Here is a 144,179-nt window from a genome sequence, read left to right as displayed (position 1 = left end):
TATGTGGGTTAAATGGAAATAAGAGTCTCAGTGACTTTCTTGCCCAGGATGTCTTTGAATTGAAGTCCTCAGAACTCAGCTTCCTGAGTAGCTAGGATTATAGCTGTGAGCCATTGGCACCAGGTAAAAATGGGGGATTTTGAGAAATGAAAATCGCCCTCTTCACCTGTGTCTAAACCTCAGATATTAGTATTAGAACACTTCACCTTTAACTCATTTCATCAGACATTTGTAAATTTTCTCTTTTCCTTCATGTGGGACTACTGCATTCAATATCAACTCAGCTGGGGGATTGGATCAATTATATGGTAATTGCTAGCACCTAATTTAAGAACTTTTATATCAAAAGAAATAAAACCCTCATTTGGAATAATTGTGTTTTCTTTTTATTACAAATCTGTGCTGTATTACTTCCTAATGTGATATTGGACCTACTAAGAGAATGATGACATTTTCTTTCTCTTCAGCCTTGTCCCACATATGGTCAAATATTTAAGAATTGAAAGATTTGCATTGATAATTGATTAAGCTGACTTCTAGGAAAATGTGCATCTCTGGAATTTGGTCTGCTGTCTTGTTCTTACATGCACAGGCTTTCTATGATTTATTTGTTCTACAAGGAATTCTACTTTCCAATTTGTGTGACCAATTTTAGTGTCTCTGATCAGTATTTCTGACCCTCTCTCTGGAGTCTCATTTGAGTTTGCCTCATAAAAAATATTTTAGTTATCAGCTAAGTGACTCTCAGCTTCTGTTTTTTGCCTGAATTCATTTAGGCTGTGATAGCAACCCTGCCTGGCTGTGCTTACTGGAGTGCTTTTTGTGTGTTTGTTAGTGTGTGTGTGTGTGTGTGTGTGTGTGTGTGTGTGTGTGTGTGTGTGTTTGTGTGTGTGTGTGTGTGTGTTTGTGTGTATGTGTGTGTGTGTGTGTGTGTGTGTGTGTGTGTGTGTGTGTGTGTGTGTTGTTTTAGAGGTCTAGGATTACTATTCAAGGTAGTAGTTTCTCTTGGCCCCTGTGATCCCCTGGCCAAGGGTCAATGGGTTTTTCTAAAGATACAAAGAACAGCTTACTAAATTCCTGTTTTAATTGTCCCACAATGAGGTAATCAGGCATCCTTGCAAAGCCATCAATAATGCTTTGTAACCACTTACAGAAGTTGTCTATCAAGATGGCTTTCCAATGTTGACTGTGAAAATTGTTCATTTCCACGTAGGCACCATAAAGCACATCACATTCCTGGGATCAAACTTTTGGAAGAAAGGTTCCCCTTCCTTCCTTCTCTTATGATAGATCAAACCATAATATTCTTCAGTTGTGGAGCCTGGAGCACATTTTCTCAAGAATATTCTGTAGTGTTAAAAAAGGATCAACTTTCAAAATAAAGGTGAAAATACTTGTCTACAACAGACTGATTTATCTTGCTTATATCTGTTGTTATTTTCATTATTTCAAACCCATAGATAATTTATATTGGTATTAGACAAGTGGCAAAGGATTAATGGAATAAGCATTCAGTTAACTTTCGTATATCCAATACAATACACTTAGCCTGAAAAGCGTGATATATATATATATATATATATATATATATATATATATATATATATATATATATATATATATATATATATATATATATATATATATATAACCAGATAGACCTGTATTTGCCATTTTGTATTAGACCGGTATTTGCCATTTTGTACTTTCTTTGACTTGCCTTTCTGCTTCTGTACACATGCATGTTAAACCTTGAAGAATGCAGCTGCTATTCTACCCGCCCTTGAGCCCCTGACACTAGTGGATCTGGAGCTGAAATTAACGACCCTCTGGCAGGGAGTATCTGACAAAGTACCTGACACATTCCAGACCACTTTCCCGGGCCTGGGATCGGAGATAGTTGCTGCCTGGCAACCACTTCCCCCGGGTCAGGGTCAGGGATAGTGGCCATCTGGCAACCACTTCTTCTAAATTACCCTAGAAGTACTGTCTAATTAGAGCATAATAGTGCGCTAGGCTGACCAATTTCCCTTTTCCCGCTTTGTACTGTGCCAATCATCCGCTAGAATTATGATTTAAATTTCCCACCTGGTGTACTGGTTCATTGCCAATAAATACTGAGGCCTTACCCCTACCAAATAACATATAAAAAGTGCTGTAACCCTGTGCTGGGGGACTCTCTCTGCACTCGGACATCAGTGCACAGAGGGGTCCGTGCTCAAGCTCGTCAATAAATGACTCATTGATTTTTGGTCTCTGGTGGTCTTTTTAGGTGCTTCAAGTCTCTGGGCATTAAAATTGTTGGCAGTGCTGGGACCTGAACTCAGGGCCTAGCATACCCAATTCATGAATGTGTGTGTCAACATGGCAACCTCTAGCCCAGTAAGCTGCCCGGCAGTTCCTAGACCCTGAGATTGAACCACAGGGGTGGACATAATAGCCATACATGGATAGGCAGGTGGTAGTATACCAATAAATATATATTTGTATAGAGTGCCAGAGCTATCTGCCTAGGATTCAAGTGTATCAACTATGTTCCTACCAACTCTTAGGTAGTTATTATGCCACCATTGAAGGAATAGGATTCTTTTCATGCTTAATGAACTATTCATTAAGATCAATCAGCGTCCTAGGATCATTGCATCTAATTTTAGACTAGACTGATTGATGCACTCAGCAACTTCTCATTCAATCATGAGTTTGCTCACATCCCATTGGTATTTCGATGCATAAGAACGAGTGTCTTGGGAATTCCACATATTTATAGGTGTCAGGACCAGGACTCGAACTCAGGGCCTACATTGCTGCATGGGCTTATGGCTTCCCTGATAGCCGCTATCCTTCACCAATGCAAGGTGAAGTTCTCTTTGTAGGCATATCATTAAGACCCAGTATGGTCACCTTGGAAAGGAACAAAATGTAAAAATCCATCCCGTGGCTTTCCTCTCTCTCCCTCTCTCTCTCCCTCCCTCTCTCTCTCCCTCTCCCTCTCCCTCTCCCTCTCCCTCTCTCTCTCTCTCTCTCTCTCTCTCTCTCTCTCTCTCTCTCTCTCTCTCTCTCTCTCTCTCTCTCTGTTTGTTTTCCTGCAAGACTTCAGGGCCTAGTATCCCAGGATCGGCTATGGGCCCATGGCAGCCCACCACCCTGAGGTGATTGAAGCTGAGGCAGAGTTACAACAAACTGAGTTCAAATCCTTTCCTTGGCAATAACAATACCAATAACAATAACAATAATAATAATAATAATAATAATAATAATAATAATAATAATAATAATAATACAACCTGGCTCAGAACTCGCACCATTTTTCTGCCACAGCTGGGATTCCAACTCAGGTCTGGGTAAATCTATAACACTGTGGGGGAAAGGGAAGCTCACCATCCTTGAAGACTACAATATCAGGCCAGGTCACAGGTCCTGAATTGAAGCCCCAGCACTGGAAAAAATAATGTACGCACCTATTTTACACATAGGATCTCTATTCACATATATGTATGGAATGCATCATGAGTTCAGTTTAGTTACTCTTTTTATTGTGTGTCTTAGTCATGGATGCATTTGTGTTTTATTGAGTATGATGACAGACATAACTGTGCCAACACAGATAACATCTTATTCCTATGGTTATAGAGTTGCCTATATAGAATTCTCTATCCTCCCTGACACCCAGGACTTTTACCAGACAGGAAAACAGGTGGATTGATGGGCTTCTCACATTAGGATTAATCTTTTGGCAGTATTGGGATTTGAACTCAGAGCTTAGCAGGCCCAATTTGCAAAAAGGTCTAAGTGAGGATACCAACCTGTGAGCAACTAAGGAGCTAGGGTGTTCCCGGGACCTGAGATTGAGCCCCGGGGTCGGGATGGGGCACAATATTCATCCATTCCTAAGCTGAAGCTAGTATGCTAATAAATACCTATTGTAATAGAGTAGGAGATGTGGATAGCTGTGTTGGAATCCCATCTACCATGTTGTCGGGTCTTCGTTCATCCCACAAAAGATGGACAGGGTCCGAGGAAAGGTAAGTGTGGTCACTTGCCCATTCCCCAGCCTCCCTCATCCTGGGAGACAATCAGACACAGCAGGGAGTCAACTCAAGCAGGAAAACTCGTTTATTAACACAGAGCAAGCCGTTTTTAAAGCACAAAAGAGTGAGTGGCATGGGAGGGGAGGAAGAGGAACCAATCACTGTTAAGGTCACACCCTATAATAAACCTAAGCTTCCATAGTCTGTTTACAAACTGTAAAGCAAATTGGGCTCTGCCCACTCAACTCCCTATCAGCGCCATCTTTGCTGCCCATGTGCTCTATAGATTCCCTCTTTTTCGTTTTAATGGCAGACCCACCTCCAAGTTAGTTATCTTTTTCCCTCCTCTGTAAAGGTTATTTTAAAAGGATTCCATTGGTAAGGATAGCATTGGCTATGCAGGGGATTTGAGGCAAGTCTGGGTGGTGAGATTCGAGAGACAAGTATAGGGAGGGCCCTTGTGCATGATCCAAGAGCCCATCCCAGTTACCTCACATCCCCACCTAGCACAATAATTAACATCAGTCCCAACATAGTTAGAAATGTCCAAAGCAGTTCAATTAATTCCTGTACATATATAAAAGTCAGTATCTCCTAAGGTCAACCTCTTTAGAACCTGGGAGCAGCCTGGGTATTGGGAGTTCCACACATGCGGCATGGTGCATCCTCATGGGCCTGCCCACTCAGACCATTCTACTATAGTCCAGAAAAACAAGGAAATTTTAAAACAAACTGCAGATATAGCAGAGCAATCCTGGGCACCTGGTGTCTTTTAAGTGAGCCAGTTCCTTGTACTTGCTTTTAAGGGAGCACAGGAGTCAAGATGACTTTGAGCTTTACTTTAAGCTATAAATGGCTCCCAATATCTCCCCTGTCTTTGTTTAAGGAAGCGAACCCACCTATCTTAGTTTGGGTGGATCGCCTTGTCTGCCTGACCCGTCATGGGGAACTTCTTCAGAGCAAGGTGAAGGCCCTGTCTTAGGTTGGCCAGACTGACACCCCTTCTTACCCATTTCTGGCTGCGATTCCTCTAGGGGGAAATTTATTCACTTGGAGCTTGATCTTATGTAATTGGCTGGCTAAACTCATAGGAGTTTTGCAGTGCATGTATAATGCAAGGAAGACATAGAAAAACAATCAGCAAAAGCATTACCAGGCCAAGCAATGTCATTAGCAGTCCTTTAGCATTAGTCAGGGATGGGATAGCAGTCTTTGCCACTTCAGAGTCCAGAGGTGGGGGTTGTTCTTGAGCAGATTTTAGACATGTTTACAGAAAAGCATAACAAAAGGTGGTTGTACAAGCAAGTAGTAAAAGAACAATTAGAGCAGGTAACATTAAAATAAGTTGCTCCTACAAAAATATTAAATGGTCCATACATAATGACATAGGGTGGTGATCAAAATGAAGGTCAGGCCTCCAGGTCAAAGGTTTAGCTTCTCTTGTGGTCTATTGATGATTTCTGAATTGTCAGTGCTGATCACTATCCAGGTCACCTGTTGGGGTTAATCATCGGAGAGAGGGACTTGCAAGAGAGACACTTTAAGAAGGACTGCTTACAACAATCCCCCTGCCAAATGGCTGGGGGGGGGAATTGCCCCCTACACCCAGCGATTCCCTCTGCACAATGATCATGGGGTTCCTCTGCCCTGGGCTGCCAGCGCCTGGGTAATAGCCTCAGTTATGGCAGATATCTGAGCCTGTAAAGCTAAAGCTAGTGATTGGGACTGCTGCTGTTGCATTCCCACATCCTGCGAGGCCACCACCCATCTGCTCAGTGAACGCTCTCTCAATCCCGCACAGGCCATTCAGTGGTATGAATTCATCCCTTCCCGAACCAGTAGCTTTACAAACTGATCTCGGAGGTTCCCTACTGGCAGCTTGTGGTGAATGCTCTGTTGGACTCAGTCTACAAACTCAGCTAGAGGATCACCAGGTTTTTGCCTCACTCCTGCTATAGGGGACTCAGTAGGCCCATCATCCATTTTGTACTGAGTAGCAAGTCCTGCTTGCCTCACCTGGTCATGGTATGGGCCAGGTATTGCCTCCTGTTGGACACCAGTGGAGTACACTTCCATGATACCTATTACTGTTAACAAGGCATAAGTAATAGGTATCATGGGTTGAGCCTGCTGATTATTCTTTACTTGCCCCCTGCATTCCTCCTTAAAGAAAGCACACATTTAATAAACTGAGAACTGGTGAGGATGGCATTAGTCACATCCAGCCAGGCTTTAGGGACACCTGGGTGATAAGCAATGCCCAGTAATAAGCTCTGGGCCCAAGGAGAGTTTGGGCCATCCTCCGCCACTGCGTTGCAGAGCTCTTTAAGATCCTTAGCTTCCCATGAATACCATTCCAAGATCCTGCTTGCTCCTGTTGCCAGATTGACCAGATACACTTGGGGAAGAAAATCCTGTGGCCTAGGGTCCAGGTTCTCAGGTGGCCCTTCCTTTCCATGGTAGGACTCCTAGTAGGCCATCTACCCCTCCGTGGATGGTTTGTAGGGGTCTGAGTCTTGCAGGTATCTCTCACAGATCGCATAGGGTTCTGTACCTCCCCTCCAATCGGGGGAATAATGAGGGGGCCTACGACCATCAGGGGCATCTGAATCAGAGGGACTAACTTTCACCCTCGTTTTGAATTCCATGGTGCATGTTTCAGTGTGTTCTAGGTCAAATTTGACCCATTCCTTTTCCTTCTCACTTCCCAAGTCCTCCTTTACTCCATCTAGGCCTAATGTTGCCTCCTCCTCCTTCTTCTGTGAGATAGCATTACCCATACTAAGGGTTTCACTTACCCTGACAGACTGCTTAGCCTCTGCTGGTATATTTTCCTTTCATGCCCCATGTTGGGAGCCAGATGTTGGGTCTTTGTTCATCCCATGAAAGACGGACATTGTCTGAGGAAAGGTAAGTGCGGCCGCTGGCCCGTTCCCCAGCCTGCCTCAGCCTGGGAGACAATCAGACGCAGTAGGGAGTCAACTCAAGCAGGAACACTCATTTATTAAGATAGAGCAAGCCGTTTTTAAAGCAAAAAAGAGCAGGTGGCATGGGAGGGGAGGAAGAGGAACCAAGCACTGTCAAGGTCACACCCTATCATCCACCTAAGATTCCACGGTCTGGTTACACACTGAACATAAAGCAAATTGGGCTCTGCCCACTCAACTTCCTCTCAGCGCCATCTTGCTGCCCATGTGCTCTACACCATGTGAGTACTGATTCTTGGATCTTTCCCATTTCCTCCAATTTCTGAATGTGATCCTTATTGTCACACTTCATGAACTCTTAATTAAAAATTATTGTTGTGCCATACATCTTGCCTATCATTTCCTATGAGAATCATGCATGAACTAAACTCTTCCCCTAGGCCTGAATTCAAGCACCTCATAACACTTATAGACATGTTAAATATACGAGTGATACTTACATCTATATATTAAGTCTAGATTGTATTTGTTGGAGTGATTCATTATGTTTTATTATTGATTTATTGATTTAGCATTTATTTTACGAACTGTAAGTGCACCCATAATATTTACTACTACATTTATTCCCATCTATTCCATAGCATGTAACTTTACAGACATATTATGAACTTGCACAGAAAAGGAAAACAGGTGTTGCACTTGAAATCTTACACCAGAAAGAAATTTTTGGCAATGATCGGACCTGATCTGAAAGCCTGAGAGGCCCAATTCTTGAATGGGTGAGTATCAGCACCACAGCTTCTAGCCCATTCAGCTGCCAAGTCGATCCCAAGACCTGGGATCAAGCCCCTGTTTGGCCAAAATCGCAGTAACTTTCTATAATGATGGTGGTACATAAATATAAATATCTAAATTTGGCCAAAATTGCAGTAACTTTCTATGACAATGGTGGTACATAAATAAATATACATATCTAACTTTGGCCAAAATTGCAGTAACTTTCTATGATGATGGTGGTACATAAATAAATATAAATGTAGATATTTAGGTACTGCCAGAGGTGTCTATGTAGTATTCAATGACATATACTACGTTCCTACTGATTCTCATGTATTTAGTGAGGATTCCATTTAATCAATAATATTCTTCTAATGCATAATAAACTATGAATTAAAATCAACTGTGTTCTGTGATTATTGGGTCTAATTTTATGCTAGACTCATTTCGAGGGACTACTCATCCTAACATGACATTGATCACATTTCTCTGGTATTCTTATGGACAGGTAATAGTTTCTTAGACTCTCCAGTCCCTTTTAAATCGCATGATCAGGATTGAACTCAGGGCCTAGCATCCAGATTGGCCTATGGCTTCACTGACAGCCCGCCAGCCTTCAGCAATGCCAGGTGAACTACACGTTGCAGCCATGTCATTCAGACCCAGGATCGTCCCGTGCAATGAAGAAAAATAGAAACTGCTGAACTTCTGTGGTTTGTGGCTTTTTTTGGTGGTGTTTTCATTTTGTTTGCCTGTTAGTCCCCGAGGCCTAGGACCCAGGATGAGCTGTGGATCCAGAGGCTGCACCATCCCAGCCTAGTGTGATGGAAACTGAGGCAGAATTGCCATGACCTGAGTTAAAGCCCCATGCATGGCAAAAAAATTAATTAATTAATTAAATAATAATATTAATGAAGCTCCCTGTCTTGGATTTTGTGCCATTTTGTTGTTTGCCAGGCAGGGATGCATCTTGGGATCTGGGTAATTTTGATGGACTGAGGGGGGTGGAGGGAAAGAAAGTTCTCCTCCCTTGAAGACAATCAATTCAGGCCTGATCCCTAGGACTGAATTCAAGCCCCAGCCCTGGAGAACATAACATTTATAGACATGTTTATTATATGATTTATACTTACATCCATATATTCAGTTTATATCGTGTTTGTTGGAATGATTCATTATATTTTATTATTTATTCATCTATTTATCATTTATTTATGGACTGACTGTGAGTGTACCTATAACATTTATTACATTCATTCAAATCTATTCCACAGCATGGAGCTTTGCAGACATATTTTTACATCATACCTGACACCCTGCACTTGCACAGAAAAGGAAAACAGGTATCACACTTGGAATCTTTCTCCATGAAGACATTTTTAGCAATGCTGGGGCCTGAACTGAGGCCCTAGGAGGCCCAATTCGTGAATGGGTGAGTGTCAGCATGGCAGACTCTAGCACATTCAGATGCCAGGTGGATCCCAGGACCTGGAATCGAGACTCAGGTTTGGCCAAAATAGCAATAATTTTCTATTCCGACAGTGGTATAAAAATAAATATACATTTAGAAATTTAGATACTTCCAGTGATGTGTATCTAGTAGTATTCAATGACATATACTACCTACCTAGTGATTCACAGGTATGTATTGAGAATTCTATTTAATCAATAGTATTCTTTTAGGGGCTGGGAAAGTGGCTCACTGGGAGAGTGCTTGTCTTGCATTCATGAGCCCTGGGTTCGATTCCTCAGCACCACATGATCAGAAAAAGCGGGAATGGTGCTGTGTCTCAAATGGTACACACTATCCCTGAGCTTAAAAGCTGAGGGAGAGTTCCCAGGACCAGAGTTCAGACCCACTACCGACAACACATACACACACACACACACACACACACACACACACAAACACACACACATATTCTTTTAATGCATAATAAACTATGAATTAAAATCAATCCACATCTTGTGAATACTGGGCTTAATTTTATGTTAAACTGACAAACTACTCATCCAACCATGACATTGATCACATTCCTCTGGTGTTCCTATGAACAGGCAATAGTTTCTTAGACTCTCCAGCCCTTTCTAAGTGCCATGACCAGAATTTAAACGCCTAGGTGTCCAGATAATGGTTTCGCTGCCAGCCTGCCAGCCTTCAGCAATGCCAGGTGACCTACAGGTTATAGCTGTGTCATTTGGACCCGGGATGGTCACCATGCAAGGAAGGAAAACCGAGAAACCGCCGACTGTCTGCAATTCATGGCTATTTTTCAGTGCCGTTTTGAATTTGTTTTCCGGTCAGCCCCTGAAGCCTCGGATACCAGGATGGGCTGTGGGCCCAGAAGCTGCACCATCCCAGTTTAGGGTGATAGAAGCTGAGACAGAGTTGCTACGACCTAAGTTCAAGCCCCTTGCCTGGCAAAATAAATGAATAAATCAATAAAATAAATTTTAATAAAGTGTATAAAAATAAAACAAAAATTTTTAAAAATTTAAAAATATTAAAAATACTAATGGAGCTCCCAGTCTTGGAATTCATGCCTGTTTTTTTCTGCTAGGCCTGGGATTTGAACTCAGAGTCTGGGAATCTCTAATGCACTGTGGAGAATGGGGAGACTCACCCTCTTTGAATAAAAGCAATTCAGGCCTGTTTCCTGGGCCTGAGTTCAATCCCCAGCCCTGTTAAGTAATATTCATCCACACTTGAAAAAAAATGATTAATATCTACATAATTATGTTTACTGCATATTGCTTTGAGGGTATTTATTTTTTGTATTATTCATTCATTATATTTATTGACTATTACTACACTTATAACATGTATTAAAGTTATTACATATTATGCGAACTATACAGATTTGCATATGTATTATATATCTTACTTCAGAGCCAGGACATTCACCAAAATTCTATATTAGATGATCCCATGCTTAGAAAAACAGAAAGAATACACCAACCAAAGTCTAATTTATCCCTAGGCACCCCAGTTGCTCACATCTATAATCCTAGCTACTCAGGAGGCTGAGAACTGGACGATGAAATTTCAAAGCTAATGAAGGCAGAAAAGCCTGAGAAAAATCATCTCCAATTAACTGGCAAAAAGCCCGGCTACAGGTATGGCGGAAGTGGTAGAAAATCAGCTATGAACAACCAAGCCAAGAAAGAGCAAGCTGAGTTCAAGTTCATGGTGGGGGAGAGGGGGATAAAAGGCAGAGAAATCCTCCAAAACAGAGAACAAAACAAGAATAGAAAAATCCCACATAATTTATGGTACCAACCAAACTGGAAAAAAACTAATGAAGCTTGTGCAGTTGCATAACTTTACATGAGCACCTATGCTCTTAGGTACACTTCAAAGCTACATTTTTAATAATATATGTATATATATTAATAATGAATCTATATAATATAACTTTAAATAAACTAAGAAACCAGCCAATGAATAAATACTTCTCAATTAGTGCCTTAAACATATCATTATAAATTATTTATACGAAAAGTATATTCCAAGATTACTTTCTCAGAATCAATCTAAAAGAAGTTTGTTCATGTGCCTGGCACCTGTGACTCATGCCTCTAATCCTAGCTAATCAGGAGGCTTAGATTTGAGGATGGCGGTTTAAACCCAGCCTGGATAGGAAAGTCCATGAGACTCTTAATTCCAATAAACCACTAGAAAACTGGAAGTAGCATTGTGAATCAAGAATTAGATTGCTCACATTGAGCTGAAGAGTGCAGGGATAACCCCTGAGTTCAGGCCCACGACCAAAAAAAAGAAGTTTGTTCATACAGATCATAAAATTCTAACACTTTGAGCTTTAGGAAACATTTATGCCAGAGTCTTATGCTCTTTAGGCAAATACTCCACTACTGACTACATCCTACTCCCAATGTTTTTGTTTTTCATTTTACAATCTAGTTTATTCCCAAAATGCTTACAAGTACCTGCTGTCCTCACAAAAGTGAGTTTTTATTCAGAAACCCAACTTTTTGTACTATGACTCCCCTAGTGTATTTCGTTGTAGACACTGAGGAAAACTGATATGACACAAATGTAGAGAGTTTATAATTATAGAAATAACTCTAAAGATAAATAAAATCAATTGTCCCAACTTTCTAGGGAGAAATCGTGTCCTTATTTTCATGTTCACTCTTCATAGAAGATGATCAAAATAGAAACACCAATGTGCTATGCTGAAATGTAAAAGTTTAAATCCCTTTTTTGAAAAACTCTAGTGTTATAAAATCAAAATGTAACAAATAAAGGTGAAGTGAACTTAAAAAATATTAAAAATGCTAATGAAGCTCCCTTGCTTGGAATGTGTGGCATTTTTTTTGTCTGCAAGGCCTGGGATTTGAACACGGGGTCTGGGTAACTCTGTTGCACTGTGCAGGAAGGGGAAGCTCACCATGCTTGAAGACCAGAAAGTCAGGCCTGTTCCCTAGGCCTGAATTCAAGGCTTATCCCTGAAAGCATACTCCTTATATACATTTTAAAGATAGGATTGAACTTCCATACATATGTTTTGACTATATTATGTTTGTGGTGGTTATTCATTGAATTTTTTGTTTTATTCATTTATTTACCATTTATTTTATTGACAGTGATGACACCTAACTATGTTTTATGTTGTTTGCATCCTATCACATAGCATCTATATTTGTAGATGTCTTCTCAATCATGCCTGACACTCAGGACTCTCCCAGAAAAGGAAAACAGATTGGCTTCTTTATCCAAGATTAAATTTTTGGCAGTGCTAGGATCTGAACTCAGCGACATGTAGTCCCAATTCATGAATGGGTGAGTGTGAGCACGGCAGCCTCTAGCCAATGAAGCTGTCAGGTGGTTCCCAGGTGCTGAGATCTTGCCCCAGCATTGTACAAAACAGCTATACTTGGGTAGGCAGACAGTGGTATACAAATAAATATATATTGGTAAAAAGAGCCATAGCTGCCTATCTATGATTGAATGACATATATTATGTTCCTATCAACTCTTTGGTATTTATTATATCACAATTAAAGGAATAGTATTCTTTTCATGCTTAATAAACTATTAATTGAGATCGATCCGTGTCCTAGGATTATTGCATCCAATTTTAGACTCGACCGATGCACAAACTTCTCTTTCAATTGGTATTCCTATGCATAGGAATGAGTCTTTTGGGATCTCCTGCCATTGGTAGGTGTCAGGACCGGGATTTGAAGCCAGGGCCTATGTTGACAGGCTGTCCTATGCATTTCTTGATAGTATGCCAGCCTATAGATATGGCAGGTCAGATCCACTTTGCAGCCATCTGATTCAGACCCAGGATGGTCACTGTGCAAAGAAAAAAAACATAAAACCCCAGCCTTCTGCAGCTCCCCACTTTTCGTTCTATCCCACTTTTTTCCTCATGCAAGTCCTCTGGGCCTAGGATTCCAGGATTGGGTATGGGTCCTGAGCAGCACCTAGCCTAGGGTGATCGAGCTGAGGCAGTGTTGCCACGACCTCAGTTCAAGCCCCATGGTTGGCCAAAAAAAAAAAAAAAAGAAAAAAAAAGAAAAGAAAAAAAAATCAATTAATTAATGAAATAATTAAAAAAATAAAGCTCCCTGATTTGGAATTTCTGTCAGTTTTCTTTCCTAGCCTGGGATTTGACCTCAGGGTCTTGGTAAATCTGTAGCAATGTGAGGGAAAGTGAAGATTTGCCACTACTGGAGTTCAAACCCCATGCCAAACCAAAACTAAAAATAAGTCACTCAGCTTGGCAAGGGGAGTAGTTTTGGAGATGGGAGGGAAGGGATGGTAGGGGGAAAACAAGGAGGAGGCAACAATGCTCAATAGGAAATAAACTCATGACCTTGCTCAAGTAACTGTGACCCCTCCGTACAACATTTTTACAATAAAAAAGCATACAAAAAAAAAAAACAATGTAGTGTTCAGAGAAGCACTTTGCGAGTAAGGGAAGGACATCTGAATAGCTGTACAAAATTCTACACTGCTTTTTTTAATGTTCAGTATGTAACTGAATAAACAACTGCTTTCATTAAAAAATTAAGTCACTATCTTGGAACTGGGCCAATATTTTTACCATTGGTGGGATTTGATCTCACCGTCCACATAACTCTTTTGTACCATGGGTGAAGGCGAAGCTTACTGTCCTTGATGAAATGAAATTCAGGCTAGAGTTCCCATGGCCTGAATGGAGGCTCTGCAATGGAAAAGATATTTCTACACATGTGTAATATAGGATATATACTTACATAATTATGTTTATTAAATATTATGATTTTTATTATTGATTTTGTATTTATTTTATTTTTTGCTTGATTCACTCATTTATTGTGTGTTTTATTTAGTTTATCATACACATATTTATTACATTTTGCACATCTATTATAAAATTATACACAATAATTTAGGACATTGACTAATTTTTCATTAAAAACTTTTTGTGTTGAAACATGATACATAATTAAATGGAGGCATTTGTCATAGTCTTCACATGTTTAGAGTCTCTTTCAAGTATGAACTTTGACTTATTTATCTTTGAACACCTTCCTATAGGGATTTCTTTAATGATTTATACTCAGAAGCCTTTTATTTTTGAATATACAAGTTGTGGGATAAGATTGTAAGGGTGAGCATAGAAATGTGGCTTAGTGGTAAAGAGCTGGCTCAACATGCATGATTACCAGTGTTTGAATATTCAGTGCCACATACTCAGAAAAAGCCAGAAGCAGTGGAGTAGCTCAAATGGCAGAGTGCTAGCCTTGAAAAAAATAAGCCCCAGGACTGTCAAAAACAATTGGCCAGATGTGGGTGGCTCACACCTGGAAACCCAGCTTCTGAGGATGCTGATATTTGAAGACCACAGTTCAAAGACAGCCTAGGCAAGGAAAGCCTGTTAGACTCTTATGTCCAATGTACCAACAAAAAAAAAACCCTAGTGGTGCTGTGGCTCAAGTGGTAGAGTGTTAGCCTTGAGATGAATTGCCCAGGGACAGGGCCCAGGCTTGATACAAGACACACAATTGGAAAAAAGTAAGGGTTAATCAAAGTACTTTTCCTATCTGCTAATTAGGAGAACATTCTCTGGAAAATAAAAGCTGATGTAAGCCAGAATTGGAGTCAGAGCTTAAGGTTGAAGTGAAGCAGATCCACTTGCCCAGCCTCTCAGACTGTAGCATTATAACCTTGTGTGCTAAAGGGATCTGAATGGTCCAATTTTGAAAGGCTTAATATGCTCCCCAAGCCCTTTGTGATAAGCAGTTAACTTGTATTGTCAATGTCATTACAGTCCTGAACCTAGCAGAATAACAGTAGCTTACAACCATCAACCTAGCTAAGGAGGCTGAGGTCTCAGGATTACAGGGTGAAGCCAACCAGGGCAGGATATTCTATGACACTCTGACTTCCACTTCTGAAAGGTCAGATGTTCAACAGCTTCTTGTGTTTTCCTTGGTGATGAGAAGTTACTTGAACTCTAAATGTTATTAGAATTCTTGTGCTATCGAAGAAGGAAAGAAACATCATTGACCCATCCAAGGTTCAAATGAATTTGTCAGGATTCAAGCCCTAGCCCTGTTAGCAGGAAGAACTCCAGTGTAACACTGTATTTGAAGGACAGAAAACAGTATCAAAAGCCAGGCTAGGTTGAGAGACCTAGGCTTGTAGGATTAGGAGGCAGAAGGTACACACTCAACAGGGAAGTGAGCTGCAAACCACTTCATTCATTCATTCCAGGCACACCCAGCAATGAGGGGAAACCTGAAACATTTGTTAGAGTTACACCAAGGTCAGGCTTTCTCAGCCTCTTCAAACAATGAATAATCTTCCTCCTTTAGGTGAAGGGAGCCTCAGGCTATCTTTAGGTTACCAATAGAGTCAGTTTAGTGAGAGAGAGTGCAGGAACAGAGTAGAAAAACCCTTGCTCTCTGTTCTTAGGGAGTGGATTTTTTACTCTACATTTGTCAGATTTGAAGGCCCTTCTTCTACCTCTGCCAGTCCATTCTCCTTCCTTCATTCTCCACATCATAAATGCAAATCCCCAGTCCAAGGACAGGCAGGACCGTTTCTCTTCTATTTCCAAGCCCCTGAGTTAGAACCTGGCTTTGCCTTCTTGGCTCTGGGGCATTCATCTGCCTGAGAAGTGGGAAAGAGGCAATCTTCCTGCTCTGTGGTTGTGTGAAGGTGATGCTGGTGTCCTGGCACACTGCAGAAGGCCTCATGACTGGGAATTGTTCCCTTCTTTCCTCCTGACATCCAAGACCAGATTCATGTACCATTTTTCTATCTATCTATCTATCTATCTATCTATCTATCTATCTATCTATCTATCTATCTATCTATCTATCTATCTATCTATCTATCTATCTATCTATCTATCTATCTATCTATCTATCTATCTATCTATCTACCTCTCTCTCTCTCTCTCTCTCTCTCTCTCTCTCTCTCTCTCTCTCTCTCTCTCTCTTTCTCTCTCTCTCTATCTATCTATCTATCTACCTACCTACCTATATATCTCTTTGACATTTCTTGGGTTGAACTCAAAGCCAGGGCACTGTCTCTAGCACTCTACTACTTGAGCCACAGCACCAATTCTGGCTTTTTCTCTGTATATACTACTGAAGAATAGAACCCAGGGCTTCTTGCAAGCTAGGCAAGCACTCTCTCACTAATCCACATTCCCTGCCCCCTCATCTTTTGTTCTTTTAATGGAAGTTTTTACATATGTATGCAACAGTTTGTGCCCCCAAGTGTAATTTTCTGAATACCGGTTATTTCTATAAACCCTGATCTTCTCTTCCCTTGCCTTATTTGTGACTGTTCCTGGAATGGCCTCATAATAAAATGTAACTATAGGCTGCTCAGAGCTGCAATGTGCATCGTATAAGGACAGAGGCCTGGAACCCTGGAAGAGCAAAGCGATGGGGCTGAAATAAAGAGAATGATGTAGTATGCGTAGCAAGCATATCTGAAAAATAAATCAGTATATGAAAGCAAAAGCTTTGCATACAGTCTGTTTGCACTCAAGGAAGTAACATACACAAGTAAGTAAGTAGGGCACTGATACATAAACTTGGCCTTCTCTTTTTGAATTTTATTTTTTTGGACTTCTCAGGGCTTAAACTCAGGGTGCAATGTGTTCCTCAGCTGTTTTGCTCAAGGCTGAGCTTCTAATACTGCCATAGCTTTACTTCCAGCCATCTGGTAGTTAATTGGACATAAGCAACTCCCAGACTTTCCTGCCTGGTCTGGCCTGTATCTCCTGCTAGGCTTTCTCTCCCAAAACTGGAGCTCTACCCTCAAGGCCACTACTCCACTTCTGGTTTTCTGGTGGTTTATTGGCACTAAGAGTCTCACACACTTCCTGCTTGGGCTGGCTTTGGAAGGCGATCTCCTGAAGAGGATTCAAGCAGCTTTCCTCAGGGATTTGCCAAGGAGCAGCTCCACACAAACATTTAATATAAATCTCAAGAGGTACTAGATAAAAAATAGAAACCTGCAGATACTTCTAGTGTGTCCTAGATAGTTAAGGTTGGAGACACACAATACTCATAAGTATTAGATAATTTTATAGGCAAAAGGAGCAATGCAGACAGTATGAAGATCGCTCCAGCTTTTGGTCATCTCATCCTGAGACAGTAAATTCACTGCAGCTCAATGCTAAGTGACAGAACTGGCATGTCCTGTGGACATTTGCTCCTCAATCCTGTGATACTCGTTTCTCACTTTTGGCTTCAAACCTGTGACCAGAGTGGAAGATGAGGAGAGAAAATCCTTCTCCGAGAAAGCAGCTATAAAGAAAATTGGGTAGACTCTTATAAGTTCAAACCATTGGAATGACCTGCTAAGAAGTCAGATTGTCCAGATTAAAAAAATTAAGAAAAGAAAGATGGTACCAGTGGCTGCTGACTGTAATCCCAGATCCTCAGGAGGCTGAGATTTAGAGAATCTGAATTTGAATCCAGCCAGTGTAAGAAAGTCCTTGACACTGTTATTTCTAAGAGAACACAGAAAAACCCAGAAGTGGGCTTTGACTCAAGCTTAATGCACTACCCTTGAGAAAAAGGAACTCAGGGGCAGCACTCAGGCTCATAGTTCAAGCCAGGACCTGCCCCCTCAAAAAGAGCCTGTTATCTCCACATCTTTGTCTATGTATGGATGTATTCCTACAAGTAAAGATCCAGAGTAGAGTAGCTATGATGAATGGCACCAAGCTAGGAAACTTGTATTCAATACTATGAGTTCATAACACAGAGAATGCTTTTATGACATTGCATGTTCCAGGGCTCCCCTCACTGCTCCCAGTATAGCCTGAAGGTTGCTCTGCACCCCAGTCCTGCTGGAAGAAGTCTCTCTCATTGTCTGGACAGGCAGACAAAAGGCCTCAATCCTGTACAGCTATGTAGCAAGCAACTCCATCTGGGCCACTTAGTGAGGAGGAGTGTGGGCAGGCTCTGAAAGCCAAGCGATCTCTTTCCCCAGTGCTCTATTTTAACAGGAAGCCTTCATTTATGCCACCTCCCATGGAAGGCCAAGTTCTATGCACTTATCCTGCCTTTGTGAGACTATATTCTGATGTTGAGATACAGGGCTCAATATAATTCAGGAGTCCTTCTGGCAGACAACTAGGGCAGTGAACCTAATTAAATGTTTCATAGCCTGCGATGATGGGCCTATGATGCCTCTCCTAGCTTTCCGGAAGCTTCGGAAATCCGAGAATATGTCCGATATCACAAAGTTTCCTGTCATCTAGGGCTGGTGAAGCTCATCAGGTTTTGAAACCTTTGACCTCTCCTAGTTGGACCCTGAGAGGCTAAGTTTTGGGGTTAAACACAAGGCGTGTGTGCTGACCATGATCTCAGAGCAGAAGTCTACTGCTTTCCCATTTTGTGTCACAGCTTCACTTCTACTTTCTGTGTGTGTTTGCCTGTGAGCGAGCGAGCACACCTGTGAGTGTGTATGTGCATTCACTAGTCCAGGAGCTTGAACACAGGACATGAGCACTGTATCTAGTTTCTCTTGTACAAGGATTGCCCTCTCCTACTTGAAACACAGAGCCATTTCAGGCTTTTTCCTAGTGATGTGGTCCAGAGTAATCATGCCTAGGGTTTCATGTATGCAAAGCACTCTACCCCTAAGGCACATTCTCAGCCCTCTACTTCAGGTTTGTTAGTTTGCTTATGTCTTTTTTGTTGTTGTCAGTTGTATGAGTTGAAGTCTGGTTCTGGGTGCTGTCCCTGAGCAATTCAGCTCTAATCTTGTGCTCTACCACTTGAGCCACCGGTTTTCTGGTGGTTCATTGGAGCTAAGTGTCTCACGGACTTTTCTGCCCAGGCTAGCGTTGAACCATGATCCTCAGATCTCAACCTACTGAGTAGCTAGGATGACCAGCATGAGCCACAAGCACCCAGCTTCCACTTCACGTTTCTTAGTGATGAATTGGAGATAATAGTCTCATGGGACCTTTTGTGTCTTGGATAGTTTGGAACCCAGATAATCTGATCTCAGCTTCCTGAGAAGCCAGGATGACAAACCTTGGCTATACAACCCTAGGCTCTGGCACTCTGCTGCAAGTGGGTCCTTGGCTCCACATGGTGGAGTGCTGGCCATGAGTCCAAGAGGTAAGGATCAGCGCTGAGTCCCTGAGTTCAAGGTTCATGACTGAGAAAAATCAAAACAAAACAATTGTCTGCAGTAGACAACTCACTAGTCTTCAGTAATACATAATTTTGTCCCTGCCATGGGGACATATCTGAGCCTCAATATTCTTGTCTGCCTAATCATCCCAGTTGCGGAGCTATTACAAGGGCAAAATGAAAGAATGCACCCTTTGAAAGACAAAACTCATTACACTCTTTACAGTATTCAGCACACAGCACCCAGCACCCAATGCAGGACTCAGAACACTGCACCCTGTGAAGGACTCAGCACATAGCATCCTGAGCAGGACTCAGCAAACAGCTCCACACGAAGGACCCAACACCTCAGGAAGAACTCATCACATAGCTGTATCCCACAAGCTGTCATTAGTATTATGGTGCTTTCATCAGTATCACCACTCTTTCAGAAACACATCACAAACTGCACAAAGTTCACATCTAATGATTGAGCTTGCTGAGGGTTTTTTTTGGGGGGGGAGTCAGCCATAGGGATAGCACTAATATGTTGGGAGTACTACTTTTGCTTGAGGCACAGCACAGAGTTTCACAGATATCTTGCCAGGGCTGGGTTTTAAACCCATCAGTGTCAGATCTCAGCCCCCGAATATCTTGGATGACAGGGGTGAGCGAGCCAGCAGCATGTGCTTCTGTGGAGCTGGGTTGCAGTGGCATACCTCTGGCTAAGTCAGATGGCAGCTGTCAGCACCAGACTCATGGCTTGCTCTGTGATGAGCTATTTGAAGTCCTATATTTATAGAGTTGCAATCACAACATTCAATCTTATTTTGGTGTCAGTCCTGGGTCTTGAGTAAGAGTCTAGACATAGTCCCTATGTTTTTACGCTCAAAGCTAGTGCTCGACTTTTTGAGTGACAGCACAACTTCCAGATTTTTATGTGCATGTGGTAGTGAAGAATTGAATCCAGGGCTTTGTATGTACAAGCCATCACTATACAACTGAGCCCCAGGAGTGACAAGTGTATAAACAGATAAATATGTAGATTGACATATATATATATATATGTATGTATACATATGTATAAAACAAGAGAAAGTTGTCTGTATATTATGAAATTACATATATTACTAGTAATTATTGACAAATAAATTATTCTTTCAAGTTTTAAGTATCATGGTTGAATATTCAACAAGGTATTAATTGAAAATTGGTCAAAGTAGTGTAATTATTGTGTATAATTTTATAGTATACTCATACACTAACTAATAATTTAATTGTTACTTTTATAACATTCCATTTGTATGGATGTATATTGGCATGTATTTCTTAGAATCTCCCAACAATCACTTGTGGCAGTCCCAGGATTCGACCTCCAGGCCTAAGTTGAAGTTTCGGTTATGGCTTCCCTAATAGCCAGCCAAACGTTGGCAAGCAAGGTAATGTACACTTTCTGGGCCTTTTCATTTAGTCCCAGGATGGTCAGAACGCAAAGGGGAAAAAATGTAAAACCACCTTCTTGAACTTCTCTGTTATATCCTTCTCCTTTTTATTTTTTGCCAACACCGAGATTTGAACTTGGGTCCTAGGATCGAAGGGTCAACTTGCAAGAGATGCCAAGACCTGAGTTCAAGCCCTGTGCTTGGCCAAAGGGAAAAAAAAGCCCTGGCTTGGAATTTGCACCACTTTTCTGGCAGTCCTGGAATTTGAACTCAGCGTCTGGTAACTCTGTGGCACTGTGGTTGAAGGGGAAGCTCACCGTCCTTGAAGACAAGAAATTTTAGACCAGTTCCCAGGGCCTGAATAGAAACCCCAGAACTGAAAAAAATAATATTCATATATGAAATTTATTTACATGCATGGGTTTAGTGAGTATGACATTTATTACACTTATGTATTTAGTATTATTACACAAATAACATTTCATTTATTACATCCTATCATACAAGATATATTTGCATATAGATTATATATCATACTGAGACCCAGGATATTTTTCAGGAAAAAAAATGTGTCAAAAGTGGATTCTTACTCCATGAATAAATTTTTGGCCATGCTGGGATTTCAACTCATGGCCTAGAATGCCAAATCCATAAATGGGGTCACAGTCTTAGCTGACCATCCTCTGGCAATCTGAGCTGCCAGGCAATTCTGAGGACCTGTGATCAAGCCACAATAGTGCCCAATATATATACTGATAGATGTGTAGATTGCGGTATATATATATATATATATATATATATATATATATATATACTTAGAGGGAGAATGTGAGGATATCATTAAATTATATATATATATATATATATATATATACATAGTTACCAATTATTAGTTTAAGTTATGTCTCCATTTAATGAAATATAATGGCTGAATACTTATAAAAGCATTAATTAAAAAATAGTCAATATCCTTCCATTAAAGGAATCACACCATGGTGCTAGAATGGAAGATTTAAATTCAATAATATTTCTGTGCATTCTAAAATAGAATCATGAATGAACTGCAAATTTAATTATTACTTTGATTACTTTGATAACATTCCATTTGCATTCACATAAATAGGAATGAGTTTGTCAGGATCTCCCTCCATTTGTGAGTGGCAGTCCTGGCATTCTAACTCCAGGCCTAGATGATTTATTTCAAATGTAAACAATTGGAATAACGCTGTGAAGATTTCAGATTGTCATGATTTTAAAAAGAACAACAAGAAGAAAAGAAAGCCAGGTGTCAGTGGCTCCTGTATTTAATGCAAGCTCCTTAGGAGGCTGAGGTGTAGAGAATGCCAATTTGAATTCACCCAGGGCAGGAAAGTCCTAGACACTCTTATTTCTAAGAGATCACAGGAAAATATGCCCATGAGTTGGGCCTGTGCCTCAAGGGCAGAGCTCTACCCTTGAGCAAAAGGAGATCAGGGATAGGGCCTAGTCTCATATTTCAACCTCGGACCTGCCAAAGAAATAAAAGAATTCAGTAACTCCATGTCTCTGTGTATAGATGGATGATGTATGGATGATTGGCTTTCAGCAGGTTGCCCATGCCCAGACCCCCAACCTTGGCAAGCTGGGAAAAGCCCTCAGAGAGTAATAAGTATGAGCTAGTAGCTTGAAAAAAAACATCCTTCTCTGCCATTTAATAAGTGAAACCCCGAAGGCTTGCCTGGGCTGGTGTATGCAACGGGTGCATTATATTCTGGCTCAGGTATCTCATTGGGAAATCTAGCAGCCAGCCACTACCTCCAGGGAGACCACAGTTTCTAGGCTGTAGTAGTTGTGGAAGGTTCTGGCTCCATATTTCCTATCCCTCTGTAGGATGTGAGCCTAGATCTCTGGGGCCTGCTGGCTATAACTCATTCATCATTCCTCATTGCCGAGTCTCAGGCTGGTACCAAATCCTGGCAAAGATATAAAATGGCCAGCGATTTCTGTGCTGAAATCCCACCCTCCTAGATCCTGTTAGAAGTGAGCCTTGGGCTGCGAATGTGGCTTAGTGGTAGAGTGCTTACCTAGAGAGCATGAAGCCCGAGGTTCGATTCCTCAGTACTACATAAACAGAAAAAGCCAAAAGTGGCACTGTGAATTAAGTGATAGAATGTAGCCTTGAGGAAAAGCAACTCAGGAACATGCCCAGACCCTTAGTTCAAGCCCAAGATTACAAAAAAAAAAATGTGAGCTTAGTGAGACATACACTTCTGGGACTCAGAGGAGGGCCGAGGTTATAGGTAAGAGGGAGATGGCAGGTGCTGGTGGCTCACCCCTATACTCTTAGCTACTCTGGAGGCTGAAATCTGAGGATCATAATTGCAAGACAGTGCAGGCAGCAAAGTCTATATGAGAATCTTTTCTCCAATTAAACACCCCCCAGAAGTAGAGCTGTGTTCCAAGTAGTAGAGTGCTAACCTTGAGCATAAAAACTCAGGAATGGCATCCAGGCCATGGATTTCAACCCCAGGACTGGCACACAAACACACACACACACAGACACACACAGACACACACAGACACACACACACACACACACACACACACACACACACACACACACACACACACACACACACACCAATATAGAGCATTTGCCAGTCAGCCTAACAAGTTCCATCTCTAGGAACTCAATATTTTTTTTAAAAAAGAGGGAGAATGGAAGGAAGGACTTGCTCCAGGAGGTGATTTAACTAGTGCCAAAATTCCACAGGAGTTCTAAGATGTGGAACAAGACAGAGTGCCTCAGGCAGAAGGTACACAGCATGGGCAAAGGTCCTGAGGTGTGGTGTAGAGCAGGTGGTGTCTGGGGAATGAAGGTTCTGTGTCTTCAGACAAGTCTGGCTGAACACTCTAGCCTGGGTCAAGGTTTGTACTTGAGTCACAGGTAGGGCAGAGGGTAGGGTCCAGAATGGGGCCCAGAGGAAGATTAGCTTGACTTTTCACCATGGACCCCAGGCATTTCCTGTGGCTGAAAGCCTATTTTTCACAGCTCCTGACCCTAAGGCCTCCTTTGCATGGAGGAGTCAGGGCAAACGCAGGGAAGAACCCTTGCTTAAGAAAAGCTTCTACCCAATGCCACCAGTTTCTCAACCTCTGTAAATCCTAGCTACTCAAGAGACTGAAATCAGAGATCGTGGGTCAAAGCCAGCTCAGGGGAAGAAAGTTAGTGAGACTCTTCTTGCCAATGAACCACCAAAAGCCAGAAATGGAGCTGTGGCTCAAGTGGTAGAGTACCAACCTTGAGGGAAAATGTTAAGAGACCAGAGCCCAGACCCTGAGTTCAAGCCCCAGTACAGGCACAGAAAAAATAAAGAATATTTCAGAAGCTCCAAGTCCACTGTGGAGAAAGGCCATTATCAGCTGGGCGAAGGTGGCTCAAGTTTGTCATCCTAGCTACTCAAGGCTGAGATCTGAGGATCAATCAAGATTCAAAGCTAGCCTGGGCAGAATCTTATCTCCAATGAATCACCAAAATGCTGGGAAGTTGAGCTACTGTAGTTCAAGTGTACAGCACGAACCTAGTGTAAACAAGCTAAAGGATAACATCTAGGCTCTGAGTTCTTGTCCTGGTAAACACACACACACACACACACACACACACACACACACACACACACACACACACACACACACACACACACTAACATCATTAGCAGGTGCCAGCAATCCTAGCTACTCAAGAGGCTGAGCTCTTAGGATGGCAGCTTGAAGCCAGCCCAGGCAGGAATGTCCATAAGACTCTTATGTCCACTAAACTACTAAAAAAGATGAAATTTGAGCTCTGGTTCAAGTGGTAGAATGCTAGCTTTGAGCAAAGGAAACTCAGGGACAGTGCCTAGGCCCTGAGTTACAGCTCAAAGATTTTTAAAGACACCCTTTGCCAGCCCCGCAGGCCATAAATCCAGATTTTGGTCATCCTAGATCTCACCTCCACTTCTGCCACTTCCACAGTACTGCCACATGTGGCCAGTTTGTGGCCAAAACTGGGTTAAGAAGTGAACGTACACAAGTGGGGAGGGGCATAGCCAGGTCAAGACTAATACCCCAGAACATTGAGTTATTGGTCATATCCTGACACACCTGACCTGGGATCATCCTCCCTCTTAATCTTCCTAATTATCACTTGCCCCCACCCTTCATAGTTCCTCACCCCAATACCTCCATAGCCCTTGGACATTTTCTTCTTATCTGACCAGAAAATAAACTCGTTGGGGCCAGGGATGATTGAAACCTGGTAACCCACCCTGATCCCTAGGGTCTACTGAGGCTGCTTTCCTCTGCACTCGGTTGAGCACACAGCTCCTGGATATCATGCACTTGCTGAGGGGTCAGTGGCTTGATCCAACATACTGGCTTTAATCTCTGAAACTGTCCCCACAGAGATTGTGAATGGTTGGCTCCCTTGATCCAGGGACTCCAAACCATGTCTTGCATGTTCTCTCTTCTTCCTTCCTTTCTTCTTCTTGTCCCTCTGTCCTTTCCTCCTCTCTCTTTCTCTCTGTGTCTCTCTCTGTCTCTGTCTCTGTCTATCTCTGTTTCTCTCTCTCTCTCTCTCTCTCTCTCTCTCTCTCTCTCTCTCTCTCTCTCTCTCTCTCTCTCTCTCTCTCTCTCTCTCTCTCTCTCTCTCTCTCTCTCTGTCTTTCCTTTCTTTGTGTCAGTCATGGGCCTTGAACTCGGAGCCTACGTGCTATCCCTGAGCCTTTTTACTCAAGGCTAGCAGTCTATGACTTGAGCCATACATCCACTCCTGTTGTTTTGTTTTTGGTAGTTAATTGAAGACAAGAGTCTTCCAGGCTTTCCTACCTGGGCCAAAAGCCTCCATCCTTGGATCTCAGCTTCCTAAGTAACTAGGATGACAGGCCTGAAGCACCACCATGCAGCTCAAACCAAGGTTTGAGTCCTGGAACTTTTCATTGTCTAAGACCTCCCAGAAAATGGTGCACACTGTATAGGTTTGTTGGATAAATAAATGACCATCTGTCTATGACAATACTACAGAAATGTCCCATCTGATTCAGGTAAGTATCCCCTGTAATTATTCCTCTGAAGAAACCTGATGCAGCTCTCCCACAGTTCTCTCTCCTCCCTCTTCACGCCCTCTTGGTGGCACCACACTTAACTGTTTTGACTCCTAGGATGTGAGCTATGAGGGACTCACTGGATTCCAGGGTCTCTAGGATGCCTATCTTCTCAAAGATCTCTGTCCAGCAGCTGACCAGCACTGTGGCACTCAATTCCCCATTCAGGTATGAACGAGTTTGCCATGAGCTGAACGACTGGCTCAAGAGGCCTCCTCTCCTCCCCCTGGACCAGCCAGGATCATCTACAACATCCCGCCCCCAAGTTTCATGTTGCAGACAAAGGATCTTTGAGGCAGCCTGGGGTCTCTGAATCTCCCAGAATCCAGTGCAGTTGCTGGTAATTGTCTCTGCTCATAGCTGGCAGGCTGGAGATGGCAAGGTCACAATCTCTGCTCCCCAGGGCATCCCCGACTGAGGTGGTCACCCTAGAGAGAACTGGAAGAGATTCAGTAGCTACCAGAGAAAGGTTTAGTCAAGGCACAAGGTTCAAAGAAAGAAATAATCTGGCTTGGGAACTCTGCCTGTGACGCTTTGAACGTCATTGTTTGGCAGCTTAAAATGTCCATCCAAGGCATTAGTGGAAATTGCCAGCTTGAATTTAAAAAAAAAAACATGGAAAATGTAGCATTTAAATTGTCCCAATCAAACTTAAAGGGTTCCAAAATCAGTGGTCCCCTTTTGCTTTCAGACAGCCTACAACAGGTTACAGAAACTGGCATTCATCGATCCCTATCTAACTGCCATGTCCTGATACCAAGCGGGCTCCAGCAGGGGGAATGGACTTGCCTACCACTGTCCAGCTTGAAATGTCCCAGACAGTACACAGATAGGAGTCTGCCAGACTCCAGGGAGGGTTGACCACTGGTGCACTGCCCCGGGAGAGAATCCATGCCACCAGTGGGGTCGCAGAGCCCTGGGCCTGGATGCCCACAGAGACCATAAATGCCCTAGGTAAGGTTCCCCTCTCATCCTCGGTCATGGTGAAACATCTGCCATGTCACACTGTACACCAGCCCCCAAACCTCATAGCTTCACAGCCCCTGCCCTACCCTTTCCCCTATCCCCTTCCCTAATTATGTTTGGCAGACACATTCCCAACCCTTGAATTAGCTCCAACTATACACTGGGAGCAGAGTGTCTTTCTGGAAGAGTGTAGCTGTGGACACACTTGCCTCACCAAACTTCTGGCCTGGGATAGAAGGACAGGTGTCCACTCGAGTTCACACAGGTCTCCTAGGGGAGGGCCACGCAGGGCCAGCAGCTACTGTGGGCTACAGGAAAGGGGGAAAAGAGAGGTGGAAAGGGGAGGAAAGGTATGTCTACTGAAATCTTCCATAAAGGATCCATGAAACTGTGAAGGAGAAAACAAGAATTGTGGCTGGGCTCATGTTTGGTACTGATGAAAAAAGAACAACAACAAGTACATACACACAGAGAAATAAAATGCTTTTGCTGTTTTTAGACATGGTGACACACACACAAACACACACACATACACACACACACACACACACACACACACACACACAAATCCAGAACAGTGACAAAAGTGTCTTCCATGCAGCACCTGCAATTTGCCAAATGATCACTCACCTGAGCACAGTCAGGCTGTACAAGGAGAAAGATGATCTCTCTCTCTCTCTCTCTCTCTCTCTCTCTCTCTCTCTCTCTCTCTCTCTCTCTCTCTCTCTCTCTCTCTCTCTCTCTCTCTCTCTCTCTCTCTCTCTCTTCTCTCTCTCTCTCATACACACACACACACACACACACACACACACACACACACACACACACACACACACACACACAGATACTCAGAGTAGTGCCTCCCAAGTATGTTGGTTACTCATCTGGGACAATGTACAGCTGGAGCATGCAGGTTCCCATTCCCCATTCCCTTTTCAGAACCAAGGGTTCCCATCCAAGGGGAGCACCACTGTAATGACACAGCACCACCCTGCCTCTCGCCTTCTCTAGGGCCAAACCCTTCCCCTTGGGAACAACCAGCCTTAAATCCCCATTCACCAAAACCCTAAGCCAGGACACTGGGTGAAGGAATCCCCAGACAGCTGGCTCCTCAGAGCAAGGACTGAAAACAAGCAGGGGGTCATGGGGTCCCCAAGGGAATATCTAACCTGGGGTGGGCATGGTGTTGAGGAAATGGATGGGGTTCTAAAGGCTACATACATGGACACACTCCCTACTTCCAGCCTAGATGCTTCTGGGAGACTGGGTGGATTCTTGGAGGGACAAGGAGAACAGATGGACCAGGAGCACCAGCAGATGCTGGAAGAGCTGGGAAATGTGACCAACCTGTGAGTACTGTTGAAGCTGGGGAGGGGGGGGACAGGCCAGGTGTATGTGTGTCAGAGAGAGTGTGTTCTTCCCAAATATTCACCTTTCATCTGACCCCCATTGCTCTCACCTCCCTAGTGGGATTTTCTGATACCCTCCTCAGGTGAGAGGGTGACTGAGAACAGAGGACAAGGAGTCACACAGCAAAGGGTCCTTATCTTCTGCATCCAACACCCTCCACCCCCAGAAAAAAGGAAAAGACCCGAGAAGGCAGGTGTGGAGCTGCTGTTCCCCAACTCTTTATAAAGCCACAAAGTTCCCACCTAGGAGAGGATTGTGAAGATGTGGGGCTATGTGGTTCCCACTGCTCCAGGCCAGGGGCTTGGTGATGGCCTCTTCTCACCCAACCCTGCATCTCCCCATTTCCTGGGACACTGACACTAGGGATGGGGGTGGGATCCTTGGTTCGACACCCACTCCCCCACCCCCTACTCCTGGGGAGCATTTGTGGCAGAGCCAGGGCTGGCCCCTGGCACTGGTGAGGCAAGGTTGGGATGTGAGAAGGGAAGTGGGAGTCGTGGGTCTGGGTTGGGGTGGGGAAGGAGGGGTTGGGAGAGGTCAAGAGATGTGGGCCCATGGGACGGCCACTCATGTGTGCTGCTGGGAGATGCTATATGCTGCCATTCTAGGTGTAGCAAGCAGCAATGGCAGCATCATGGCAGATTCTCAGGCCCAGAGCAGAGGATGGGGGGCCAGGACATGGTCAGGGCCACCAGCTGGCCTGGGGCACATCACTGGATGATTCTGAGAGGCGCTGCAGGTCCAAGTCAGCAGCTCATGTTTGAAACGTGATGCCATGGGGAGAGCACGAAAGGGGGCCAGGACAGGGGCAGGCAGGTGGCAGGGCTGAGCCCACCTTAGGCCCAGCTGATCTTCTGGCACTGGAATCTCAGATTCAGGGCCTACTTGGCCTCTGAGCCTCCCAGGGCCTTTGGGAGGGATGTGGCTGCTGTGCTGGCTTTGTGTGCTCTGTGCTCCTGGCCCCGACCAGTGATCCTACAGCAGCCGAATCAAGCCATTGATGACGCCTCCCCTGGTGCTTGTGCCTGCTCTTCTCTCTGCTGTCTCTCTCTGCCACCCCCATTTCTCTCCCGGGCTGCCCCACCCACGCTGCACAAGTGAGCCAGCCCCCATGTGCCCCTGGCTGCAGCAGATATGTGCTCCCTTGGCCACGTCCTGTCCTCTCCTCAGTCACACCCCCTCCCCACTTGACCACACCCCCCATCCCTGACTTTGTGGTGCCCTGACTGCCCTAAGGCTAACAGGCCATGGAAGAAGCAGGCTCACCTCAGCTCAGGGCTTCCTCCCAACCCCAGCAGTTGCCCATGGCATTGAACCCTTCCCTCAGCCCAAAGGCTGGGAGAGACTCTTCTCCATCCACCCCACACACTAAGCAGGTGCATGGTTACCCTCTGTTAGTGTGTGTGTGTGTGTGTGTGTGTGTGTGTGTGTGTGTGTGTGTGTGTGTGTGTGTGATTTTCAGGGATACCTACCTCTCAAGGACTCAGAACATAGCACCCTTTTGGATGACAGCACACAGCATACTTTAAAAAAGTAGCACAAAGAAACCTGTGTAATGGACTCAGCACAATGCGCCTTTTGAAGGACTCAGCACATAACAACCTTTGGGATCCTCATGGTAATCTAATGACCAATAAAATTAGACATGCAATTTTGACATCGCCAAGCTTAAATACCATAGAATTATGACAGCATATGTCATAGTGAAATTATAGACATATTGTGAATGCCTATTTTGTGATTTCATTCTATTTCAAGCAAGCAATATTGGTGGATATCAGAAATCCATTGTAACCTCAAAGCCATTGTGACATGAAAATCCTTTTGTGATATCAAAGTGCCATTGTGATATCATTAACCTGTTGTGACATCACAAACATGTCCTGTTCACTGTGACCTCCTCACCAATGTGACATCACAAAGCCATTGTGATATCACATTGCTGTTGTGACATTACAATCACCCTGAGACCTCCCGAACCCATTATGACATCTTCAGCACCTTTGAAAAAACACATGGCCTTTGTGACACCACAGTCCCTTTGTGTATCCATTGTGAAATGACAATTGAGATAAGATATGCCATTGTGATATCACAAAACATTTACAATATAATCATACGTGTGACATCACATTGTCATTATGACAACATCAGGTCATTATGATATCCCAAATCTATAATGACATCATACCATTATGACATCACATTGTCATTGTGACATCATATTTACATTATGAATGCCTATTATGTGATTTCATTATATTTCAAATGTGGCATGTGGGTTCATATTAAAAACACATTTTGACTTCATAACCATTGTGACATCACAATCTCTTTGTGACAAAACTTTGCCATTGTGATAACTCTAAACAACTGTGACAACTCAAACATGTCCTGTCCTCATAAGTTTTGTGACATGTTGCCACTTTAGGCCCATTGAGAGCTCATTCTATTTTTGATCTCATATGATTTTAGGTATGACATAAAATATTAATAATATACTATGACATCATGAATATTGTGACATCACACTGCTAGATGTAATGACCATTGTGTCACATTGTCACATTACAAATCTATTCGACTTCATCACATTTGTGCCAACATATACCTTTGGAATCCTCACAATCCCATTCTAAACTCATATACTCATTGTGAGTTATTGACAATTGAGGTGTCGAATGCCATTGTCACATCACCAATCTACTGCGACATCACAAAACTATTTTGAACTCATCACTATTATGGCATCAGTAACTAATTGTGATTATAACAACACTCTTATGACATTATAATTTGACATCGTATTGCAATTGTGATATTACTGTACCATCATGCTTTCACAAACCTATTATGACCTCATCATATCTTAGAAAATGCACGGCATTTGGGACATCAAGCTCCTTCTCTGAACTTGTATCATTGTGAACTTGTAGCAATTGAAATTTGAAATAAAGTATGATATTACAAACTAGTTTGACATCACTTACGCATTTTTATATCATTAACACTTTGACAAATGAAACCTGTTAGCAACCTTAGCACTTTTGACAAAAAACATGGCCTTTGTGTCATCACAGTTCATTTGTGTATGTCATTGTGACTTCATTCCCATATCCTCATTATAAACTAATGGCAGTTAAGATCTGACATGCCATTGTGACATCACAAACCCTTTGTGACATAATCAGACTGTCGTTATATCATCAGCTCATTGTGACATCACCAATCTACAGTGACATCATAGCATTATGACATTGCATTGCCATTTTGCTGTCATAGACACATTGTGAATGTATATCCTGTGATTTCATTTTATTTCAAATGTGGCATATCAGTTGATATCAGAAACACATTATGACCTCATAACCATTGGAACATTATAAACCCTGTTGGACGTGATAACCATTGTGACACCATATAATTGTTATCTCATCTTTAGCTTTTGGTGACAACACAAAATGAGAATGACATTATAGCATTTGCCATTATGTCATTGTAACATAATAGTCACATTATGAATGTCAAATCTGTGATTTCATTATATTTGAAATGTGGCATGTGGGTTGATATCAGAAACTCATTGTGATGTCATAACCATTGTCACATCAGAATCCCTTTGTGACATTAATTTGGCAATGTGACATCACAATAGCAATATGATGCTACTGAAGCACCATGGTATCACAATGGTCATGAACTCACATGCCACATGAACCGACATGCCACATTAAAAATAGAATCAAATAACATAATAGGCAAACACAACATGTCTATGATATCAGAATGACAATGAGATGTTACAATGCTATGATGTCATTGTAGTTTTACATGTCAAAATGAGCTGATGGTGTCATAATGGCAACATGATGTCACAATTATGATAATGTAAGAAAGGATTTTTTTATGTTTAAATGGTATGTCTGATGTCAGTTTTCATTAGTTCCCCATGAGGATATGGATACAAAAATGTTCTGTGATGTCACAGAGGCCATGTGTGTTTTCAAAGGTGGTAAGAGGTCATAATATGTTTCAAAGGGCACAATGTGATCCATAATGTCACAATAAAATGAAATGTCCAATTGGGTTTTTGATGTCACAATGGTGATGAGGTCACAATGGTTTTGTGATGTCACAGTTTGTAATATCAGAATGATACATCCAATTTCAATTACTCATAATTCAATATGAGGATACCGGGTGATAGAAGAAACTTCATAGTATGTGGTCATTTCCCAATGAGAATGTGATGTCTCAATATCATGTTATAATAATGTTTTGATGTCACAATTGGTGATGCCATACTGATGAAGAGGTCTCAACAGATTTGAGATGTACCAAGGGGTTGATGATGTCACAATGGCATGTGGGATCTCAACTGTCATTAACTCACCATGAGTATATGAGTTTGGGAAGGGATTCTGATGTCACCAAAATATATGTAGTCAAGAAGGTGAAGAACTAACAGGTCTGAGAAGTCACAAAGTGACACAATGGTTATGATGTCCAGCGGTGTGATATCATGATGTTACACTGGATTTTAGGTATCTCATGTCATAGTTGAAATATGAAGTTGAACACAGATTTTCAACTCACAAAGGACCTAAGATATCACAATGGCATTTCACAAAAGTTATGAGGACAGGAGAGGTATTTGATGTCACAGTCGGTTAATGATATAACAAAGGCAAAGTTCTGTGATAAAGAGATTTTGATGTCACAAAGGTTATGAGTTCACAATGGTTTCCTGATATCAACCCACATGGCACATTTGAAATAGAATGAAATCAAAGAATAGGCATTCACAATGGTTTTATGACATTTAAAGTGACAACGTGATGTCAAGGCAGCAATGTTTGATATCATATGTACTCATTACCTTATTTATGTAACTGTAATCCCTCTGTACACTACACTTACAATAACAAACGTACAGAAGAAAAAAATGGTGTGTCATTGCGGTTTGGTGTTGTCACAATGAGATGATGGTGTCATGATGACAATGTGATTACACAGTCAAAATTATTGCACAAAGTATTTGTGACCCTACAATGCTATGTGTGATCACAATTTTCATTAGTTCACTATGAGGATATGGGTACACAAAGGGTCTGTGATGACACAGAGATCATGTGTATTCTAAAGATGCTAAGAGTTCACAATAGCTTTGTGATGTCACAATGTGATTGTGAAGGCACAACAGCAATGGATATGACAATGGGTTTGTGATGTCACAGTGATGATGAGGTCACAATGAGTTTGTGATGTCACTATGAGTTTGTATTATTACAATGACATGTCCAATTTCAATTTCTACTAGTTCAATATGAGGATACAATTTTAAAGAAAGAATCTGAAGCTCCAACGACCATGAACTTTTAGTCATAACGTGTGATACGCTGCCATTAGGATATTTTAGGCCTTTAGTAAGCTTATATTCTGTTTTCAAACTCATAATTCAGGCATGACATCTGATATCAGAAATTGACTCTGACAATATGAACATTGTGACATTACATTGATAGACATCAAGGCCATGGTGTCACATTGTGAACTCACAAATGTGTTAGGGCTTCATCACATTTGTCTCAACACATGACTTTGGAGACAACACAGTCTTTTTTTGAACTCATATCTTCATTGTGAATTAAAGACATTTGAGAATCGGCATGCCATTGTGACATTTCCAACCAATTGTGACAGGACACACTTATTATAGTATAAACACATTGTGATCTAATAGCCATTGTGGTAGCACAATCCCTTTGTGACCCCACATTTCCATAGTGATATAACTAACCCACTGGGAAATTCCAATCCTCTCATACCCAATCCAGGTATGAAATGTGATACCCGAATCCAGTGTGACATCACACTGATAGATGTTATGAGCATTTTGTTACATTCTGACAACACACACCTGTTAGGATTTCATCATTTTTGAGACAACGCATGCCTTTGGAGACATCACAGGCCCTTTGTGAGCCCATATACTCATTGTGAGTTGACAATTGAGATCACATGTGTCATTTTGATGTCACCAACCCACTGTGACATCGCACACCTCTTGTAAACTCATCACCAGTATGGCATCACCAATTGTGGTAACAAAACTTTATTAAGTCATCATATTGCAACATCCCATTGCCATAGCGATATCACTGTTCCAATGTTTTTTCAAAAACTAAGTATGTCTTCATAGCATTTTAGAAAATTCATGGCCTTTTATATTTCAGTCTTCTTCTGTGAACTCATATCCTCATTGTGAAATAGTAGCAACTGAAATTGGACATGTGAGTATGAGATGTGACTTCACAAAACATTGATTTCATCACCAATATAACATTACAAACCCATTGTAAGCTTTCATTGCCATTTGATATCACTATCACATTGTGAGATCCCAAACATATTTGGACCTCTCAGCACATTTGAAAAAACACATAGCCTTTGTGACATCACAGTCCCTTTGTGTAACTATACCCTGATTATGAACTGACAATTGATATAAGACATGCCATTGTAACATCATGAACTCTTTGAGACGTCACCAGTGTGACATAATATTCTCATTATGACAGGATCAACTACTTTTGACATCACAAAACTATGACAAGATAGCATTATGAGATCACATTGTCATTGTGATGTTATAGAGAGATTGTGAATGACTGTTTTTTATTTTTTTGTCGGTCGTCGAGCTTGATCTCTGGGCTTGGGTTCTGTCTCTGCTCTTCAGCTCAAGGCAAGCAATCTATCGCTTCAGTCACAGAACCACTTCTAGTTTTCTAATGGTTTTTATTGGAGATAGTCTCATGGACTTTCCTGCCTAAAGTGGCTTTGAAGTGCAATCCTTAGTTCTCAGCCTCATGAGTAGCTTGGATTAGTCATGAGCCACTGGCGCCCGGCCTTTTCATTCTTTCTTCAAATTTGACATGTGTGTTGACATCAGAAACATAATGTGACCTTCTAACCATTGTAACATCATAAATAAGCAGTGACATCAAATTGTCATTATGACACCTTCATCTCGTTGTGACATCACCAAACAACAATGGCATCATAGCATGATATATCACAATGACATTGTTACATCATACTCATAAGAGTGTGAAGGCCTATTCTGTGAATTCATTCTATATCAGTAACCCATTTTGACCATATAACCATTGTGATATCACAATCTTTTGTGACGTCATTAATCTGCTGTGCCAGTCCTTATAAGTTTTGTGACATGCTGCCATTGTCATAGGTTAAGCCCTTTGTGAGCTCATAATCTTAAATCTCATATTTCTTGTATGACATGTGATATCAGAAATCCCCTGTGACATCATACTGCCAGATATCATGAGTATTGTGTCACATTGTGACATCACAAACCTGTTAGAACGGCATCACTTTTGTGACAACACATTCCTCTGGAGACATTACAGTCCCTTTTTGAAATCATATATTCATTGCCAATTAATGACAATTGAGATCTGCCATGCCACTCTGACATCATGAACCCTTTCTGACATCACAAACTTATTGTGACCTCATCACGAGAATGGCATCAGCAACTAATTGTGGTATCAAAGCATTATTTTGACATGATATTGTGGTATTGCCATTGTGATATCACTGTCCCATTGTGTTTTTACAAACTTATATGACCACATCACATCTTAAAAAATTCATGGCCTTTGAGACTTCAAGCTCTTTCTGTGAACTCGTGTACTTATAACTTCTAAGGCAAATAGACAAACCATCAAGTCACATTTAGTATAATAATCCAATTTACACTAGAAAGTGGACTGTGATTACCTTATGCTGGACTGGATACCCAGGTCCAAGAGCAGCCTTGACCACCAAACCTCAGACCTTCAATGGGCAGCCCCACCCTTTCTTTATTGGTCCGCAAACCACCAGTCAAAAAATTATGATCTCAAAAACTCCAAACCTCAATGGGCAAGGCTTTTTACTTTTCCATTCCTCCCTCCTTCACTACAGACTTGTCCTTCCTTCCTGGTCTTTCCCTATTTCCCTTCCACCACTTCCTTCAGGCCTCTTCAGTCTCCAAAGGCCTGCCCTTCTCTGCCCCAGTGACCACTTGCCAACCTTCTGCTCTCCCTCAACTTCCTCTCCTCTCAAGTTTTTCCCTTCCTGCTGTCTCACCACTTTCTTCCATCTGGGTAGGTTTCATTTTTATGTCCCCTTCCAATGTTCTGAAAATGCACTTCATATATAGGTTGTACCCCTCCTCATTCCAATGTGTCTTCTGCCTAACAGTATTCAACCGTCACTTCCCAAACTGCCCAATGTTCAATAACTCCTTGACAGCTCACCATGTGAGGCTTGACACCTCCACCTTTGGCGGTATTCCCCACACTCTCCGGTGGGCCAGGCCAAGAATTTATAATGATGATCAGCTCCCACAGATAATCCTGGCCTCACTGGTTATTACAGTATCCTAATAGTGAATTAGAAGAAATTGAAATTGTATATGTCATTGTTATATTACTTGATGAGACATCACTAACCCATTGTGACCTCATCACCGTGGTGACATCACAAACTCATTGTGATCTCACATTGCCATTGTGTCACCATGCTCACATTGTGACATCCCAATCCTATTATGACCTCAGAAGCTTTGAAAGAAAGCATGGCCATTGTGTCATCACAGGACCTTTGTTTACCCAAATCCTCATTTTGAGCTAATGACAGTTGAGATCAAACATGCCATTTTAACATCTCAAAACCTTTGTGACATCATCACCACTGTAACATCACATTGTCATTATAACGACATCATTCCATTGTGACATCATAAAACATCAATGACATCATAGAATTATGACATCACATGGTCATTGTGATGTCACAGATACATTGGAATGTCTATTCTGTGATTTCATTCTATTTCAAATGTGACAGGCGTGTTGATATAAGAAATAGATTGTGAACAGATAACCATTATGGAATCACAATACCTCGATGACAATACATTGCCAGTATGATATCACTAACCCACTGTCTCTCCTATCCTCATAAATGTTTTGACATGCTGCCAGTGTGATCTCTGGCCTCTCTAAGCTCATAAATTGTTTAACTCATAATACTTCAGGTAGGACATGTGATATCAGAAATCCACTGTGACATCACGACCACTGTGACATCACACTGACAGATGTCATGACCACTGAGTCACATTGTGACATCACAAACCTGTTAATACTCATTCCACTTGTGCCAACATATGCCTTTGGATACATTATGCCTTGTGAACTTATGTAGTTATTGTTAGAGACCTGGCATGAGATTGTGACATCAACATCCCATTGTGAAATCACAAATCTATGTGACCTCATCAGCTGTATGGCATTACCAACTATTTGTGACTTCAAAACAATACTATCCCATGTAATGGCAACATCTCATTGCCAGTGGGATATCTCTGTCCCATTGCATTTTCACCAATCTCTTATGTCCGCATAATATTTTACAAAATCCATGGCCTTTCTGACTTCTAGCTCCTTATGTAAATGCGTATCTTCATTGTGATCTAGTAGAATGAAATTAGATATGTAATGGTGATATTACAAATTCATTGTGACATCACTATCCAAGTGTGACTTTATCACCACTGTGACATCACAAACCCATTGTGACATCACATTTCCACAGTGATATCACGATCACCTTGTGATATCCCAAATCTGTTGTGAAAGGACAACTTTGAAAAAGGACAACTGACATCAGACATGCCATTGTACCATTACAAACGTTTTGTGACATCATCTCCAGAGTGAGATCACATTGTTGTTAGCATAGCATCAGCCCATTGTGATATCCCTAAATGACAATGACACCATAGCATTATGACATCACATATTCATTGTGAGGTCCTAGAGACAATGTGATTGCCTATTCTGTGATTTCATTCTATCTCAAATGTGGCATATAGGTTGATTTCAGAAACCCATTGTGACCACATCACCATTGTGACATTACAATCCTTTGTGACCTCATATTAATATTGTGATATCATTAATGCAATGTAACATCACAAATGTCTTGTCCTTAAAAATTTTATAACAAGTGACTACCTTGACCTGGGCTGGATGCCCAGAGCTAAATGCAGCCTCAACCATGAACCCTCAGAATTCCACAGAGCAGCCCAGCCATTTGTTAACTGGACTTCAAACAACCAACCCCCAAAATAATGATATCCAAAGCTCCACATTTCAAAGGACAAGGCTTTTTCTTATCTTCTCATCCTCCTTCACTACAGACCTGTCCGACATTTCAGGTCTTATTTTTTTCCTTCCACTATTCCCTTCTTCTCTTCAGGATGTTCTACTCTTGACAGGCCTGCCCTGCCCTATCCAGGTGTCCAGGTGCCATCCTTCAGCTCCTGCTCTCCCTCAATTTCCTTTCCTCCCAGCTCTTTCTCCTCCTGCAGTCTCATCACTTCTTTCCTTCCAGGTATTTCCCCTTTTTCTGTCCCCTTCTGTTGCTCTGAACATGCAGCCTATATTTAGGCCTTAACCTTCCCCTACTGCAATATGTTTCCTACATAACAGTTTTCAATCATCACTTCCCAAATGTCCATGCCCAATCACTTCTTGGTAGCTAACCATGTGGGACTTGACATCCTATCTCCTTCAACAGCATCATACACCTCTCTCTCTGATGGTCCAAACCAAGAGGCCATGATGACTATCTGTTCCCGTGGATTATACGGGCACTGATGGTTATTACACTGTCCTCATGGTGAACTAGGAGCAATTGAAATTGGACAAATAATTGTGATATTACAAACTCGTGACATAACTAACCCATTATAACCTCATCACCACTGTGACATCACAAACCCATTGTGACATCACAATGATATTTTTAATACCAGTTCACATTGTTATAACCCAAATCTATTATGACCTCTTATGCATTTTGAAAAAATACATAGCTTTGTGACATCACATTCCCTTTGTGTACTCAAATTCCCACTGTGAAATATTGACAATTAAGAATCAGACATGACATTTTAACATCAAAAAGTTTGTGAGTTTATCACAATTGTGACATCACATTGTCATTTTGACACCATCTTTTCATTGTGAAATCACAAAACTAAAATGATATGATAGATTTATATCTTCACCTTGTCATGTGACATGATAGACACATTATGAATGCCTTTTCTGTGATTTCATTCTATTTAAAATGTGGCCTGTAGGTTGATATCATAAGCAAATCAAGAACTCCTCACCATTGTGACATCAAAATCCCTTTGTACATCACATTTCCATTGGGATATCTCTAACACACTGTGACACCACAAACCCATCCTGTCATCATAACTTTTGTGACATACTGCAATTCTAATACCTTTGGCTTTTTTGTCCTCACAATCTGTTGTCAACCTCATTAGATTTCACATATGACACTTGATATCACAAATTCCCAGTGACATCATGACCATGGTGATATCACACTGCCAGATTTCATAACCATTGTGTCGAAATTTAACCTCACAAACCTTTTAGGATTTCAATATATTTGTGACAACACATACTTTTGGAGAAACCACAGTCCCTTTGTGAAATCCTATACTTATTGTAAGTTAAAGACAATTGGGAACCATCATGTCATTGTGACATGCCCAACACATTGTGACATAACCAATCTTTTGTGACCTCATCACCAATTGTGACAACAACACAATATTTTGACATGATGTAGTGAGTTGACATTGCCATGAGGATATCTGACCCATTGTGTTCAGAAACCTAATATGACCTCATAACATTTAAAAAAAATCATGTCCATTAGGACTTCAAGATCCTTCTGTGAACTTGTATGCACATTGTGAAACACTAGCAAGTGAAATTGGACCTGTGTTTGAGATATTACAAAATCATTATGACATCAAAAACCCTTGGTGACCTCATCACAACAGTGTATCATAAAGCTATTATGACCCTTAAGTACCTTTGACAACACACATGGCATTTTTGACATCACAGTCCCTTTGTATGCCCATATCCTCATTGTGAACACATGACAATGGAATTCATATATGCCATTGTAATATCACCATTTGTGACCCCATCACAAATGCGACAACAAATATTCATTATGACACCATTATGTCCTTGCAACATCACCAATTTATAATGACCTCACAGCATTATGACATTATTTTGTCATTGTGATGTTATAAACACATTGTAAATGCCTATTCTTTTAGTTCATTCTATTTCAAATGTGGCATGTGGGTTGATATGAGAAAACCATTATGATCTCATAAGTATATGGCATCACAATCACTTTGTGACATCACAGTGCCATGGTGATATCATTAACACACTGTGACATCACAAACCTTCCCTGTCCTCATAAGTTTTGTGACGTGCTGCAATTGTGATGTCTTAGCCCTTTATGAGCTCGTAATCTGTTTTCAACCTTGTAATATTTGTTATGATATGTGATATCAGAAATCCACTGTGGCATCATGACAATTGTGACATCATACTGACAAATATCGTGCACATTGTGTCACACTGTGATATCATATTCCTCCTAGGACTTCATCACATTTGTGACAATACATGCCTTTGAAGATGCCACAGTCCATTTGTGAACTCATATTCTCTGTGATTTCATGACAAATGAGATCCTTTATGCCATTTGGATATCACCAACAAATTGTGACATCATAGAACTACTGTGACCCCTTACCTGTATGGCATCACCAACTAATTGTGACATCAAAACCTTTTGTGATGTCACGTGACACGATGATCATGACATCTGTCAGTGTGATGTCACATGGTCATAATGTTAGTGGATTTCTGTTATCTCATGTCATACATGAAATATGAGTTTAAAAACAAATTATGAGGGCAAAAAGATCTAAGATATCACAATGTTAGCATGTCAAAAAAGTTATGAGGAGAGGAGAGTTTTGTGATGTCACATTGTGTTAGTGATATCACACTGGCACTGCGATATCATAAAGTGATTATGATGTCAAAATGATTGTGTAGGCACAAACACATGTTTCTGATATCAACTCTCATGCTACATTTGAAATACAATGAAATCACAGAAGAGGCATTCACAATGTGTCTTTGATGTCACAATGAGAATTGTTGTCATAATTCAATTATGTCATTGAGTTTGGTGATGTCACAATGAGCTGATGCTCTCATAATGAAAATATGATGTCACACTGTTGAGAATGTCACAAACACTTTTTGATGTTATAATGGCATGTCTGATCTCAATTGTCATTGGATAACAACAAGGATATGGGTACACAAAGGGACTATGATGTTGAAAAAGGCATGTGATTTTTCAAAGGAGCTAAGAGGTCATAATAGATTTGAGATGTCACAGTGGAATCATGATGTCAAAATGAAAATATTGTTACAATGGGTTTGTGATGTAGTGCTGTTATGATGTTAAAATGGGTTTGTGATGTCATAACTAGTTTGTAATATCACAATCAAATTTTCAATTTCAATTGCAACTAATTCACAAGGAGGATACTGTAATAATCATCAGGGCCACGATAATCTATAGGGTCCGATAATCAGCCAGGCACCATATCCTGGCCAGCTGGAGATTACAAAGTATGCCACCAAAGAAGGTGGGACATTCTGTGGGAGGGGCTGGTGCATTAATCCCCACCTACTGAACTGTAAAGAAGTGATTGGGCTTTGGGCAGTTTCTGATGTGACATTTGAAAACTGTTAGGCAGTTGCAGTGGAGGAGGGGTACAGAATTTTTACAGGCTACTTGTTCAGAGCAATAGAAGGAAAGAGAAAAAGGGAAAAGTCCTGGAAGGAAGGAAGTGGTGTGATAGCAGAAGGGGAAAGACCTGGGAGGAGAGGAATTTGAGAGGGGGCAGGAGGTGAAAGATGGCAACTGACAACCCAGGCAAAGCAGTTCAGGCCTTTGGAGAGTAGAGAGGCCTAAAGAGAAGAAGGAACTGTTAGATGGGAAAAATGGAAAGACCTCGAAGGAAGTATAGTTCTTTAGTGAAGGAGAGACAAAGGGAAGGGGAAAAAAGGCTTGCCCTTTGATGTTTGGAGCTTTGGATATCATAATTTTGAGGGTTGGTGGTTTGGAGAACATTTATTACATGTGTCTCGATGGATTCTCTTCAACTAGAGAGTTCCTAATTTTCAGAGACCTCATCGAGATCATACATTTGGATAGCATCAGGCCCAGGGAAAAATCCCCATAGGTGAGTGTTTCAACCCTCAGAGTTGAGAGTCTACCTCGAGTTTTTGTCTCCAGAGGACCAACATGGACAAAAGTCATTTAGACTCCACTAGAGGTGCATCTGTGCAAGCTTGCCAGCCGGTTTTGGGGACCCATTCTGGAGGTCATTTATGGCATCCTTGGGAAGCCATCTGGGAACTCCTTGAGAGGTCATGTAGGGTTTCTTTGGGAAGCTATCTGGAACATTATCAAGAGTACATCTGCGAATTCCTTGAGAAGCTATCTGAGACCTACCTTGGAGGTCATTTGGGGCCTTCTCCAGGGGCCATATGGGACTTTATCCAGAGGTCATCTTGTGCTTCCTCAGGAGGCCTCCTGAGACCTCTTCAAAAATAGTCATTGGGGCTTCCTTAAGAGGGAATCTTGGACCACCTCCTGAGGTCATGTGGAACTTCTTTTGGTGGTCATCTCAGGTTGCCTTGATGAGAAATGTATGACCATATTCGGACATCATGTGGGACTTCCTTGAGAAGCCATATAGCACCATATCTGGAGGCCATCTGTGCCTTTCTCAAGAGAGTTATCTGGAACCGTCTCTGGAGTTTATATGTCACCTCCTTGAGTGGCCATCTGGGAGCTAGTGGAGAGGTAATCTCAGCCTCCTTGAGAGGACATCTGGGACTTCCTTTGGAGGTCATCGGACACTATCTTTGAGAGCCATTTTGAACCTCCATGAGAGGTTATCTCGAGCCTCCTATGGAGGACATATGTGACATCCACAAGAGGTCATCTGTGGCCTTCTCAAGAGGCAATCTGGGACATTCTCTCTGTCATCTGGGACCTCCTGTAGAGGTCAACATTGAGAGGTGTGGGACATGTAAGTTAAGTGTCTGTGACTATTGGTCTGTGTGTGTATGCTGATAGTTCTAGCTGTGTCCTGTATGCACCTCAGTTTACTTTTTCTCAGGATGAGTGAACAAGGCCTAAACTTACCATATCGAAAAAAATATACTGACCCAGGGTTATAGAGGAAGATTCATTGATGTACGCTCTCTCCTGTTCTTTGCCATCAGCACCTCTAATATTAAATCCTCCCATACCAAAAGTGGTTACTTGTACCAGCCTGAGGTGGTACAATGTGGTAAGTTACCCTTATTATCCTTGACACAGGAGCATGGAGGAGATGGTGGGCAGGCACCCTTTTTAATATATGTTCCCTTTACAAATAGTGACCTGTATAACTGGAAACAGAAAACAAAGGGGCTCATTACTTCATTAGAGACATTAATTTTCACACACACAAGCACATCTGGGATGAGTGTCAGCAAATTTTACAGGTGCTTTTCACCTGGTAGAAAAGGGAGTGAATCCTCCTCAGTGACTTGAAAGTTGTCCTTGGACCAGAGAGTATCCCCACTATTGAACCAGACCATTTGGAGCAAGTCTTTTCACATACTTACCCAAGCAGAGACTAACAGTGATTGAGGTATGGAAGTGCTTACCTATTATTGACAGGTTCGATTGGCAGGGATACCACAGTGGCTAGGAAGCGAAGTCATCAATCTAAGGTGAGTGAGATGGTACAGTTCCCCAGTGAGTACCCAAATCCTCTTCTGAAATTTCTCCCAGAAGTCTATAGGATTATAGGTCTATAGATCTTGAAGCCCTGGAGAGTAAAAGAGCCCTAAATATGGCCTTTGTTACCCAGTCAGCCCCAGATATTAGAAGAAAGCTTCAAAAGTTAGAAGGTTTTGAAAGAAAGGTGTATTCTAAGTTGGAAGTGGTTGCCCAGTAGGTGTTTGATAACAGAGATACCCTGGAAAAAAAGACTCTAAGAAGGGGGGTTGAGTTTTGATAGGAGCACAAGAATAGGGATAAAGAAACCCTTGGCAAAGACAGTACAATTCATTTGCAAATGGCAATAGGGAACCTCTAGGACTAGATCAGTGTCCTTATTGCAAGCAAAATGGACATTGGGAAAAGGAATGTCCAAGGAGGAGAAAGATAGAAAATGACAGGTTATGTAATCACATTAACCACCTGAAAAATGTGTTCATATCTCAGGAGTAACATGCAAAAGAGCTTGGGGCTCTGAATTCCAATTGTATTCAATTTAAAAATCAGCCCTCTGAACTTAAGAGGAAATGAGGCAAAGAAAAATTCACACACTTCTATCTCAAAACACAGGCTTATAAAAGACTGAATCTCCAATATGTGCCAGTCCAAACCCACCAAGAGTTTAAAAGCACTGGACACTGGAGAAAACAGGGAGAATAATTGTACGTGAAGAAAAGATTTGAAGATATAAACTTATGAGAGTCAAAAATGAGAAGAAAATCCTCAAAAGGAACCTAGAAAACACTCAGAATCAAATGAAATTCAGGTACATTAGCCTGGGTGAGCATGAGGCAACTTAGGGGACCACAGGTCAGAGGCCGACAGAAGCACAAGACAGCAATGCTGCCATCCTTGCTAACAACAAGTGAGGACAAGAAGAGACCCTGATGCTGCATTAAGAAATTGTGGCCATGAAAATGGAGCCAGACCTAATATAAGGGTGAAGTACATGTCTATTATAAGCTTTGAAGAGTGTCACCAGAAATTCAAAGCAACAGAGAAAGAAGGAAAAAGTTGCTAGCAGAGAAGACGGGGAAGTGCTGTGTCATAGAAGATGAGGCCAAGAAAAGTGAACAGGAAAATATCAGGCTCAAGAAAGAAATTATTACTCTTCAGAAAGAGTTATAGGACCACATAATCTGATAGAGAATGCCAGGCAAAAGGAAAGAGCATTAGGAAGAAAAACAGAAGAGCTTAACAAACAGTTGAAAGATCTGTCCCAAAAATATACTGAAGTTGAAAACTAGAAAGGGAAACTAATAGAGTAAAAGGCCAAAAAGACTGCTGAGATCTTCACCATAAATGTAATGCAGAAACATCTTGTCCCAATGGAACAGGAAGAGGTGGAAATAAATACCTCTCAATAGCACCTTTGTGAACTTAAGGGAGGTGCTGTAGAGCAAGCCAAGGTGTTGTGAGGAGCAGCAGCAGTTGGCCAGTCAAAGGAACTTTCCCGTGACCCTGTGAAAACACTTGCAGGTTAAGGAGCTCATTGAAAAGGAGAGTGGGATCCTGAAAGCAAGTTTGAGAGAAAAGGAGAATAATATGGGAGAAGTCTCCAAGGTTCAGAGTACTATACAGGAGTTAAAGAACCTAGAGACCATAAGATACAGGGAAACATCTGAGCTGATCAGGTAGCTTGGGAGACCACTCTAAAACCAGTGTGGTCTCTAGAGATACTAGTCGTTAAAATTAAGGGAAGAAACAAAAACAGTGGTAATATGTGGGCAAATGTTGACACTGGACATGTGAAAAATGTAAAGAGGCTCAAGCTTTCTTTCAGTTTACGTGTAGATATTTCCACCCTGGTAAATTGCTCCAGACAACTGCCTAAAACTGTTTGAAAACCAGTGGGGCCTCAGGTTGACAATCCTTTGTAATGTGTGTATGTAATTTCCAAACAGGTAAATGCTGAAAAGCTAGAACATATGGAAAGAATTCATATCTGAGGAACCTCAGATGGTGAATTTGGGAAAGTGGACTTCACAGAGGTAAAGCCTGGAAAGTATGGGTATTCATATCTGTTAGTAATAGTGGACAGTTTTTCAGGCTGAGCTGAGGCATGTAATAATTTCTTCATTTGGCTTACCCTTATTTGTGGGGTCCAAAAATGGCCCTGTATTCATGGCCCAAGTTCTCAATGATTAACTAATGCTCTAGGAATAAATTGGAATTTACAATCCATTTATAGAACTTAGAGTTCAAGGCATTTGAAAGAATTTAATTTAGTTAAATTAAATACAGAGACTAAATTAAATACAGAGACTGTGCATGGCTAGGTGAGCCTCCTCCACTTTGCTCTCCTTCGAGCAAGATGTAGCCCTTATATTAAAGGATTTAATCCCTTTGAAATACTTTAGGGTAGAAGAACCCCTTTGGTTCCCAAATTTGGGAAGGCTATATTAACAGAAATGTCAAACTACAATCTGCAGGCTTTACAACATATTCTTTTATGTACCTATCCTTTGGTAACTAAGGCCCACCGTCCACCTAAGAAAAACTCCACCTGAAGGGGAGAGGCCAAGATGGTGATGGAATAGCAGGTAAACACCACAGCTCTCCACAACCAAATACAGTTTGAATTCAATGCTCGGTTTCTCCAAGTGACCCACACAAAAAGGAGATTACTCAGAGAGGTACAGTAAGTGAAAAAAGAACAGGGAAAAACCTACACAGACAGTAAAGTGGAAATAAACTTCAGGAACCCCTTGTTGGTGATGGAGCTCCACGCTGAGCAGCTTAAGTGGTGGAGCTTCTTGCCAGGTTGCCTATGTGGCCTGGCCCTGGACCCTCGGAGGACCACATACCCACAAGCATTCCAAGACTCCCAGAAGACTCCCACGAGCTGGTGCCAACCCAGAGAATACAAACAAATCTCAGAAGGCAGAGCTGGAGACTCCCCTCAACCTCCCAGGCATGGCGCCTCTGCCTGGCTGGTGCAAGCAGCACCACCTCGTCTGGAGCTGCAGCAGCTGTCAACAGTGGCAAACGACCCTATACTCACAGCGTGGCACCTCTTTCCTGCTGGTGTAAACAGCTTAGCCTAACCTGGAGCAGCAGCAGCAGCAGCTGGCAGTAGTGGCAAAGCACTCAGACCCTGGGCACAATGTTTCTTGGCTCTAGCTCACAGGAACAGCCCAGACCAGCCTGGGGATGCAACGGTAGCTGGGGCAGGGATAGTTGCAGTGAACAACTCCAGACCCATGGCACTTTGTGCCTCTCCATACTGGCCCACATAAGCAGCCCAGCCCAGCCTGAGGCAACAACACTAGTTAACACCTGACTGCTGGTGGAGTGGAGGGCCTCTCCATACCGGCTTGCATAAGCAGCCAAGCCCAGCCCATGGTGGCAAAGTTGGTGAACAAACCCAGACATGAGGCAGGGTTTGGTGCTGAACAACCCCAGAAAAGCCTCATGGACTTTCATGCCTGGGCTGGCTTTGAACCTGAATACACAGATCTGAGCCTCCTGAGTAGCTAGAATTACAGACATTCACACCAACAGGGTCTTACTCTTGCCAAACCCATAACTTTTTCTACAATAGATCATTTCTTAGTTAATACAAGGAATTTAAGCAAATACAAGAGGATCAACATAATACTCTGTGTTCAATCTGACCATAGTGGAATCAAACTAGTTCTCTATAACAAGGCATAAAGTAGGAAAAACTTAAACATATGGAAATTAAACAGCACTCAGTTGAACAATACATGGGTTACAGAGTAAATTAAAGAAGAAATTAAAAAGTTCCTACAATTCAGTGAAAACGAAGAAACATCACAAAGAAACCTATGAGACCCAGCGAAAGCAGTCCTGAGGGACAAATTTATTGTTCTCAGTGCACATATCAACAAAACTGAGACCAAGTAAACAAGAAAAAAATTGAACCTAATGTTGCTTGGCAGAAAGAGATAATCAAAATAAGAGCTGAAATTAATGAGATAGAGACTGAGAAAATTATAAATAAAATTAATTTTAAAAAGCTGTTTTTAAGAAAAAAAATCAATAAACCTGATGGACCACTGGCAAGAGTAACTAACAAATTAAGAGAGGAGACCCATATCAATAATATCAGAGATACTACAGGGAAAATTACAACAAACATCCAAGACATTCAAACAATCATAAAGAAATAATTCCAGACTCTACTCACAAAGGAAGCAAAACCTATCACAGATGGATGAATTTCTACAGAAATAGAAATTGCTATCCCCCCTTTCCTTTTCAGCCATGCTTCTCCACCATATATGGTGGGGGCAGCAGTTGGGTAAATAAATGTCTTTTCCTACCTTAATAGTGTGTGGCATTCTCTTCAAAGGCTATCGAATGAAAACTACCTTTTTAATATATCTTACATATGGGGGCATGACTTGGATAGGGTTTTTGATTTGGAAATGATAGAATTTCCTAACCACCCCTTTCTGCAAACCAAACTTCCTTGAGACACCAGGCGAGACTTTTCAACAATACCATTGCTGGCCTTCACATCCATGTCCACACCACTTATCTACTCTGGTGAGTGAAACTACTCTCTATGGCTCTATGTTGCTCAATCTCTGTTTAGATGTGGCACCACACCAGAGAGCTCCTATGGCCTTTAGCTAAAAGGCTGGTCACCTCCGAAGCCGAGGATACTTGGTTTTGGGGGCATGGCCATTAATCTCTAGAGGGCTATGGGAGAAGTTGGGACACTGCTTCTGCCTCGTCATCTCTCCTTCACTCACCAGACTGACTATCCTACACATTTAATGGGGTGTTGCGAGTCATGCCTGAGCTGTGAAACCCCTCTGAAATGCCAGTTGTGCTCCCTGGGTAGCAGAGCACCTAATATTTTTATGTTGTTGTCAGATTTAGACAAGTTTTGCCTCTGCAATGGTACATGGTCAGAAGTCTCCTTACAATCAGGCTCTCTTTCCTCTCTGCTATTCATGTCCAAATTTCTATATCTCTCCCTTTCTTTTCTACAATTATTTGTATTGTGCCCTGAAGAGTGTGACATGGTCTAGGTTCAAGAAATCCCCTCTAGATTCCCTCTAAAAGACTAGCCAAACTACGCTTGATTTTTTGTTCAGGCTTTCTTTGAATTTTTTTAGAAATTTGCAATCTTGAGTTCACCATCTTGGCCAAATGGTGGGTTAAGCGTTTGGCTCCCTCCAATCCTGACCCTTCCACCAAGCTTACTTCTCCTCCATCCATCTATTCAAATGTGCCTTGCTAACAAGTTGCTCTTTTCACAGACCCTGGTAACTGAGGCCCAACCTTCTGATGTGCTTTGTTAGCAAAGATGTCTAAACATTGTTGTCACAAATTTTAGGTTTTTAGTTTTGCCTTTTTGGTTTTGTGTTGTGTAATCTAGAACTGACAACATGTCTCTTTTTTGGGGGGGAGGGGTCCGATTGTGGGGCCTGAACTCTGGGCCTAAGTGCTGTCCCTCAACTCTTGAGCTCAAGGCTAGTGCTCTACAACTTGAGCCACAGGGCCACTTCTGGCTTTTTTCTTTTTGCTTATGTGGTGCTGAGGAATCGAACCCAGGGCCTTATGCATGCAAAGCAAGCATACTAGTGTATGTGTGCTAAGATTCTCCCATCAAACAATTTTGTCATTGCAGAATATTTGTTGGTCAGTTCTTGATAAGGACCAGGTAAGCTCTACTTACTCTATTTGATCTCCTTGTTGCTATAATGCGAAATAACAAAGGGCTTTTGTAGCAAAGATTGCAATTCAAAGCCAGCCTGGGCTGAAAAATCCCTAAGAATCCGTCTTGCATCTAACCTGCAAAGAGCCAGTCTGGAAGCATGGCTCAAGATTCTTATCTCTAACTAGAAAACACTGCAAGTATTTATATAACTCAAAATGTTAGAGTGCTAGCCTTCAGCAGAAGTGCTCAGGGACAGTACCCAGGCCTTGAGTTCAAACCTCCTTGAATACCAACTGGGACAAACCATCCCAGCAAAGAGCACCTAGACTCAGGGAACATGAAGAGGAGTAAGAGGAGATGATATCACATCAGCCATTTTGTGCCTCCCCTTTCAAGACAAACCAGAGCCAGGAGGTCAAGAGAAGAAAGAAGAATGCCCATCTAATGTCCATATCTCTCTACCTTTCAACTGGACAAGAATTTATCTTCTTGCCTTTGTCACTTGACTTCTTCTCTACCTATTCACCGGATGTCAGAAGTAGTTAGGGAAATTTCTACCAACATTTCCAAACCCAAGTCCTTCCTCTTGCCATTTATTTTCTCTCTAGTATTTTTTTCAGTCCCTCAATGCTTCATGAGACGTCGCCATACTTCGTCCAAGAGACTTGCCTCCTTCAGACTTCATCTAAGGACTCATTGTCCAAGTGACAGCTGTTGCCTGCTGCCTTCTCCCAGAGGGGATCACATCTCAGCCTTTTACACCTACTGTTGACACCCCTTGCAAAGAAGAAGTAGCTGGAGAAAATCTTCGAACTTTTTCATAATTATCAAAAGGCTGGAATGTAAGATTTGAACAGGGACACCTTCCCACTTCTTGGCTAAGTTTCGACCCAATATCTTTTACATTGGTAACTGGCAGACCTAGAAGCAGTTACCTTCCCTTCCTGCTAGGTAACATCCTGGGCCACCTCTGGTCACCAGAGTCCCATCTGACCTTAGGAGTGTCCCAGACCCTGACGTCACATTCAGATCCAGTATGACCACACATTTTCCTCACCTGGCCACATCTCTTCCTGACCATGGCCTAGATAAGTCCTGGCCCAGAGGTGGGTCGCCCCACTTCCTTTTCAGCCATGTGTCTCCACTATGCATGGTGTGGGCAGCAGTTCAGTAAATTAATTTATTTTCCTGCCTGAGAAAAAAAGAAATACAAATTGCCTAAACAGAACTAAGAAGAAATAAATCAATTAAACATTTCTATAACATACAATGAGATAGTAGAAATAATCAGAAATCTTACAACAAGAAAAGCCCAGGATCTTATGGATTCACTACAGAATTGTCAAAGGCCTTTAAACAGGAACTAATACCCACAATCCTCAAGCTCCTCAGAGAAATAGAAACAGAGGGAGTAACCCAAACTCATTCTATGAGGCCAATATCACATTCATCCCCAAACCAGGCAAAGACCCAACAAAATACGAACTACATACCAACCTCTTTGATTAAGACAGATGCTCAATAAAATTGTAGCCAACAGAATCCAGAAATATATTAAAAAAATCATACATTATGACCAAGTAGGCTTCATCCCATAGATGCAGGGATGGTTTAACGTATGTAAGTCAAAAATTGAATCCATCACATCAACAGATCCAAGTTCAAGAACCACATGATTATCTCCATTGATGCAGAAAAGGCTTTTGATAAAATTCAGCACTCTTTCATGTTAAAAGCTCTAGAAAAAATATGAATAGAAGGAATATTTCATAAGATAATAAAAGCCTTACATGGCAGATCAAAGACCAATATTATACTTAATTGGGAAAACTACAACCAATTCCCCTAAAAAACAAGAACAAGGCAAGGATGCTCACTCTCTCCACGCCTCTTCAATATAGTTCTGAAATTCTTAGCCAGAGCAATAAGGCAAGAAAAAGACATTAAAGGGATCCACATAGGACAGGAAGAAGATCAACTATCTCTTTTTGTAGATGGCAATATTTTATAAAATAACGATCCCTAAAGCTCCATCCCCAAACTCTTAGAACTTATAAACCATTTTGGCAAAGTAGCAGGATACAAAATTAACCCACAAAAATCAGTCGCCTTGCTGTATGTCAGCAATGCACAAGTAGAAAGGGAAATCAAGGAAACAACTCCATTCGCAATAACCTCCAAAAAAAAGTATTTAGGAATTAACCTAACCAAAGATATAAAGGGTCTATTTCATGAAAACTATAAAAGCCTAAAAAAGGGAATCATAGAGATTACCAGGAAATGGGAAGAAATGGGAAAAAATATTTACCAGCAATATTTCAGACAAGGGTCTAATATCCATTAAATATGGTGAACTCAAGAAACTAACCCTTCACAAACACAACAAACCAATCTTGAAATGGTCAAGGGAGCTAAAGAGAGACTTCTCAGAAGAAGAAATAAAAATGTTCATTATCCCTAGCTGTAAAGGAAATGCAAATAAAAACAACTCTGAGATAGCACCTTACCCCAGTCAGAATGGCCCACATCCTAAATTCAGCCAATGACAAATGTTGGAAGGGATACAAAGAAAGAAACATTACTGCATTTCTAGTGGGAATGTATACTAATACAACCACTTTGGAAAGCAGTCTGGAGGTACCTACGAAAGCTAAATATTGACTTCTCCGATGAACGGGCCATAATACTCCTAGGCACCTACTCTGAACAACAGGAACCAGTATACAAAGACACACACACATCTATGATTATTGCAGCACTCTTCAAAATAGCCTATATTTGGAAACAACCCAGATGAGCCATAAGTGATAAGCTGATCCAAAAATTGTAGGACCTATATACAACAGAATATCATGAAGTCATTAGAAAGGACAAAATGATGGTATTTTCAGGGAAATGGATAAAACTAGGCCAAATTATTTGAGTGAGGTAAGTCAAGAACAACGAGACAAATTGCAGAGGGTCTACCTGATACGTGGATGCTAAAGCCAAAATGCAAGAAGGCATGACAAAGTAAATAGGACTCGAGAAACAAAGGAAAGCCACACATTTTGTTGTATCACCATTAATGACTCCATGTTCTTGACCATGTAGATGGTGGAAATATGCACGCAATGGAGGGAAGCCAGAAGGAGGAACACAATAAGTGGGAAATGGAACAACATACAACAAAGGCGACCATGAGCTACACTGGACATAGAAGAAAAATAACTAAGCAACCCAAACACCGTGATGAGAAAGGAGGAATGAGAGGGAAACAAGGAAAGAAGGAATAGCCTACATTAAGCAAAAGGAAAAAAGTGTAAACATCACCTGAGGTGGGAAAAATAATTTGGATTGTCAAAGCTCATAGAATTAACAAACTTTAGACCATGATAACAATAATGTGCCTTGTCAAGGTTAAAATGTGTTTGTGACTTTAACTAAGTATCACAATTCCCAAATACTGTGAAATATGTGAAATATATGTAATCACTTATCTCAACTTTTACAAAGACGGTGTGAGAAGGGAAAGGTTATGAGGGATGGATGACAATGTTGTCAGACACCTTGTATTCGTGTACTGTTTGGTAGAATAGGAACTTCTTTGTACAACTACTTAAAGATAATAATAATAAAAAGTTTTTAAAAAAGGATGAAAATAAAAATTTCAAATATCAATTAAGAAATTAAATCCAGTTGGAGGGAAAATTTTTTGGGGGAGAGTAATTTAGTTTATTCTATAGCAAGTCTCACTTCAGAAATAAATTCAAAAACTAGACCCCAGGTAAGTGAAATAAACTAAGAAATGGAATTGAAAAAATAAAACAAAAAAGAAACTCCACCCACTCTTTCTTGCCTGGACCACTGGTGTGGGTAAAAATGCATCATGGTCCTAAATTGGAACCGAAGTGGCAAGGACCTTACTTGGTGGTGCTCTCTTCACTGTCAGCTATTAAATTAGCAGGAAAACAGTATTGGATCCATCAGTCTGAAGTGGAATAGGTAGTGGACCAATATACAGAGAAGGCTTCAAGATGGACTGTTCAGAGACAGAGGATCCCTTAAGAATAACTAGTGTGTTTCTATAATTTACTTTTTTCTATTAAATTTACATTTAAGCCTGTTCATTGGGTGGAGAGAAGGGAATTTTTAGGATTTGGTAAGAAGGAATCAAGAAATTGATTGGACATGAAAACCAGTGGTTGATTTATAAAGCAGCATGGTCCTAATAATGAGCAGGGCCCATTAATCAATGTGGCCCCATGACCTAGCCCATTGGAGTGCATGGGGCATGCCACCCAAGTGGGCAGGGTATGCTGTTGGAGGGGGTAGGATGTCATCCTCACATGATGAGCTGTGAAGAAGTGATTGGGGAACGGGCAGTTTGTTTAAGTGATGGTTCAAAACTGTTAGGCAGGAGACCCACTTGAGTGATGGAGGGGTTCAACCTATATATAGGCTGCATGGTCAGAGCAATGGAATTGAAGAAAATTAAGAGAAGACCTGGAAGGAAGGAAGTGGTGAGACAGCAGGAGGGGAAAGACGTGGGAGAAGAGGAATGTGAGGGAGAGCAGGAGAGGAAGGAAGCCAATTGGCCACAAGGCCAGAGAAGTGGAGGCCTGTAGAAAGTGGAGAGGCCTAAAGAGAAGAAATGAGTGACGGAAGGAAAAAAGGGAAATGAAGGAAAGATCTATAAAGAAGGAGGGGGAAAGGGAAAAGGCTTACCTATTGAAATTTGAAGCGTGGAGAAGATAATTTGGGGGGTTGGTGGTTTGCAAACCAATTAACTACCTGCTGGGCTGCCCATTGGACGTCTGAGATTTGGTGGTTGGCTGGCCTGTCACAGAGTGTACAGCCCAGGACAAGGTAAATGCAGGCCCATTTCTAGTGTAAATAAAGTTATCTTCAATGTGCCTCATTGGATTGTCTTGTGTTTTATGCATCATAAGTATACAAGTTCACAAGTTAATAGTCTCAAAGACCACGAGTTTTGTAAAATGTTATAAAGTCAAAATAGGTTTGAAAAACCCAATGGGACAGTGATATTGCAATGGTAATATGACATCACAATATCAAGTTATAATAATATATTTATGGTATAATTAGTTGGTGATGCCATAATTGTGATAAGTTCACAATAGGTTTATGATAACACAATAGGTCACAATAGGTTTATGATGTCAGCCAGAGGCTGCCACTCCCTACAGCGGCCTAAACAATTGAAATTCAGCAAACATAAACCCCAAGAAAGGCTCCAAGCTGGCCTCTCTGAGTGTCTCAGGAGCTAGCTCCTCAGGGAATAGCTACTGTTTGCTGAAAGGCCTCAACCCTACCCAGAACCTAGCATCATCACAGCATCTCCATACTAGAAGTAACAGCCATCTCCCTCTTTCGTGATAGTCAAAACAGATCTCCCTCCCACTGAACTAGCCTGGGAGGAGGATCACAAAATCATGCCTAACACAGAGCAGTTTCTTCCTGCCCATACAGACTTAAGAAACCAATCAAGCCATAGGAAAACCAAACATCACAAGCAGACCAGAGACAACACCAAGAAACTGGTTATGGACACAGGGGAGATACAAGTCTTCCCATTCACCCCCCCCCACACACATGAAACAAAAAATCAAGAAAATCTTTTTTGAAACTTTTCTTAAACTTTTATTTTTTAAAGTGTTTTCTGTTGATCTTTTTTTTCTCATAAATTTTATTTTTCTGTTGATCTTTTTTTTCTCATAATTTTTATTTTTGGTGTATGTGTGTGTGTTTTTAATCTCTTTTGACCTTTTGGTCCTTTTTATTGTTTTCATTTTTCTCTTTCTTTTTTTTTTGCATGACTTAATTGCTGTTTTGCTCATCCCCAGACATATACCTGTCGTCAATTATTAGACCTTATCACCCATTGTGTACATACTTAATCCAGAAATTTATTTCTCAATTCACAACTTCTTAGACTTAATTTCTTTAAGAGCAGTATTATCTCTTTATACCTACTAATTATCAAATAACTTATTTAAATTTTTTTAATTTTTTAATTTTCATGTTTCCTTTCTATCCCTTCTCTCCTCTCATCCTATCCTGTTCTTCTCTCGATATCATTTCTTTAAGCTTATATAATTTTAAGTGTTTCACTTCTTAAATTTAATTTTTTTTTCCATTTTACTTGTTTATTTTTTAATCTCTCTCCTATCATTCTGTCCAAACCATCTCCCTCTCTGAGATTAGGACTTGGTTAAATTTACTCTCCTTTTACCTCTCCACATCTCTCTAGTCTTATTTGTGCCCACATTTCTCCCTAAAGCTAATAATTTCTGGTTTGCCAAATCCTTTTTTGCTGTTTTTAGACCATTAATACATAGTTGTTTGATGTTGAATAGATTGTATCTGTTGAACTAGATTGTATCTGCAGCCATTTTGATTATGCAACTACAGTACTATGGTTCATGCTTGCCTTAAAATAGTGTTCTAGTACAAAGTTGGTTTTTCTTTCATACCAAATGGGCAGAACAACCCGAAAAGCACAAAGAAAAGGCAAATCCAGGTATCTGACCTCCCACTCATGATAATCAGGTGACAGAATAGTTAATGAATAATCCAGAGGAGTTCCCAGAAAGCTGTACAAACACTACTGATAAATATTGTGAATGAAATGATTGAAAACTTACAAAGGACTCAGTGTGAGCATTCTAGGGAGCGAGAGGAGTCAAACCAAAGATTAATACAGGAATCTTGTGAGCATTAGGAAGCTACTTAAAGATTTTTTCCTTTTTTTTTAGGCTTTTATTTTTTTATTGTGAAAATACTGTACAGAGGGGATACAATTACATGGGCAAGATAGTGAGTACATTTCTTATCAAGCATGTAGCCTCCTCCTTTGTTTACCCTTCCCATCCTTTCCCATCCCTCCCACCCACCCAAACCTCACCTCCAAAGTTGTAAAGTTTATTTTCGACATGATAACTTGTACTTCTCATTGTTGCAATTGGTCCGCCTGTATCCTTATTTAAACGATTTGTTTTTCCCCTTCCCCTCCAGAAATTATAACGACATCAAATACAGTGAAAGCAGGGGTTATACTGTGGGGGAGGGACATAAAAAGCAACAAAGAAATAATCTTATAATTGCATTAGAAACAAATGCCTGAAAGAAAAAAAACATTTAATATACATAACTTAGGGTTCATTTTCCTAACATCACCTTATCTGACGTTTTCTGCTTGACTCATACATATACTAGATATTGCAAATAAGAGAAACCATGGGACCTATGTTTCTTTGGGCTTGGCTTACTTCACTTAATATAATTGTTTCCAAGTCTTTCCATTTCCTAACAAATGGGGCAAAGTGATTCTTTCTGATGGAGGCATAGAATTCCATTGTGTATATATACCACATTTTCTTGATCCATTCATCTACTGAGGGACATCTAAGTTGGTTCCAGATCTTAGCTATGGTAAATAATGCTGCAATAAACATAGTTGTGCTGGTAGCTTTAGTGTGGTCTTGTTTGTAAACATTTGGGTAAATGCCCAAAAGTGGGATTGCTGGGTCATAGGGGAGCTCTATGTGGAGTCTTTTGAGGAACCTCCATACTACTTTCCAAAGTGGTTGAACAAGTTTATACTCCCATCAACAATGAAGTAAGGTTCCCTTCTGTCCACATCCCCTCCAGCATCTGTTGTTATTAGAGTTCTTGATTTTTGCCCTTCTAACTGGGGTGAGGTGGTATCTCAATGTTGTTTTGATTTGCATTTCTATTATGGCTAGGGAGGTTGAGCATTTCTTCATGTGTCTATTGGCCATCCTTTCTTCCTCAGAGAATTTTCTCTTTAAGTCTTTAGCCCACTTATTTATTGGGCAGTTGTTTCTTTGAGGATTTGTTGTTGGGGATTTAACTTAGGCAGCTACTTAAAGATTGATGCAGGAATTGCATTAGCATGATGAGAAGAGTAAAAGAGAAATACAGGAAATGCATGAGCAGGCTGAGCACAGTCTAGAGAATTACAGGAATTGCGTGAACGTGACGAAGCTAATCAAAGAGTAATACAGGGATTGAGAGAGCGGGATGAGAATAGACAAAGATCAATAGAGGCATTCATGGAATCCATAAATAGACAGTTTAAACAATTCAGGAGGACCACAAATGGAATGCTGAATGGAAACATAACCAGTCAACTAAGTCATTTGAGAATAAACACTGAACATCAAATTAATTAAGTAAAGTTCATACAAAATCGAAAACAAAGCTCCAACAAAGAATTTGAAGCGATCCAAGCCGACCAATTTGAAGGAAAAGAAATAAAAAACAAAGAAGAAATTCTTGACAGTAGGTTAAGCCATGCAGAAGATTGAATCTCGGGGATTGCAGACAGCCTAGATATTATAGAGAAAGAACATACAAATATCCAAGACAAATCCAAGAAATATCATAGATCTATTCAACACTTGGAAGACACCATCAGAAATCATAATCTGAGGATAATGGGTATAGAGGAGCACCTAGAGAAAGAAGTTAATGGTCTGGGAAATTTATTTAACAGAATCCTAGCAGATAACTTCCCAAACATGCAAAAAGATAGGCCTATTCAGATATAAGAAGCTTATAGAACCCCACATCGACCAGACCAGGGCAGGATATCCCACCAGTCACATTATAATCTGCACAGGATCAATTCAGACTAAGGAAAGGATCCTTAAATTTCTCAAGGAGAAAAGAACAATCACCTATAAACACAAACCAATTAGAATCACCCCAGATTTTTCAGCAGAGATGATTAAAGCAAGAAGAGCCTGGAATGGGAGATGCCATGTGTTAAAGACAAACAATTATCAATCAAGAATACTGAACCCAGCTAAACTCTCCTTCATAACCGAGGGTCAAATAAAAACTGTCCATAGCAAAGAAAAATTAAAACAGTATATCTCCACCAATCCAGCCCTATAAAAGACATTAAAGTTATCCCACACATAGAAAACCATCAAGAACACAGTAAGAGCCAAGAAACAGCATCCAAGGGAATAAAATTAGAAGTCAACACCAAATCCAACAAAGAAAGTCCTGTACAACATGGAGGCTGAACAACCGTTGAATCACCAGTAGGTCATGGAAGAGATTAGAAAGGAAATGCAAATGTTCATGGTATTCAAAAATAATGAACACAAATTACTAGCTTCTCTGTGACAGAGCAAAGGCAGTACTCAAAGGCAAGTTTATAGCTCTGAGTTCCTACAACAACAAATTAGAGAGATCTGAAACCAACAATTTAATAAGACATCTGAACCTCCTTGAAAAAGAGCAGCAAGATAAACCCCAATCAAGTAGATGGAAAGAAATAATAAAATTACATCAGAATTAAATGAATTAGAACCCAAAAACACCATAAAAAGAATCAACAAAACAAAGAGTTGGTTCTTCGAAAAAAATAACAAAATTGACATTCTCTTAGCAAATTGTTTCAAAAAGAAGAGAACATACCAAATAAAAAAACTCAGAGATGAGAATGGGAATGAGAAGCAACCAAGATTCAGAACATTATAAGGGAATACTTCTCAAACATTTATGCTAATAAGTTTAAAAACCTGGCAGAAATGGACTTTTTCCTAGCCATTTCCATGCCGTTGAATTTCCATAAAAAAACTCAACCAAGATGAGTTAAATCAACTTAACATGCCCGTATCAAGCATAGCAATAGAAACAGGAATAAGAGACCTCCCATCTAAGAAAAGCCCAGGGCCAGATGGATTTACAGCAGAACTTTACAAGGTCTTCAAAGCAGAGCTCACACCAATACTCCTCCAACTCTTCAATGAAATTGAAAGGAAAAATTCAATACCAAATTCATTCTATGAAGCCATCATAACCCTTATCCCAAAAGCAAGCGGGGACTCATCAAAGAAAGAATTATAGACCCATTTCTTTGATGAACATTGATGAAAAACTTCTCAACAAAATTTTGGCAAATCGCCTTTGACAATTCCTCCAAAAAATCATACAGGATTTATATCCGAGATGCAAATCTGGTTCAAAATTTGCAAATCAATTAATATAATTCATCACATCAGCAAGAGCAAGAATAAGAACATGGTTATCTCAAGAGATGCAGAAAAAGCCTTTGACAAGATACAACACCCCTTTATGATGAAGGCTCTGGAAAACCTATGAATCCAGGGAACTTTCCTCAATACAATAAAGCCTGTATATGACAAACCTACAGACATCATTATACTTATTGGTGGAAAAATAATGCCATTTCCTCTTAACTCAGGAACAAGACAAGGATGTCCAATCTCTCCACTTCTCTTCAATTTAGTATAAGAATGCGTAGCTACAGCAATAAGATAGGATGCAAACATAACAGGGATCCAAATAGGGAAAAATGATATAAAACTCTCCCTATTTGCAGATGACATGATGTTGTATTTAAATAATCCCACCGACTCAACTCTGAAATTATTCATGCTGATTCAAAACGTCGGCAAAGTAGCAGGGGAAAAATTAACTCTCAAAAATCAGTGACTTTTCTGTATGCCAAGAATGAGAAAAGCATGGCTGAAATCAGGAAAGCAACTCCATTCATTATAGCCCCACAAAAATAAAATACCTAAGAATTAATCAAAGAAGAGAAGGATCTTTATGATGAAAACTTTAAAAGCATGAAAAAGGAAATCAAAACGGAACTTAAAAAGTGGAAAAACTTCCCATGCTCGTGGATTGGAAGAATCAACATCGTGAAAATGACAATACTTCCCTAGACTATCTAAAAATTCAGTGCAATACTTATCGATATTACAAACTCATTCCTCAAGGAAATAGAAGAGGCAATCTAAAAATTCATATGGAACAACAAAAGACACAGGATAGCAAAAATGATCCTTAACAGAAAGAACAGTGCTGCAGGAATATCAATACCAAATTTCAAACTCTATTACAAAGCCATAGTAATCAAAACAGCTAGGTATTGGCACAAGAACAGACCTCAGGACTAATGGAATAGAATTGAAAATCCAGAAATGAACCAACAGACCTATAGCCACCTACTCTTCGATGAGTGAGCTAAAAAAAATAGAATGGAAGAAAGACAGCCTCTTCAGTATATGGTGTTGACAAAATTGGTTAATCACTTGTAGAAAACTAAAGCTAGATCCATATATATCACACTGCACAAGAATCAACTCCAAATGGATGAAAGACCTTGGAGTCAAAGCAGACACCCTGAAAACATTGCAGGACAAACTAGGAGATAACCTATGTCTCCTTGCCACAGACCAAAATTTTCTTAATAGATACCAGAAACACAACAAATCAAAGAAAGGTTGGACAAATGGAATTGCATGAAATTGCAGAGCTTCAGAATGGCAAAGGATAAAACTAGGAAGATCAATAGAAAGCCCATATATTGGGAGAGATCTTCACTAGCCATACAACAGACATAGGTTTCATATTTAAAATATGCCTGGAACTCAAAAAATTAAATCCCCAACAACAAATCCTCAAAGAAACAACTGCCCAATAAATGAGTGGGCTAAAGACTAAAAAGAAACCTCTCTGAAGAGCAAAGAAGGATGGCCAATAGACACATGAAGAAATGCTCAACCTCCCTAGCAATAAAAGAAATGCAAATCTAAACTACACTGAAATACCACCTTACCCCAGTTAGAATGGTTATAATGTGGAACAGTAATATAACAGAAGCTGGACGGGATGTTGGTGGGACTGTAATCTTGTATAACCACGTTGGAAAGTGGTGTGGAGCTTGCTCAAAAGACTCCACATAGAGTTCTCCTATGACACAGCAATCCCACTTTTGTGCTTTTATCCAAATGATCACCAAAAGGCCCATACTAAATCTACCAGCATATCTATGTTTATTGCAGCATTATTTACCATAGCTCAGATATGGAACCAACCCAGATGCCCCTCAGTAGATGAATGGATCAAGAAAATATGGTATATATACACAAAGGAATTCTATGCCTTCATCAGAAAAAAATTGCATTGCACCGTTTGTTAGGAAATGAAAAGTCATGGAAAAAATTATATTAAGTGAAGTAATCCATGCCCAAAGAAACATAGGTTCCATGGTTTCCCTTATTTGCAATAACTAGTATATGTCTGAGATAAACACAAACTGTCAGACAAGTTGATGTTAAGTGAAATGAACACCACGATAAGGACTTTCTTGCTATTGTTTCTAGCATATTTGCAACATGATTTCTTTGTTACTTTGTCTGTCCCTCCCCCATGCTTTAACCTCTATTTTCACTGTATTTGATTTTGTTATAATTTGGGGAGGGGAACAGAAAAACAAATTGGGATACAGGTGGACACATTGCAACAATGACATGTACAATATTATATGTCTAAAATCAAAATTTATATCTTTGGCGTGGGGGGGGCGGTTTGCGGGGGGCATAAAGGGAAATGGGATGGGATAGAAAGGGGAAACAAGGGAGGAGGCAATAATGCTCGATAACAAATACACTAATTACTTTCTTCATGTAATTTTAAAACTCTCTGTATGTTCACATTAAAAAATCATGAAATAATAAAGTAAAAATCCATGCCAATTTTTTTTGTCTGTCGTGGGGCTTGAATGATGGGCCTAGGCACTGTCCCTCAGCTCTTTAGCTCAGAGATAGCACTGTACCACTTGAGCCACAGTGCCGTTTCCAGTTTTCAAGAGATATATTGGAAATAAGAGTCTCACAGACTTTTCTGCCCAGTCTGGCTTTGAACTACTATCCTCAGATCTCAGACTTTTGGGTAGCTAGGATTACAGGCATGAGCCACCAAAGCCCAGATTCAGGACAATTTTTAAAAAGCAAACTTATGGAAACTTCTGGATTTTTCTAATCAACAATATTATATTTTCAGCATTAGTTTATAACTATAAGTTATTTTTAGATGTACCTTGTAATTTTTTAATAGAATCAAATATAAGTTTTATTATTACTCTGTATCTCACAAAAATCCACTGTAATTTACTTTCCCCAAAGTCAATTGTTACATACTCTATTACTCATTATTATTAGTACACTCTATATTACATATAATTTGAAGTGAAAATAATTTGGACCATTTCGTATAAATTAGTTGTTGCTACTTTAGCATTATAAATTCACATCTGTGATTTTAAATGAAGGAAAGAAGATTTTCGAGTTAAAATGAAATATGAATGTGTAATGTGTCCCAATTAAACCAAAATTTCTGAGTTTATACGGACAAAAATACTTTCTTTCCACTAAAGTCTTTGAGGTAATACCATTGGAGATAGTGAGGCAAGAGGAGGAAGAATTAAAATCATGTCAAACAATGTCTGTTATTCTGCTACAACCTCCATTATGAAGACCAGCCCATTCCCAGATGTCACAAAATTTCAAGTGTCTCTCTTAAAATTCTATTTGGAAAAGTTCTAAATCACTGATTCTTTTTGCAATTTCTGTTATATGAAACAAATCATTGACTCAAAACCATTGAAATAAAATGCGCACATATGTTGAAGTCACTACAACTGGAAAAACAACCAACAAAGTACAACTCCCCCAGGAACAAAAACATGCTTTGCCCATTTTTTTAAGCACAAAAACCTCAAATAGATATTAACTTGGAGTAGAGCCATAAAGATAACTGTATCTCATAAATACAGTTGTGTTAATTTGTAATTAAAATCTTCTAGATAAACCTAATAGAGCAAATGCCTTGAATGGATCAAATTGTTTAAAACAAATGTGACTGTATGTGGAATGAGATCTGCACATATTTAAAAGAATAAAATAACATAATCATAACGTAAGTAAAAAAATTCAGAAATGTAATGAATAAGTCCAATAGCATCCATACTGAGAACTAATGCCTACTGGTATAACAAGAAAAATATGCAAATAATAGAATCTGAGCAGTGTACATGAGTGTCCATAATTTTAAACTACTCCAAATTACACTTTGTAGAAACCTGAATGTGGCTTATTTAAGGAAAAACATCAACATATGACATAAATGAAATTAAAAATCTCATGAAAAGAGAGAAGGAGTTTCTGGAAAATAATAGTTTTAACTAATGGTGGTCAAAATATTTCTAGTACTGACAAAATTGCATACCTATTTATTTATATCCAAAAAAGCAACCAAGTTTTTCGAGCTGATTTGAAACTTGGGCAAAGTAGCAGGATACATCTGTAGATGTTGACTCTGGCATGGAATTCATTTCCTCTTTTATCTTACAAATGAATATATGAAAGAACATAAATTCTCTAACTAAATATCAAGACCTAACTAAACATATCACCAGAAAAGTCATCATGTAAGCCGTATTGCAAATGGGGTAAAAGAAAAATACGTCATAGTGATTCTTTATTTATTGTATATGTTGATGTTTTTCATAAATTATTTCCTTTAGTTTGCATTTTCAAAACATTGTGTTACATGATGCATATCTTGGTAACTAATTTTGGATGCCTCCTTAAATTTTGTTCTGAGTAAAATGTCTCACTTCAGTTCCTAACCCATGAAATTATGTTGATTCCCAAAACATTCTAATAACCACTATATACAATACACAAAATCTCATACGCATGACACCAGTAAGCATTGGTTATCATTTTGATATCAGCTCCCATGACTTATAATGCCTATCTGCATGAGTATCGTTGTACGGAGACCCCTCAGCCTAAAGTTAGCCACTGTTAAAAAATGTTTATATCTTTATTTGTCGCCCATCAGAGATTAAATCTGAGTATAAAGCCTAAGGAAAACGATAAAGAAAGAATTTAGCTTTTCTGGATATAAATAAACAAAATGCAGCATAGAGTAGCTCACTGGTTTAAAGTCAACCTATTTCACCAAAACATTCTAAGCATTACCTTACAATGTGTATTATTCTCATGAAGGGAGTGGGGAATTTGAGAAGAGGACTAACCAATCATTGTCTTCATATATATATAATTTGGATTTATCTCTAAATTTCGCTATAAACATTTCTGATAAAAAACTGAATAATTGATTTTCTGGTCAGGTATAATATATCCTAGTTTTATATACCAAACTACAGTCAGAAAATGCAATATAACAATTAACTAGAAAAAGTCCTGGCAGAAAAAATGGCATCTCTTTATTATGTGATGCCCAATTCATAGGTATTATGTCTCCAGTTAATGAATGTGATTATTTAAATGCTTCATAAAGTTTTAATTAAAATCCATCAGTGTACTATAATATAATTGTGGATAATTTTATCCTAGAATCATTCGTGAACTGCCTATTCAATCAAGACGTTCATCAAATTCATTTGGTATTCATATGGATATGAATGAGTTTCTTAGCATCTCTTGCCATTTGGAGGTGGCAGGACCAGGATTCGAGCTGTGGGCTTCAGCTCCCACCACTTCAAACTGAGGATCGGGAACTCACCTGGCTGTCCAAGAACATCAGCAAGACCAATGATTAGGCAGGCACCAGTGGCTCTCAGCAGTCCTCCTTGATACTTAAAAGGCTGTGATAGAAGGATCATGGTTCAAATCACCCTAGGCAGGAAAGTCCTTGAGAGCCCTGTCCAACTTCAGGGCCAACAAAGCCAGAAGTATAGCCGTATGTCTCCAGTGTTAGAGGGCTATCCTTAAGTAAAAGCAGCTCACGGACTATGCCCAGATCCTGAGTTCAAGATCCAGGATTGGCAGCAAACAGACATACACAACAATCTGTGCAGCCATCCACTTAAAGCAGGTCACCCTCAACAGCCTTTATTTACATTTTATTTTGAGGCCAATGCAGGAAGAATCACAAAACAGGCAGGGGAAGAGAAGATCAGGTTTCTTAGAAGTAACCAGTATTCAGAAAATTAAACTTGGGGACGTAAAATGGTAGCCTACTTATGTAAAAATTAACATTAAGAAAAAGATGAAGGGGCTGGGAATGTGTATTAGTGGGAGAATGCTTGCCTAGTATGCAAGAAGCCCTGGGTTCAATTTCACAGTAGCACATTCAAGAAAAAACCAGAATTGGTGCTGTGGCTCAAGTGGTAGCATGCTAGAGACAGTGCCAGGCCTTCTGTTCAACCCAAGAACTGGCAAATAAATAGCTACTTAGGTAGGTAGTTAGGTAGATCCTTAGCTAGATAGATAGATGGATCGATCGATAAATAGATAGATAGATAGATAGATAGATAGATAGATAGATAGATAGATAGATAGATAGATAGATAGATAGATAGATAGATAGATAGATAGATAGATAGATAGATAGATAGATAGATAGATAGATAGATGATAGATAGATAGATAGATAGATAGATAGATAGATAGATAGATAGATAGATAGATAGATAGATAGATAGATAGAAATATGATAGATGAATTTGGACTTGGATGTCAGTAGGAAAGTAAGGAAGAATTCCAAGTCATTAGGCCTTCTGCAATGTGCCAGGACACCAACATGACCTTCACACAACCAGAGAACAGTAAGACTGTCTCTTTCCACTTCTCAGGTAGCCAAGGGCCCCAGAGTCAAGAGGGCAGAGCCAAGTTCTAACTGAGGGTCTTGGAGACAGAAGAGAAAAGGCCTTGCCTCTCTTGGACTGGGGATTTGCATTAATGATGTGGAGAATGAAGGAAGGAGAATGGACTGGCAGAGGTAGAAGAAGGGCCTTCAAATCTGACAGATGGAGAGTCAAAGACCCACTCCCTAAGACCAAAGAGCAAGGCTTTCTACTCTGTTCCTGCCCCCTCCCCCAATAAATTGGCTCTCTATTGTTAAATTAAAGATAGCCTGAGGCTCCCTTTGCCTGAGGGAGGAAGGTTAGTCATTGTTTGAAGAGGCTGAGAAAAGCCTGACTCTTGTGTAACTCTGACAAATGTTTCATGTTTCCCCTCATTGCTGGCCATGCCTGGAATGTTGAGTGTGTACATTCTGCCTCCTAACCTTGGATGCCTTTTTCTCTTCACCTAGCCTGGCTTTTGTAACTGTTTTCTACATTCAAATATTGTTACATTGAATTTCTTCCTGCAAACAGGGCTAGTGCTTGGATGCTGAGAACTTCATTTGAACCCAAGATGGGTCAAATAATATTTCTTTCCTGCTTTTATAGCTCAAGAACTCTAAGAACCTTTAGCGTATGAGTAACTTCTCATCACCAAGGGAAACACAGGAAGCTCTTGAACATCTGACCTTTGAGAAGTGGAATTCAGAGTTTCAGAATTTTCTGCCCTTATTGGCTTCACCCTGTGATCCTCAAACCTCAGCCTCCTGAGCTAGGGTGACAGGCGTTAGCTACTGGTGCTCTGTAATTACATTGGCATTACAAGTCAACTGCTTATCACAAAGGCTTGGGCAGCATATTGAGCCTTTCAACAATGGACTTTTCAGAACCCTGTAGGACACAAGGTTATAATGCTAGAGTCTGAGAGGCTGTGTGTATGGATGGGCTACACTTGAACCTTGAGCTCTGACTCCAATTCTGGTGTACATGAGCATTCATTTTCCAGAGAATGTTATCCTAATTAGCAAATAGCAAAAGTACTTCGCTTAACCCTCACTTTTTTCCACTTTTGTGTCTCAAACTCAAGCCTGAGCACTGTCCCTGAGCCCTTCAGCTCAAGGCGAAGTCTCTACCACTTGCCCGACAGCAAACCTAACAGGTTTTCCTTGCCTAGGCTGTCTTTGAAATGTGGTGTTCAGATCTCAGCCTCCTGAGAAGTTATAGTTCCAGTTGTGAGCCACAGGCATCTGGCCTATTGTTTTTGACAGTCCAGGCACTTGATCTTAGGCCCTGGGTACTGTTTCTGAGCTCCCTTTTCTCAAGCCTAGGGCTGTGCCACTTGAGCCACTCTGATTATGTGGCACTGAGGATTCAAACCCTAGCATTCATGCATCCTGAGCCAACTCTCTACCACTAAGCCACATTTCTAGCCCCACCCTTACAGTTTTATCCCTCAATTTGCCTATCCCCAAGAAAAGACTTCTGAGTAAAACTCATCTAAGGAAATTCCTATAGGAAGGTTCCAAAGATAAAAACACAAAGCTCATACTTGGGAGAGACTCTAAACATGTGAAGACTGTGACAAATGCTTCCATTTAATTATGTATCATGTTTCAACACTTAATAAAATATTAATGAAAAACAAGTCAATGTCCTAAATTATTGTGTATAAATTTATAATAAATGTACAACATGTACTAAATATTATGTGTGTAAAAATACTACATAAAATATATAAAATAAATAAATAAATCAAGTAAAAAATAAAATAAATACAAAAATCAATAATAAAAATCATAATATGTAATACACATACATATGTAAATATATATCATATATTACCCATATATAGAAAATTTTTTTTCCATTGCAGGGCTTTCATTCAGACCCTTGTAACTCTTGCCTGAATTTCTTTTCCTCAAGGACAGTAAGCTTTGTCTTCACCCATGGTGCAAAAGAGTTACCTGGATGGTGAGATCAAATCCCAGCAATGATGGAAATACTGGCCCAAGTTCCAAGATAGTGACAATTTTTTAATGGAAGCAGTTATTCAGTGACATACTGAACATTTTTTTCAAAAGCAGTATAGAATTTTGTACATCTATTCAGACATCTTTCTCTTACCCCCAAAATGCTTCTTTTGAGCACTACTTTTCTTCATTTTTTTGTTGTAAAAATGTTTTACAGACAGGTTACAGTTAAATGAGCATGGTAATGAGTACATTTCCTATTGGGCATTGTTGCTTCCTCCTTTGTTTTCCCCCTACCCTCCCTTCCTTCCCATCTCCACAACTACTCCCCCTGCCTAGCTCAATGACTTAATTTTTATTTTTGGATTTGTATGGGGTTTGAACTCAAGTAGTGGAAACTCTGCACTTTCCCTCACATTGCTACATATTTACCAAGACCCTGAGTTCAAACCCCAGGCTAGGAAAAAAACTGGTAGAAATTCAAAACAAGGGAGCTTTGTTTCTTTTTTAATTTAAATGATTTTTTTTATTTTTTCTTTATTTTGCCGACATGGGGCTTGAGCTCAGGTAGTGGCAACTCTGCCTCAGCTTCAATTGCCCTAGTGTGGGGTACATCCTCGGACCCATAGACAATCCAGGGATCCTAGGTCCAGAGGGCTTGCAGGAAGAAAAATAAGTAACATAGCATAAAAAGTGGCGAGCTGCAGAGGGCTGGGTGTTTTACGTTTTTTTATTTGCAGGGTGACCATCCTGGGTCTGAATGACATGGCTGCAAAATGAACCTGACCTGTCATATCTCAATGCTGGCATGCTATCAGGGAATCCATAGGCCAACCTCTCAACATAGGCCCTGGGTTCAAATCCCGGTCCTGACACCTACCAATGACAGAGGATCACAAAAGACTCATTCCTATGTATAGGAATACCAATTGAGAGTAGTTCATGCTTTGGTCTAGTGTAAAATTGGATGCAATAATCCTATGACGCTGATTGATCTTAATTAATAGATTATTATGCATGAAAAGAATAATATTCGTTCAATGGTGGTATAATAAATCCTAAGAGTTAGTAGGAACATAGTAAGTGTCCTTCAATCATAGATAGATAGCTCTGGTGCTCTTTACCAATACATATTTATTTGTATACTCCCCCCTGCCTATCCATGTATCACTGTTTTGGGCAATTCTGGGACTGGTTCTCAGCACCTGGGAACCACATGACAGCTTCATTGATTAGATGCTGCCATGCTCACGCTCATCCATTTTTGAATTGGGCTTGCTTATCCCTGAGATCATATCCTAGCACTGCCAAAAATTTAATCTTGGAGTAAGAAGCCAAGTATGGCACATGTTTTCCTTTTCTGGAAGAGTCTTCCATGTCAGGCATGATGGAGAATGTATAGACATATTGGGATGCTGTGATATAAGATGTAAACAATGTAATAAATGTTAGAGGGGTCATCAGAGTCAATAAAATAAATGGAAAATAAATGAATAAAACAAGAAATAAAATGAATATCCACAGCCAACAAAATATGGAATATCTGCATGGAAGTATAAATCCTATCTTTAAAATCATATAAGGAGTATGTTTTCCAGGCCTGAGGCTTGAATTCAGGCCTAGGGAACAGGCCTGCCTTTCTTGTCTTCAAGTATGGTCAGATTCCCTTCCCTCACGGTGTTGCATATTTACCCAGACCTTGAGTTCAAATCCCAGGCCTGGCAGAAAAAAATGGCATGAATTGCAAACTAGGGAGCTAAATATGTTTTGTTAATTGCAGGCCAATGGAGAAGCCATAGTCTCGCCCGGCAACATAGGCCTACATTTGGAATACCAGTCATGCCACTTCTGGATGGTGGGAGATCCTAAGAGGTTCGTTCCTATCCACAGGAATAACGATGGAATGTTATCAATGTCACAGTTGAATGAGATGCTCATGAATGATACTTGTATACAATTAGACATCATGATTTCAGTCGGTTGATTGATTTTATTAATATCTTATGAAGCATTAAAAGAATAATATTTCTCACAAGGACACAATAATTTCAGGACACTGATTTACTTAATAGTTTATTAAAGATGAAAATAATAACATAAATTACATGGAGGCATAATAAACACCCAAGAATTTGTAGGAATATAGTCTATATAAATGAACAATGGATAGACATCTCTGGCACTGTATAAAGATATATATTTATTAGCATACTACAATCTGCGTGTCAATCTGTACTTGTTTGGTCAACACCTTGTTCTTGATCTCAGATCTTGGGAACTGCTTATCAGCTCAATTTGCCACAAGATGTCATGCTGACACACAACTTTTCATGAATTTTTCCCTGTAGGCCATGAGTTCAGATGCCAGCATGCCCAAACAATGAATCATGGAGTAAGAAACTGATGGTGACACGTTTTCCTTTTCTGGGAAAGTCCGGAGTGTCAGGTATAAGTGGAATATATATGCAGACATATATCCTATTTAATCAATGTAATCAAAGTTCTATGTGCCATATTAGTCAATTAAATAGTCAATACATGTCGGATCTTCGTCTGTCCTAAGAAAGAAGGATGGGGTCCAAGGAAATATAAGTGCACTTGCTCACCAGTTCCCCCCCCCCTTAGCCCGGGAGACATTCAGACAAAGCGGGGAGTCAAGTCAAGCAAGAACTCGTTTATTACCAAACAGAAAACATCTTTTAAAGGGAAAATCTGCTTGGCATGGAAGGGGAGGGAAAGGAACCAACCAATCACTGTAAAGGTCACACCCTATCCTGCGCCTAAGCTTTATCCAATCAGATTTTAAGGTAAACAACTTGGGCTCTGACCACTCAACTTCCTCTCACTGCATCTTTTCTGCCCATGTACCCCACAAATACATGAATCAAACAAAAAATAAAATGAATAGCTACACTGAACCCAATAGGGAGTCAACCTATGAATGTAAATATAAATTATATATTTAAAATGTACACAAATAGGATGTATTCTAGTGCTGGGGATCGATTTCAGACCTAAGGAACAGACATGAATTTCTTGACTTCAAGAAGGCTAGCTTCCTCTTTCCACACAGTGCAACAGAGTTACCCAGATCATGAGTTCTGATCCCAGTCCTGGCAGAAAAAATGGCACCTTTATACTATGTGACACCCAATTCTTTGGTATTTCATTATGCCTCCAGTTAATGAATGTGATTGTTTAAATACTTCATAAAGTATTGATTAAAATCGAACAGTGTTCTCTAATATAATTGTGTATAAATTTATCCTAGAATTTTTTAAGAACTGTTCATTCAATCATAACATATATCACATTCCAATGGTATTCATATAGATAGGAATGAGTTTCTAAGGATGTCCTTCCATTTGCAGGTGGCAGGACCAGGATTCCAACTGTGGGCTCCAGCTCCCACCACTTAATCCCAAGGATAGGGAACTCAACTGTCTGTCCAAGAACAGAAAGACCAATGATTAGGCAGGCACCAGTGGCTCTCAGCAGTCCTCATTGATGCTTACAAGGCTGTGATAGGAGGATCATGGCCAAAGTCACTTTAGGCAGGAAAGTCCTTGAGACCTCTGTCCAACTTCAGTGCCAACAAAGCCAGAAGTAGAGCCATGTGGCTCCAGTGGTAGAGGGCTAGCCTTGATCAAAAGCAGTTCACAGACTGCGCAGATCCTGAGTTCAAGATCTGAGACTGGCAACAAACAGACATACACAAAAATCTGTGTAGCCACATTCTTGTCCCCAGGTCACCCTCTTGTCTTCAACTGAATTGGACAGAGTTCCCTGGGAAAAGGGCTGGGGGAGCTGCTGTCATGTTGACTCCACACATTTTGCCTGCATCACAGGATTCCGACCACACCCCCATGCTTTCATGTTCTTTCTGAGCAAGGGGATACAACAATCGTGGCCACACCCACATTCCATGCTGTCCAGCACCAGGATTGCCTTTGTTGGTTGACACCACCACTAGCAGTTGAGGAAGGTAGAGGTGACTGAGTGGTGAGCAAGAGCTCCAGTCCACTTTGGAGTAGAGTTGAAATTGACGTCCTAGTCAGTGAGTGGGAGAATAGAGGATTTCCCAGAGCCTGGGAACATGGCCAGCCCATCTTTCCCATCCCAGAGCTCAGATGTCTGAAACAACAAAACTCCATGAGAGCTGTGGGCAAGAAAGTACTGCCAGAACACCGGCAGAAGAATTCTCCCATCAGACCTGCAACATTCAAGAAAACAAAGAACACGAAAAAAGGAGGGTTCTTCAAGACAAACACCAGTGGGGAAGGTGATTCACCAGAGGGTCCAGTCAAAGGTGACGCTGACCGCGGGCCTCCCTTGCCTTTGGACCCAGTCACAGTCACCAGGGTCCAGAGTGTCAAGGGTCCCTATACCACCAAGGATCTTTAGAGGTGCTACAGACACATGGTGCCTGCCCTGGACCACAGCAAAAGAAGAAACCATGTATGCTGTGCCAAGATCCAACCACTGAAGCTGGAAAAGACAGACCTGCAGGATTGACGGGAGAAAGAGAGGGAGAAGGTAGCCCAGGTGCACGAGGCACAGAAAAACAGAGCTAGACATCCACAAGCCAGCCATACAGAGGATGTTTTCCACAGAAAGTAATTTACAATTTGCACTGGGCTAATGAAGCAGGAGGCCAATGACAGAGAAAGGTAGCAAGAAGCTCTCACCATTCACCTGCAGGCCACAGGGTGTAACGTGTTGGAGCTGGAGATGGCATTCGCTGCTGCACAGAAGACTGAAATGTTCTTCGAACAGCTGAATGATGTGACACTTCAGCTCAAGGAAAAGACCAGAAGCTTCAATGACCTGGAGCAATTGAACACAGAGTTGCAGGAGAAGCTGGAAGCGATCTGGACAAAGAAGAGCAATAGGAAAAACAGAATCTGCAAGTTTCAACAAGTGCTGGTGGGGCATGAGGTAAAGAGACTACTGGAAAACCTGAGCTGGATGGTGACCTCAGCAATTCTGGAAAGAGACACCTTGATGGAGAGCCTGAGCATTGAGAGGTCCACATGGAAGGAGGAGGCTCAGTGGCTGACCAAGCAGGTGAACCAACTGACAGAGGAGAAGGAGCAAAGCGCGAGGCAGGTGCTGGCCCTAGAGAATGAGCTGGAGGAACTGGAAGGACGCTGGCAGAGCGTCGGCCCTATGCAGGACCATCTCAGGCCGAGTGGCAGTTGCAGGCCCATGCCTACTGCATGCAGATGGAGTTGAAAAACCTGGAGGAACAACTTCACATCCAGGTCCAGGAAATCCAGAGGCTCGGTCTCCAGAATGTGGAGCAGCGGGAGTAACTATGGAGACTGGATGAGAAGGCCTAGGATTTGCAGTAGATCCCCAAGACCCTATGATGCTCATGTGTGTGTGACCCATAGATAGAGCTGGCCCTCCTGTGGGATGCTCTCCACAAGGTGAGGTATAAGAAGGAGGAGCTCACCAGCATTCTGGAGCTCAGAGCCACCTGTGAGCAACACATTGCCTCCAAAGAGCAGCTGAACTCAAAGAAGGAGGCCTTGCAGCAGCACTTGCAGAGGCAGACCCAGGTGCTAGAGCAGCTGAAGCAAGTGCAGGGCCGACCAACTGGGGGTACCAGGTGGTGCCCCCAAAGTAGCAGGATACTCCCAAGTGCCTAGAAGTGACCATACCACAGGAGGAGCGCCTGCAGGCCCACCTGATCATGGCTTTCACTGGGGAGGGTAAGTTTTGAGCCCTGGAGAAGCAAAAGTTGAGGAGGTGACTCCTCCACAAAGTGAGCATCGCAGAGGTTGGAGACATGACCCAGATCTACAAGGATGTGGGTCTGCAAGCGCTCTCAGAGGCTGAGATCCACAGGGGGAAACTCCTGCTGCAGTAGCAGTGACCCCAGTGCAGTTGCATGGCCAACCTGGCAGCTCAGTGTCAGACAGAGCTGGAGGCACAGGCACCCCCACCCTGTGAGCTGCCACCACAGCAGGCTTGGGGATGGGTGTCTGAGAAGAAAATCTGCTTCATCCATGACTTATATGATGAAGTGGATATCCATAGTCCAGCAGATGAATTCCAAAATCGAAGCAGCCAGCTGTTGGCACACATCCACACTGTCAAGGAGTCCCTTGTCGCATGTAAGGAGCAAATGTTCGTCCTGGATGAGCTGTGTCAAGAGAAAGCCAAGTGTGTGTGCCGGCTCACCCAGGAGAAGATGGAGAAGAAGAGAGAGCTGCAGGAGCTGCTGTTACTCCTCGCAGGGGAAGGAGTGGACAGCGGGCTCCATATGCCGGCACAGGCAGAGCACCCCCCCTCACTTCTCCTAATGCCTCAGGCTCCAGGGTGGGCGAAATGAGTGAGGAACACAAAGGTTTTGAAGAATTGCAACATTAAGACAACTTGGACACTGCCAGAGTAGTGATCGGGGTTCACGACCTCGTAGATGACTCCCCCACAGAGCACATTCTAGAGCAGATGACCCACACCCAGAGCAGCCTAGAGCTCGTAGACTCGGGCAAGGAGCACTCTCTCCCATTCTTCTGTAGACTGATATGGATGATGACTCTCTATGTGAAATACTGACTCTCCAAAGCCAATGCAGCCACCAGAATTGGTTGGCCAGGTGGCCTTCTCTCAGGCCTCCATCTGCTGTGAGATGGGAAAGGTAAACTTCGGGTCAGGTAGGGCAGAGGCTGCCGGGAAACGGCTCAAATTCAAGGGACATCTAATGGCCCATTGGTGGCCAGGGAAGAGACCCATGTTATGCTTATCCCAAACAATAAATTGTTTTCAAGGGGAAGAAAATCCTACAACAAAGGTTTGTTCTTCCAGTCCTGGGGCTTGAACTTAGGGCCTGGCTACTCTCCCTGAGCTCTTTTTGATCAAAGCTGGCACTCTACCCATTGAGCCCCACCTCCCCTTCCAGCTTTTTCTGTGTGGAATTGAACCAAGGGTGTTAGGCATGCTAGGCAACCACTCTACCACTGAGCCACATTCTCAGCTAGGATGATTCTCCCCCCTCCCAAAACCATATGGCCATTCCTCAAATAAATAGGAAGTAGAGGCTAGGATGAATATGAAGCACAAGTATGGTTCACAGAGAAATACTCTCGTGCCCCCTTTTTGACCCCCTTAGTTGAAGTATCTCTTCTACCATTTAGGGATGAGAGAGGGAGAAGGAGTCCCAAGAGAGGAGTACCAAGAAGAATAGTCCCCTGAGCCCCACAGCTTACCACACACAAGTGGTCCTCTAGACTCCAATATTACCTGATTCAATATGGAGTCTACACTGTCTCCATATCACTTCAATGCTCAGGATGAAATAAAGGTCAGCCTTGTCCTTAGCCCACACACAGGGTAGAAGCTCCTAGTCCCAGACTGAGTTCCACCTCTGACTGCCCCGAGTTAGGCTGGACCCACCACTCACCACAATGGTGGCAGTGATGACCTCATGCATAGATTCCAGGAAGAAGGTCTATGGTAAAGGGCAAAAGCAGCAGGGTGAGCAGGGGGAAGGAGCTGGGGCAATTGATCTGGGATCTTCCTCCTTGGAGCCCTCCCATCAAGCCAAAGCCATGCTGACCCAAAGCAGGGCCAAGGCCAGTGTGAGACAAGATGGAGGAGCATGGTACTAAAGGAGGTACTGCTTTGTCTTGGAGCACTTGAAAATTTCAATTATATGTGGCCCATGCCAATCCCAAAGCCAACATGCAATGGCTTTCCTTGTTGTTGTCCCTGAGCGCTGTCCCTGAGCTCTTTTTCTCAAGGCTGGCACTCTATCACTTGAGCCACAGGGACTCTTCTTGTTTTCTGATGATTCATCAAGGATAAGAGTCTCACACACTTTCCTGCCCAGGCTGTCTTGGCACCATGATCCTCCAGATCTCAGCTTCCTGAGTATCTCAGGTGACAGGTATGACCCACCAGTGCCCAGCATGTGATGCCTTTTGAAGGCATCTTGGCAAGTCTGTAAAAGGAGCCAAAAAGGGCCTGGATAGACCATGACCCAATCAAGGAGCTGGGATGGGGGAAGACTGTCCTTTTAGCCATCCTGTTCCCCAAAATTAAAGATGCCAAGTGGTGTTGGATGCATCAAACACCTAGGCCAACAGCCATCAGGCTTAGTGGGGAAAAGGTACAGAATATCCAAAGATAGCAGTGTCGAAATCTCTGATTTTGCATGCATATGGTGTGTGTGTGTGTGTGTGTGTGTGTGTGTGTGTGTGTGTGTGTGTGTGTGTGTGTGTGTGTGTGTGAACTCAGGGCCTAGGCTCTAGCCCTGAGTTTTCTTGCTCAAGGCTAGTGCTCTGCCACTTGAGCCACAGCCCCACTTGCTTTTTGATGGTTAATTATAGGTAAGAGTCTCAAGGACTTTCCTGTCCAGGAAGGCTTTGAAGCATGATAGTGGCCCCAGGGAAGCAAGAGTAAACACAACTCACAGGGACAATCCTTATGGAGGGAGACTCCTCCTCCCTGGTGGCCAGATGGGGGACATGCGGCCCCTTGCCATAATCCTCTAGAGTTCAATTGGTGGAAGTGACCATGGCCAAGCTGACTTTTGCTCACCCTGAGTGCTGATGCCAGAGCAGATCTGTTCTACCCTAGGCCAAGAGCGGGCATTACCTGGTGTGACATGTTGCAGCTCTTGCCCCTCCTGGCCAAAAATCATGGTCTAAGAGGTCAATTTACTATTGCTCAGATCCACATTGCACCCATGACATGCCATTCTGATGTTCTCCATGCCCCAAGACTCTAGCCTTCTCTGGTACTGTGGCCCGCTCTGTAGGCAATGGCCTCCAAACAGACTGCTCTCAAGACTTGTAGGACACCTAGACATTGGGAGACCCTCAGTGGCCCACTGGAAATTACTCTGCCTAGAGCCACAGAGTGAGGTTCAAGCAGGCCAAGGGTTGGTCATGGGGTCTGAACTCTGGGCCTGGACGCTCTCCCCCAGCTTTTCAGCTTACCACTTGAGCTACAGAGCCCTTCTGGTTTTCTGGAGGTTCCTTGGAGGTCAGAGTCTCCAAGAATTTCCTCCCCGGGCTGGCTTGGAACCGCAATCCTCACATCTCAGCCTCCTGAGGAGCTAGGAAGACAGGCATAAGTCACCAGTGCCTGGCTAATCTGGCCTTTCACCACAATATACTAGGAACTCCTGAAAGCTTTTCTTTATTTTTTCGTGCCAGTACTGGGGCTTGAACTCAGATTCTGGGCTCTGGTCTCTTAAATTTTCCGTCAAAGTTAGCACTTAGCACTCTACCACTTGACCCACAGCCCCACTTCTGGCTTTTGGTAGTTAATCAGCAAGAAGAGTTTCACTAACTTTCCTCCCCTGAGCTGGCTTGACCCATGATCTCTGAATTCAGTTTCCTGAGTAGTTAGGATTTACAGGGGTTGAGCCACTGCTCGCATTGGGCTAGAACCTTTTCTTAAGCAATGTTCCTTCCCTGCGTTTGCCCGGACTCCTCCATACAAAGGAGGTCTGAGAGTCAGGAGCTGTAAAAAATAGGCTTCTAGCCACAGGAAATGGCTGAGGTCCATGGTGAAAAGTCAAGTTGATCTTCCCCCTGGGCCTAATTCTGGGACCCCACCCTCTGCCCTCTGACTCAAGTACAAACGTTGACCCAGCATACAATGTCCTGCCAGACTTTTCTGTAGCCACAGAACCTTCATTCCACCCATACCACCTGCTCTACAGCATAGCTCAGGACCTTTGCCCATGCTGTAACTTCTGCCTGAGGTTCTCTGTCCTGTATCCACATCTTAGAAGTCCTGTGGAATTTTGGCCCTGGTTATATCACCTCCTGGAGCATGTCTTTCCTTCCCTTCTCCCTCTTTTTAAATGGAACTTGTGCAGGCTGACTGGCAAATGCTCTATCATGGTGTGTGTGTGTGTGTGTGTGTGTGTGTGTGTGTGTGTGTGTGTGTGTGCTAGTCCTGGGGTTTGAATTCATGGCCTGGATGCTATCCTATCCATGAGCTTTTGTGTTCAAGTGTAGCCCTCTACTACTTGAACCACAGCTCTACTTCTGGCGTCTTGTGTTTTTAATTGGAGAATAGTGTCTCATATAGACTTTCTTGCTTGCAATGGGGATCCTCAGATCTCAGCCTCCTGAGTAGCTTACAGGGGTGAGCCAGCAGCACCTGCCCTCTACCCTACTGCTTACCTATATCCTCGGCTCTCCTCTGAGTCCCAGAAAAATATGTCTCACCAGGCTCATTTTTTTGACAGTCTTGGGGCTTGAACTAAGGTTCTGTGCATGTTCCTGAGCTTATTTGCTCAAGGCTAGCACTCTATCAATTAAGTCACAGTGCCACTTTTGGCTTTTTCTCTTTCTGTGGTACTGAGGAATCGAACCCAGGACATAGTGCATACTAGGTAAACACTCTACCACAAAGCCACATTTGCAGCCCAAAGCTCACTTCTAACGGGTGTTATGAGAGTGGGATTTATTGGCATACCTCTTTTAGCATAGAAATAGCTTACTATTTCATATCTTTGCCAAGATTTGGGACCAGCCTATGACTTAGCAATGAGGAATGATTAATTAGTGATAGCCACCAGGCCCCAGAGGTCTAGGCTCACATCCTACAGAGGGATAGAGAATATGGAGCCAGAACCTTCGACAACTCCTACAATCTAGGAACTGTGGTCTCCTTGGAGGCAATGACTGTCTGCTATGTGTCCTGATGTGACACCTCAGCCAGAACATAAGATTTCAGTTATTAAATGGCAGAGAAGGATGCTTTGTTCAAGCTGCTGGCTCAGACTTAGTACTCACTGAGGGATTTTCCCTGTTTGCCCAGGTTGGTGGCTGGGCAAGTGCAACCTGCTGAATATCCCTTATCCATATATCATCATCCATACACAGAAACATGGAGTTATTGCCTCCTTTTTGGGGGGAAGGGGCAGTTCTGGGTTGGTACTAAGAGCTTAGGCCCTGTCCCTGAGCTCCTTTTGCTCAAGTGTAGTGCTCTGCCCTTGAGCCACAGCCCCATTCATATTTTCCTTTCCTGTGATCTCTTAGAAATAAGAGTGTCACGGACTTTCCTGCCCTGGCTGAATTCGAATTGGCATTCTCTACATCAAAGCCTCCTGAGGAGCTAGGATTACAGGCAAGAGCCCCTGGCTCCTGGGTTTTGTTTCTTCTTGTTGTTCTTTTTTGTAATTGTAACAATCTGAAATCTTCATTGTGTCATTCCAATGGTTTGCACCCTAAGTAAAGTACCCAGGCCTGCAGTTCGAATTCCAGGACTGCCACCCACAAATGGAAGGAGATTCTGCAAAACTTATTCCTGTTCATGTGAATGCTAATGGAATGTTATACAAGTAATAAATAAATTTTAAGTTAATTCTATTTTAGAATGCCACACAAAAATTATTGGATTTATATCTTCCATTCTAGCTCCATGGTATGATTCCCCTAATGGAAGGATATTGACTAATTTTTAATTAATGCTTTTCTAAGTATTACATGGAGGCATAATTTAATAACTAATAATTGGTATTATATATATATGTGTATATATATATATATATATATATATATATATATATATATATATACACACAATTTAATATCCTCACATTCCCTGTTTCTCTCTGCATATATATACAATTGGGAACACCTGTGGATTGTTCACAGGTTCTCAGAACTTCCTGGTAGTTCATTTTGCCAGAGGCTGGTGTGCTAAGATTCTGACCCCATTTTTGGATTGGCAATTTTAGGCCATGAGTTGAAATCCCAGCATGGCCAAAAATTTATTCCTGGAGTCAGAAGCCAATCTTGACACATTATTTCCTTCACTGTGAAAGTCCTGGGTCTCAGTATGATGTATAATCTATATGCAATTATATCCTATGTGATGTGATGTAATAAAAGAAACATATATATGTAATAATACTAAATATATGAGTAATAAACAACATATGCAGTATACCTATATATGTAAATAGATCTTATATATTAATATTACTTTTTCCAGTGCTGGGGCTTCAATTCAAGACCTGGGTACCGATCTGAATTTCTTGTATTCAAGGACAGTGATCCTTTCCTCTTCACCCACAGTGCCACAGAGTTATCCAGAACCTGAGTTCAAATACAAGGCTTCCTGAAAAATGGTGCAAATTCCAAACGATGGCATTATTGTTATTATTATTATTATTATTATTATTATTATTATTATTATTATTATTATTAGCCGAGCACAGGGCTTGCACTCAGGTCTTGGCATCTTTGCCACAGTTGACACTTATATCCCAGGACCTGATTTCAAATCTTGGGCCTGGGCAAAAAATAAAAAGTAGAAGCATAAAACTGAGAAGTTCAAGAAGGTGGTTTTACTTTTGTTTTCCTTTGTATTGTGACCTTCCTGAGTGCAAATGACAAGGCCCAGAAAGTGAATATAACCTAGCATTGCTGATGTTTGGCGGGCTATTAAGGAAGCCATTGCCAAAACTGGCAACTTAGGTCTGGAGGTCGAATCCCGAGATTGCCTCTAATGAATGACGAGATTCTAAGAAACCCATTCCCATATAAATCCATACAAATGGAATGTTATAAATGTAACAATTAAATTAGTAGTGCATGATTATATTATAAAATTATACACAACAATTATACTACATTGACTAATTTTCACTTAGTACTTTATTATGTATTCAATCATGATACTTTGAAAAGGAAGGAATAATTTAATTGCCAAAATGGTGAGTAATATGGTATATGAATTTCATACTATACAGACATCTCTCTCTTGTTTTATGTATCTATCCATCTATCTGTCTGTCTGTCTGTCTATCTGTCTGTCTGTCTGTCTGTCTGTTTATCTACGAATCTACAAATTTATCTGTTTATACACTTGTCACTCCTGGGGCTCAGTTGTAGAGTGCTTGCCTAGTATGTACAAAGCCCTGGATTCCTCACTACCATGTGCACACAGAAATCCAGAAGTTGTGCTGTCGCTCAAGCAGCTGAGCACTAGCTTTGAGCATGAAAGCTTAGGGACTGTGTCTAGTCTCTTACTCAAGACTCAGGAATGGCACCAAAAAAAGATGGAATGTTCTGACTGAAACTATATAAGGATAGCACTGCAAATACCTCATCACAGAGCAAGCCTTGAGTCTGGTGCTGACAGCTGCCATCTAACCTGACTTAGCCAGAAGTAAACTGCTGAAACCCAGCTCCACAGAACCAGATGCTGCTGGCTTGCTCACCCTTGTCATCCAATATACTTGGAGGCTAAGATCTGACATTAGTGGGTTTAAAACCCGCCCTGGCAGGAAGTCTGCGAAACTCTGAGCTGTGGCTCAAAGTGGTAGAGCTCTAATTAACCTTGAGCAAACTATCTTAGGAGAGTACCCACAATCCCCGTGCAATCCCCGTGTCTGACTCCACCTTCCCCCCAAAAAGCCACCCCTCTAAATCATTAGATGTGAACTTTGTGTGGCTTAGGATGTGTTTCTGAAAGAATGATAATACTGATGAAAGCACCCTAATTCTAATGACAGTGTGTGGGATACAGCTATGTGATGAGTCCTTCAGGAGGTGTTGTGTGCTGAGTCCTTCACAGGGTGCGTTTTTTCATCTGTTTCTTATAAGAGCTCCACAAGTAAGATGATTTTGTAGATGAGAAACTTGAGGCTCAGATATGTCCCCATGTCAGAGCCAAAATTATGTATGTACCTAACTCTAGTGAGTTGTCTCCTGCAGATAATTGTTTTGGTTTATTTTTCTCAGTCATTAACCTTGAACTCAGGGCCTAGCCACTGACCATTCCCTGTTGGGCTCATGGCTAGCACCTTACCACGTGGAGCCAAGAACCACCTTGCAACAGAGTGTTATAGTCTAGGTATCTGTAGCTGAAGTCTGTCATCCTTCCTACTCAGGAAGCTTAGATATGATGATCTCCATTCCAAACTATCCCAGACACAAAAGGTCCCATAAGTCTATTGTCTCCTATTCACCATTTAGAAATTTGAAGTGGAAGCTGGGCGCTGGTGACTTGCACCTGTCATCTTAGCCACTCTGTAGCCTGAGAGCTGAGGATCACAGTCCAAAGCCAGGCTGGGAGGAAATTACTTGAGAGGCTTCTCTCCAGTGAACTACCAAAATCATGCAGGGGTGCTGTAGCTCAAGTGGTAGGGTGGTTGGCTTTAACTGAAGAGCTCAAGGACAGCTCCCAGGCCTAGACTTCAATTCCTCCAACTTTCAAGAAAAGAAAGAAAGAAACTTGAAGTGCAGCGATGGGACTGTGTCTTAGGGGTAGAGTGCTTTGCAGGTATGAATCCCTGGGTTTGATTCCTTAGTAAAACATCACTAAAAAAAAAACCTGAATTAGCTGTGCGGCTCAAGTGGTAGAGTGCTATCCTTGTACAGGAGAAACTAAGGTACAGTGTTCAGGTCATGAGTTCAAGCTCGAGGAAAAGTGTATGCATACACACACATGAACATACACACACACACACACACACACACACACACACACACACACACACACATGCACAATCACACAGATACCAGAATTGAAGCTCTGAAACCAAATGGTAAAATTCTGAGCTCATGGTCAGCACCCAGGCCCCGTATTCAACCCCAAAACCTAGCTACCCAGGGCCCCTTTAGGAGAGGTCAAAGGTTTCAAAACCTGATGAGCTTCAACAGCCCTAAATAACATGAAGCATTGTGATATTAGACATATGCTTGGATTTAGCAAGCTTCCAGAAATCTAGGAAGGCACTGTTCCCAATAATGAATCATTTTATTAGGTTCAGCTCTCTTATTGTCTGCCAGAAGGACCCTTGAATTAATTGTAGTAGGTTATTTCAACACTGGATCATAGTATAACAAAGACAGGATAAGTACAGGGAAGTTGGCCTTCCACGGGAGGTGGCACAAATGAAGGCTTCCTGTCAAAACAAAGCACTGGGGAGAGTGATAGCTTGGGGTACAAAGAGGACTTTTTCTCCTAGCGTTCAGAGCCTGCCCACCCTCCTCTTCACTAATTGTCCTGAATGGAGTTGTTTGTTACACAGCTGTACAGGAGTGAGGCCTTTTGTTTGCCTGTTCCAACAATGAAGCAGACTTTCTCCAGCAGCCTGGAGTGTGGAGAAAACCTCAGGCTACTCTGGGAACAGTGAGGAGAGCCCCGGAACATGCACTGTCTTGTAAACACTCTCTGTGCTATGAAATCATTCTATTTAAAGCAAATTTCCTAGCTGGGTGCCTTTCATCATAGGGACTCTGGACATTCACAGATAGAAATGCATGCATACATACAAGGGGAGACATGGAGTTACTTGTGTTTTTGTTTTTTGTTTTGGCAGGTCCGGGGGTTGTATTATGAGCCTAAGCACTGTCTCTGAGCTCATTTGGCTCAAGGGTAGCTCTCTGCTCTTTAGCCACAACCCCATTCATGGCGATCTTTTATTCCTGTGATCCCTCAGAAGTAAGACTGCTGTAGACTCTCCTGTCCTGGCTGAATTCAAAACTGGCATTCTCTACCTCTCAGACTCCTGAAGAACTAGGATTACAGGCAGGAACCTCTGACACCTGGCTTTCTTTTCTTCTTGTTCTTTTTTTCATTGTGACAAAATGAAATCTTCACAGTGTCATTCTAATGGTTTGCATTTCGAAGTAAACTACCCAGGCCTGGAGTTCAAATGCCAGGACTCCCACCTACACATGGAGGGAGATCTTGAGAAAAGCTTTCCTATTCATGTGAATGCTTAATGGAATGTTATAAAAATAACAATTAAATTTGCAGTTAGTTCATGTATATTATTTAATTATATATACGATATTACTACCAATTATTGATAAATAATCCTTTACTTTATTTAAGTATTATGGTTGAATACATAACAAAGTATTAATTGCAAATTAGTCAATGTATTATAATTATTGTGTATAATTTTATAATGTAATCATACACTACTAATGTAATTGTTACTTTACTACATTCAATTCATATGGATATATAAAAAGTAGTGGATTATGTCTTCCATTCTAGCACCATGGTATGATTATCCCAATTAAAGAATACTGACTACTTTTACATTAATGCTTTAATAAATATTCAACCATGATACTTCATTAAATGGAGGCATAATTTAATAATAAATCACAATATATATAATTTAATATCCTCACATTGTCTCTCTCTTATATATATTGCAAACTACACATCTATCTATTTATCTATCTATATCTATACCTACATCTACATCTATATCTATATATATCAGTCACAATTATGGCTTGTTCCCATGTTCTCAGAACTGTCTGGTAGCTCAGTTTGCCAAAGGCTTTTGTAATACAACTGACCCATTCATAAGTTTGTCATGGTGGGCTGTGAGTTCAAATCCCAGCATGGCCAAAATTTTATATGTGGAGTCAGAAGCCAATTTTGACACATACTTTTTCCTTCTCTGTGAAAGTCCTGGGTCTTAGTATGATGTATAATCCATATGCAAATATATCCATGTGATAATATGTAATAAATATAATAAATGGTATATATGTAATAAACTAAAATAAAACATAAGGATAATAAATGCCATATGGAGTAACCCCATGTATGTAAATAGATCTCATATATGAATATTATTTTTATCAGTGCTGGAGTTTGAATTTGGACCCTGGAAACTGGGCTGAAATTCTTGTCTTCAATGATGGTGAGCTTCCTCTGACCCACAGTGCCACAGAGTTACCTAGACCCTGAATTCAAATCCCAGGCCTGCCAGAAAAATGATGAAAATTCCAAGCAAGGGCCTTAATTTCATTTGGTCAGGATTAGGGCTTGAACTCAGCTCTTGGCAACTCTGCCTCAGCTTTGATCACCCTAGACTGGGGTGCAGCCTCCAGACCCACAGCCCATCCTGAGATCCTAGGACCCGAGTTCAAATTTTGGGACTGGCAAAAAAAAAAAAAAACGGAGAAGTGCTGGGAAGGTGGCTCAGTTATAGATTGCTTGCCTTGCATGCATAAGACCCTGGGTTCGATTCCTCAGCACCACAGAAGCAGAAAAAAGCAGAAAGTAGTGTTATGGCTCAAGTGATAGAGCGATAGCCTTGAGCTGAAGAATTCGGGGCCAGCACCCAGACCCAGAGTACTGGCTCCAAACCGACAAAAAAGAAAGAAAAAAATAGTGCCAGGAAAAAAAAGTAGAAGTATAAAACTGGGAAGTTCCAGAAGGCAGTTTTACATTGTTTTTTCCTTTACAACTATCCTGGGTCTAAATATCAGGGACCGTAAAGTGTACATGACCTTGCACTGTTGAACTTTGGTGGGCTATCAGGGAAGCCATAGCCAAAACCAGCAACCTAGGCCCAGCGTGCGAATCCCAGGACTGCCACCTTATCAACGGTGGGAGATCCTAAGAAACGCATTCAGATATACATCCATATGAATGGAATGTAGTAAAGTAACAATTACATTAGTAGTGTATGATTACATTATAAAATTATACACAATAATTATAGTACATTGACTAATTTACAATTAATACTTTGCTATGTATTCAACCATAATACTTAAATAAATTAAGGGATAATTTATCAATAATTGGTAGTAATATCGTATATATAATTAAATAAAATACAGACATCTCTGTCTTGTTTTATACATACATACATATATATATACATACATACATATATACATATATATATGTATATATGTAACAATCTACATATATATTTCTACACTTGTCATTCCTGGGCCTCAGTAGTAGAGTGCTCGCCTAGTATGTATGAAGCCCTGGGTTCAATTCCACACTATCACAGGCACAGGAAAAGCCAGAAAGTATTGCTGTTTCTCAACCAGTTGGGCACTGGCTTTGAGGATGAAAGCTTAGGGACTGTGTCTAGGCCTTTACTCAAGCCCCAGGACTGGCACCAGAAACAAGTTAGAATGTTCTAATTGCAAGAATAGAAGGCCAGGATTTCAAATACATCCTTACAGATCAAGCTGGTAGTCTGAAGCTGATGGCTGCCATCTAAATTGACTAAGCCAGAGGTCAACAGCTGCAACCCAGCATCATGGAACCAGACACTGTTAGCTCACCCCCAGCTGATCAGAGGGTGAGATCAGACACTGGTGGGTTGAAAACTCAGCCCTGCCAGGAAATCTGCTAGACTCTGAGCTGTGCCTCAAAGTGGTAGAGCTCTAGCCTTGAGGAAAAGGTCTTAGGACAGTACCTCCAACCTATGAGCGAAATCTCCTAGGCTGATGGCCCTCCCCACAAAAAAAACACCCCTCTAAACTGTTAGATGTGAACTTGTGCAGTTTGTGAAAGAATGGTGATAAGCACCCTAAATCTAATGACAGTTTGTGGGATACAGGTATGTTATGAGTTCTTCCTGGGGTGTTGGGTGTTGAATCCTTCACGGGGTACTGGGTTGTTCATGGGGTATTGTGTGCTGAGTCATTCACAGGGTGCTATGTGCTGAGTCCTTCATGAGTTGTATTCTTTCATCTGGTCCTTATAAGATCTACACAAGTAAGATGATAGTGCAGATGAGAAAGTTGAGGCTCAGATATGTCCCCAAGGCAGGGCCAAATTTATGTATATTCTGAGTTCTAGTGACTTGTCTCCTGTAGACAATTGTTTTGGTTTAGTTTTCTATATAATGAACCTTGAACTCAGAGACTAAGTGTTGAATTTCTTCTTGGGTTCATGGCTAACATTCTACTATGTGGAGCCAAGGACCCCCTTGCAGCAAAGTGTCACAGCTTAGGTCTCTTTAGCTGAGATCTATCATCCTGCCTGCTCAGGAAGCTGAGGATCTTGGTACCTTTTCCCCTTGGTGGTTGAGTGGCTCTGAAGCTCCTTTAGTCTTGATGTAATGATGCCAGAGAGATGTTTGTATCTGGAAATGAGCGCATCTCTATCTAAGGACTTTTAAAGTACCTTTTAAAAATACTTTTGAAAGTGATTTTAAAATATTCTAATGAAATTTTCAAAAAGTTTGTTAATTTCTGCTCTCGAAATTAAGTCACTGAATTATGGAGTTAAAAAAAATTATCCCAGATCACGGACAAAATCCAGCCTGGGCAGGAAATTCCTTGAGATGGTTATATAAAATAAACCATCAGAAAGCCTAAAGGGGTGCTGTAGCTCAAGTTGCAGTGCACTAGACTAGAGCTGAAGAGCTCAGTGACAACACCCAGGCCCAGACTTGAACTCCTCCAACTTACAAGAAAAGAAAGAAACCTGAAGTGGAGAGGGATTGTTTCTTAAGGGTAGGCTGCTTTACATGTGTGAAACCATGGATTTGATCCACATTCCTAGAAAAAAAGGCTGAAGTGGCTGTGTTACTCAAGTGGTAGAGTGCTGTCCTTGTCCAGGAGAAACTCAGGTAGAGTGGTTGGTCCTGAGTTCAAGGACCAGTAATAGTGTATGCACACACATACACACACAAACACTCTCTCACACACACACATACATACACACACACACACACACACACACACACACACACACACACACACACACACACACACACACACACACACACACACGGAAGCACCATTGCCAATAATGAATCATTTCATTAGGTTCAGCTCTCTAATTATCTGCCAGAAGGACTCTTGAATTAATGTTAACAGTTTGGTTCAACACAATCTTACAATGACAGGATGAGTACAGGAATTTGGCCTGCCATGGGAGGTTGCACAAATGAAGGCTTCCTTTCAAAACAGGGCATTGGGCTGGACGCTGGGCTCACTGGGCTCACACTTCTAATCCTAGCTACTCAGGAGGCTGAGATCTGAGGATCATGGTTCAAAGCCAGTTTGGGCAGGAAAGACTGTGAGACTCCTATCTCCAATAAACCACTAGAAAACCGGAAGTAGCTCTGTAGCTCAAGTGGTAGAGCGCTCGCCTTGAGCTGAAGAGTGCAGGGACAGCACCCAAGCCCAGAGTTCAAGCACCATGACCGAACAAAAAACAAAAACAAAAAATAGAGGGCACTGGGGAGAGAGATAGCTTGGGGTACCAGGCCTTTTTCTCCTGACCTTGAGAGCCTGCCTGCACACATCCTTAATAATTTGCCCAGATGAATTGTTTGTTACACAGCAATACAGGAGTGAGCCTTTTTGTCTGCCTGTTCCAACAATGAGGCAGACCTCCTCCAGCAGCTGGGGTATGGAGAACCCCTCATGCTACACTGGGAACAATAAGGGGAGCCCCAGAACATGCACTGTCTTGAAAGCACTCATTGTGCTATGAAATAATTCTATTCAAAGCAAATTTCCTAGCTGGGTACATTTCTTCATAGAGACTCGGATGTTCACTGATACAAATACATGCATACATACACAGACACATGGAGTTACTGGCTCTTTTTTCCTGGCATGTCCTGAGCTTGAACTGTGAGCCTAGACATTTACACTGAGCTCCTTTTGCTCAAGGAAGCATTTTATTGTGTCTTAAACCATGATTACCCTAGGCTGGGGTGCAGCTTTTACACCCACAGATAATCCAGGGATCCTAAGACAGGAGTTCAACTCCCAGCACTGGCAAAAATACTGGCAAAAATACACTGGGTGTCAGTGACTCAGCTTGAAAATTGTACGTGAGCTTGCATGGATGAAGGCGGAAGGGTCTCAGTGAAGCCTGAGCCCAACATATACACCTAGGCCCTGAGTTCAATCCTGGGAGTTCAATCCTGGGACTGCCACCTACACATGGCTGAAGATCCTAGGAAACTTATTTCTATCTATAGGAACACTAATAGAATGTTTGAAATGTACTAACTGAATTACTAATTAGCTAGTCATTCCAGTTTAAGATTGTATTCAATAAATATAGGTCATTAATTAATACTTTATAAGTCTTCTTCTATAATTGATTAATGGAGGCATAATTTTATACTAAATAATTGGTAGTAATATAATATATAGAAATAAGATATAGACATCACCCTTTATATAGGGTTATACATTAGAGTCTACATAAATGTCTACCTGTCTCTCTCTGTATACATTTATAGATGCATACACATTTGTAAATACACACACACACACACACACACACACACACACACACACACACACTCACACACTCATACACACACTGCAATCTAAACATCTGTTTTTATAATGGCCATTCCTAGGGCTTGATCTCAGGTCCTCAAATTTGCCCGCCAACTTCTCTTGCATCAGACTGGTGTGCTAACATTTACCCATTCATGAAGTGGGCCTGCTAGGCCCTGAGTTCAAGTCACAAAACTGCCAAAAACTTAATCCTGGTGGAGAGTCAATTGTCCCACTTGTTTTCCTTATTGGTGAAATTTCTGGGACTCACGAATGATGTAGAATACATAGGCACATCTATGTCTTATGTAATAGGATGCAAAAAATGTTATAAGTATAGTCATCCTCACTAAAGTCCATAATAAATAAATAAAACACAAAATAAAATGAATACACTAACTGCAATATGCAGTAAACATGTGTAAGTAAATATAAATCATGTATTTAAAATATATACAAATATTAATTTTTCGAGTGCTAGGACTTGAATTCAGGCCCCAGGAACAGGCCTGAATTTCTTGTCTTCCAGAAGGGTGATCTTCCCCATCCCCCACAGTGCTGCAGATTTACCCAGGCCTTGAGTTCAATTCCCAGGTGTGGCAGAAAAAATGGTATGAATTCCAAGCCAAGGAGCCTCATAATTTTTAAAATATTTTTAATGTATATATGTATGTATGTATGTATGTATGTATGTATGTATTTATGTATGTATGTATGTATGTGTTTGTGTATGTATGTATGTATTTTTATTTTGTCAAGCACAGGGCTTGAACTCATGTTGTGGCAATTATGCCTCAGCTTTGATTACTCTAGGCTGGGGTGTAACCCCTGGACCCACAGCCGAACCTGGGTTCCTGGGCCCCAAAGTCTGACAAGAAAAAAAATAATTAATGCGACATAGAAAAAAAAAAAACTGGCATCTTGCAGATGGCTGCCGGTTTTACATTTGTTTTCTTTGCAAAGTGACCATCCTGTCTGAATGACACTGTTGGAAAATGTTGGTAACCTGGCATTGCTGAAGGCTGGCAGGCTATCAGGGAAGCCATAGGCCAACATGGCAACAAAGGCCCTGTGTTTGAAGCCCGGTCGTGTCCCCTACCAAAGGCAGGAGATCCTAAGAGTCTCCTTCCTATTCATAGGAATACCGACAGAAGATTATTAATGGCAAGGTTGAATAAGTTGTTTCTGAATACTACTATATAAATAGAGTGATTTTAGGAGGCCAATGGATTTTAATGAATATTTTTGCCATATTCAAAGAATAGTATTAATTACATGGATGCAATAGTTTCGGAACAGTGGTTGATTTAATTAATAATTCATTAAGGATGAAAGCAATAATATTAATTACATGGAGAGGCAAGAGCCCTAGTGGTCTATAGCTGAGGTCTCTCATCCTGCCTTCTCAGGAAGCTGAGATCTGAGGACCTGGGTTCCAAACTATCCCAGACACAAAAGGACTCATGAGCCTATTATCTCCAATTCACCACTAAGAAACCTGAAGTGGAAGCTAGGTGCTTGTCACTCATGTCTGTCATCCAAGCTATTCAGTCAGATGAGATCTGAGGATCATGGTTCAAATCCAGCGTGGGCAGGAAAGTCCTTGAGACGCTTAGCTCCAATGGACCACCAGAAAAGCTGAAGTGGCGTTTGGCTCAAGTGGTAGAACAGAAGATTTGAGCGGAAGAGCTCAAGGACAGTACCCAGGCTCTGTGGCTCAAGTAGGAGAGGGCTATACTTATACAAGAGAAACTAGGTACAGTGCTCAGGTCCTGAGTTCAACCTCCAAGAATCGTGTATGTGCTTATGCGCCCTCTCCCACGTGTGCACACACACACACACACACACACACACACACACACACACACACACAAAGAAGTGATGCTGTTGCACAAAATGTTAAAGCACCGGGCTTCTGCACTGAGCTCATGGTCAGCACCCAGGCCCTGTGTTCAACCCCAAAACCTAGCCACCCAGGGCCCAACTAGGAGAGGTCAAAGGTTTTAAAACCTGATGAGGTTCACCAGCCCTAGATGACAAGAAACTTTGTGATACCAGATATGTGCTTGGATTTCCCAAGCTTCCAGAAACCTAGAAGAGGCATCATAGGCTCATCATCACAGGCAATGAAACATTTTATTAGTTCAATGCCATACTTGTCTGCCAGAAGCACTCTTGAATTATATTGAGCACTGTATCTGAACACTGGAATATAGTCTCACAAAACCAGGATAAGTGCACAGGACGTGGCCTGTCACAGAAGGTGGCACATATGAAGGCTTCCTGTCTAACCAGAGCACTGGGGAAATTGATAGTTTGGGGTACAAAGAGACCTTTTTCTCCTGAACTTCAGAGCCCACCCACACTCATCCTCACTATCTGACCAGGACGGAGTTGTTTGCTACACAGTTGTACAGGACTGAGGCCTTTTGTCTCCTGTCCAAACAATGAGAGAGACTTCTTCCAGCAGGCCTGGGATGCAGAGAAACCCTCAGGTTACACTGGGAACAGTGAGGGGAGGCGCGGAACATGCACTATCATGAAAACAGTCTCTGTTGTGAAATCATTTTATATAATACACATTACCTAGTTTGGTGCCGTTCATCATAGCTAGTCTGGAGCTTCAACTACAGGAATACATCCATACATACCCAAAGACATGGAAGTATAGGTTCTTTTTGAGGGGGCAGGTCTTGGGGTGGAACTATGAGCCTAGAACTTGTCCCTGAGCTCATTTTGCTCAAGGGTAGTGCATTAAGCTTGAGTCACATCCCCACTTCTGGGTTTTTCTGTGATCTCTTAGAAATAAGTTTAATGGACTTTCCTAATCTGGCTGGAATCAAATTCAGATTCTCTACATCTCACCCTCTGAAGAGCTGGGATTACAGTGAGAAGCCACTGGCACCTTCTTTCTATTCTTCTTCATTTTTAATCTGGGCAATCTGACTCCTTAGCAGGGTCATTCCAATGGTTTGAATTTATAAATTAACTACCCAATGTTCTTTAGAACTGCTTTACCTGAGAAGGATTTTTTCTCCTCATCTTCTCTTCTGGGTCACATTTTTGAAGCCAAAAGGGAGAAATGAGTGTCACAGGATTTGGGAGCAAATATCCACAGGACATGTCAATTCTGTCACTTAGCATTAAGATGCAGTGAATTTGCTGTCTCAAGATGAGAAGACCAAAAGCTGGAAAGATCCTCATGCTGTCTGCATTACTCCTTTTGTCTATAAAATGATCTAGTAATTATGAGTGTTATGTGTCTACAACCTTAAGTATCTAGAACCCACTAGAAGCATCTTCATGTATCTCTTTTTCTCTAGTGCCTCTCGAGATTTAGACTAAGGGTTTGTGTGGAGGGACTCCTTGGTGTATCCCTGAGGAAAGCCGCTTGAATCCTGTTTGGGAGATCGCCGTTCAAATTCAGCCTGAGCAAGAATTCTGTGAAACTCTTATCTCCAATAAACCACCAGAAAACCAGAAGTGGAACAGTGGTCCAGAGGGCAGAGATCCAGCTTTGAGAGAGAAAGCCAAGAAGGAGACTCAGGCCAGACCAGGAGTGGGAGGTGCTTATGTCCAATTAATGACCAGATGGCTGGAAGTGGAGCTGTGGTGGTGGTAAACCATCAGCTTTGGGGAAAACAGCTGAGGAATGCTTTGGGCCCCGAGGTTAAGCCCTGGGATGCCCACAAAAATTTTTCAAAAAGAGAAGGCCAATTTTATGTATCAGTGCCCTACCTACTTATGTCTGTATATTACCTCCGTGAATGCAAAAAGACCTTATGCAGTGCTTCTCCTTTTTTTTTTTTTTTTACTGATTTATATTTCAGATATTCTCCTTTCATATACTGCTCATTCTCTTCATTTCAGGCCCATGGCTTTTCTCTTTCAGGGTTCCAGGCCTGTGTCCTTATATGATACACTGACGCTCTCAGGAGCCTTTATTTACATTTTGTTATGAGGCCAATGTAGGAACCATAACAAACTAGGCAGGGGAAAAGAAGACCAGGTTTCATAGAAGTATCCAGTATTCAGAAAATTAAACTTGGGGAGATAAAATGGCAACATACTTTCCTAAAAAACTACCGTTAAGGAAAAGATGAGGGAGCTGGGAATGTGGATTGCTGAGAGAGTGCTTGTCTAGCATGCAAGAAGCCCTGGGTATGATTCCTCGGTAGCACATATACAGAATAAGCCACAATTGGGGCTGTGGCTCAAGTAGTAGAGTGCTACACACAGTGCCCAGGCCTTGAGTTCAACCCAAGAACTGGCAAAGAGCTACCTAGGTAGAATGGTAGGTAGGTAGGTGCATAGATAGATAGACAGACATAGGATAGAAAGAAAGAAAGAAAGAAAGAAAGAAAGAAAGAAAGAAAGAAAGAAAGAAAGAAAGAAAGAAAGAAAGAAAGAAAGAAAGAAAAAAGAAAGAAAGAAAGAGAAAGAGAGAGAGAGAAAGAAAGAAAGAGAGAAAGAAAGAAAGAAAGAAAGAAAGAAAGAAAGAAAGAAAGAAAGAAAGAAAGAAAGAAAGAAAGAGAGAGAGAGAAAGAAAGGAAGGAAGGAAGGAAGGAAGGAAGGAAGGAAGGAAGGAAGGAAAGAAGGAAGGAAGGAAGGAAGGAAGGAAGAAAGAAAGAAAGAAAGAAAGAAAGATAGATAGATAGATAGATAGATAGATAGATAGATAGATAGATAGATAGATAGATAGATAGATAGATAGATAGATAGATAGATAGATAGATAGATAGATAGATAGATAGATAGATAGATAGATGATAGATGAATCTGGTCTTGGATTTCAGGAGTAAAGAGGGGAACAATTCCCAGTCATTAGACCTTCTGCAATGTGACAGGACACCAGCATTGCCTTCACACAACCAGAGAGCAAGAAGACTGTCTCTTTCCCACTTTCAGGCAGCAAGGGCACCAGAACCAATTGGGCAGAGCCAGGTTCTAACTCAGATGATTGGAGAAAGAAGAGAAACAACCCTGACTCTAATTGGTCTGGAGATTTGAATTAATTATGTGGAGAATGAAGGAAGGAGAAAGGACTGGCAGAGGTAGAAGAAGGGCCTTCAAATCTGACAGATGGAGAGTCAAAAACACACTCCCTAAGACCAGAGAGCAGGGTTTTTATACTCTGTTCCTCCCCTCTCCCCGACTAAACTGGTTTTATTGGTAACCTATGATAGCCTGATTCTCCCTTCACTTGTGGGAAGAATGTTAATTAGTCATTGTTTGAAGAGGCTGAGAAAAGCCTGACACTGGTGTAACTCTAACAAGTGTTTTAGGTTTCCTCCCATTGCTGGCATTTCCTGGAATATATGAAGTGGTTTTGCTGCTCACTTTTCTGTTGAATGTGTACATTCTGCCTCCGAATCCTGTAGGCCTGGTCTCTGCACCTAGCCTGGCTTTTGAAACTGTTTTCTGTCCTTCAATTACAGTGTTACACTGGAGTTCTTTCTGCTAACGGGGCTAGGGTTTGGAGCCTGAGAACTTCATGTGAACCCAAGATGGGTCAATGTTTCTTTCCTGCTTCTATAGATCAAGAATTCTAAGAACATTTAGACTGCAAGTACTTCTCATCACCAAGGGAAACACAGGAAGCTCTTGAACATCTGACCTTTCAGAAGTGGAAGTCAGAGTCTCATAGACTTTCCTGCCCTGGCTGGCTTCACCTTGTGATCCTCAGTCCTCAGTCTCCTGAGCTAGGTGACAGGCCTGAACTACTGTTACTCTGCTAGGCTCAGAGCTGTAATGATCTTGACAGTACAAGTCAACTGCTATCACAATGGGCTTGGGGAGCATATTAAGCCTTTTAACATTGGACCTTTCAGAACCCTGTAGGACACAAGATTACTATGCTAGAGTCTGAGAGGCTGGGCATATGGATGTGTTACACTTGAACCTTAATCTCTGACTCCAATTCTGGTATGCATCAGTGTTATGAGATCATAATTAGCAAATAGGAAAAGTACCTGGATTAACCCTCACTTTTTTCCCAATAGTTTGTCTTGAACTCAAGCCTGGGCACTGTCCCTTAGCCCCTGAGGTCAAGACAAACACTCTACCACGTGAGTTATAGCACCACATGGGGTCTTTGGTTGGTTCACTGGAGATAAGAGTCTAACAGGGTTTCCTTGGCTAGGCTGTCTTTGAACTCTGGTCTTCAGCTCTCAGCCTCCTGAGAAGCCAGAGTTCCATGTGTGAGACACTGGCATCTGGTATAATGTTTTTGATAGTCCTGGGGCTTGATCTTAGGGCCTAGGTACTCTCTCTGAGCTCCTTTTTCTCAAGGCTAGCCACTTGAGCCACTCCACAGTTTCTACCTTTTTCTGAGTTTGTGGCACTGTGGATTTAAACCCTGGCATTCATGCATGCTAAGCCAGCTCTTTACCACTAAGCCACATTTCTAGCTCCATCCTTTCAATTTTATCCCTCACTTGCCTATCCTAAGGAAAAGGTTTCTGACTATAAATTAACTAATGAAATCCCAATAGGAAGAAGTCCAAAGATTGGACAAAGCTCATACTTGGAAAAGACTCTAAACATGTGAAGACTGTAACAAATGCATCCATTTAATTATGTATTATGTTTCAACACTTAATAAAATATTAATGAAAAATGAGTCAATGTCCTAAATTGTTGCATAGAATTTTATTATAAGTGTGCAAAATGTAATAAATAGTATGTGTATAATATGCTAAATACAATTATTGTATTTAGCATATTATATGAATGAATCAAAGAAAAATAAAATACAAAATCAATAATAAAATCATAATATGAAATTAACATACATAAGTGTATATCATATGCTACACATGTATAGAAATATTTTTTCAATTGCAGGGCTTTCATTCACGCCCTGGGAACTCTAGCCTGAATTTCTTTTCCTCAAAGACAGTGAGCTTCGCCTTCACCATAGTGTAAGAGTTACCTGGATGGTGAGCTCAAATCCTAGCAATGGCAGAAATACTGGCCCCAGTTTCGACAGTGACTTACTTTTTTTTAATGGAAGCAATCATGTTTACTCAGTTCCATAATGAACATTTAAAAAAAGCAGTGTAGAATTTTGTACAGCTATTCAGACATCCTTTCCTTACCTCTAAAGTGCTTCTCTGAGAACTATATTGTTTCTCTTTTTTGTATTTTTTTATTGCAAAAACGTTTTACAGAGGGGTTACAGTTACAGGCATTGTTGACTCCTCCTTTGTTTTCTCCATACCATCCCTTGCCTCCCATTTCCACAACTACTTCACCCTGCCGAGGTCAGTGACTTAGTTTTTCACTTTTGGTTGGCACTGGGTTTGAACTCAAGCAGTGGCAACTCTTCCCTCACATTGCTACAAGTTTACCTAGACCCTGAGTTCAAATCCCACGCTAGGAAAGAAAACTGGCAGAAATTCCAAACCACGGAGCTTTATATATTTTTTTGATTTACTTAAATAATGTTTTTTCTTTATTTATTTATTTTTTTACAACCATGGGGCTTGAACTCAGTTCATTTAAACTCTGCCTCAGCTTGGATCTCCCATAGCCGACCCTGAGATCCTAGGCCCAGAGTTCTTGCAGGTAGAAAAAAAACCAGAAAGCACAAAACGTGGCAAGCTGTAGAGGGCTGGGGTTTTATGATTTTTTCTTTGGACGGTAACCATCCTGGGTCTGAATGATATGGCTGCAATGTGGACCTGACCTGCCCTTGCTGATGGCTGGTGGGCTATCAGTGAATCCATAGGCCAACCTGTCAACATATGCCCTGGGTTAAAATCCCAGTCCTGATACCAATGGCAGGAGATCACAAGCGACTCATTCCTATGCATAGGGATACTGATTAAAAGAGTAGTTCATGCATCGGTCTTGTCTAAAATTGGATGCAATACTCCTCTAATGCTGATTGGTCTTAATGTTATTAAGCATGAAAAGAATAATATTCCTTCAATGTTGGGATAGTAAATACCTAAGAATTGGGAGGAAAGTAGTAATTGTCATTCAATCATAGATAGACGGCTCTGGCACTCTTTACCAATATATATTTATTTGTATACTACCATCTGCCTATTCATGTATTGCTATTTTAGCCAAACCTGGGGGTTGATCTCAGTGCTGGGCAAACACCTGACAGCTATATTGTCTAAAGGTTTCCATGCTGAAACTCACCCATTCATGAATTGGGCCGGCTAGACACCGAGTTCATATCCTCACACTGCCAGACATGATGGAGAACACATCTAAAATCTAGATTCTATATGGTAGGATGTAAGCAATGTAATAAATGGTATAGGTGTCATCAGAGTCAATAAAAAAGGTAAACAAATGAATAAAACAAGAAATAAAATGAATAACCACACCAAACACAATATGGACTGAACATCTGTATGGAAGTATAAATCCCATCGTTAAAATGTATATAAGGAGTACCTTTTCCAGGCATGAGGCTTGAATTCAGCCCCCCTACGAAGAGGGAATGGCGGGAGATCCTGAGATACTCATTTCTGGACCTAAAAAGAGTCATAGAATGAAATCGATCTCATCTTTGAATAAGTACTTCGTGCATGATGCAAGTAGGAAATGATAGGCAAGACTCATGTGGTATAGATTATTTGTAAAAGAGAGTTGATGAAGCGTGACAATAATAATCACAGTCATGAAATGGAGGCATCAGGAAAGATCCAAGAATCAGTAGTCACAAAGATTGGATTCCATCACAGGTCACTATCAATCAATCCTACTCTATACAAATATATACTTATTTGCATACTACCTTCAGTTTATGAATGGGTCACTATTGTGCTCGCCACTCTCCCCCCAGGGGGGCTCAAACTCAGGTACTGGGAAGGCCTAGCTCCTTAATTGCTAACAGGCTGTTGTGCTAATGTGGAACCATTCACCAATGGTGCTTGCTAGGCCTGAGTTCAGATCCCAGCCCTGCCAAAAGATTCATCTTGATGCCAGAAGCCAATCGTTGCACCTGTTTCATTTCCTGTGCAAGTACTGGGTCCCAGCTAGGATGGCGAATGCATGGGCCACCCTGAAGTCATGGGAATTAGTTGTTACACATGTCAGCCAAGTTATACCTGTCATCATATACTCAAGAAAATACATAATACATTTATGAATAGCATACAAATTAAAGACAATAAGTACACTCAATGCATGATGCAGTCCACACACGGATGTGAATATACATCCTATGTTTCAATGATGCATTGAGGACTATTTTGGCCTCCCTAGGACTCGATCTCAGTTCCTGGGAACAACCCAACTCCTTACTGGCTCACAGTCTAGTGTGATCACGTGGACCCACTGTGCAGTTGGGCCTCTTAAGCCCCAAGTTCGAGTCGCAGCCCTGCCAAAAATTCACCCTGATGTGAGAAGACAGTTGTCGCACCTGTTTTAAAATAAAATTACTGCACTGAATGAAATCTAGTCAACATATGTTTATAAATATAAATCATATATGTAAATTGTACATGAATAAGATGTTTTCTAGTGGTAGGGATCTATTTCAGGCCTAAGGAACAGACTTGAATTTCTTGACTTCAAGGAAACCAGCTTTCCCTTCCCACATAGTGCATCAGAGTTACAAAGACCTTGAGTTCCTAAACCAGTCCTGGCAGAAAAATGGCACCTTTTTAGTATGTGAGACCCAATTCTTAGTTATTTCATTATGCCTCCATTTTATTAATGTGATTGTTTAAATGCTCAATAAAATATTAACTAACATTGATCAGTGTCCTATAATAAAATTGTGTATAATTTTATACTGGAATCATTCAAGAACTGCTCATTCAATCATGACACACATCACATTCCGTTGGTAATCATATGGATAGGAGTAAGTTTCTTAGGATCTCCCGCCATTTGGAGGTGGCAGGACCAGGATTTGAACTGTGGGCTACAGCTCCCACCACTTAAACCCAAGGATAGGGAACTCACCTGACTGTCCAAGAACATCAGCAAGACCAATGATTAAGCAGGCACCTGTGGCTCTCAGCAGTCCTCCTTGATACTTACAAGGCTGTGATTGGAGGACCATGGTTGAAGTCATCCTAGGCAGGAAAGTCCTTGATACCCCTTTCCAACTTCAGTGACAACAAAGCCAGAAGCGCCATGGCTCCAGTTTGGAGGGCCAGCCTTGAGCAAAAGTAGCTCACAGACTGTGCTCAGATCCTGAGTTCAAGGTCCAGGACTGGCAACAAACAGACATACACAATAATCTGTGCAGCCATCCGGTTAAAGCTGGTCACCCTCTTGTCTCCAACTGAATTGACATTCTTCCCTGGGAAAAGGGCTGGGGAGATGCTAACTTCTTGACTCTGACCATGCTGCTTGCATCACAGGATTCTGGCCACACCCCCATTCTTTCATGGTTCTTTCAGACCAATGGGATACAAGAATGGTGGCCACGCCCACTTCCATGCTGCCTGGTAGCACTGGGATTCCCAATGTTAGTTTACACCACTACCAGCAGTTGAGGAAGGTGAGGTGTTTGAGCGGTGAGGAAGAGACTCAAGGTGACTTGGGAGTATAGTAGGAAATTGAGAAGCCTGCCCACAAACCAGCCACTTTCTCCCTTGCCCAAGTTTTGAGATTTCAAATATCAGGCAATGGCGAGCTGCCATCCCGATTAAAGCCCCAACCTGTTCCCTGTACCTGGTTCTCTACTTTGGGCCCATTTGTCCACAACACCACTGCCATCACTGCTCATCCCACCTGGAACAGCCTCCAGCAGCTTCTTCCAGAAGTACAGGTGAGTGGCTGCCCCCAAACCACCCCTACTGAGGTCAGCCACCCCCTTGGGGCACCATGACCCCTGTTTGTTTCCTTTCCCTGGCTCTGGGGAGCCAACTTTCTGTCTTGGGCATTTCTGAAACAGAGACTCAATATATGCTCTGGCTGGGCTGGATCGAGGTCCTCCTATCTGTGACAGGTATGCTCCTCCAGGCCTGGTCCTCTGTAGTTGGGATGGTAGACATATAGCAACATGCACAGTCATCAATTTAGATGGATTATCCCCAACTTTTAGTCCACAGCAGCTGATTCTTGACCATAGGTGAAGCTCTGGGTAGGGCCGCAACCATCAGACCTCATTTTCCTCACAGGACAGTTGTTAGAAAACAAGGGATTTATGCAGAGGGATCTCTGGAACATGGCTAGCACAGAGCGAGCAGCCTTCAGATAAGGTTCTCTACAGGTCTGTGAGCAAATGATAAGAAGATACCCGGAAAGGGCTCAGATGGAGCCTTTTATCAATCATGCAACAGATGTGGGATTATGAAACAAAACATGGCTCTCTTTCATCATTACCCTATCCCCGTATGGTAGGGGATCCTTCATTCTGTGGAATTTTGCAGCTGGGGAAACCGAGGCACAGAGAAGCCAGGTGACCTACTTATGACTTCAACTTCACAGGAAGCTCAGCCTGACTTCACTACCATGTTCCCTAAGACAATGGTTGTTGTTCAGTAGACTTCTGGTGGTAGGAAGTCCACTTCTTGTCAGTCGTGGGGCTTGAACTCTTGGTCTGGGCACTGTTCCCAAGCTCCTCAGCAAAAGGCTAGCACTCTACCACTTGATCCCACAGCACCATTTCCAGTTTTCTGGTGGTTCTTTGGATATAAGAGTCTCAAAGAAGTTCCTGCCGGGGCTGGCTATGAACCATGATCCTCGTATCTCAGGCTCTTGTTTAGTTAGGATTAGAGTTCTAAGCCACCAGCAAACTTCTTAATTGTAATTGTGACTTTTTTCTCTCCCTCTTTCACAAGAACTGGTTGAATGGGTGCTGGAGGTGGGGGTTCAGTATCCCCATGTGGCTAGAACCCAAGGTGGCCCTCTCATTCTGGAGGTGGGCTGTAGGTCAGGTGCTGTCTTCCTCAGCCTGTTGAAACAGCTCCATGAGATAAGCCCCTCTGTGCCCAGGCTAGACCATGACAGTTCTTCATTGTCCATCCAGCCTTACTGGACTTATTGTATTGTATTGCTTTCGACATCATTTCTAGCACCTGGCCAAAATTATGATACACAGTTACTGAATAAAAATATAATGCCATCTTAAGAAAGTCATTTATGGCTCTGGAAATGTGGCTTCATGGTACAGTGATTGCCTATCATGCATGAAACCCTGGGTTCAATTCCTCAGTACACATAAAAAGAAAAATTCTGGAAGTGGTGCTGTGCCTCAAGTGGTAGAGTTCTAGCTTTGAGCAAAACAAAAAAAGAAAAGAAAAAGAAAAAAAACTCAGGAATAATTTCTTACCCCTGAGTTTAAACCCCTAGACTGGCAAAACAAAAACAAAACAAAACAAAACAAAAAGATTTATTTAGTAAATGCATAATAAAGAACCCATACTTGTAATATATAATTGCTCCTTCCATACTGACACTTGACAATAGTCACTAATTCATGTACTTATATTAGGATACTTTGTTGAAAAAAGTTTTGTTCATTAAGTCACAGAGATTAATGCCAGGAATGTGCTTAGATGTCAGGGGAAGATTAATTCTGGAAATTCGATTCCAGGATTTTGTGTCATCACTGTTAATCACAAAGAGAAGGGTAGTCTAAGTGTGATTTTGAAACCTTTTGGTCAGTAATGGCACCAAAAAGGCAGAGGCTAATTAAGTGTTGTGACAGAAGATAAAGAATAACTGCAGATGTAAGGAATAAATGATAGTAACTAAGGTATACCAGAAACTGTTATAGAGAACCATTTTTGGTTATTGAAGAACTTGTTGTCAACTAGGCTTGTCCTCATTGTCTTTAGCATTCTAAATCTCTTAGGCTAGTTCTTAATCTCTGTGTGATGAATGTATCTCCTTCTATGCTGTTCTTTCATAGGTGATCTCCTTTGCTTTCTAAAAATCAGTATTTCTGTATTTCTCTATGAACATTTCCTGATAGTAAATTCACCTATACATATGTCAGAGGATGCTAATGTAAGGGTCCCATAGCTCATGAGTGATTAATATAACAAAATGGAAATGGAGTATATTTATTGCTATCTCAATTTTTCTGAAAAGTTGCAATGTCATCATTTGGTTAAAATTTCCATTCTTTGTCTACACAGTGTCACTAAGTGCACATAAATGCAAATATGAGTCAGGTGCTGGTTGTTTACACCTGTAATCCTAGCCACTTAGGAGATTGAGACCAGAGGATTGTGGTTCAAAATCAGCCTGCTCAGGAAGATCCATGAGACCCTAATCTTCAGTTTACCACCAGAAACCCAGAAGTGGTGCTGTAACTAAAGTGGTAGTGCACTCAAGTTGAACTGAAGAGCTGAGGGACAGCACCCAGGATCAGAGTACAAACCCCACAGCCAACAAAAAAGGTGAAATATGACTTTAAGTTTCCCCAAAAGGAACGAAAAGACCAATAATCTTCCCAAGCAATACAAATAATTCCAAAATGATTCAGTGCACCCAATTTTGCTGAGTAATGTTATGCATTATTTGCTGGACATATTCTCTAAAAACAAATCGTTTATCTAGGGATACAGTTTGACCCTTTGCAACAATGAGAGGTAGAAGTCGTAACGTCGAAAAAAGAACTTTACAACTTTGGTGGTGGGGGGCGAGGACCTGGAGGGGGGAGGGTTGTAGTACGAGAAGGGATGGGATGGGAAAACAAAGTGGAAGAAAAAATGCTTGATTAGAAATGTACTTGTTATCTTGCCAATGTAATTGTAACTCCTCTGTATGGTATTCTCACAATAAAAAAAAGAAAAAAATTGTCAAATATTAGCTTTAAAATAAACTTCATCTAATATTTCATGTTTGAAAAGAGAAGTCTATACAGCTGATGTCACTTGGCTTTCTTATTATCTTACTTCAAAGCCCCCCAGGCAGGAGAGTCTGTCAAACTCATCTGTAATTACACAGCAAAAAAGCCAGAAGGGGAGTTTTGGTTCAAGCATAGAATAGTAGATTTGGGGGCTGATGGGCAGGAAAGAAAACTGTTCAGGGACAGGGTCCGGGTTCAAGCCCCAGAACCAACACAAAATAAAGAAACAAGCAAATAAAAAAACAGATATTTCATTGGAACCCTCCTTAAAGGAGTACTGTTCTGAGAAGAGGCTCCTTTTCCTGATCATACTCACTGGAGGCTTCTTTGGAATCGTTCTTGCTCTGGAGAACTCAGGACTAAATTTAAAGAATTGATAACTGACTCCTGCAACAAGAGAATCATTTCAGGGGTGAAATATACATCCATAAGACATTTTAAAACCTCCATGTCTTTGTTTCTTTGCAGTAGAACTTTCTTTGGGTGGGGGTGGGGGGGTTCAGTCATGGGCCTGAATTCTAGCCCTGGGTACTGTCCCTCAGCTCTTCGACTCAAGGCTAGCCCTATAACAATTGAGCCACAGCACCACTTCTGGCTTATTTTTGCTTATGTGGTGCTGAGGAATCGAACCCGGGCCTCATGCATGCAAGGCAAGCGCTCTACCACTGAGCCACCTTCCCAGTCCCTGGAGTAGAATATGTTTAAAACAAAATTATTTCCTTTTGTTCTATGCTGGCCTTCAAATGGCACGGTATTACTTTTTTTAATTTCTTTTTTATTGTGAAAATACTGTACAGAGGGGTTAAAATTACATGGGCAAGATAATGAGTACATTTCTTAGCAAGCATTGCAGCCTCCTCTTTGTTTACCCTTCACATCCCTTCCCAACCTCCCCTCACCCCCCCAACCTCCTCACCCCACCAAAGTTGTAAAGTTCGTTTTCGATATGACAACTTGAACTTCTCAATGTTGCAATGGGTCCACCTGTATCCTTATTTAAACGACTTTTTTTCTCTTTCCCATCCACAAATTATACCGACATCAAATACAGAGAAACCAGGATTTATACTGAGAGGGAGGAACATAAAAAGCAACAAATCCTATAAATGCGTTAGAAGCAAATGCATTGAATAAAAAAACATTTAAATACATATCTAAGGGTTCATTTTCCTAACATCACGTTATCTGACCTTTTCTGCTTGACTCATACTTACACTAGATATTGCAAATAAGGAAATCCATGGGATCTATGTTTCTTTGGGCTTGGCTTACTTCACTTTATATAAATTTTTCCAAGTCTTTCCATTTCCTAACAAATGGGGCAATGTCATTCTTTCTGATGGAGGATAGAATTCCATTGTGTATACATACCAAATTTTCTTGATCCATTCATCTACTGAGGGGCATCTAGGTTGGTTCCATATCTTGGCTATGGTAAATAATGCTGCAAAAAACATAGTTGTGCTGGTAACATTAGTGTGGTCCTGTTTGTAAATATTTGGGTAAATGCCCAAAATTGCGATTGCTTAGTCATAGGGGAGCTCTATGTGAAGTCTTTTGAGGAACCTCCATACTGCTTTCCAAAGTAGTTGAACAAGTTTAGACTCCCACATCGATGAAGTAAGGTTCCCTTCTGTCCACATCCCCTCCATTATCTGTTGTTATTAGAGTTCTTGAATTTTGCCATTCTAACTCAGGTGAGGTGGTATCTCAATGTTGTTTTGATTTGTATTTCTTTTATGGATATGGAAGTTGAGCATTTCTTCTTGTGTATATTGGCAATCCTTCTTTCTTCTTCAGAGAAGTTTCTCTTTAAACCTATGTCCCACTTATTTATAGGGCAGTTGTTTCTTTCAGTATTTGTTATTGGGGGATTTAATTTTTTGAGTTCCAAGAATATTTTAGATTTGAGACCCTTGTCCGTTGTATGGCTAGTGAAAATTTTCTCCCAATCCATGGGCTTTCTATTGATCTTGCTAGCTATGTCCTTTGCCATGCAGAAGCTCAGCAAGTTCATGCAATCCCATTTGTCCAACCATTCTTTGATTTGTTGTGTTTCCGGGTCTCTATTAAGAAAATTTTGGCCTGCGCAAAGGAGACCTAGGGTTTCTCCTACTCCATCCTGTAATGTTTTCAGAGTGTCTGCTTTGACTCCGAGGTCTTTGATCCATTTGGAATTGATTCTGGTGCAGGGTGATATATAAGGATCTAGATTTAGTTTTCTACAAGTAGTTAACCAATTTTGCCAGCACCATTTACTAAAGAGGCTGTCTTTCTTCCATTCTATAGTTTTAGCTCCCTTATCGAAGATTAGATGGCTATAGGTCTGTAGGTTCATTTCTGGGTTTTCAATTCTATTCCATTGGTCCTGAAGTCTGTTCCAAGCCAGTACCAAGCTGTTTTGATTACTTTGGCTTTATTGTAGAGTTTGAAATTTGGTATTGATATTCCTCCAGCAGCGTTCTTTCTGTTGATGAGTGTTTTTGCTATTCGGGGTCTTTTATTGTTCCATATAAATTTTGGATTACCTCTTCTATTTCCTTGAAGAATGATTTAAAGAGAGACCTCTCTGAAGAAGAAATATGAATGACCAATGGACACATGAAGAAATATGGAACATTTCTGGCCATAAAATAAGTCCAACTCAAAGCAACATTGAGATTCCACCTCACCCCAGTTAGAAGGACAATTATGAAGAACATTATTAATAACAGAAGCTGGGTGGTTGGGAATGGGGCCAAAATGGAACATTACTGGCCTGGTGGGGAATGTGGCCAAAAAGGAACATTACTCCACTATTGGTGGAAATGTAAACTTCTTCAAATACTCTGTAAAGAAGTACAGATGTTCCTCAATAGAGTTCTCCTATCACCCAACAATGATGGATCAAGAAAATGTCATATATATTCACAACATAAATCTGTGCTTCCATCAGATGAATGACATTGCCCCATTTGTAAGGAAATGGAATAATTTGGAAACATAACAAGTCAAACAAGCCAGACACAAAAAATCATAGGCTACATATTTTCATTCATTTGGAAAAACTAGAATATGTCTAGGATATTCACAATAGCTCAATAGTAATATGCATATCACCATCTAAAATGATGCTTATAGAAATGAGCTCCAAGAAATGGATAAAAGATGATGGTATAGAGAACTGTTTTTAGTTGTTTCTATTTAGATTTACCCTTTGGCTTATTCCCTCTAGTCACTGTTTTTATTTTATGCACCCTTTGTTTTATACATGTTAATCTGATTTGGGGAAGGGGAGGGAAATCACCGAAATAGTGGGACAAAGATTAACCAAAGCAACAATGATATACACTAGACCCTATGTTACAAATGAACTTTACAACTTGTGGGAGTGGGATGTCAGGTTTGGGGGAAGCAGGCAAAAATGAACAAGGGGTAACACTGTTAAAAATGTACTCATTACTTATGTAACTGTAACCCACCCCTCTGTATATCACCTTCATAATAAAAAAATACCCAAAGCAATAAGAGAACTCATCCAAATAGAGAAAATTAAAGACAAATATGAGACCAAACGACAGATATAAGCAAAATAGAGAATGATATAAGAGAGAACTTTGAAAACCTCATGCCAATCTCCTCGAGAATCCTGGAGAAATTTATGCTTTCCTATACTCGATCTGAACCAAGGAGTAACACATAAGAAGAAATGAAAATGAAATGTCAATAAACCACATCCCATTCAAGAAAAATCTAAGACTCAATGAATGTACCATGAAATTAAGGCCTGCAAAGAACTTACAATACACAGAAATAAGTCTTTAATGGAATAGAGAGGGAAATGGAATTATCAAACACATTCTATGAAGCTAGAATTAGATCTTCGCCAAATCACATAGAGACTCAAAAAAAAAAAGAAAACTATCAAACCAACTCTTTGACAAGCAATGATGCATAACTTCTTAATAGAATTCTCACCAACCAATTTCAGCAACTAACAGAAAAGTTATATTGTATAATCAAATAGGATTCTTCCTAAGATACAATTGGATTCAATATTCTTGTCAATAAACATCATACAAACCATCAGCAGAAGGAGGGACAAGAAACACAAGATTGTCTGTAGGGATGTAGAAATAGCTTTTAACAAGCTCCAATACAACTTTATGATTAAAAGATCTGAGAAGCTAGAAATACATGGAACATTCCTCGATATAATACATAGTATGTATAGGGCAGAGATAATTAGCATTTACCTAATGGTGGAAGCATGAAGACATTAAAATCATGAATGAGAAAAGGATGTGCACTCTCTTAATGTGTACTCCAATATGGTAGTGGAATTTATAGCAAGAGCAATAGGCAAGAGAAAAACATAAGTATTCAAATATTTTTTTTCCTTTCTTGCAATTGTTTCTAACATATTTATAGGACGATTTTTTCTTGCTTTGTATGTCCCTCCCCCATGGTATAACCCATGCTTTCACAATATTTGATGTTGGTATAATTTGTGGAGGGGAAGGGAAAAAAGAAATTGTTTAACTAGGGATACAGGTGGACCGATTGCAAAATGAGATGTACAAGTCGTTATGTCGAAAAATGAATTTTACAACTTTGGTGAGGAGTGGGGTGAGGTTTGGGTGGGGTGGCGGGAGTATGGGAAGGTATGGGAAGGGGAGACATAGAGGAGGCAACAATGCTTGATAAGAAATGTATATGTTATCTTTGCCCATGTAATTGTAACTCTTCTGTACGGTATTCTCACAATAAAAATATAAATAAGTAAATAAAAAGAAAAACATAAAGGGGATCCAAATAGGGAAGAAGTAAACCTATCCCTTTTTACAGATGAAATGATACTGCATTTAAAGGACCCGATAACTTATTTCAACAATCTCCGATGAGTTAATTGCTTTCAGAAATATTCGTTTGTGCCATGAAATACAGATATCCTTTTATTTTAATTACAGTCGGCTATTAGGACTCCCACAGAAACCAAAATCAGAGGATGCTAATTAATCTGATAAAATGCATAATAAATTTTTATAATTAATATAACATGAAGAATTTAATATTAATAACATTAAAATAATTGTATTCACATTATATAATGTATTGAAATCCTTTAGTTTCATCAATTTTTAGAATGTTTATAACTAAATGTAAATTATTTGCAAATGTTATTTGATGATGTATAAAAAATGAGGAAAAGATTTACATACATATTACTACAGATGCAAACAGATTCACCTGGTTCTTTATGATCCTTCATTTGTTGGTTTCATTCATGCATGGAGAACATGCAAAGACGTGAAAATTGCAAACTTGACTTTACTAAAGGATTAATTACATGGAGGTTATGTTGGGCTAAATAGATTTTATGAATTAAATTGTTTTGACCCATCCTTTCTCCCTCCCTTCCTTCCTTCCTTTCTTCTTTACTTCCTCTTTCCTTCCATCCATCCCTACCTCTTTCTCATTCTCTCCTTCCTTTCTTCCTTTCTTCCTTCCTTCCTTTCTTTCTTTCTTTCTTTCTCTTTCTTTCTTTCTTTCTCTCTCTCTGTCTCTCTTTCTTTCTTTCTTTCTTCTTTCGTCCTATATTCCTCTCTTCTTTTTACTCAGAATATCTCTTATGGCTATAGAAAAATCCCAACTGTTGTACTCTAAATTGTTATGAGTAATTATAAATAATAACTAGATTAAGATTAATTTTAATAACCTATGTTATATCTTAAGACAAATTATACTAAAATCAACTTCTCAAATGTTCTAAGATAAGTAACAAATTTACTTTTCATGATATTGTTTATTTCTTCAAACTAAAATAAGCATTTAGACATAATATTGTGTGTGTGTGTGTGTGTGTGTGTGTGTGTGTGTGTGTGTGTGTTGTTCTTGTGATTTTAACTCAAGAACTATCTCTTAGTTGTTGCTGTTTTATTCCTCAAGGATATTGCTCTATCATTTGAGTCACCATTCTATTTCTGGCTTTGTGTGTTTGTGTGTGTGTGTGTGTGTGTGTGTGTGTGTGTGTGTGTGTGTGTGTGTGTGTGTTTGTGTTGTGATGTGTGTGTTTGATTAATTGAGATGTGTCTCACAAACTTTCTTGGCAAGGCTGACTTTGAACCCCAGCTTCCTGAGTAGCAAGGATTACAAGCTTGAGACACCCATATTTAGCACAGATTTAATATATGTAAGAATAAAATAAATTGTATTATTTGAATTCTAGAGTCTCAATTTAACAAATTAACATTTAGATATTTATTGTTATTAAACCTGAACTTGCATTGTGAAAAATATTTTACATTTTTATGAAAAAATATGCACTCTAAGGTTTAAATGGCAGAATCTTTAAACAAATTGAAATATTCTATTATTCAAAAGCAAAAAAGTGATCGTTAAAAATTTCTCATGTAAGCTTAAAACAAAAGGCTCTGTAAGGCTGAATAAAGCATTTTTTCATTAAATTAAATATTGTATACTGTGGTCACATGATTTTATGTTCTTTTAAACCTAATCGTTTTTAGCTTTTGTAGATTCATACATTTTGTGAGTATATAAATATCTTTGTTACTAGTCATGTATTTCTGAGGTTTGATTACCAAGTCATTTCAGAGAAACACTGAATTTCATGTATTTTATGTCAACAGTGATTTTTAGAAATTGAATCAACCTCAGTATAAGATAACTAAATCAACATATTTAATCACTTATCCAATTATTCCTATAGACTTGAAGATAACTAATTTATGAATGGTAGGAAATTCATATTATACCTACTCTTTAAAGAATAATTCTGATAAATGATCGTGATAGTATTTATTTTTCCTTCAACTTGAAGGAAAGAATCTCACTATCGATGACAAATACTTGATGGAAAAGCCATAAAATTATGAAAAATTCAAGTCATTATGAGTTAGATGAAATAGTCATTTTTGAAGATCACCAAATGAAACCTCTAGGAGCTTCCTTATCTGTTAAATAAAATGTATTTAAGCTCAAAATATTTCATTCATCTCTCCAGCAATGGTATAAGCAAACCACCTCTATGCCAAGTAGCATCTCTGATATTTAGGAACAGAAGTTATCACAATTGTATAGAAAGATCTACCCAGAAATTAAATCTGAAATAATAAAGGATTGGGATTAATAATTAGGTTTCACTATGTTGTCATAAAGAGGTGAATCCTTTCAAATGGGCAGTTATAGAGATTAGGTCACTGAGAACTTGTGATCAAAGAAGATTTAAGATCAAAGTCCTTTCTTCCTCTTCCTTCGTTTACATCTCTGTCTCCTTCTACTTTTCCTTCTTCCTCTCCTTCATCGCCTCCTCCCTTTTCTCCCTATCCTACTCCTATTCTTCTTTTTCTTTACTTCCTAACTTCCATGAATACACATACTCCATCACATGTTCCTGATATGTGGTTCTGTAGCACCACCAACCAAAAGCAATGAAGATAAGAAATGTAAATTGAAATGTATAAAATCAGAAACCAAGATTAATGTTTCCTCCTTTGAAGTTAATTTTATAAAGTATTTTGTCATATTAATAGGAGACTGACACAGCATGTTCTCATTTATTATAAGGGATAAGATTTACTGGAAATAAATCTGGCCAACATTGTCCTAATGAAATAATTGATTAACTTAATATTATATTTGGACAAATCTACAATAAAATATCAGATATACTTCAATAAGAAGCCAAAAATGTGTTCAGAGGGAGAGAGTAGAGGTGAAGCTAGAGGCTAAACAAGCTCTCGCATAGAAAGCAGCTTTACTGTTCCAGTGAACAGTCCTAGGCTACAGAATCACAACAAGTGTCCCATCACAGTACAGAGAGTTTGGCCAGAGAAGGAATATCCAGGCAAGGAGACAGATCAGAGCACTTGCTGGTAGCCACGGTTGTGGCAGCTGTGGCAGCAGTGGCAGCTGCCATAGCCACCATACCTATAACACAGAGTCCAGGACAAAGATGCCAGACACAGCGGGACAGCAGATTCTACTCAACACCAGTAAGAACTGACAAGGAGCAGATATCTTCATACTGCCGATCGCAAACCAGAGATGGCCCAGGAACCAAGACACTGACATGACTAGAACGCTGACATCCTCACTCCTTCTCAGGGAGCTGAGGAGGTAAGACCACCACCGGAGATCTCTAACTTTGATACTGACAAAGGCCCATTTGAACAGCTATCTCCAACTCAGGGCTTGGAAGAAAACAAGACACATTTAGGAGGTAACAGGAAACTGACCTGACTTGCCAGGATCAGTTCCACCCAAGAGAAGTCACCCAGCCCAGGCAAAGAAGCCCCGTCCTTGGAGGAGTGACTTTCTTGACTGGGTAAACCGAGCCAGAGGCTGCCCCTCCCTACAGCAGCTGAGACAATCAATTGAAATTCAGTAAACATAAACCCTGAGATTGGCTCCAGGCTGGGCTGTGTGTGTCTCAGGAGGTAGCACCTCAGGGAAAAGCTACTGTTTGCTGAAAGGCCTCAACCCTACCCAGAAGCTAGCCTCATTACGGCATCTCAAAATTAGAAGAAACAGCCATCTCCCTCTTTCGTGATACTCAAGGCAGATCTCCCTCCCACTGAACTAGCCTGAGAGGAGGATCTCAAAATTCTGGGTAATAACGAGCAATTTTCTGCCAGCTCAAACGAACTGACTTAAGCAACTAATCAAGCCACAGGAAAAACAAACACCACAAGCAGACCAGAGACTCCACCAAGAGACTGGTTATGGACACAGGGGAAATAGACCATCTTCACATTCTACCCCCCCCCCCAAAAAAAAATCAAAGAACTCTTTTTTTGTACCTTTCTTTAATTTTAATTTTTTAAATAATATTTTCTATTAACTTTTTTTCTTCTCATCATTATTATTTTAGGTGTAAATGTGTGTGTGTGTGTGTGTGTGTGTGTGTGTGTGTGTGTGTGTGTGTGTGTGTGTGTTTAAAAAAATCTCTTCTGAACCTTTTGGTCCTTATTTTTTTTTTTATTCTTTTCATTGTTTTCTCTTTCTTTTTTGTGAGACTTAATTGCTATTCTGATCATCCCCAGATATTTACCCATCGTCAAATATTAGACCTTATGCCCCGTTGTGTACATACTTAATCCAGAATTTTATTACTCAGTTCACAACCTCTTAGGCTAAAATTCTTTAAGAGCAGTATTATGCCTCTTTATAACTATATAATTTTCAAGTAACTTCTTTTAAGAATTTTTATTTTTTAGTTTTTTATGTCTCCTTTCTATCCCTCCTTTCCTCTCATCCTATCCTTTTCTTCTCTCAATAACGTCTTTAAACACATAATTTTTAAGTGTTTCACTTTTTAAATTTAAATTTTTGTATTTCCATTTTTTCTTTTTTTTCTTAATCGCGCTTCTATCATTCTGTGTAATCCATTTCCCTCTCTATGATTAGGACTTGGTTAAATTCACTATACTTTTACCTCTCCAAATCCCACTAATCCTATTTTTGCCCACATTTCTCACTAAAATAAATAATTTGTGGTTTGCCAAATTCTTCTTTGCTGTTCTTAACTCATTAAGCCATAGTTTTTTGATGTTGAATAGATTGTATCTGTTGAACTAGATTGTATCTGCTGACTTTTGTCTGTGCAATTATAGAACTTTGATGATGCTTGCCTTAAAATTTTGTTCTAGCAAAAAATTGGTGTTACTTTTATACCAAATAGGCAGAACAAGCAGGAAAAACACAAGGAAAATGGCAAGTCAAGGTATCTGAATTCCCACTCATGAAAATCAGTTGACAGAATAGTTAATGAATAATCCAGAAGAGAGTTCCCAAAAATCTCCACAAACACTACTGGTAAACATGATCAATGAAAAGATTGAAAACCTACAAAGGATTCAATGTGAGCGTGATAGGGAGAGAGAGGCAAACCAAAGATTAATACTGGAATCTCATGAGACTGAGGAAGCTACTCAAAGATTGATACAGGAATTACGTGAGCAGGTTGAGAACAGTCAAAAAGAAATACAGGAATTGTGCGAGCAGACTGAGAACAGTCAAAGAGAACTACAGGAATTGCATGAACATGAGGAAGCTAATCAAAGAGTAATACAGGACTTTGGAGAGGGGGATGACAATAGAAAAAGATCAAGACAGGCATTCATGGAATCCATAAATAGAATGCTGAAAGAATTCAGGGAGACCACAAAGGGAATGATGAATAGAGACCAACAGAAAGAATGTGTGTCCAGGGAAACCATAACCAGTCAACTAAGTGATTTGAGAATAAACACTGAACCCCAAATTAAGGAGGTAAAGAAGTTCATACAAGATCTAAAACAAAGCTCCAACAAAGAATTTGAAGCCATCAAATCTGACCAATTAGAAGGAAAAGAAATAAAAAACAAAGTAGAAAGTCTCCACAGTAGGTTAGACTATGCAGAGGAGCAAATCTGAGGGATTGAGGACAGCCAGGTTATTACAGAGAAAGAATATAAACTATCCAAGGGAAATCCAAGAAATATGATAGATCTATTCAACATTTGGAAGACACTCTCAGAAGACCTAATCTGAGGATAATGTGTGTAGAGGAGCACCTAGAGACAGAATTTTTTTTTTTTTGGATCCGGTCGTGGGGCCTGAACTGTGGGCCTGGGCGATGTCCCTCAGCTCTTCAGCTCAAGGCTAGCACTCTACCACTTGAGCCACAGCATCACTTCCGGCTTTTTTTTTCTTTTTGCTTATATGGTGCTGAGGAATCAAACCCAGGGCCTCATGCATGCAAGGCCAGAGTTCTACCATTGAGCTACCTTCCCAGCCCCCAGAGACAGAATGTAATGGTCTAGGAAATTTGGTTAACATGATCATAGCAAAGAACTTCCCAAACATGCAAAAAGATAGGCCTATTCAGATACAAGAAACTTTTAGAACCACAAATAGACCCAACTAGGACAGAATATCTCACCAGTACATTATAATCCACACAGGATCAATTCCAAGGAAAAAAATCCTTAAAGCTGTCAAGTAGAATAGATCAACTACTTACAAAGGGAAACCAATTAGCATCACCTCAGATTTCTCAGTGCAGACAATTAAAGCAAGAAGAGCCTAGAATGATGTAGGCCATGTCCTAAAGATGAACAACTATCAATCAAGCATACTGTACCCAGATAAGCTCTCCTTCATAACCGAAGGTCAAATAAAAACCTTCCAGAGCAAAGAAAAACTGAAACAATATACCTCCAACAAACAAGCCCAATGAAAGACACTAAACGATGTCCTACACATAGAAAACCAACAAGACCACAATAAAGAACAAGAAACTGCACCCAAACTGAGAATCCAAGAACTATAGGAAGAATCTAGTTGCTCCAGCACCCAAGGTGGATAACATTGGAGGAACTCCCAAACACCTCTCAGTCCTAACAGTCAACATTAACGGACTTAACTCTCCAATTAAGTGATAGACTGTCTAGTTGGATTAAAAAGCAAGATCCTTCTATCTGCTGCCTTCAGGAGTCACAACTTGCTCATACAAACAAACACATTTTGAAAGTGAAAAGCTGGAATAAATTCTACCAAGCAAATCGCCCCATAAAGAGGCTTGAGTGGCAATCCTAATATCAGATAAACTAGACTTCAAATTACAATTAGTGAGAAGACATAAAGAACGTTGCTACATACTAATTAAGGGATCTCCTCTTCAGGAGGATATTACAATTCTAAATCTCTATTTGCCAAACAACAGATCACCCAGATTTATTCAAGAAACACTATTTTCCCTCAAAGCTCACATATACCCAAAGACATAAATTGAAGAATTTAAGTCACCACTATACCCACAAGACAGATGAAGTCGCAAAACTTAACAAAGCAACTGCAGATCTAAACAACTGCATGGATCAACTAGATTTAACAGACATCTACCGAATATTTCCCCAAGCAGCATCAGAATACACGTTTCTCTCAGCCTCACACGGAACAGTTTACAAAATAGACCCCATTTTAGGTCATGAAGCAAACTTGTCCAAATTCCAAAACATTGAAGTTTTACCATGCATTCTCTCAGACCACAAGGGAATGAAATTAGAACTCAACACCAAAGGCCACCAAAAAAGTCCTGTAACATATGGAGGCTGAACAACATACTGTTGAATCACCAGTGTGTCATGGAAGAGATTAGAAAGTAAATTCAAATATTCATGATAATCAACAAAAATGAAAACAAAAATTACCAGCACTTCTAAGACAGAGCAAAGACTGTACTCAGAGGCAAGTTTATAGCTCTGAGTTCTTACATCAACAAATTGGAGAGATCTAAAACCAACAATTTTATGAGATATTTGAACCTCCTTGAAAAAGAGCAACAAGATAGGCCCCAATCAAGTACATGGAAACAAATAATTAAAATTAAATAGGAATTAAACGAATTAGCATTTTAAAAAAATCCATAGAAAGAATCCACAAAACAAATCGTTGGTTCTTCGAAAAAATTAAGTAAACTGAAACACCATTAGCAAATCTTATCAGAACAAGAAGAGAACACACCCAAATAAATAAATTCAGAGATGAGAATGGAAACATCACCACAGAAACAACAAGATTCAGAGCATTATAAGGGAATGCTTCTCAAACCTTTATATTAATAAGTTTGAGAAGTTGGCATAAATGGACCTTTTCCTAGCAAATATGGAAATGCCAAAAATAAACTAAAATGAGATAAGCCATCTTAACAGGCCCATATCAAGGATTGAAACAGAAACAGCAATAAGAGTCCTCCCATCGAAGAAAAGCCCAGGATCAGATGGATTTACAGCAGAATTCTACAAGTCCTTCAAAGCAGAGCTTATACCAATACTCCTCCAACTTTTCAATGAAATTTAAAGGGAAAATTCACTACAGAACTCATTCTATGAATCCATAATAACCCTTATTCCAAAAACAGGCAGGGAGTCATTAAATAAAGAGAACTATAGGCCCATTTCTCTGATGAATATTGACACAAAACTTCTCCACAAAATTTTGGTCAATAAACTTCAAAAATTCATCCAAAAATCATACATCACAATCTAACAGGTTTCATTTCAGGGATGCAAAGCTGGTTCAATATACACAATCAATTAATATAACTCAAACCACATGGTTATCTCAACAGATGGAGAAAAAGCATTTGACAAGATCCATCAAACCCTTTATGATGATGGGTCTGAAAAAATTAGGAATCCAGGAATCATTATTCAATACAAAGAAAGCTGTACATGACAAACCTACAGCCAGCATTATACTTAATGTTGGAAAAATAAAGCCATTTCCTCTTAACTCAGGAATGAGACAAGGATATCCATTCTCTCCACTTCTCTTCAACTTAGTATAAGAATGCCTAGCTACCGCAATAAGACAAAATGGAAACCCAAAGGGGTTCCAAATGGGGAAAGATGAAGTAAAACTATTTACAGATGACATGATTTTCTATTTAAAGAATCCAAGTGCCTCCACTTCCAAATTACTGAAGCTGATTCAAAACTTTGGTAAAGAAGCAGGGTATAAAATTAACCCTCAATAAACAATGGCTTATCTTTATGACAACACTGAGTAAAGACTGGGTGAAATCAGGAAGGCAACTCCATTCAAAATAGCCACACAAAATTTAAAATACGTAGAAATTTACTTAATCAAAGAAGTGAAGAATTTTTATGACGAAAAGTTTACAAACCTGAAAAAGGAAATCAAAGCAGAACTTAGGAAGTGGAAAAACCTCCCATGCTCCTGGATTTGAAGGATCAACATCTTGAAAATGGCAATACCTCCCAAAGCTATATACAAATTCAATGCGATACCTATCAAAATTCCAACCTTATTCTTCCACGAAATAGAAAAGGAAATCCAAAAATTCATATGGAACAATAAACGACCCCGAATAACTAAAATGATCCTCAACAGAAAGATCACTGCAAGAGGAATATCAATACCAAATTTCAAACACTACTACAAAGCCATAGTAATCAAAAGAGCTTGGTACTGACACAAGAACAGACCTCAGGACCAATGGAATAGATTTGAAAACTCAGAAATGAACTCACAGACCTATAGCAACTTAATCCATGGTAAGGGAGCTAAAAAACTAGAATGGAAGTACGACAGCCTCTTCAGTAAATGGTGGAGGCAAAATTGGTTAACTACTTGTAAAAAGCTAAAGCTAGATCCTTATATATCACCCTTCAGCAGAATCAACTACAAATGGTTCAAAGACCTCGGGGTCAAAGCAGAAACTCTGAAAACATTACAGGACAGATTAGGAGCTACCCTAGGTCTCCTTAGCACAGGCCGAAATTTTCTTAATAGATACCCAGAAACACAACAATTCAAGTAAATGTTGTACAAATGGGATTACATGAAATTGCAGAGCTTCTGCATGGCAAAGAACCTAGCTAGAAAGATCAAGAGAAAGCCCACGGATTGGAAGATCTTCACTAGCCATACAACGGACAAGGGTCTCATATCTAAGATATATTTGGAACTCAAAAAATTGAATTCCCCAACAACACATCTTCAAAGAAACAACTGCCCAATAAATAAGTGAGCTAAAGTCTTTTTTTTTTCTTTTTTTAAAATTGGTTTTTATTGTGAAAATACTGTAAAGAGTGGTTACAGTTACATGAACAAGGTAATGAGTACATTTCTTTTTCTTTTTTGGTTATTATTTTCTTTCTTTCTTTCTTTCTTCTTTCTTTCTTTTTGTTGTGAGAATACCGTACAGAGGATTTACAATTACATGGGCAAGATAACGGTTCCTTTCTTATCAAGCATTGTTGCCTCCTGTTTGTTTCTGCTTCCCATCCATTCCCATAGTCCCCCTACCTCCCCCAACCCGATTTTTACCCCACCCCAACTACCCCCCGCCAAAGTTGTAAAGTTTGTTTTTTGACATAACCACTAATGTCTCTCCCCCACGGTATAACCCATGCTTTCACTGTATTTGATGTTGGTATAATTTGTAGAGGGGAAAGACAAAAACTATCAAGCTAAAGTCTTAAAGAGAAACTTCTGTAAAGAGAAAAGGAGGATGCCCAATTGACACACGAAGAAATACTCAACCTCCCTAGCCATAAAAGAAATTCAAACCAAAACAATATTGAGATACCACCTCACCCAGTTAGAATGGCTATATCAAGAACTCTAATAAGAACAGATGCTGCAGGGGATGTGGGGAGAAGGGAACCTTGCAGCATTCTTGGTGGGAGTGTAAACTTGTTCAACCACTTTGGAAAGTAGTATGGAGGTTCCTCAAAAGACTCCACATAGAGCTCACCTATGACCCAGCAATCCCACTTTTGGGCATTTACCCAAATGTTCACAAACAAAGCTATAAGCACTACCATGTTTATCGCAGATTTATTTACCAAAGGTAATATATGGAACCAACCCAGATGCCCCTCAGAAGATGAATGGATCAAGAAAACGTGGTATAAAAATGGAAATCTATGCCCCCATCAGAAAGAATGACATTGCCCCACTTGTTAGGAAGTGGAAAGACTTGGAAAAAATTGAATTAAGTGAATTAAGCCGGGCCCAAAGAAATGGAAGTCCCATGGTTTCCCTTATTTGCAGTAACTAATTTATGTCTGAGACCAGCAGAAATGGTCAGTTAAGTTGATGTTATGCGAAATGAACCCCAAGATAAGGATTCAATTTTTTTCTTTCTTGTGATTGTTCCTAACATACTATAAGATGATTTCTTTGTTGCTTTGTATATCCATCCCCCTCGGTATATCCCCTGCTTTCACTGTATTTGATGTTGGTATAATTTGTGGAGGTGTGTGAAAATAGAGATTGTTTAAATAGGGATACAGATGGACCCATTGGAACAATGAGATGTACAAGATTTTATTTCAAAAACTGAAATGTACAACTTTGCTGGGAGGGATGAGGGGGAGATGGGAAGGGTTGGAAAGGGGAAACAAAGGAGGAGGCAACAATGCTTAATAAGAAATGTACTCATTACCTTGCCCGTGTAATTGTAACCCCTTTGTAAGGTACTTTCACAATTTAAAAAAAAGAGAGACAAAAAAATCACCTGTATGATTTCCTATGAAAGGAAAGCAGAATACAGTCTGTTCCTCAAGGAAATTGACCCATAACTGGCAGTAATATCACTTTCATAAATAATGTAAGAAGACAAGAACAAATTTCAACTCAATCTGCCTGATATAAAATTTACTTTGTCCCCTGTAAACAACCTTTCAATTCTATGTCTTGTTCCCAAAATGATTCGTATTTTATTTTTATCGTATTTTTTAATTAACATTAAGTAGTTGAATGGGAATTGCTGTTTGACAAAGCAGTTTATGAATAGTGTAAAGTGAGTTTTTTGTCTTTTTTCACTCCTGAGGTTTGAACTCTGGGTCTAGGCATTGTCCCTGAGCTCCTTTGGATGAACACCAGAACTCTATCACTTGAGGCACAGAAGCAATTTCAGATTTTTCTGATATTTAATTGGATATAAGAATCTCACAGACTTTCCTGCCAGCGTTGGCTTCAAACCTCCATCCTGAGCCTCCTGAGTATCTAGGAAAACAAGCATGAGCCTCTAGTGCCTGGCTTAATACGATGCATCTTTTTTATTTTTGGCTAATCCTGGGGCTTGAACTCAGGGCCTTGGCAATGTCCTTGCAATTCTTTTCCTCATGCTAGCACTCTACGACTTGTGTCATAGTGCCAATTCCAGCTTTTTTTGTTTATGTATTACTGAGGAATCAGACCCAGGGCTTCATACATTCAAAGCAAACAGTCTAACACTAAGACACATTTCATGGATAATACAATGCACCTTGAGGTTCATCATCCCTCATTCCTCCCAATCCTATTTCATCCCTCAATTTACATAATTTTGCAGAATATTCACTGGCTAGCAATGTCACACATAGTCACTCAGAGGATATGTTACAGATAATATTTTATTGATAGTCTTATTCATCAACATACTAAACTCATTTATTACAGAATTCTCTGATTTTAAATTCTAAATTATCACTCAGGTTCACCCACTACTATCCTAAAATTTTTCCTAAAGTTAATGTAAATGCAATCTGAAATTCTTTGATAAAATATAATGATTCATAGAATGTCTAAAGTTGGACTATGAACATCACCTTCAGTTCTAGAACATTTTATCATCACTGCCTTCTCAAAATACTCCAATATTTAGTAGTAGTCACTTCCTGTCATCATTTTAAAATACCCTCTACTTGACCAACCATTACTTCATAATCTACCACTAGAGATGTGCCAATTTAAAAAGCTCATATAATTAGAAAACGTAGTCTAGGGCTGGGAAGAATGCTCAGTGGTAGAGCGCTTGCCTTGCATGCATGAGGCCCTGGGTTCGATTCCTCAGCACCACATAAGCAAAAAGAAAAAAGCTGAAAGTGGGGCTGTGGCTCAAGTGGTCGAGCACTAGCCTTGAGCTGAAGAGCTGAGGGATAGCGCCCAGGCCAGAGTTCAGGCCCCACGACTGGACGCCCCCCCCCAAAAAAAGTACTTGTTAGATTCTTATCTCTATTTAACCACTAAAAACGGGAATTAGCTCTGTGCCTCAAGTTGTAGAATGCTGGCATTGAGCCTAAAACGGCTTAGCGATAATGCACAGGCCTTGCAAACAACGACAACAACAAAAATATATCACATTAATTTCACAAAAGCACCTTTTAAATGCTGTGAACATTTCTTAGAAACATGAATATATGTCCCTGAAAAATGTTGAGTTAAAAAGTATAGAATATTTAGGTTTATGTTAAAGACATGACTATTTAGTTTGTTTAAGATATTTAGGCTATATGATTAGGAATTAAGAATAATGATAATACATTGGGACTGGTTTTTTATTCTATTTTACTATAATAATAAAATTATATTTGTAATGATTATATAAAAATACTCTTGTTTGGTATTTGTGTTATATTAAATAATAAACATTCTTAATTGATTTCCATAGGGGAAAAATCATTTTCTTCATGGTATAAATTCTTTTGTAATTTCAAACAATTAAGAAAATTAGTCCAAGGCTGGTTTGCTCTCAGAGTATATTTGTTTTCTTGTTCTAGTTTTTATATGTTGGTAGAAATTAAAATTTAAAAAATTCAATGGATATTAGCATTCAGGAACAGATTCATAGGTACTAATATTGGAGTCGCTTAAGTGGAATTGATTTATTTCATTTCATAGTTTCACAAATAAATCAAGATGATTATGTATTTTGTTTCTTTTCACTGCTATTGGCTCTTACATTGAGAATAATTTTTTTCCTAGCGAAGTAGAGAAAAGCAATTGGATTGACTAAGTAACATATGACTTTCATAAAATGCAGATGCATAGATTTGGGTCTCCTGTCATTTGCTAAAAGTTTCTTCCAGAAAAGGTTATCAATTACTTATTAGTGATGTATAATTCCTAGATATTGCAGTTATTACATCCAAGTTTTGTTTGAGTAATCTCTGTATAAACTCAAAAAAAAAAGACCAAAAAAACTCAAATTACACAGAAAACACATCTTTGTTTTAAACGCTGTAGTTTACAATGAATTTTTAGCCAACACTGAAAACATCTTTTTAGGTATTCTGCAATTTGTGTGAAGTATTTTTAACAATAGTTTTCTTTATTTGCTGACATGAAATTCACATGCAATATATAATCTCCTTTTATTGTATATATTTTAGTGCTTCGGAAGTAAATTGGACAATAATAGGTTTTCCAAGCATAATTTTAACAAACTTGCATTTCTTCAAATAGAAATGTTGTAAATTTTAGAACAGACATTAAAGTAGATATAAAATTCTGTTACAGGAATATTTCCAGCATACATCCTCTATAGTGTGTCTTTTCAAAATTGGTTTTTGGGGATTATTTCCAGTGTCTCACACATACTATTCAAGTGCACTGTCAATGAACTACATTCCCTGTCCAAACAAGTTTTTTACTTCTCTTTAATACATACATAGAAGTGTAATGGCTGGATCATCTACAATTGTCTTTGACCTTTTGAAGACTTGAATCTCGCTTGCTAAAATGATCGCAGTATTATACAAATCATTCTCCTATATAGAGGTTATCAATTTCTCCACAAATGCATTACTATATTTTGTGTCATCTTTTTATATTAGGGTCATAGTAGTGAGTTTTCTTTTTCTTTTTTCTTAGATACTAAAGAGGAGCTTATTTCATATGCTCCTCCTATTGACTTAATTTACATAAGTTCTTTAAAGAATTATCATATCAGGAAAAATTTACATAGAATTAGAAGATATAAAAATACTTAAGATTCAGACTCATTGTAGCATTAACACTGTAGGATTAACAAATATGTTCCCTGTATCTGTTCGATATGTTTTAATTGGATATGTTTTAACTTTGGTTATAGTGTCCTTTGAATTATGAAAGGCTATCACTTGATACAATCCAGTTTATTCTTGCTTTCTTTAGCCACTAATGCTTTCCATGTCAAATTTTTAGAAACCTTTACTGATGCAATGTCATTTACATTTATGTTTTATAGGTTTTCACATCTCACATTTAGTTTGATAATCATTTTTTATTTTAAATTTTAGTATTAGGATGGAGGTAAGACAGGTGCCTGAGACTCATAACTGTAATCCTAGCTACTGAGAAGTCTGAGATCTGAAGATCACAGTTTAAAGCCATCCCGAGCAGGAACGTCCATGAGAATCTTATATCCAATAAACCACTAGAAAACCAGATCTGGTGCTGTGGCTCAAGCGGTAGGGCACTCACGTTGAGCTGAAGAGCACACGGACAGCCCCTAAGCCCAGAGTTCAAGCCCCATGAATGACAAAAAACAAAACAAAACAAAAAAGGATTGAGGTAGTAGTATAAGATCATTTTTTAAATCTTGAGTGACAATAGTGCAAATACACCGATTTTAGATTCTATTTTTAATTCATAAAGTCATAGGATAGATTTCAAAATCTATTGACCATAAAAATAAGAATTTTTGACAAATCTGTTACATTCTTCTATGTGTCTGCTTTTGTACTAGAACTATTTTGTCTTCACTACTAACATGGTAATAAGATTCAAAGCTAGTATGAAGGTTCAAACTACACCATTTTACAAGGTTGTTCTGATTGACCTGTATTCCTTGAATTTACATACTAGTTTATTGAGCAGGTGGACCAATATTCTACAGAGATATCTAGATGTTTGATAGTCACTCATATTTGTACCTTGTACAAAACAAGACCCCAGATATTATATATAGAAAAATTTCTTTAGAGAATACATGAAACAACCAACTAAAATTAATTTAGGAATGAGTTAAGATTTAGATAATGCTGTAGCATAATAAATCTGAATGATAACAACTTGAGCTGTACAACAGAGGAGAGTGAGAGGGGAAGGAATGATGGACCATGTAGGAGCTATATGTCATTGCTATTGTGTTTCAAAAAACAGAAAGACTTCAGAGAAGAGAAGGAGAAAACTAAAGTGTCGTGAGTCAAGTTTCCTTTTAATCCATCTAATAGTTTGGACCAAAAGTCAGCGAAAATGGGAAAAAATAAAATAGAAAATGAAGCATTGTATATACCTGTTACAAATGTAAGAATTTGTAATAAGAATATGATAATTCCCAAAGAAATAAGAGAAAGAAGAGTTAAACTCTAAAGGGAAAAGGAATGAAGAGAGAAAACAAGCAAAGTAAAACCTTTATCAATAACAAACACAAGAGTTTGGAAGTGGAAAGGCAGTGGGAATATTCTAAGTAACAATAACAATTGCTAGCGTGGATAGAATATGGAGCACATTTTATTGTATAATTTTGAAAAAACATACTAGGAATGAAAGTTTCAAAGTCATGATGTAAAACACTATTTGGATTATAATTAGGAAGCATAGCTCAGTGGTAAAACATTGGCCTAGCATGTGTGAAACAATGGTGTGATCTCCCAAACATTACAAAGTACACACAAAGCACACACATACAAAAACCACATAAACACACACATATACACCACATACACACATTTGGAATATTGATATAATTATATTAAACGGAGGAAATTATCACAGATAGTAAAAGTGTGTTAATATATGGAATCATGATATTGCATGTACTATTTACAAGTTTAGTAGAAATAAAATAGTCACAATATACTTGGATTTTAATAGATTAAGAAAACTGAAAATTAATAGGTGACATGAGAACCTTTAAAAATAAGTTGAAATAATAAACATTTGGAAACATGTATCCTTTTATTTTGACAAAAAATTGATGTTACTGATATTTTAACTCAAGATTTAGAATATGATAGCTAGGTGCTTTATATAACACTAGCGATGGTTATACCTCTAATCATTTCACTCTGAATAGTTTTATAATAAGGTCACAGCGTTTCTCAGTATCTCCCGAATTACAAATCCTATTTACACTTCCCACCATAGCTAGAAAATGGATGCCACAAATCACCATGCGGAGCTCAAACTTTTTTTTAATAGAAGTAAAAATATTTCCACAAAGTGACCAAGTAATGAAGCCTTTCTTAATAAAGTATGTACTTCTTGAAAATACAGTATTTGTTACCTGGACAAATATATTTGTAAGTGTAAGAAAAAATTATTTACAATTATTAATCATATATAATTTAAGAAAATTTTTAATAGTCACATATTAAATATTATAAAAGCAAAATATATGTCTGAATAATTTACATGTGTAAATATCATGCAAAAATAAATTAACTAATCCTCTGAAAAAAAGAATTATCTTAAAGAAACAAAAGAAAACATTTAAGCCCAAAATTTGAAATTTAGAAAATAAAATGAAGTCTACACTTAATTAAGTGTAAACCCTCTGTATATCAATTTTATAATAAAAATGCATTAACAAAGAAAGCAAAAGAACCCATGGATCAATAGCAACAGCAAAATCATCAGTAGTTCTTGTTTTGAGTGTACAAAAGAATCGATGGAAGAGATAACAATGTTCCTTCCCTAAGAAATGTACTCATTACCTTACCTTATTTATGTAACTGTAACCCCTGTGTACATTACCATTAAAATAAAATTAAATTGAAATTAAAAATAAACCAAATAATATACCAGTTAAGAATTATTAGAAGCCATTGGTTAAAAACTTTGTAAAAAACTGCCTTAAGTACCCAAGGAATATATTTTGATGATACGATTTAAATACTTCAACCTCAGCAGAGAAGCAAAAATTTTAAAAACTGTTACAAAGTAAAGCAATAAATCAGAATAAATTACTATTAATAATAATCATAAGATTAATTTATAGTGGTAGTCAAAAATGTAAGAAATGAGGCAATATGCCATACATTTGAACTTAGTAAGTGAGAAAGAATTTTCTAGGTCTTTTTAAATTATCATAAGTTTAATTGAAACACTATTCTGTCACATCATATGATAATCAGATGAAGCTGATATTAGAGCAAAGAACAGATTGTACTAAATTCTTGAATGTTCATGTATATACTTATTTTGGTAGTGGGAAATTGTGGGTATTTCAACTTAGGGTATATTTTTCTTGCTAAGCTGGTGTCATATCAGTGGTTAATTTTAGGATAGGTGTTACCTTTCCACAAGAACATGCACCTAATCTGTCCTTTTAGCCTTCCCATCATCAGTGGCATCAGAGATGAATACCATCTTGTCTAACCTGCTACCTTGACTGGCCTGGGTCCGCAGTCTTTCCAATCTTAGTAACTAGATAGTGAAGGATGTTGGAAATGATCCAATGCACCCAGCTATAGAGTGAGAAGGAATTCCACTAACCTTTTGGCCTGGGTTCAGTTCTCAAGCCTCCTAAGTAGTTAAGAGTATCAATGGGAGCCCCTGGTGCCAAGCAGTAACAGTATTTTTAAAGCAATTAGACATGTATGTGACTTAGGCTTGTGATTACCTCAGGAAAAGAATAAAAGAGCAGTGAAGCATAGAGGACAGTCAGAATTTTAACTAGGTACTCAGAGGCTGAATAAGCTTAGCTAGCTTCTCAGGAGTATGAGATCTGATGACCACTGTTCAAAGCTAGTCCAATCATGAAAATACAAGAAATTATCTAAAAAAAAAAAAGAAGTGGCTGAAGTGGAAGACCACTATCCTTGCGTACAGATGCTTAGTAATAGTTCTTAGCCACTATCAAGCTTCAAGAATGATGAATGCATGCATGAGAACATGCACATTTGCGTTTGCATACTCGCATGGGCATGAACACACACACACACACTCACACACACACACACACACACACACACACACACACACACACACAAATGAGTATTTCAATGTGAAGTTCTTTATTCTTTTACTTTGCTGTACTTTATTTTCCTGTATTAGTTTACAAAATTACAAAATCAGCTAAGGAACTATTTACATAAAATTCTTTATGTTTCTCTAAAATCTACTCTCTTTTTGGAAGCCTGCTTTTATTTGACCCAAAAGTAACTTATTCAGGAATTCAATTCATCACTCTGAATTTATAGTATTAGATGATTGTTTAGGTTCCTCCTAGCAATATGATTTTGTGAAATCCTGCATCAAGCAATATATTTCTTAAACTAAAAGGGAAGCCTCTGTCAAACAATTTATAATAGGTTTTTCTCCTCCTGGCATTCATCTGTATTTATATTATCTTCATACATTTAATGATCTGTCTGTGATGCCAAAGACTGCCTTGAAAGTAAAAACACCCTTCTCAGCGCTTAGCATTTGTGTACCATTCATAGATATGATGCTGTTTAAATGTTACTGAAATTGCTTTGGAATAAATAATATTCACCCTAATTATCTTGAGAAAGAAGAAATGGTTTCTCAGCACTATAGGTAAGAACTAGAAGGAAAGAAACAAAAGGAAAAGTGAGGAACAACTCAACACATAGATTCAAATGAAACAAAACAACCCAAGAAAACACAAATTAATTCAGTACTCAAGAACTTGCAGGAAATGAAAGATTTAAAAATAGTCAGCTATGACAAGCTTATGAAAATCCTGACTACATGGGAGTGCACTGTTGTGAGAACAGTGGCTAAAGCCCATACCAGAATGAAAGATCTGTACAAAATACCATGCACTTGTTATTCTAAATTCCAGGAAGAATAACATAAAGTGGAACGAGGCCAAGATCATACACAAGTAGGAAGCCAGTTTCTATCTGAAAATATAATCAGGATAATTTAGGGCTGGGCATAGGACAAAGTGGTAAGAACACCCAGTTAGTGGGCACAAGACACTGAATTCAAACTGTAATATTAGGTGTATTAAAGATAAAAGCTATGATTATAAATAACTGGAATAATTGTAACACTTGAGTATTTGAGTGGAGAAAAATCCATGAGAGTGATAGAATTAACCCACGTTCCAATGCTTTCTACTTTAGTGATAATGTTTATTGGTACTTCAGACAAAACACAGTTACCTTGCAAATGAGCATGGATGTGCATTTGGGTGATGGAAATATTCTCCTTTCACAGGTGTACATTAAATAGATTGTTTTGGGTAGATTGTAGTTCTTGAACTAAGAGCCTGGGTGATGTCCGTGAGCTTTTTTTCTCAAGGCTACCACTCTATTAGTTTGAGACACAGTTCCAATTCTGATTTTCTGTTGGTTGTTTGGAGATAAGAGGCTCATGGACTTTCCTGCCCAGGATGGCTTTAAACCATGTACATCAGATCTCAGCCTCCTGACTAACCAGGATTCCAGGCATGAGCCGTTGATGTATTTAATAATTCAGTAATTGTATAGTTACAGAAGTTATAAATTATCATTGTAACCTGTGTTATATATGTGTATTTATATATCAATACATACGGATAGAAATATTTTAACATATTATTGTATCTACAGTAGATATATGAAATCATCCTTCATTATAAAATAAAATGGCAGCAAAACTTAATAGGAGCAAAACAAAGGGAATTGTGACACGTTTCTTTTTGTTGAATAAATTATGAATCAGTTTGGGCAAACCATCTCTACTTTAACAAAATTTATAATTGCTATTAATTCCGATCCATCTATTTGCCCATATTGTGCATCCTCACACATGAGTGTCAAAAACAAAACACACTTTTTGCCTTTGTATTTAACTCATCTGTTATAATTTAGGCGATAGATGAAGTAATCAAATAAAGATTAAAATAATAATAAGTGAGGTTTTTAGTTAGAGTTGAAAAAGATTTAAAAAATGATAATAGCTAATTAAAATGCATATTTCTTATTTTACACTGTTGTTATGTCTCTAATTTCCACATTAGGAAAGTACATAGAAGGTTCTCACTAAATTATATGTACAATTATTAAAAATGTATTGAAAGAATATGGGCACAGTGTGGTTTTAGCTTATTGAGACCTGTATGGGGTAGTGTGTTTTTTCATCTTCATTACGTTGTAATGAAGATGAAAGGAGGGATGTACTTATTCTTTAAAACTGGCTAGAGGATTGCTCACAGAAAGATAGTGATGAATTCTTCCAAAAGGTTACAGTAAAATCACTTTCACAATCATATTCATTACTGTACTATTCACCATAACCAAGTTATGGAAACAGACAAGATGTCCTTTGGCAGAGGGATGGTTGGCAAAAGTGTGTCATATATACAGAATTGGATTGCACCTATCCATTATGGGGACTGTTACATTATTTGCAAAGAAATGGATAGATCTAAAAATATGTTAAGTAAACGAAGTCAGAGCCAGACACACAAAGGACCCATGTTCAATCTCATATTTGGAACCTAGAACTTTATACAAGTTTACAAAACAATAGTAACCAAATCATGCTATTTGCACAGCAGCATTTAAATGGTGTATTTTCTTATAAAATTGATCTTTTAATCCAACAAAATGAATACCGGGAAACTATCACTTTGAAGATGTGAGGGGAAGTCAAAGGGGAGTAATAAAGAGAGTTATGGAGTAAGAGTGAAGACATTATATTTAATGCAAATAATATGAAACTAGAAAAAATTGAAGTGTGGTGAGGTTTGGAAAGGCAGAGAAAAGTTATATAAAGATCCATTATAATTTAAAAAGTCATTTATTGAATGGAAATTCCCATGTACAACTAGTTAAGATAAGAAAAATATGATTAAAAACAATGGATGCATTTGATCTTAAACTGTGTTCTCTTAAACCATGAGTCAATATAATAGTTTCCTCCTCAGAAATTTTCTTTGAACTTTTTTTCCTCATAGTAACAGGAAAGTGATCAGTGCAATGAATATTAATACATGAAATTGCACATATAAAATCAACGTAAAAATGTTAGAATTCATCACATCGTAAAATAACAGGTAGAATGTACCAAATGCTAATTGATTGTTTTTCCAAGTACTTTACCTATTGTATCTAATTTAATCCTCACAATAATTGCATAAAGTGGAAGTACTTACATTTTTAATTCTCAGATGATGATATTGAAGTCTTCAGAGTTGTAATTACTACTACAACATTGCACATATTGTAAGTGTTAGCCTGAGGTTCATCTCCCACTGTCAATAAACCACATTCTATTTTATGACTAAAATACCAGCACTTAGTCTACAAATAATAGGAAAATTCCCCAGAATTATTGTGTACACTCATAATATTTCTCTTTAACATTGTTAGAAAATAGGGAATTGTAATATGAAAACTCAAAGTTCATATCAATGCATACCTCCCTGGTGAAATGAACTGCTAAAGTATAAGATTCATGATTTCTAGCTCAAAATAATTGAAATCATATTTTATCCCTTCACTCAACACTGCACTGCCTGGATCCTATCTCTGTTTAACACAGTCTTACTGAAAGAATGAACTCCCCAATTCCTGATGAAAACAGACTGCATGTCTTATGGACCAATCATTTCCACATTGTAGCTCAGCTAAATTGTTTATCATTTTAAATATTTTGATTGCTTTTTATATCCAATAATTTGAGAGAAAGGTACTACTTTAAAATGCAGTTAAAGCAAGACTGCTATAAAAATCACCTTTGACCCTAGATAAATATTTTACCTTTCCTATACCCAACAATGCACTCTGGCCTATCATTAATGTTAGGAACGAGAGGTTAAAAATCATAGACACCAAGACCTAAGCATGAATTAAAAACTTTCCAACTTCTGAATACAATTGGTTTAAAAAGACGTGAAGGGCTGGGAAGGTGGCTCAGCGGTAGAGCGCTAGATTTGCATGCATGAGGCCCTGGGTTTGATTCCTCAGCATCACACAAACAAAAAGAAACAAGCCGGAAGTGACGGTGTGGCTCAAGTGGTTGAGCACTAGCCTTGAGCTGAAGAGCTGAGGGACAACCCCCAGAGTTCAGGCCCCACTACCAGACTCCCTCCCCCCAAACAAAAGACATCAATACTACCACATTTTTTCAAAATTTGTTATGATACTGAAGATTCAATTATAAACTATTATTATAAAAATAACTGAAGCACAGTGACACAAAAAATAATTTAACTGTATCATATACATTCAAAGACAGTGCTAATAGAAAACAAAATTATAAGGATGTTACCCAATTCACTTACATTATTTTATTCTATTTCTTTTAGTTTCGAAAAAACTGACTTTTAATAAAATGATGCAAAAAAAAAGCCTATATGCCCACTTACATTTTCAGCTCTTAACAATATTTGTTTCAGAAATATCTTTAGCTGTATAGTCAATGAACAAAATAATACTAATATTTAAAGGGTTTTCAGAAATTGCAAGACTCGCTCTGGGATATTATATTGGAAAAGATATTCAAAAAACATTATTTGTTAAAGTTGTGATAGTTACTCCCACAAAAAACTATTAATGAAGAAACTTTTGTATGTAAAAAACAACTACAAATGCATCCACAATCTGGAGGTGACACATATTTTTTTGTTGATTTTTTTGAAATATATATCTAACAAGCAAAGCCACAATACTGATTTTCAGTCAATATGATGGGATATTCAAACCTAAAAAATATGGGGTTGATTATCTTAGTGTGAATAGATACGATCTTACAAAGAAAGTTACTTTCAACAGAAATCCGGAAAGAGTATATCCACCATGAGTTTCACAGGAATAACCAGAGAGTAATAACTGTTTGGTCAAGTCAGTCAAAATCACTCCATGAGTATATCTTAAAAGTATGACCAATTTAAGAGGTCAAATACATATTTTGTACTGACAGTCATCTTATAGCAATAACTCATTACCTAGTTATATGTGTTTCTTTTTACCTAACATATACTAAGTCCTGAAAATGATCTCTTATATCTAACTTAATTTTGTAAATGTTTTAATTATGATGATGTTATTATTTAACAAGTAAAATGTACAGAAGGGTGGTTCCACTGAAATGACAGGACAGAACACTGTTAAATAAAAAAAAAAACTGCAACATAGCTCTTTTCAGCCTCTCTCTGTTCTTATTGGCAACCAACATTGCAACAACACACACACACACATATAAACACACATGTGTGCACATGTACACACACATATACACACATGCCAAATTCAGGGTTTATTGTTCAAATACAATATTAGTGATTAGGACAAATGATAATTTGCCTTATTACAAAATAATACATAATCCAGTCACCATGATTGTTACATTTTACCTGCCATTCCACACATGACCACTTAATTTATTTTAGGTAATTAATTAGCTAATTCATTTCTTCATTAGTTTAGTACTAATATTAGAGCTTGAACTCAGGACCTGACTCTGTACCAGAATTTGTTCTTTGTTTTGTTTTAGTTTTCTCAAGGCTAGCATCTTACTGCTTGTACCAGAGCTCCATTTCTAGCTTTTGCTGGTTACTTTCAAACCAGAATCTAATGGACTTTTTTTTCTTGGTCTGGTTTCAAACCATAATTATCAGATTTCATCTTTCTGATTAGCTAGGATTAAAGACCTGAGCCACCCGTGTGGCTCCTACTTTTTCCTATACTTATCTAATGCACATACCCAGCTAATAATTTAAAACTGAGAGTATAGAAGCAAGATGTGCAGTGATTATATTGTCCTGCCAGAAACTCGTTAGTACTGTAAATTTCTTCTTAAGACCATACACAAAAATACTTAAGAAGAAATCTGATGAAGTGTGTGTTTATGTGTGTATGTGTGTGTGTGTGTGTGTGAGTGTGTGTGTGTGTGTGTGTGTGTGTGTGTGTGTGTGTTGTTGCAATATGTTCCACATATAAGCACTGTGCAGGGGTGTCCAGCCATTCACAGTAATTGAGTGCATATCTGCCATGAGCTACAAATTCATGGACAATGTCTCAGTGTCCACTCTCGGCTTCCCAATGAAGAGGGGTATACTCATCCTCGTCCCTAGTATTCATATGAGTGGCCTTATTGGAAAGTGGCCTCTACACTATAGTAAGCTGCAAGGCATGCACTCTACCACTGAGTCACCTTCCCAGGCCAAGGATTAAGATACTTGTCTGTAATTTGGTCAAAGGTATGTTTCTTTATGTAGGCTACTAAAAATATATTTACTAATTTCAAGTAAATACATAAACTCTATTTCATCTCTTTAATCAAATAAAAAAATAAAATTGTTTGCTTTGTAAATTCATCAGAAACATGGATTTTCTGGCTAGCTAAGTCATTGCACATCGGTATCTCTCTTCCTCTCTCTCATTCATGATTCTCATAGACAATATGGTTGCTCCATAATTATCCTAATCTATTTTGCTTTCATTTTTTTGGTTGCATCATTTCACTTTCTTCTCTGCCATTTCCCAAACCAGAACCACATAAACAGAACCATCCAGAAGTGGTTCTGTGGCTCAAGTGGTAGAGTGCTTGCCTTGATTTGAAGATCTCAAGGACGGTGCCCGCGCCCAGAGTTCAGGCCCCATAACTAATTTTTAAAAAAAAGAATCTAATTCCTTGATAAATCTAGGAACAGATCTGACTGAAATCAGTTGAATCACACTTTTCCTGCACAATGAAGGAATAGGTGCAGGCTACGAAAGCAGCTAGAGAAGGCAGGCTGATTGTATCTATGACAAAACTTTGTGGAAAATGGTATCGAGGATTACTTACTAGTATTCCACTTGCACTGGAAGCATGATGCTGAACTGTTGATTGGTGATTCTGAACTATTGCTTTGATCATTATATTCTCCAAGAGGAAAAAATGAAACAATTGATATCAAAGGACTACTAACACATTTTGACTTGTCATTAAGCATCTTCAATCATCAAAATCAACAGAAGACAATAGACAGGCTTACTTTTTTAGATGAAAACAAATGTCTTTAAAAAAAACACGGAATTGGAAGATGGCAGAGGAGAAGATAGAAGCTAAACAAGCTCTAAAATAGAAAGCAGTTTTAGAGTTGCAGTGAATAGTCCTAAGCCAGAGAATCACATCAAGAATGCCTTCATAGGACAGAGAGTTAGGCCAGAGAGGGAAAATCCAGGCAAGGAGAAAGCTCTGAGCACTTGCCAGCAGCCGCTGCCTCGGAAGCAAAAGTGGCAGCAGTGGCCTCAGTCGCCATACCTAAATCACAGAGAGTCTGGGAAGAAGGAGCCAGACAGGGTGGGTGAGCAGATTCTACTCAACACCAGCAAGAACCGACAAGGAACAGACATCTTCAACCTGCAGTTTGCAGACCAGAGACAACCCAGGAACCAAGACTCAGCGTGAGTAGAAGCCTGACATCCTCACTCTCCAACTCAGGCCTTGGAAGAAATCTAGAGTCATTTAGCATGTCACAAGAAACTAACTGACCTGGCAGACTCAGCTCCACCCAGGGAAAAACACCCAGCTAGGGCACCAGCCCCAGGAGTGGCTTTCTTCACTGGATAATCAGAGCCATAACCTGCTCCTCCCTTTAGCAGCCTTGATAATCAATTGAAATTCAGTAAACAGAAACTCTGAGAATGGCTCCAGGCTGAGTGCTGTGAGTTTCTCACAAACCAGCCCCTGGGAAAAGCTAGTGTTTGCTGAGAGGCCTCAACTCTACCCAGAACCTAGCCTCATCGCAACATCTCAAAACATGAGGAAAAAGTCATATCCCTCTTTTGTGATACTCAAAGGAGATCTGCCTAACAATGAACTAACCTGGGAAGAGGATCACAAAACCCTGGGTAAGGCAGTGCATTTTTCTGCCTGTTCAAATTGACTTAATAAACTAACCAAAGAAGTGAAGGATCTCTATGATGAAAACTTTAAAAACTTTAAAAAGTTAATCAAAACAGAACTTAGAAAATGGCAAAAACTCCCATGCTCCGGGATTGAAAACATTAGCATCGTGAAAATGGCAATACTTTCCAAGGCTATCTACAAATTCAATGTGATACCTATCAAAATTCCAACCTTGTTCTTGAAGGAAATAGGAGTGGCAGTCCAAAAATTCATATGGAACAGTAAAAGACCCCAAATAGCAAAAACGCTCTTCAAAGGAAAGAACACTGCTGAAGGAATATCAATACCAAATTTCAAACTCTACTATAAAGCCTTAGTAATCAAAACAGCTTGGTACTTGAACAAGAACAGACCTCAGGACCAATGGAATAGAATTGAGAACCCAGAAATGAACCTACACTCCTATAGCGAACTAATATTTCAAAAGACAACTAAAAAATTAGAATGGAAGAAAGACAGCCTCTTCAATAAATGGTGCTGGAAAAATTGGTTAACTACTTGTAGAAAACTAAAGCTAGAGCCTTATCTACCACCCTGCACCAGAATCAACTCCAAATGGATCAAAGACCTCGGAGTCAAAGCAGACACTCTGAAAACATTACAGGATGGAATAGGGGAAACCCTAGATCTCTTTGGCGCAGGCCTACATTTTCTTAATAGAGACCCAGAAACACAAGAAATCAAAGAAAGATTGAACAAATGGGATTGCATGAAGTTGCAGAGCTTCTGCATGGCAAAGGACATAGCCAGCAAGATCTATAGAAAGCCAACGGATTGGGAGAAGATCTTCACAAGCTATACAACGGACAAGGGTCTCATATCTAAAATATACTTGGAACTCAAAAAATTAAATCCCTCAAGAGCAAATCCTCAAAGAAACAAATGCCCAATAAATAAGTGGGCTAAAGACTTAAAGAGAAACTTCTCTGAAGAAGAAAGATGGATAGCCAATAGACACATGAAGAAATGTTCAACCTCCCTAGCCATAAAAGAAATGCAAATCAAAACAACATTGAGATACCACCTCACCCCAGTTAGAATGGCAAAAATCAAGAACTCTAACAACAACAGATGCTGGAGGGGGTGTGGACAGGAGGGAACCTTATTTCATTGATTGTGGGAGTGTAAACTTGTTCAACCACTTTGGAAATAGTATGGAGGTTCCTCAAAAGACTCCACATAGATCTCCCCTATGATACCCAGCAATCCCACTTTTGGGCATTTACCCAAATGTTTACAAACAAGACCACACTAAAGCTACCAGCACAACTATGTTTATTGCAGCATTATTTACCATAGCTAAGTTATTGAACCAACCCAGATGCCCCTCACTATATGATTGGATCAAGAAAATGTGATATATATACACAATGGAATTCTATGCCTCCATCAGAAGAATGACATTGCCCCATTTTGTAGGAAATGGAAAGACTTGGAAATAATTATATTAAGTGAAGTAATCCAAGCCCAAAGAAACATAGGTCCCATGGTTTCCCTTATTTGCAATATCTAGTATATGTATGAGTCAAGCAGAAAAGCTCAGATTAGGTGAAGTTAGGAAAATGAACCCTAAGATATGTATTTAAATGTTTATTTTTCTTTCATGCATTTGTTTTTAACGTATTTATAAGATTATTTCTTTGTTGCTTTGTATGTCCCTCCCCATAGTATAACCCCTGCTTTCACTGTATTTGATGTCAGTATCATTTGTGGAGGGAGAGGGGAAAAACAAGTCATTTAAATAAGGATACAAGTGGACCTGTTGCCACAATGAGAAGTACATGTTGTCACGTCGAAAATGAACTTTGCAACTTTAGTTGGGGGGGGGTTAGTTGGGTAGGGAGACTAGGGGAGACTGGGAAGGGATGGGAAATGTAAACAAAGGATGAGGCTACAATGCTTGATAAGAAATGTTATCACTATCTTCCCATGTAATTGTAAACCCTCTGTACAGTATTTTCACAATAAAAAAAAAGAAAAACAAAGCATTTAAGTAGTCATGCAAAGGACTTCTATTTTACTACTGCATTATACATTTTTTTCTAATGTTGAATACCAATAAATAATGGATGTATTAGAAAGCTCTTAAAGCTCATATATTGAATAGTAAGTTCTCTTACACTATATCATTGTATTTCCCAAATCATTTACATAGAAGGCATTGTTTCCTATTTTCTCATGCCTAGAATAAGCTGCACATGAAGATACCACTGGTCCTCATTTTCAGTCTGGGCATTTGAATACAGAGGAAAGTCTTTCCTCTGCTTTCTATCAATTCCCTACTCTCCAGTTAGAATAATTTAAAATAGTAAAAATGAAAAAACAGAAAATAAATCATGGTGAAAAAACATGCAGGAAATTCACCAGATTTTTCTGACCAGTTCAACCAACGTGAACTATTCAGGAAAAACATGGACACCTCATTCCCACTGGTACTCAATGTCTCTTGTTAGGCAATTCTGATGAAGACCATCAACTAGATGAAAACGTGAGGAATGGTATCAATTGCAAGAAAATAATGGAGAAGAATGCAAGCAAATTTCTTCTTTGGGCTTACTGCAGTGCAGAGAATACTTTTCAAAAAGGCCACTCATATGAATACCAGGGATGAGGATAAGTATACCCCTCATCATCAGGAAGCCTAGAGTGGACATGTAGACATTGTCCATGAGTTGGTAGGTCAAGGCAGATATTCATGCAATAACTGTGAATGGTTTGGCACCCCTGCATAGTACTTATATATGGATTAATACCAGAATGGATTCTTTCTTAATTCATCATGATGCAGATACCAATCTCCAAACTAAAGGCCTCTTGACCCCCTTGCATCTTGCTGCTGGGAATAGAAATAGCAAGGATATGCTGTATCTCCTTCTGTTGAACCATTATTTCAAACCGGGTCTGAAGAACAACTTGGAAGAAACTGCATTTGATATTGCCAAAAGGATAAGTATGTATCACTACCTCTTTGAAGTTATGGAAGGCTGTACAAATTATTCTCCTACGTAGTAATGGTTTGGTTAATTTCTTAAATTTCAAAAGTGCCATTCCATCTTTTGTGTCCCTACAAAATATTTTCATAATAAAAAGCAACAGCAATATCTTAATTTAAAAATTCATGGATTCCATGGTATTCTTCCATGTGAATTGCCTCACTTTGATGTCAAAATGTATTCAAGAGTTCTTTGTAAGCATCTATAATGATTTCTGCAGAGTTTGTGTTTTTTTTTTAATTTTACCTTATCTGTTGAAATGAATAGTATAGAAACTAAAGTTATTCCTGGTGCTTGTCTGAAAAAAAGTATATCAAAGTTTGTATAAAGTCCATAATCTATTTCATTATCTTCTAGATATAATACTTTAAAGTCTACACTTTTATAATATATAGGTTCATTAATAAATGTCTCCTTTCAGATTACATTCCATATAGAAAAAATTAAGATTCCTTTTTTCCTAGGTCCTTATAGTATTTTATTTCTTTGGGATAAGATGATAATATTATCTAATTTCAAGTTTTGTAAAGGTTATGCTATGTAAGAGCCTTTGTAAAGTGAAGATTTAATACACTGATGTCAAACTAACCTTTAATTCTATGAATTACATGTATTGTTACACTTGTATTTTTGTAATCAACTTTTTAATAACTGCTTTTCATTTCTTTCATTTGAAGAATGAAAAATATGGAATAGTTCACGAATTTTTTTATCATCCTTCTGCAAGTGCCATGTTAATCTCTGTATTGTTGTCATTTGGTTAGGCCTGCTGCTGAAGCATGTAGTATCCTCTAAATTTAAGTAGTTAATGATGCAATCTTTATACAGGCATATATCCTTGGTTGCCTATTTGTAACAAGGAGCCCTTATTGTTCCTAAAATGCTATTGATCTTATTTCTCTAAATTTCTGTGTATAGTGGGAAAAACTTACATTGTTTGGTCGATTGCTCACATTTGCAATTTTTGTCAATGACTATTTTGTTGTTTTCATTTTAAATTTGATCATATTTTGAAGTCTTTATAGCTAAGTCCAAAGGTGATGCCTTTTCAAGTACTCAATAATCAACTGAGTTAGCTTTGTGGAGCTAATGGATTCAAAGGAAGTCTTGCTTAAGAGCTACTTCTAAACTTCTGCAGCTTAAAAGTTCGCAAAGAAGTCTCACTGGCACAAATGTCTTCCTGACACTTTACCCTTCTCCCATGTAGAAACAAACCAACCAGAATAGCTTACCCTGACAGCATAGATTGTCTTACTGGAACAAAACTAATCTTAGTTACAAGGGTCCATAGAGCGATTAACAGTTCAGACCGAAATGTTCAGAATAGAAGGTATTTTATCAAAATACAATTGTTTATTATACCTATCATTTCAAAAGTAGCTAAAGCCAAGAAGGTGAAAAAATTGTTCATATGCATGATTACCTAATATCCTGGTCTGTCTACCATCCAACCAGGCAGGAACTTACACTACTGACTTTCTATCACCAAATATTTCCATAAAACTTGGAGAAGTCCATAGGTTTCTCCTCGATATTAGGCTTAAATTATTAATGTTTTAATCACAGTATTTCCTCTTGCCTCCAGGCTTACAAATGGTAAAGTTTTAGGTCTAACTCTACCAAAAACTGAGGTAGAGATAATGGAATAATACTTTAAAACAGAGTTGCCATTGATACCCTAACCACAACAGAACAATGCATAACAATTTCCTATATTATAAGTACTTATATATTTTATATTTCTATGTGCTGATCTTAAATTTCTAGAATTGCTAGAATTAATTGATAATTTGACAAATAAATTGAAATTTATTCCCATAAACAAATTGGAATATAAATACTTAGGTTTAGAATATATATTAGAATAAAAAGTATCAAAGCAATGTCTTCGTTATAAACTTGTGATACCTTCTAAGTGTTCTAGGTCTTCTGAATTCACATTGTAAAAAAAAAACCAGTATTGTTTTCCTCTAATCTATAAGATATTTTACACTGCTGCTGTGTTTATTGTGTTAACTCGCTGGACCCAAAGTGTTTTTCTCCATATTTTTGAAGCATTCTTACTGATTATACCCAAATTTTGCTGATATGATGTGTAAAAACTATTATTCTTCTGTAGCACCCACAGGTTTGAGGATACCAAGTCCCAGTTATTTCATCATCATATAACAAGGGCAAGACTTCTGTCTTTGGCCCATGCAACATGCTAACGGAAAGTAATTGAAGACCCATCTCAATTTCTAATTTCCTATAATATTTCAGGGCCCCAATTCCTTGTAGGAATTAGTAGTAAGCAATTGTGAAATGTAAGGCAACTTAAAATGAAAGATGAGATCACAAAATATAAGAGAATGTACTGTAGTTCAAACTTTCAATTTACAGATGACCAGCCCATATGAGTAAACAAATTCACAAATGTCACAAATTATTTTTATACCCTTCTCCTAATGATAAATGAAAGATTTCAGTCCAGCGTAAGTAGGCCAAAAATAATTACTGGAATGATAGATCCATAATTGTTCTACCAAGGCTAGGAAATCTTGACTTAGAAGTCAAATATAATTTAGAAAATCATTAATTGAGAAGATCCTTAGTGCTTCAAAACACTGGTACTTCAAGAAAACTTAGTTCTGTATTATAAAAATGTTGTCATTCTCAAACCAATGATAACCTACATTTAATCTTCTGAAAGTATATTCCTTTTCCAATAAACTTTTAAAAATGTTATTCACCAAAATAACACTTGACAAGTAGATAATAGTGACATTAAAAGTGTTTCAAGTGTAGGAATCAAGTTACAATAGAGATGATTTATTTACCCAGCATAAATGCCAAGTAAGTTCAACCATTCATTAAAGTGTAGAAATAGTATCTCCCACCATTTGCGTTGCTCAGTAGGTGACTTCCAGAAATGTGTTAAATAGATCAGCCTTCCATGATTCAAACCCAAATATTAGCTAATAAAGTAAATTTCTTCACATAAGAAGGTACATTTTAAAGTCACTAATAGTTGCCTTATCATGTGTTGCCTTATCATATGGTTTCCCTATCTGTCTAACATAGTAAGGAATATGACTTTAAGTTTTGCATATGGTTAATCATCAGAGATGTGACAAACATAAAATCTGTCTTCTATTTCTATCATATTCCTCTACTGTAGTAAAAATTAGTTTTTTTCTTTTTCCAAAACTTAGAGGTAGTAGAAAATATCATCCCATGTAAAATAAAATAATCACACACCATTGTACAAAGCCATTTATAAAAGCTGGTAGTTAGGTATAAATTCTAAACGATTTTTAAACTTTCTTGTTGACTAAAGATTAATCTTCCAAAAAGATGAGAATAAAATCATATCTAGGTGCTTCACGTCTCCAGTCTTGCAAATTGTTATTGCAGTTCAAGTACATGCAGGATTGAAACTCCATGGAATGTAGGAATGTATATAAACCTTTCAAATTCTAAACAGTTTAACAGAATGACTATCAGGAAGTTGAAACCAGAAAGGAATTATTATAAAGACATAAAATGAATGAAAAATGGAAAATGGGCAAGTACAGCTAGAATACTAATGTACACAAGTAATAAAGGAAGTTGTAAATCTGAAATAAATCTTGGAGAAAGGGTTGGTTCAGATTGATAGAAGGAATGACTCTGAACCAGGAGCATTTGATGGACATATTTAATTGTAACACACTTGCACAACATTTTGAAATTCAGTTAAAAACACAACTACAAATAAAAACACACAATAATCACAACCAAACAACAATCTCTATAGTGTATGTATATGACCTCACAATATTTTAAGCAGTTAATGAAGGGCAGTCTTTGGAAAAGCAAACAAAGCTGTTCAAAGAATGCAGTTCGGGGTAGGGAAGAATTTTGAACAGATATAAATAGATTGTCAAAGGTTATAAATCATTTACAGGTGCTGCAAATATTTTCTTCTGTGAGTATTCTTTATCTGAAGTGGTTACTCCAGTCCTCAGCCACACTTGATAGCTTGTGAATATAGAATGGAAGAAACAAGATCAAGAACCCATTACACCACTGGAGAGAAAACAGTCCTCTATGGTTTCTCTCATTTCTCTTCACTACTCTTTTCTCATACTTTTAATAAAGTGAAGTGATTTTGAATTATATCTTTCCTTCTTTTTCAGAGAATTACTGTTTGGTAATTAAATGACAATTCACAAATTTTGATGTCTTTTTTGTTTTTAAAGAACTTTGAATTTAAATTCCACTGCAACCTTGTTTCACACAGTGAGAGTCCATTTCCTGGGTAAGGACAATTCTCAAGGGAACCTAAAGGATTTACTGCAAGGTTTGTGAGATTTGTTTGTTTAGTGTGAAAATAAGCCATATTCACCCACATTGCTCTCTCTCAGCTAAGTCTCCATGGATTTCTTTGCATGAAAGCCTATTTTCCCAGGTAACTTTAAATTTTCTTGATAGGCTAAGTTGTTAAAAAGTTTGAACAATTAAAATTTACCTTTCATAAAATTTAAAACTCTTTTGAAATTCTTTTATCAGAATCGCGAATTCACCAATCCTAATTCCACCTTTACCATCAAAAACAGTTCGCATGTGTTTTCATGATATAGTGTCCATGAAACTATTATTTTCCAGTGGCTTTGTTATGCGTATATATGACCATATAAGTTGATGCTGAGCAAAATGAACTCCAAGATATGGAGAGATATTTATTTGTGGTTGTTGTTTTTGATGTACTACATGATTTCTATTTTCTTTGAGATTTTCTCCTATGGTTTATCCCCTGCTGTGTTTGATTTTGGTACCCTGTGTATTGTGTATACATTTACCTTAATTTGGGAAGGGGACAGGAACAACAAAATGGTGAAATAAAGGACAAAGGGCAAACCAATGCAATAGCAATACTCACAAGACAATAAGTTGGAAATGTACATTACAACTTGTGAGGGATATTGGGGTGAAGGAAAAATTGTGAGAAAAATTAGAGAGGGCATAACAAGTTTGAAAAGTTATGTATTCACTACCTTACAATGGCTGTAACCCCACAACACATCATTTTCACATTAAAATTAAATTATAAAATAAGCTGATGAAATAAAATTTCACTGTTTTGGTATTGTAAATATTATTCTTTATGTAGTATTTTTTTAAAAATAAGTATTATTTGGAATCTAATTTGAATTATTTACCTCTTCTTTATCAGAGGGTAATCAACTTGAATGATTTCCAACTAGATAATTTTTTCACAATATACTTGTCAATATTTTGAAAATAGAATAAATTTAGTACTTTCTTATAGTAAAACAGAAAACAGTTTAATTCTATGGAAACCCATAACTTTTAAAAGTAAATAAGTTGTTAAGAGGACAGAATGTATGTGTTCTTCAAAATTCCTATGATTAATAACTACTCATTTTCAAATTCTGAACATTCCGTACCTGAGAGATTCAAAATTTACCTGTTTGCATGTTTTGTAATTCTGCAACAGATGCATTTTCCAATGGGGTGTTACAGACTGAGAAGTAAACAGAAAAAGAGCCACATTCTGGTATAGGATAAAACTATGAAGCATGTTATAATTAATTCTTCAAGCGTAGCAGTTGGTTCTCAGATTAAGCTATTATTTCTATGACCATCAATCACAAGATTTATGCCATAAAGTCATCCTAGAGCAACAGTTTCCAACTTGTAGGGTGCACCTCAAAATTCCCTTAATTCCCATCAAGAATAGCTAATCTCCATTGTGAGAATACACTGCACCTCTGCTAATGTGATGCCCTCCGTGTTCTGGAAAGAACACCACAATAAACTGTGTTGCATCATTTTTCCTCCACTGATATTCTTGCAAATATTATTTATATTCATACTTTTTTAACTATCATACATAATCAGGATGCTAAGGTTGGAAGATTACAGTTCAAAGCCCACTGAACTAGGCCCTGAGAGGAGACTCGAGCTGGGACAGCTTCTTTACAGTTTTTGTTTTTGTTTTAGGGATTATAGAAAAAGAACAAAATCCTTGGCTTCAACCAGCCCAGTTCTTGGAATGAAAAGAATGCCTCTAGGTCCCCCTCCCCTTAAGAACTTAACCCATGTTTGTTCTGTTAAGGACTAACCAGTTAAACAGATAGCCAGTAATCCAGCTCATCCTGGCATGCTGGCTACATCCCGAGTTTACTATATACAGTCTGCCTTTTTCACATACTTATGTTAAACTCCACTAAACTCCTTTGTGTATGTTTACCTCAAGCTCCGCTTTATCATTGAATTCGTGAGTCATTTAAACCAAAAGTGATAGGCTGGTTTAAACAGCCATTATGTGACAAAGTGTAACTTCATTGGCCACCTGCGTGTGGTCTGGTATGACTGCAATCGTTTGGGTGCATGAAAATCTCATTGGTCGCCTACTTGACCAGGCTTCACCTTGTGATTTTTGCCTTTAAAAACCTAAGCACGTGGGCCACTAGGGGTCGCAGTATCAGCTCCTGAGCCTGTGCTGCGGCCCCGGCTGGTCAGTGTAGGAACCTTCTCAATAAAGTTGCTTCTTTAATAACAACTTTGTTGCGGTGGGCTCAGTCACTCCGGACGACTAGGTGGGCTTGCCTGCCTGTGTAGGGGTCTTCCTACTACACCACTCAGGCAGGAAGGTTCCCTAGATTCTTTTCTCCAATAAACTTCTCAGCAAAAGCCAGACAAAAGTGAGCTGAGGTTGAAGTGGTAGGGCACGAGCCTTGAGAATAAACAGGCTCAGAGAGAGTGTCCAGTCCCAGAGTTCAAGCCCTGGGAAAAACCAATAAAACAAAAACAAAAATAAAACAAATCCCAAATCTAGCATTTTTCTCATTGTGTACAGAGGCACGTAATTAAGGAAATTGCTTCCTATGTTACATACAGGTTGAAGAAAGAAGATGTCACACAATTATTCTCTTCATACCATGTTATACCAAAGCCTCAAAAAATTACCCTTTTTCTAAATGTATAAATTAATTTCATCCATTTGTTGGCAACTCTGTCTACATTATTCACATTATCATTTTATACATGAGCTGTTGGAATTATCTATTAACTGAGTTCTAATTATAGAAACGACTTGTA

At 39.5% G+C, this 144,179-nt stretch overlaps 1 pseudogene; it reads right to left on the bottom strand.

Moving 5' to 3' along the window:
* Positions 1-137,771: 137,771 nt before the first annotated feature.
* On the bottom strand, positions 137,772-137,871 carry LOC138828690 (U6 spliceosomal RNA; annotated as a pseudogene).
* Between the last annotated feature and the right edge of the window lie 6,308 nt (positions 137,872-144,179).

This window comes from Dipodomys merriami, unplaced genomic scaffold, assembly GCF_024711535.1.
Source record: "Dipodomys merriami isolate MVZ:Mamm:240054 unplaced genomic scaffold, mDipMer1.0.p SCAF_161, whole genome shotgun sequence".
NCBI lineage: Eukaryota > Metazoa > Chordata > Mammalia > Rodentia > Heteromyidae > Dipodomys > Dipodomys merriami.
This window is presented reverse-complemented; position numbering and strand designations above follow the sequence as displayed.